Raw genomic sequence first — 117,767 nt, forward strand, 5'->3', positions numbered from 1 at the left:
GAGGGAGAGGAAGGATTCAGTTAAAAGGAATGGTAATCCTAGTTTCCCCAGGTGTGAGCTGTGAGGGGTGTGGCCCCCCTAAAGCCACACTCTGTCCCCTTCATCCTCTCAGGAGGAGCCTGCAGTGGGGAGGAGACCCTGGTTCCCTTTTACCTGTCACCAGCAGGAGCAGGGGTTCACTCAGCTCGGAAAGCACGCCCCCAGTGCTGTATGCACACTGGTATAGCCCGGTGTGCTGCGAGCTCATGGATGGAATGAGGAACTCGGTCTTGTTGTTGGAGGTCCCTGGATGCTTCTCATCCAGGGATCAGAGCCCCTCTCTTTATACAGAATGTAGTCATGTGCCTACAGAGACCCCTGACACCAGATGATCACAGGGCTCCCCTCTTTGATGATGGGGCCTGGGTCAGCCCAGATGGAGGGTTTGGGGGGAAGTCCTGGAAAGGAATAAGACTTGCAGTGTCAGGAGGGTCCTTGTCCCCTCAGTTTCTTCAGCTGTCACTCCAAGGCCCCTCCCACAATTGTCACCACCAGGTCAGATCCACTGTGTGTCCCCCAGCTGCCCAGGGGTATCATTGTGCTCAACTAGGAGCTCTCAGGGAGGACTTACCTGCCTGGACCTGGTCCCATGGGCCCCGACACAGCCCTGGAAGAGAGTTCCTGTGAGATTATCCTTCAAACCACACACAGAAGTTCAAGGCCTCATCTGAGCCCCTGAATCCTGAGGTCATATCTGAGGCTTCGCCACCTCTTCTTCCCCAAGAAGTTGTGTCCCTCCTGAGACTCCTCATCCCTGGGGTCTGTTGGGACTAGGAGGGCCTTGGGATTGACAGGATGCCATCCCTCATCTTTCTCCCAAAGCTCACCAAGACAGAGAAGAACAGTAAGGGTCAGGGTTGTGATGCTTCCTGCCATGGTCACCAGTGTGCAGACAATGTATAAATTCACTGGAAACACAGAGTAACAAATGGGGTGTTACGTGGTCTCACCTCTGTGTGACAGGTCATGGGTTCCTCATCAGTGGCCTGGCAGGAAGGGAAGTAGCCCCTCCTGAAAGTTGGGCCAGAGGAAAGAGCAAGCTCTGGACCTTTCAGCCTGATCTCAGTCTCAGCAGACCCCACAAGCTCTGCACCCACCTCATGTGACACCCAAATCCAGAGGGTTACACCTGTCCTGGAACATGAGGATAGAGGACACCAGGCAGGACTCAGGAGCAGCCCAATTTCTGTTCCAGTTCTGATTCTGCCTTTTCTTGACCTTTGTGTCCTTGGGTAAGTCACTTCCCTTTCCTGAGACCCTGTAAATGCCATTTTTTCTTCCTCTTTCCCACAGGCCAGACCATCAGGAAGCATGTGGTGAGCAGTCACCCTGTGCAGTCACAGTGCCAGGTCCTGGAGAGTCACTGTTGAAGCTGCCAGACTCTGTCCCTGGACTCACAGGACTCAGAGGAATGAAGACAGACAGGCAGATATGTAGACGGCAGACAGATCAAGTACAGACTTGTGAGACTGTCAATGTCAGGAGAAAGAACAAGGCAGTGAGTTCAATAACAGGTGAACATCATGCAACCTGTTTCCTGTCTGTGAGGGCGTCCTTCTCAGGGATTTGCTGACCCAAAACATTAGCAGGGGTCAGTGCAGAGGCCATGGGCTGGAGAGTGTCCTTGACCAGAAAGAGCTTGGGCTGTTCTCAGTAGTGGTCTCAGTCAGGCGAGGGCTGTGTCCTGGTCACAGAGGATCTGGAGCACCATGTAGATAGTTTTCATTTTATCTTGGAGTCCGTGGGACAAACAGATTTATGTTTTAAAAAGGCTGCTCCTATGTGAAAATGTCATGCCAGCAGGTTCTATTGATAATGAACTCCATCAGTCATAAAATTCCAACATTTACCTGGCCCATGGATGGTGTGTCCATCAGTATTTTATGTCATTCACACAAACCTGTAATGCAAGCAGCACTTAGAGTTGACTCGGATGAGACAGGATGGCTCTCTGTCCTGCCTTGATGTTGGTAAGCAGGTGGCTGGGTTCAGAGTGTCTGAGGAAGCAGCAGAGGAAAACACAGGATTTTGAAACAGCTCAGTTTCTGATTGTGGTTTTGGGTGAAGGGGAGTGTGGTTAACTGGTGATTTTGGTTTAGGAGGGTGAGTTGTGTACCTGGGGCTGGTGAATTTAGCTCCAGCCTAACCACTGACAGCTTTGAATGTCAGATGGTGTAACATGGATCTGTTCTGAGGGTAGGAACTGGTGGAGGAGGGGAGCAGGCAGGCTCAGACCAGGTCCTTTGTAGGAAGAGTCCTCAGGAGGTGGAGAGAAGAGTGAAATGGAGTAGGTGTGGGGCTTGGATTGGAGATGCAGGAGGGAAGCTGATGTGCTGACAAGACAATTGAATCTTGTGATGGATTGTGGACATTGTTCAGAGGAGCTCAGTGGGGCATCATGGAATGGAGTGGATGACGGACGGAAAGTGGCAGAGTGGGAAAGGAAGGCTATTCCACCCTCTTCCTGGTGCCTGGAGGGGCCTCTGGTGCTGTCACCAGTAGGGTGACCTGAGAGGAGAGGGTGACATGAGGAGGAACTGCAGAGACTGGTCACTGTTTCTCAGAAAAAAGTATGGCCCTGCTGGGACCCTGGATTTTCTTTCCCCAAACAGTTCCCTTCACTGAGTTTCTGTTTGTATCAGTCAGCACTAGCCTCACCCTCATTGCCTCCCTTCAAACCTCTGGGTCAGTTCTGCCTCCTCAGGGCCCCTCCTCCCCTGAGAAGAGCTCTTTCCCTCACACTGGGACCTCCCTCTTCAGCATCAGGTAAGAGCCCCTGTGGAGGGCAGCCAGGGTTTTAAATGAAAACAGACAGACTCAGGGATCTGTGAGGTGGTTTATGTTCCTGAACTGGGAGCAAAATGAGAATGATAACAGTGAAGAAACACCATACTGAGAGAAACAGATAGTTGATCATGTCATAAATTTCTTGAAAGTCATACATTTACCTGCCCAAGGAACTCAGGCATGTTATCTTTGAAAACCAAGCCCACACACATTGTGAACCTCTACAAACTAGTCAAGGAAAGTTGAATCCACCCAGACAGAAATGGCACATCACATGTAGAGGAACCATGATGGATGACTCCACATTTCCCATCAGAAACCATCAAGGTCAGAAGACTCTAATGTCCTGAGAGGTGAAAAAATTTCACCTTGAATTATTCTGGAAATATTCTTTAGGAAAGGAAGTGAAATAAAGGAAACCTGAGCATCTGACCTGCTTAAAACAGACAAGTTCTTCAGGAAGACAGGAGATAATTAAAAAAGGACACTTGGAAATTCAAGAGTTAAAGAACAGTCATATCTAAGTAAATATCTAAGTAAATGTAATGCCTATTTTTATCCTCTGAACTTTTAAAAAACAGGCATGTGTGTTGAAAGCAGAAATGGACACATCATCTGGTGGGGTGTGTGATGTGTGTGGATGGACTACAGATTCCAACAGCAGTGCAAGGCAGTGGGCGTAAAGGGAACTGCACAGTTGTGAGACTTCTGCATTGACCTTGCAGAGGTTAAATATTATCTCTTCTGTGTAGAATCTGTGGAATTAGGTTGTATATTATAGTACTTACAACCATCACTGAAAAAGCAATGTAGAAAGACTCATAGTTAGAATTCCCATAGATAAAATAGAATGGATGCTAAAAAACCATTCCAAAACACAAAGAGGGCAGTAGTAGGAAACCTGAAGAGAAAGCAGGAGGTGTGACACGCAGGTGCAAACAATAAAATGGGAAAGCTAAAACACCTTTGTTTATGATTACATTAAATGTAAATGGTAAAAGCACAAGGAAATGGCAGATTTTAGGACTGCATTAAAATACTGGATTCCTTTACTCTAGTATATATTAGTTAATGCATGGCTTAATGTTTAAAAATATATTTTATTGATTATGCTATTACAGTTGTCCCATTTTTCTCCCTTTATTCCCCTCTGCCTTCTTCACCTACATTCTCCCCTTCAGTTCATGTCCATGGTTTGTACATATAAGTTCTTTGACTTCTATATTTTCTATACTATTCTTAACTCCCCCTGTCTTTTTTCTACCTACCATCTATGCTACTTATTCTCTGTACTTTTTCCCCCTCTTTCCCCTTTCCAGTCCCCTGATGATAACCCTCCATGTAATCTCCATTTCTGTCATTCTGTGATTTTCTTGGATAAGACCCTTTAACATTTCATATAGTAAGGGCTGCGGGATGAGGAACTCCTTTAACTTGAGCTTATCTGGGAAGCACTTTATCTGTCCTTCCATTCTAAAGGATAGCTTTGCTGGATAGAGTCATTTTGGATGTGGTTCCTTGCCTTTCATGACTTTGGATACTTCTTTCCAGCTCCTTCTTGCCTGCAGGGTCTCTTTTGAGGAGTCAGCTGATAGTGTAATGGCAACTCCTTTGTAGGTAACTGTCTCCTTTTCTCTTGCTGCTTTGAAGATTGTGTCCTTATCTTTAATCTTGGCTAAGGTAATTATGATGTCCCTTGGTGTTTCCTCCTTGGGTCCAACTTCTTTGGGACTCTCTGAGTTCCTGGGCTTCCTGGAAGTCTATTTCCTTTGCCAAATGCAAGTTGTAGTTTTTCCCATCACTGTTGGTTCCCTGCACATTTTCCTTTATTTCACTTTTTATAGCCTTCATTTATTCCTCTAATTTGTGACCATATCCAACCAATTATGTGAGCATCCTGATGACTAGTGTTTTGAACTGTGCATCTCATAAGTTGGCTATGTCTCCATCACTTAGTGTATTTCTTCTGGAACTTTTATATGTTCTTTTATTTGGGTCATTTTTTTTTGTCTTGTAGTGCCTGTTATGTAGTAAGGGGCAGAGTGTTAGGTGTTCACCAGGGCAGGGTCACCCATGTCTTTACATTGTGATGCTGTATGTGGGGAAGAGGTCTGAGAGGGAACAGTGCTGGTTGCTCTGTTCTCTGCCAGCTTTCAGTCACTTCCCCAGTACACACAATCAAATTGGGCCCTTTTGTTGCTGATTCTTGGGTGGGTGGGCTTGTGTACATTCTAGAATGTTGTGGGTCTGTCCAATCAACTCTCCTGTGAGGCTGGCAGTTTCTCCCACTGCTCTCTCACCCCCCACAGGTGTTTTCAGTCTGAAGCTTTGAGACTTTATTTCCTCATACTGGAACCCTGGGTTGTGTGGTCTATCTTGATTCCCAGGCGTGCCTCCCCATTTATCTGCATGCAAATGTGGTACTGCCCAGCCGGAAGCCACTGCTTCGTGGTGTCCTCCAGCCACCGCCTTGTGGTGAGTCCTCTCTGCCTGGCTGCTCATCTCCTAGTGGTCTGGATGAATGTATCTCTTTCATACCTTTACTATTGGACTTCCATACATTTTGATTTTCTGTGAGTTCTGATTGGTTTTGTTTTTTAATTTGTTGTTGTCCTTCTTTTGGTTGTGTGAGGAGGCACAGTGTGTCTACACCTATGCCTCCAATTTGGCTGGAAGTCTTGGGTTTATTTCGGGAGTTTTGATTGTCTTCCATTGGTCTGTATGTCTTTGTTTTTTTTTTTTTTGTTTGTTTTTTTGCAGTTACCATGCTGTTTTATTTGTTATAGCTGTGTAGCATAATTTGATATCAGGCAGTGTGATGCCTTCCGCTCTCTGTTCTTTTTCAAGATTGCTTTGGCTATTGGGGGTCTCTAGTGGTTTTGTATGAATTTTATTATTGCCTGTTGTATTTCTGTGAAAAGTGCATTTGAAATTTTGATAGGGCTTGCATTGTATTTGTAGATTGGGTAGTATACACATTTTATTATTTATTATTTTTTATTTATTTATTTTTGTTTTGTTTTTCATTTCTTTTTTTTATATATATATATTTTTATTTCAATCATTGTTCAAGTACAGTTTTCTCCCCCCTACTCCCGTTCCAGCCCCTCCACCCAACCCTCCCCCCTTCCCCCCATTACCCCCCACCCCTAGTTTTTGTCCATGTGTCCTCCAAATTTGTTCCTGTAATCCCTACCCATTCCCCCCTGAAATTCCCTCTTCTCTCCCCTCTGGCCACTGTCAGACTATCCCCTATTTCAGTGTCTTTGGTTATATAGTATACACATTTTAGTGAATTCTTCTTAACTGTAAATGCAGATATATTTCCACTTATTTGTGTCTTTTCAGTTTCTTTTACCAAAATTCCAGAGTTTTCAATGTCCAGAACCTTGACCACCTTACTGATCATCTGTTGTGTTTGATGTTGTTGTAAATGGGATTAAATCTTTATTTCCTTTCCTTATTTTTTTTTATATTTTTTCATATAGGAATGCCACTGATTCCTAAATGGTCATTTTGTATGCTGCCACTTTTCTGAGTTTGTTTTTAAGTTTTTACCATTTTAATGAAGTTTTTAGAGGTTTTTATATAAAAGATTGTATTGCCCACACACAGTTTTATTTCTTTCTCTCCAGTTTGGATCCCTTTGTTTGTTTTCCTTGTCTGAGGGCTCTGCCTAGGATGGTTAGTGTGAGATGCACAGGAGTGGGGAGAGTGGGCTTCCTTGTTCTGTCATTGATCTCAGAGACAAATTCTCAGCTTTTCAGTGTGCAGTCTGATGTTGACTGTGGGCTTCCTCATGTGACCTTTAATTTGCTGAGGTGTGTTCCTTCCACCCCCAATTTGTTGACAGTGTTTGTTATGAAATGTTTGTTTTGAATGAATGGTGTCCCTTGTCCAATGTCTTCTCTGAATCTGTTCAAACAAGCATATGTTTTATATCATTTACTATATTGTTGTGGTGACATCTCTTATTGATTTTCATATGTTAGAGTGTTTTTGACAATTTTTAGGACCCTGTGGTAAATCCCACTTGATCATGGTGTTCAAAAGGTTAAATGTGCTCTTGAATTCCTCATGATAATATTCATTGAGATATTTGAATCTATGTTCAACAAGAATATTGGCCTCTTGTATTTTTCTTGCTGTATTCTTTGGTTGATGCCCTCTGTACCATTGTTCCTTTCATTCACTTAATTTTTCCACTGTGAAATTTATGGGTTTTATTTGATGATTTCTGTCTCTTTGTTGAAAATGCTATTTGGTCCATGTCATGTTTTCCTGACTTTATTGAATTGTCTTTCTGTTTTTGTCTTGTAGTTAATGGAGTGTCTGTTGAATTACCTGTTGGGTAAACTGCTGTTCTCCATGTCTTTGGGTTCAGTTATTGGGATGTTATTATGATCTTTGGTGATGGTATAGACTTTGTTTCTTCCTGATCTTTGGAGTGCTGTGTTCTGTTTTTGTATTTGATGTTGCAGTCACCCCCTGCAGGCTTGACCAGCTGCCCTCAGGTGAGAGATGGTTTCTGTTGATTCTGCTGGTGTTCTGGGGCTTCTGGGACCTTGTGTGAATGGAGCAGCTTCGTGCTTCTGGCTCCCTCTTGTGGCAGGATTCTCAGGTTGTAAGTCTGGTCCTCATCTTTTTGCATATCTGGCCAGTTGGTAAACTCTGTCTTTGTCTTTTTGTTTTTCTTTAATGTTATTTTAAAAAATAGGCTATGACTTTTACAGACACGGGCCCCAGTCCTCCATGCCGTCTCCAAGTTCCAGCTGGCCCCAGTGCAATCTCAGGCCTCTTGCTTGGTTTCTTAAGAGGATCAGAGTCCTGTTAGGGTCCTCAGGGGTCTCCAGAACTGAGTCTTGATAACAGGCATGTTGTTCCTGCTCTGGGCTGGGGAGGATGGGGAGGGCTGCACTTGGCCCAGTAGGCTGGCAGTGATTGGGCCAAGTACTGGGGTCTTCGAGGGTCTCTGGTCAGGCTGTGGCGCGATGTGTGGCCCCCCCCGGCTCCTGAGCAGTTAAGGCCGAAGCAGGATGGAGGCACACGATCTTGGACAGATGGTTGCTGCTGGTGAGGTGCTTGGAGCAGAGAGAACAGGGGGAAGGGCTTCTGTCCCGTGTGCATTTGGTGGTGACCAGCTCCTGCCCACGTGCGAACTCTCTGTCCCAGCCAGGTGTGTTGCAGGCGCGGGTGATGTGCAATGTGTGGACTTGAAGGAGCTGTGGTTTAGCCCGGGAGGGGAGTGCGGTGGCTCTTGGCGGTAGGGGCGCAGGCCTAGGACCCGGCCCAGGTGCTAGAGGACAGGGAGCAGAGGGATGGGGAGAGGACGGGTGGCGCAGTGCCTGCCCAGGACTCTGGGACCTCTCACACAGGTCAGTCAGCATCCTGGCGGCCAGCATGAGTGGTGCGGCAGTGGCTTCAGGCTGGGAGAGACACCCTGTGCACACCTGGGCCCACGATGGTGTCCCTGCTCTGCTCCTGGCGGGCTGAAGGGCAAGTTATGCCCAGGGACAGGTCCTGAGCACAGGGGGGCGAAGTAATCCACACAGGTCACCTCGCCCATCGGCCCAAAAAGGTGCACGACTGGGACTCATTGAAGGTGATGGAACCAGAGAAAGACCAGGGGATGTGGCAGATGGTGGTGGATGGCTCTCCTGCCCTCAAGAAGAAAGAGGGGGAAGGGACTAGGAAAGAAAGTGTATGAGTGACCCAGGGACACGGACAACAAGGAGGAAATTTTGTGTTGAAGCTGGGGCGTGCGGAGAGGGGGGTGAGATGAGCGGAGGAGGGCAAAGGGGAGAAATTGGGAGAACTGTAATACAGTAATAATTTTAAAAGATCTTAAAAATACGGAGGATCGAGGTGGGGATGGCTTGGGTGGGTGGGAGTGGTGGGGGGTAAATGCAGACTACTGTACTTGAACAACAATAAAACAATTAAAATAAATAAATTATATATAGTCCAAGTGGATGCTTCAAAAGCCCTTTGAGTCTGTATTTTACCCCTTTTCTCTATACTGGAATCAAAGGGGGGAAAAGATTTAAAAAATAAACACATGAGTAACAGCAAAAAAACCAAAGCAAAAAAAAAAAATGGAAGGAAGACAGAAAGGAGCATTTATACCCAGGAATTAGACCAATGCCACAAATCAGGGCTTATGAATAAAATCGGTGTTTTCTGGGAGCTGGTTTACAAACATACAGCCTGAGTCTCACTTCCCACACCTGTGGAGTTCATGGAGGAAACACACCAGGTCCATCATCTGACACACATTGCAGTCCTTGATGGGATGAGGCAGCGGTTTTTTTTTTTTTAATTTATTTTTATTTTTTTATTTTTATTTTTTTTAATATATTTTATTGATTATGCTATTACAGTTGTCCCATTTCCCCCCTTCTCTCCCCTCCACCCTGTACCCCCCTCCCACCCACATTTCCCCCTTTATTTCATGTCCATGTGTCATACTTATGAGTTCTTTAGTTTCTACATTTCCCGTACTATTCTTGCCCTCCCCCTATCTATTTTCAACCTACATTCTATGCTACTTATTCTCTATACCTTTTCCCCCTCTCTCCTCCTCCCACCCTCCTGCTGCTAACCCTCCCTGTGCCCTCCATTTCTGTGGTTCTGTTCCTGTTCTAATTGTTTACTTAGTTTCTTTTGGTTTTGCTTTAGGCGTGGTTGTTAATATTTGTGAGTTTGCTGTTCTTTTACTATACATGTCTTTTCTTTATCTCCTTTTCTTAGATAAGTCCCTTTAGCATTTCATAAAATAAGGGCTTGGTGATGATGAACTCCTTTAACTTGACCTTATCTGAAAAGCACTTGATCTGCCCTTCCATTCTAAATGAGAGCTTTGCTGGATAGAGCAATCTGGGATGTAGGTCCTTGTCTTTCATGACTTGGAATACTTCTTTCCAGCCCCTTCTTGCCTGTAAGGTCTCTTTGGAGAAATCAGCTGACAGTCTGATGGGAACTCCTTTGTAGGTTACTGTCCCCTTATCTCTTGCTGCTTCTAGGATTCTCTCCTTCGTTTTTACCTTGGCTAATGTAATTATGATGTGCCTTGGTGTATTTCTTCTTGGGTCCAACTTCTTTGGGGCTCTCTGAGCTTCTTGGATTTCTTGGAAGACTGTTCCCTTTGCCAGAATGGGAAAGTTCTCCTTTATTATTTGTTCAAATACATGCTCAATCTGTTGCTTTTCCCCTTCCGATTCTGGTACCCCTATAATTCGGATGTTGGAACGTTTAAAGGTGTCTTGGATGCTCTTAATCTTTTCCTCAATTTTTTGAATTCTTATTTCATCATGCTTTCCTGCTTGGTTGATTCTATCTTCCTTCTGGTCCACTGTATTGTTTTGAGACTCAGATTCCTTCCTTTCACTATTGGCTCTCCTCCGCGTGTCTTCCTGCATCTGTTTTATGGTACTCTGCATTCTTTCATCTAAATTTCATCCAAAATCAACCAGTTCCGTGAGCTTTCTGATCACCAGTGTTTTGAACTGTGCATCTGATAGATTGGCTAATTCTTGGTCGCTCAAAAGGATGAGTCCTGGGGGACTGATCTGCTCTGTTGAAAACATAGATTTTTTTTTTTTTTTTTTTTTCCCCGTCTCTCCTTTTTTTTTTCCGGTCTGGTGGCTCTTGTTACGGTGGGGGGCGGAGCCTTAGGTGCTCACCAGGGCTGGGCACCCCAGTCGCTAGATTGTGACGTTATAAGTGGGGGCGGGGCGGGAGCGGGAGCGGGGTGAGAGAAAACAATGGCGGTAGTTCCGTTCCCCTGGGCTCAGACCCTTGTCTGGGCTTCTGGGCCGAGAGTTCTGCCCTGGTCCACAATCGCTGCCCCTCTGGGTCTGCCAGCCGCAGCTTGCGTACTCAGGGATCACTGTTGCCTTCTTGCGCACCGGATGGCTTTTGCGCTGATTTGGCGCCAAACCTTCCCCCGACCTCCGCACGCCGCCGACCCAAGCAAGCCCCGCGCCTGCCCGGCTCGTCTTCTCCTACCAGTCCGGATGAACGCGTCTACTTCAACTTCTTGGCTGCCCGACTTCCATTCAGATAAATCCTCTGCCGGATCTGGCTGTTATTCTGATAGTAAATTATTGTTGTAAATTATTGGTTTTCTAATCTTGGTTGTACGAGGAGGTACGGTGCGTCCACCTATTCCTCCATCTTGCCGGAAGTCTCGAGGCAGCGTTTTTTATGATGGTTTTGTGTTTATTTCTCCCAAACTTGTCTTTTACAATGATATTTATTGCAGTGATATGAGTTCATACAATTCCACAGGTGTCAGCCCTGGCTGGCATGGCTCAGTGGGGTGAGCACCAGCCTGCAAACCAAAGGGTCCCCTGCTCCATTCTTGGTCAGGGCTCATGGCTGGGTCTCAGGCCAGGGCCCAGGCAGATGGCAACAAACCTGTGTTTCTCTGGCACATCGACATTTCCATCCCCCTCTCCATCCCTTCCCCTATTTAAGAAATAATAAACAAAATCTTAAAAATATTACAGAGGTTTCAAGGGCACAGTTCTATGTTTCATCATCTGTATATGGCATTGTGTTCACCTTCTGAAATCAAGTCTCTCCTCACCCTCCTCTGTCTCACTCTGACCCCTTTCCCCTGGAGACCACCAGTTCTTTGTCTGTGTTCATCTGTCCAAACTATTCCTGGTGTTTATCCCTTTAACCAGGTGTTTAGAACAGATTTGTTGTCTGACCTAAGACATGCACAGTCCATGAATGTGGACAATAAAAATGAGAAAAATGTCCTACATGAAAGTGGACCAGTGATGGGGGGTGAGCCCAGGAGTGAATCTGAACCTGTGACGTAGGCAGAGCACCAGGTCACAGGGTTCAGAACAGAGGGGCCAGTCAAAGAAAGTCAGCAGTGCAGTGAGGTGAGACGCCCACAGTCTAACTGTGGAGAAGCCTCTGCAGCAGCAACCCTGCCTCTCCCTGCAGAAGAACCACACCCACACCCTCCACATTCTCAGCAGACTCTTTCCCAGGAGCACCCACAGTTTCCTCCAGAGCTTCTTGCGATCATCATACTCTCTCCAGGCTCTACCTCGCTGACTGGTGGGTTTGTTGTCTCCTGTGTTCAGCTGCTGGCTGCATTGTGGGGTCTTCTCCGACTGTGCCAAGCTTCACACAGCAGCACCCCAAGGACCACGAGGATCAAGCCAGACACACCCAAGCAGATGAGGTTCCCCACTGTGTAGTCCTGGGGTTGATCAGCTAGGAATTGTGGGTAAAGATGTCACAGAAGTCAGGACAGACTCAAGGCACCCCAGTCCCCCTGCATGTCCACCAGGGCACCTGCATATTATGGACCTGTTTTGATGCTCTGAGCACAGCCCCATAAGTGAGAATTTCCCCTACTCTCTACTCTTGGAGTCTGATTTATTTTCCAATCATCCCAGAGGATCAGCTGCTCCAGAGGAAAAGAAAACTGACAGGATATGAGAGAAGAGATGTAGGATTGTTTAGCCATCTCTTTTCTCATCTTTAATGTGTCTCTGAAACTAATGGTACCCAACCGAATTCCCTGAGGTGAGCATCTGTGGGGTCAGGACTTGCATTGCTTTGGAAAGCCAAGATACACATGGGGGACTTGAATTTGTCCTGAATGTCAGGACATGAAGGATGACAACTGGATGTATGTTTTCATTGCTCCACCTCGACTACCTCTTTGTGTCTCTGACTTGGGAACATAATTTCCACATCATGTTCCTTTCTTCTTTCTACCAATCTTTGTTTTTTAAAAAAGATTTTATTTATTTATTTTTAGAGAGGGAAGGGAGGGAGAAAGAGAGAGGGAGAGAAACATTGATGTGTGGTTGCTGGGGGCCGTGGCCTGCACCCCAGGCATGTGCCCTGACTGGGAATCGAACTTGTGACACTTTGGTTCACAGCCCGTGGTCAATCCACTGAGCTACGCCAGCCAGGGCTATTTTTTAAGAAACAAATGATAGAATGTGTATAGTATAGATATTTTTGGTATTGAGATTTACCCAAGTTAACATAACCTCTAAGTGTTCATTTGGCTTGTAATCTAATTGGAAGATTAGTAAGAAAGTAGCAAAAAGATAAATGAAAAAATAAATCTCTAGATGCCCACCTGCATGAATGTACAGAGCTCTCTAGATCACAGATAGACTTTGTTGATGTGACAAATGAAATCACAGGCAGTACAGGGAACTCTGGGAGGGGGAAGAGGACACTGACAAGAGTTCTAATGGGAAGTGTTTTGGAGGCTGACTTGACTCAGCTGACCATTGGTGCTCAAGGAACTGGAGGAGAAATCCTGCTGTCCTCCCACACCCACATAATGAGAGTGGTCCCCCATGGAGCCAAGACAAGCTCTGAGTGGGCTCATGTTCTTTCTCCCACAGGAATTCACTAGCATCAAAGTTCTAAACTGATTGAACTTTTTCAAATCCTGGACTGGATTCTTCTCTGATAGATGGGAGAAGCGAGTCCCAGATACAGGTGGGATTTTGTCACTGGGACTCACCTCAAGGGGGCTGAGCCAACTCCACTTTGGCTTAGACTGTCAGTGGATCCACACTCACCCTGACCCATAATGAGAGGCCCCATTGACTGTGTCTTACTTGTGGATCTGATTCCACAGGGACCAGGACAACCAAGGGCCTAGAATCAGCATGAAGACAGAGGCAGGAGTGGCTCCTCCTCTTTTCTCCTCACCTGAGCTGGGCATCTTCCCCTTCATGTAGTTCCTCCCCACTGATTACATGGGACCCAGAGACCACCATGTCTCATGTTTGAGACAAGAAGCCCCTTCCTGGAGCTTCCAGACAAGATGGGGGCATAGGCAGTCGCACTGTGCCTCCTCGTGCAACCAAAACTAAGGACAACAAAAATTTACAAACAAACAAAAAAATCAGAACAGAGAGAAATGAACCGAATGGTAGTCTGACTACCATACATTCAGACCATTAAGTAGGGGCGGAGTTGGAGGACTTCAGAGAGGGGTCAGGGGTACCAGCAGGAAAAATTGATGGCTGGCAGATGCGGGCACGCGGGCACGCAGGGCGCAGACGGCAGTTGGCAGACCCCAGAAGTGCAGAGGCAGCTGACTGACAGCAGACAGCAGCTGGAGGCCGACCCTGGGCGCGGGGCGGGGTGGGGGGGGGAGCGGGCAACGAGCAGGCCCAGTGAGGTGCGCAAGGCAGCTGGCTGTCCGCAGCCACACATTTGCTTGCAGACAAACTAAGCAAAAACTGGCAGTGACACAGACCGCGCAACCCAGGGACCCAGGACCAAGAGACAAAGCCTAAAGGCACTGACTGAAAACATTTGTGGGAGTTGAGACTGGGAGATTCTCTCAGCCTTACAGGAGGCTCCTTGGGGAAACCCACAGAGTCCGAGAAAGTACACAAGCCCACTCGCCCGGGAGCCAGCACCAGAAGGGCCCAATTTGCTTGTGGGAAGCAGCAGAGGGTACTGAAGTCCTAGAGAGAGAGGAGCAGGTGCCATTGTTCCCTCTGGGACCCTGCCCGAATTCAGCATCACAACCCAGTGACTGAGGTGCCCTGCCTTGGTAATCAGCTAAGGCTATGCCCCTCATACCTAACAGGTGAGACCAGACCAAAGGAAAAATAATAAAATTAAATTAAAAAGATGGCTCAAACAGAGTGAAAAGCTCCAGAACCAGTTTTTTTAAGCGACCAAGAGATAGCCAACCTATCAGATGCACAGTTCAAAGCACTGGTGATCAGGATGCTCACTGAATTGGTTGACTTTGGTTATAAACTAGATGAACAAATGCAGGCTACAATAAAAGAAATGAAGGAAAATGCACAGGGAACCAATAGTGATGGGAAAAAAAACTGGGTTTCAAATCAGTGGAAGGGACCAGAAGGAAGAAAGGAACAACCAAATGGAAAAGAATGAAGAAACAAGAATTCAGAAAAATGAGGAGAGGCTTAGGGCCTCCAGGACATCTTTAAATGTTCCAACATCCAAATTATAGGGGTACCAGAAGGGGAAGAGGAAAAACAACATGGAAAAGTTATTTGAACAAATAATAAAGGAGAACTTCCCCATTCTGGCAAGGGAAATAGACTTCCAGGAAGTCCAGGAAGCTCAGAGAGTCCCAAAGAGGTTGGATCCAAAGAGGAACACACCAAGACACATCATAATTACATTACCCAAGGTAAAAGTGAAGGAGAGAATTCTAGAAGTAGCAAGAGATAAAGGGACAACCTACAAAGGAGTTCCCATCAGAATGTCAGCTGATTTCTCAAAAGAGACCTTGCAGGCAAGAAGGGGGTGGAAAGAAGTATTCCAAGTCATGAAAGGCAAGGACCTCCATCCAAGATTGCTGTATCCAGCAAAGCTTTCATTTAGAATGGAAGGGTAGATAAAATGCTTCTCAGATAAGGTCAAGTTCAAGGAGTTCATCATCACCAAGCCCTTATTATATGAAATATTAAAGGGACTTATCTAAGAAAAAGAAGATAAAAAATATGAACAGTAAAAAGACATTAAAGTCACAGTTAGTAACAACCATACCTAAAACAAAAGCAAATTAAGCAAACAACTAGAATTGGAACAGAACCACAGAAATGGGGATCACATGGAGGGTTAGCAACAGGGAAGTGGAGGAGGAGAGAGGGGGAAAAGATATGGAGAATAAGTGGCATAGACATTAGGTAGAAATAGACAGGGGGAGGGCAAGAATAGTATGGGAAATGTAGAAGCTAAAAAACTTATGACACATGGACATGAACTAAAGTGGGGAAATGTGGGTGGGAGGGGGTGGGCAGGGTGGAGTGAAGAGGGAAAATGGGACAACTGTAATAACATAATCAATAAAATATATTTTTTAAAAAAGAGAGAAGCCCCTTCCTTGCATCTCCACCTTTATCCCCAGGACTTTAGGAAACAAGGCCCTCAGGAACTATTTGATGTGTTGAAGTGTTGAAGTGAGAAAGTAGCAGAAGCCTGGTGGAGTCTGTGTCTCCTCTAGGCTAAGGGGACTCTGCTACCCAGCAGACATGAAGTTTGTCCCTGTGGAGGAGGGTCTGCAGGCCCCAGATGCTGCATGACACAGGAACCACGGGGAGGCTGTGGGTGTGCCTTTGCCTTCATGCCTCCTATAGTCCAATAGGTGTCCCTCAAATGTTGGCCCTTCACACACTTCAGTCTCCTCCCTGCACACACCAGCACTGGATGGACCCTCAGGTGGGGTGAGGCATGGAGAGGATGAGGGAGTCCCCATCTTCTCCATCTCTTTATGGGGTGGGATTCTCCCTTTGATGCCCTCACTGTTTCACCCTCCTTCCCATCCCAGCCCAGAGCGGTCCTGGGAGAGAGCCTGCTCCCTCAGTGGACATGGGGTGGGAGTCCCTCACCTGAGACCAGAAGTTTCAGGGGTCACTGAGCTGTGAGAGCTGGAAGCGGGGGCAGCTGCATGAGCTGTAGCACCTGTAGGTCCCATAGTGGCCCCAGGTCACAGGGCTGATGGTGAAGTTGGCCTGAGAGGGGACAGCCATGTCCTGCACACAAAGCTTCTAAGAAGGATCCAGGGACCCCTCCCTGTGCAGGTGGAAGTTGTCAGCCCTGACCTCATATCCATACTGCAGGTGATGTTCACACCCCAGGTCGCTAAGAGCCCTGGCTGGGCAGAGTTGGAGGGTTTGCTGTACATTTCTTGGGAGAGGAGGGCTGTGATGTGCAGAGGGTCACTCTTCTGTCCATACCCTTGACCCTTAGCTGAGGGACGCTGTCCTTACTCAGGGACACGATTAGTGACCCCTCTCAGCCCCTGTTAGTCCCCCTGAGAGGGCATCTTTTTTCTCCATGCCCCTCACCCCCCCTTTCTCACTTCCTTCTGTAAACCTCTGTTGTCTCTGACTCTGGTCTAGGACCCTCACCTGGACCACACCACCGCCATGGTGATACTGGGCCAGAGGCTTGAGCAGGCAGTCAGGACAGGGGCAGGGCTCCTCACCTGCAATCAGGATGTCCAGGGGACACTGGGGGCAGTCCACACATAGGAGTGGTTGTGTCCACTGTAGCATGTGTACTGGCCCCCATGGGTGAGGTTCACAGGGCCCAGGGGGAAGGTGGGGTTGTACTGCACATGGAAGTGTTGGGGGGTGGGGTATGGGCCCCTGGTCCTTGGTCAGATTGAATCTGTCAAAGCCTGGCTCCAAGTGACACTGGAGGGTAAGACTGTCTCCAGGCAGCACCAGGAGGCCTGGATGGGCCAAGAGGGAGGGCTCCCTGTACACACCTGGGGAGAAGGTCATTGTCACTCAGGGGACAGACACACCTACCACCCACTGAGGCTCCAGGGAGATCTCTCACATGTCCTTCATTAAGTCTTCTGCCTGTGGTTCTGTCCCAGTGAACCATGTCACTTATCCCAAAAACCCCCAGGGATTAAGATACAGAAAGTTTAGGTTAGTTATTTGGGGCACAGGAAAGAATTGAGCCCAAGTGTGGGCCACCTCACCTGTGACCTCGAGGTGCAGAGAGGCACTGGGCTGTGACCACACATTGGGGTTGGAGCTGGAGGAACCATAACATCTGTAGGTCCCCCCATGGGAGGAGCTCACGGGGCCTACAGGGAAGACAGCCTGCCAGCTCCCATCATAGTATCTATGCTCCGATTTCCTTTGTAGGGGCGGCTCAGCCCCTCCCTCCTTCAGCAGGTGGAAAGGGCCCCATGTGGACTGTGAGCTGCACAAGAGGGACGCGTTCCTTCCTAAGGCCACCACTGGGCCTGGATGGGCTGAGAGGGAGGGTGCGCTGTACTCTCCTGAGGGAGAAGGAGGATGTGAGTTAAAGGGGGCCACCACCCCACCTTCCCCAGGAGTGGGTTGTGAGGAGAGTGGTCCCCCTAATCCAAACTGTGTCCCCTTCAACCTCTAAGGAGGAACCCACAGTGGGGTAAAGACCCATGTTCCCCCTTACCTGTCACCACCAGGAGTAGGGGCTCACTCCTCTCAGACAGTGTGTCCCCAGTGCTGTATGCACACTGGTACCGCCCTGTGTGCTGTGATCTCATGGACTGAATGAGGAACCTGGTCTTGTTGCTGGAGGTCTGTGGGATCCTCGTATCTAAGGGCTGAGAGCCCCTCTCTTTATACAGGATGTAGCCATCTGCCTGCAGAGACGCCTGACACCAGATGGTCACAGGTTTCCCCTTGCTGACCACGGGGCCTGGGTCAGCCCAGACATGGGGTTTGGGGAGAACTTCTGGAAAGGAATGAGACCTGCAAGGTTAGTGGGTGTTCTTGTCCCCTCAGTTTCTTCATCTGTCACCCCAAGGTCCCTCCCACACTGGTGTTCACCAGCCCAGACCCACTGTATTTCCTCCAGCTGCCCAGGGGCATCATTGTGCTGAAGCAGGAGCTCTGGGGGAGGACTCACCTTCCTGAATCTGGTTCCACAGGCCCTGGCACAGCCCTGGAAGAAAGTCCCTGTGAGATTATCTTTCACTTCACCCACAGAAGCTCCAGACCTGGTCTTGGGCCCTGAGCCACTTTTCCTTCCCCTTGGAGTCTTGTCCCCAATGAGCCTCCCTAGTCCTAGACCTGGGAGGGGAGGGGACCCTTTCCTCTCTTTTCCCCAAAACTCACCAAGACAGAGAAGAGCAATGAAGGTCAGGGTCATGATGTGTCTCCCAGGGTCCCCAGTGGGGCAGATGAGGTAGGAAGTCCACAGGGCCCAGGTGGATAGACAGACATGGGGTGTGACAAGATCCCAGCTCTGTGAGAAAACTCAGTTTCCTCTGCAGCCACAATCTGTGTTGCCTGAAGGGTGGTCGAGGAGACAGCAGGATCTGGGACCTTTCAGACCAGATCTGAGTCTCAGCAGACTCCGCACACACTGCCTCCACCTCGTGCGACACCCAGATACAGAGGGTGACACCTCTGGATCATGAGGTTAGGGGGTGCCAGGCAGCTCTCAGAAGCAGCCCAGTTTCTGCTCCAGTTCTGACTCTGCCTCTTCCGAAACCAGTGTGACGTGTGGAAATTCCCTTCCTTTTTCTGAGACAATGTAAATGCAATTTTTCCCACATCCTTTGTCAATCCCAGTATCTGGCCCATGTTTCCTGAACAGGTGCCCAGTCCAGGCATGAGGTTCATTAGGGAAGGTGTCCGATTTCCCATGGGCACACCTGTGTTGTTCAGCGACATCAGTCAGTGCCATTATTTAGGCAATGGATGATGTGGGGGTTGTTTTGGTAAGTTTCAGAGAAGGAGAAGAATGAGCACAGAGACTGCATACAGGTGGATGTCATGGAGTGTGGGGACCTGCAGGTGAGGGAGGGCCCAGGACACACTAGGGGTCAGCACAGGGGGGATCAGAGGACCCTCGACCAGGAAGAAAGTGATTACTCTGAGAGCTGTGAGTCACCAGGCTGTGCTGTGCCCTCTGTTCCTTGCAAGGACTCCTGGGTTTGATCTTTCAGGTAATGGAACACTTTTCAGCAAAGGAATGTGTGAACAGGTTGCTGCTTTAAGAGGATAGTGTTCTGTGGGAATAAACTGTAAGAGTAAGGAATGGATGATAAACTATGAGAAAACTCCAGCACTAATGTAACACCGAGGTAATGAGCTGCTCAGTACTCTCTGTGGTTTATGAGAATTTCTCATGAAATCCAAATAGAAATCCCATAACACAAGTATGATTGAAACTCAGTGAGAAGAGGTAGAAACATTTCTTTGTAATTATCTTGGTGTAGGAGGTGTGCAGAGAGTGTGCTCTGTTCCAATGGACTCAGGGGACACCCATGACAAGCCCAGTGTGGCCATGACCCAGGTGTGTGAGTCTGAGCAGGCGAGGTGGGCACTGGGAAGGGCCTGCTTTGTAGGGACCAGTTGGCTCTGCTTGGGATGGAGAGATTAGCTCAGCCTGATCCCCAACAACATGGAACATTAGGTGGAGTTGCTTGGATGTGCTGGAGTGAGGTGGAGACCTGTGGAAACACTTTGTGCAGGGAGGGCCCATGACAGGTAAGTTCAGGTTCATGGGAGTAAAACCCTCAGCTGGGAGTGAGGGTCCACAGTGAGGCCAGAGAGGAGGCTAATGGGGTCACACCCCCACAATGTCCTGGGTCTTCATGTGAGTGTGACTGTGGAGGGGAACTGTGTTGCAGAAACAGGGATTGGGGTCCGAGCTGTGAGTGTGTTCATCGTTTCAGGGGAAGAGAAGGAAGAGCTGAGGGTTCATCCACTTCCTGCCTGTGTACCAGGGGAGCACATGGAGCTGTCCCAGGACTGTCCACCCCAGTGAGGGGCAGGATGCATGGGGAGTGGGTTATGAAACAATCCCCTGACTCACAGAGGGATCCACCTGCCCTCCTGGTCCAGTTGTGTGGTTCGGTCTCTCCCTCACACTTCCTCTCTCTGACTTCCTCATCTCTGTGAGGAGGAGACCTCTCCATCCCTCCCATCCAGGCCCCTGAGCATGTCTCCTCCTCACTGCCCTGCTCTGTGAGGAGTGACCCTTCCCTTTACCTGACACTGGTCACTCTGTCTCTATGTGTTGGGCAGAAGCACCAGTTGCAGACAATTCACAGGTTTTAATCTAAGACAAGGGAAAACATTAGTGACCATCTATTCTGAGCCAGTCACTTCCCCTCTCCCTTTTCCCTCATTGCAGACAAGGGTGGAAGCTCAGCTGTCATGGGTGTTGTGAGGATCAGCAGAGCCTGAGACATGGAGAGGCTCCATCTGTGTCATTTCTGGGTCTGATTAAGACATGAGCTTGACTGGAAAGCATTATGCTAAGTGAAACAAGCCAGACAGTGAAAGACAAATACCACATGATATCACCTTTAACAGGAATCTAAACAACAAAACAAAACAAAAAACTAGCAAAATATAACCAAAGACACTGAAATAGGGGATAGTCTGACAGTGGCCAGAGGGGAGAGAAGAGGGAATTTCAGGGGGGAATGGGTAGGGATTACAGGAACAAATTTGGAGGACACATGGACAAAAACTAGGGGTGGGGGGTAATGGGGGGAAGGGGGGAGGGTTGGGTGGAGGGGCTGGAACGGGAGTAGGGGGGAGAAAACTGTACTTGAACAATGATTGAAATAAAAAAAATATATAAAAAATAAAATAAAAGGTCTCGGAAGTATAAAAAAAAAAAGACATGAGCTTGAGAGACTCGAGGGAACAAGGGCTACTTGGCAGCCACATATATATCCCCCAAGCCACTCAGGGGGGATCAGAAGCTATAAGGCATCCTGGGCTGAATGGCAGGTGAGTCCAGACTGAGAGGAGACAGGAAGGACGCTGGTCATCCTGCATCCTGGACTCACCATACTCAGGAGTGAGGGCGGGACTCCCACCAGGGGCTGAGCCTGAGCCCTGGGAGCCTCTGACGTGGTGGGAGCCCCGTCTCTCTTGAAACTGCCTGGGGATGTGGGGCCACTTGTAAGGCAAAAAGGATCAGCAGGGGACCATGGCTATTGACTTGCATTTCTTTTTAATGAGAAATTTTCCCGTAACATAGATGGAGCCTTTTCAAATATGGAATTTACTAGAATCCAATATACACAAAGTCTGAACCACAATTTTATCTGGTTTTAGTAAGAAATTTGTCTAACAGCACACCCACATATCACGAAGCTGTCAGTCTCCCATCTCTCCTCCTCATCAGCCCCCGACAAGCCCACCTGACTCCTGTCTCTGTGGGTTTCCTCATCCTGGACACTTCATACAAACGCAGTCACAGGAAATGTGATCTTTTCTGTCTGGCTTCTGTCACCCACCAGGTGCAGAATGTTTTCACCCACCAGGTAGCAGGGATGAAAATGGTCTCCATCCAGAAATAAGTAAGAGCTATGTGTTCTGCTTTTAGTGGGAGGTGCAGAACTCAGGAACTTATTTTTCTACAGCTGAGAGACCCCAGGAACTCAATAGCTGGGGGCCCGGGGTGCACAGGGGAGGGGCTGGTGTCAGGGCCTTCTGAGTGTCCTGTCCTTATAAACCCCCTGGGTCCCCTCACGTATTACTGCTTCAGACTCTGCAGGGACAGGGGCCTGAGCTAAGGAGCCCCAGAACTAGCTGCTGGAGGGGGAGCAAGCACACCCTGACTTTCTCTGTCTCTGGAGATCTCTTTAAAGATACAGTGCAGCTGTCTGGGTCATTGAACCTGGCTCCCCAGGCTGCCATCACTTGCCCTGGTTCATAGCCCATTAACATGACCTCAGTGACCATATTCTCAGAAGACTGACCTGTCACAAACGCACTTGTTATATCTTCAAACAGTTTGATGGGGAAGAGTGTCTGGAAGTCCTGTCTGTTGATGGGAGTTCCCACTGGTTCTCCTGCTTGGTTGCACTAGCAGGTGCAGGATCAGAAGATGCTGTGGTGGAGGCCAGAGGTACAGGTTAGGGAGCAGGTGTGGGAGTGGGATCCAAAACAAGGGTAGGGGTGGGACCTGCCCCACAGCTGGGGCTATGAAGGAGCAAACTGCTCTGGACCATGGCTGCAGGGCCCCGGGGGGGGACAGGCTCCTCTGGCTAGCAGAGGAAAACTGTGGGGTGGGGGTGTCACTTCTCCCTTGCAGAGCAGCTCTTCCTCCACCCACAGAACCTGGGCAAAGGGCCAGGCTGGCAAAATGCGCAGGCGTTCGGTGTGGCGAGGCTGTGGACAGGCTCAGCTCCACACTGAGGGTGTTTGTCTTAGGCTCAATTACAGTCAAACGTTTTCAAGTTCTTTAAGCATTATTTCCTTTATTTGAAAGTTGCTTTGAAAAATGATAGAAAATCTCTTTTATTTCTGAAGGGTGTTTCACTGTTAGTTAGTGCTGTATTTCAACAAAAGTTTTGCATCTGTCAATAATCTCTTTTATTTTTTGCTATTACTTTTAATATTTGAATTCTACTGATTGATTTTTTAAAAATATGAAACCAACTCACATTCCTGAAATCAGATACTTGCTTGGTCGGGATGGATGACACAGTTTATGCTTTGATGCATCTTGGTGATACTCTGTTTAGGACTCTGCACCTGAGTTCATGTGACAGAGCTTCCCGTGAGGTCCCCTCTTGGTAGCTCCCTCGTTTGGTTTTGTCATCAATTTATTTCTGGCCTGATAAATTTTGTTGGGGTGTGTGCCTTCCTCCTTTACTCTTATGAGAGGCCTGTGTAAGGCTGTTGTGCGTATGTTCTTATATGTGTGTTTTTCATACATGCATGAGTGTTGTGAAGCATTTGCCAGGGAAATTTCTTGGACTCCAGGTTCACCCTGCAGGAAAATTCTTAATTACAAGGTCAATATAGTTAATACATATGACAGTGCAGAGTTTCACATCTCACCCACATATGAGTGAAGTCATGGTCCTTGTGCTGTGGGGTCTGACTTACCCCACGTAGCATGGCATGCTCACGATGCCTCTGTGTTGCTGCACTGACAGGATTTCATCTCTGTGGCCGAGTGACACTCCATCGCACAGGTTGCCACACCTTCATCTCAGCATGTGTGGGACACTTAAGTGGTTTCTATGTCTTTGCCTTTATTTTCTCTAAGATGTTTATTCATGGTTGTTAATGTTCCATTTTGTAGGGCTGATATGTAATATTTACATGATCATTCGTTGAAAGCATTCTTTCACTTCTGTTTTGGTTTTAAATTCACATATTGATTCTTGAGAAGTCTGTTGCTTTGATTCCAAAGAAATCAAAGGGATTTGTAGGGATAGTACTTATCTGTGATTGCAGAATCAGGGGACTCCCAGAGGGTCCCAGAAGCTGCTGGGGGTCCATGTCAGGTCCCCAGGCTGACTGGGGCCACTAGTGAGTGTCCTTTCAGCAGCTCCTGTAGCTTCTGGGGTCCTTGCAGGCCCCCTCCCTGGAGTGTGGGATCAGGGTCCTCCCTGGGCTAGTGGAAGGTCAGAGCAGCATACACAGTGAGCTCATCTGGGGGCTCCTCTGATGCAGAGGACGGGGGAGTACTTGTCCCCCACTTGGGTGTCAAGAGGTTCAGCTGGGCGTAGGTTAAGTCCTAGGAGTCTTCAGATGCAGCAGCCTGGAGCAGGGGGACAGTGAGAGGGATGAGAGGGGTGGTTGGGGTTGGGGAAGCCTGGGGTCTGGGGAGGACAGGACCCACCTGACTGTCCATCTGTCTGTCCTCTTCTGCTTGTCTGACCTTCCTGTCCAGCAATTCTTCTGACAGGGGGGAAGGAGAAGGGACCATTCCCTGAATCTGCCTTGATGTCGAGAGGGTCACCTGGGCATAGGTCACTCCCTGGGAGTCATCATGGGGCTTGTTCTGCTGCAGAGAGACAGTGAGACAGAACCTGTATGACCTTGACCCCACAGATGAAATTATCCAGTCACGTGTCCACATGGTGTCAGAGTGACGAGTTAAACTTCAGATCAGATGAAGTCACTCTCCTGATGGAGTCTGCAGGGACTTCCTGAGCCTTGGGACTCCCGGTGCTTCTACGGATCTGACTCTTAACCTAACGCTCTGTCTCTTGCTCATTCAGCTCCAGCCACTGGGCCCATCTGGCTGAAGAAGCAGGTCCTGCCTCAACCTTTGCATCTGCTGTTTTCTCTGTTCTCCCCTCTCACCACACACTCCACCCCATGTTCTTGCCTTATTCTCCTTCACAGCACCTGGCTCTCCAGGATGCCATCTGTGTGTTTGCAGGTGTCTCCCTCACCCACAGGTGAGCTCAAGGAGGTTAGGCACAGGCTGCTCAAGGCTGCACTGTGGCACCAATATGGAGCCGGTAATCAGTGACCTCCCATCACAGCTGCTGGGCAAATGAGTGATAGGACCCTGGGACCTGCAGGTGGTTCACTCCTTCATGCCTCCTCCTGAGACCTGGGGCTGCACAAGGTCAGATAGAGGGCAAGTGGCCAGCAGAGAGGATCACCCAGGAGGGGTCATGAGGACACAGGGAAAGCTGGGGAGTGAGTCACAGCAGAATGACCTGGTGCCCTTAAGGAGAGGTCAGTGTGGATGCTGCTGAGATACAGATGAGGTGGACAGGGAATGACCATTGGAGTAACTGGGCGAAACGAAGGTTCTTTGTGTCTTGGATAGGAGCAGGGGTCTCACCTGTGGGTCCAGCACCACCCTCTGCCTGGGCTGTGGATCTTTCACAGCAGCATCTGCTGGGGCAGAACAGGGAGTGTCTCCTGAGATCTCAGGGCTGCAGACCTGCCAACTCCCAGATGGGTCAATAACCTAGGGGTAGGTGAGGGGCCAGATCACCCAGTGTAGATTTCAGTCTCTCTCACCCCTGACGCCCACAGTCTCCCAGGCTTTCCCCTCCCCCATTGCTTCCTGAAATCCTTGTGCCTCCTCCCCAGGGCAGCTGTCCCTTCCTCTCACAGTGGGGCTCTTCCTGGGAGTCCAAAGCTGGGTTAGACCTGGGGGAGGAGACAGGAGATTTAGGGGCAGAGCAGGTCCTGTGCAGGTCGGGGTCTGGGGCCTTTGGGGCAGAAATTACCTGGTGTGCAGGCCTCTGTCCTTGGGCTCTGGGTCTGTGGCCCCTGCAGGAGGTCAGATATCAGCCTTTCTCTGGGCTGGTCAAGAGGGAGAGTCACAGCCCAAGGAATGTAGGGTTCCCTCCCCATGTGATTGCAGGGTAAAGGTGGAAACTTTAACACACTTGTGCATACATTTCATATTTCAGGAGATTGAAAACTATGAAAAATTACCTTATTTTATACACATGTACTGACATTAAGTGCAATCTTTCCAGAATTTCTGATGTGAGATTCTGGAGAAATCTGTTTCTCAGATGACCTTCCCATCTATTTGTTTTTCCTGCAGCAGGTGCTCTGAGCCCTTCTCTCCTGTGGCTCAGGTCACCCCATTCCCTACTCACCCGAGGTCCCATCTTTGCTCTGATGCTGATGTCGGAGGAAGAAGAGGAGAAAGAGGGAGAGGAGGAGGAGGAGGGTCACTGACACCCCAATCAGTACGTTCAGAGACCGTTGGAGACCTTGTGCTGGAGTGACATCATGAATGAGCCAATGGTGCCATTTAATGAGCACCTACAGTGTGCAAAAGGCAAATGCTGGGGCTGTCATTCATCTGCTCTAACCTCGCAGCCCTTGTGCACCCAGGATGGCTGACTGCCTACCCAGTTCACTGTGGCTCAGAGAGGTTAGCCACATTCCCCAGGTCACCCAGCCTAGCTAGGGTAGGGCTGGGAGTAGACCCCAGGATGTGGGTTCCCATTGCTGTCCTCATGCTGCCCCCAGGTGGACACCAGCACTAGGCTCTGGGCTCCTCATCTGCAGGGGTCTGTCCTGTCTCATTTGGAGCTGAGGGTCCTTCTTATTACCTGCCCCCAGCACAGCAGGGACACAGGTGGGCAGGCATGGGGTGAACCCTGATGCGTGCTTGGGATGGTGGGGCTGGGCTGGGGCTCTGCCTTCCTGAGCTCTGTGAGGCCCCCTATGTCACCTAGTGTCACTGCAGGCCTGTGAGCAGGAGGGGACCCAGGATGGACAGACATGATCCTGACACTCAGAGAAGACAAGGGAATACCTGTCCCCACATCAGGAGCAACAGAACCAGAACCTGAAGCAGGTCTTACTCCAGCCCTTGTTCCCTGCCCTGAGGTGAGCCTGGGAGCTGAGGGAGTCGGGATGTCTCAAGCCTTTGTCCTGCATGTCTCTTTCTGTACAGTGTCACTGTCACTGCTACAGAGAGGACAGTCTCCATAACATCATGTCCTGGGGTGCTTCCCTGTCAGACCCCCCTCCCTGGAGTTCAGAGCCACAACTGAAAGAACAAAAAAAAAGCTCTGGGCCACGATTCTCCCCTTTTACACTTGGAGACACTGATGCACAAAGAGGGGAAGGGCGTGTCCAATTCAGAGCCTCCAGAGGAGCCTGAGCTTGCACAGGATTCAGCCCCTGCCCCCCTGGACATACCCACTACCTCCCCACAGAGACCCTCACTTACCACTCTGTGGTCCTGACTCCATGGTAGGCGGGGGAGACCCTCAGAGACTTCTGGAAATTCAGGTTGGGGGTGAGGGGTGGGGGCTGCCTTTTCCCCTCTTCAGCCTGGCTGCTCCTGTCCTGGGTGGGACCACAGCATGTTCCTCTGCCAAGACCCTTCCCACCCATCATCTGCCTGCCACACAGCCCTGGAGGGCCCGTCATCCCCCCTGCATCACTGCCAGGCTTGCAGACCCCCAGGGAGACAAGGTTCCAGAACAGGTTGTCTTGTTCTCTCTGGGAGCAAGGCATCTGCTAGTCCCCATGCTTGTCCTGGTGTCTCTGGGTGAGGCCATGGGTGCTGCAGCGGGTGGGAGATCAGGATGGGTGCCCCTGGCTTTTCCTCTTTGCTCAGCCCAAGGCCTCTTTAGCCTCCCTTGTCCCAAGAAACAGTCTGGGCCCCAGGGATGCAGAGGATGATGAGGCAGGGGTGGGGTGACGCTGGCTCTTCCATCCCCCTGGCAGGTAAGAGTCTCCTCATCCTGGCACTTGTTCAGTCACTCCCTCACTCCATATCTGACCTAAAGGTCCTGTGGGGACCGGGTCTGACCTGACCATGAGGATGCAGTGGAGGAGCTGGGGATCCTCACCTGAGGCCAGGAGCTCCAGGGGGTCACTGGGCTGTGATGGCTGGAAGGGGGAGGAGCTGTGTGAGCTGTAGCACCTGTAGGTCCCATTGTGGCCCCAGGTCACAGGGCTGATGGTGAAGTTGGCCTGAGATGGGGCAGCCGTGTCCTGCAGATGAAGCTGCTGGGGAGGATCCAGGGACCCCTCCCTATGTAGGTGGAAGGTGTCATCCCTGACCTCAGATCCACACTGCAGGGTCATGTTCGCTCCTCAGGGGACTGAGGGCCCTGGCTGTGCCAAGAGGGAGGGTTTCTCATATATTCCTGGGGAGAGGAGGGCTGTGATGTGCAGAGTCACTGCTACCCCCATGCACTTGACTGTGAGCTGATAGGCCATGTCCTTCTGCAGGAACCCTCACTCCCTCTGTCAGCTCCTCTCAGTCCCTCCAAGTTGGTGCCTTTCATCTTTATGCCCCTCACTCCCTTGCCCTAGACCTCAGCCCCTCTCAGCCTCTGCTCCAGGACCCTCACCTGGATCTCATCAGCACAGTGGTGACCCCGGGCCAGAACCCAAAGGAAGACAGTCAGGATAGGGGGCAGGGCAAGGCTCCTCACCTGCAATCAGGATGTCCGGGATGGCACTGGTGGCTGACCACACATAGAAGAGGTTGTGTCTACTGTAGCACCTGTACTGGCCCCTGTGGGAGAGGTTCACAGGACCCAGGGGGAAGTTGGGGCTGTACTGCCCTTGGAGACTCTGGGGCGGTGAGGTCCCCTCATCCTTGGTGAGAGTGAATGTGTCAAAACCAGGCTTTAAGTGACACTGGAGAGTCAGGCTGTCTCCAGGCAGCACCAGGGGGCCTGGCTGGGCTGACAGGGAGAGCTCCCTATACACACCTGGGGAGAAGGTCATTGTCACCCACTGGGCACACACATACTGTCATGGGGGCTCCAGGGAGAGCTGTCATTTGTGTCTCCCTAAGTCTCCTCCCTGTGGTTCTGTCCCCAACAAGCCCATGTCACAAACCCCAGTGACCTCAAGCCTTTTAATCACAAGGTTTAGATCGGTTATTTGGGCACAAGAAAGAACTGAAGCCAAGTGTGGGCAACCTCACCTGTGACGTCCAGGTGCAGAGCAGCACTGGGTTGTGACCACACATTGGGGTTGGAGCTGGAGGAACCATAGCATCTGTAGGTCCCCCCATGGGAGGAGCTCACAGGGCCCACAGGGAAGACAGCCTGCCAGCTCCCATCATAGGATCTCTGCTCCGATTTCCTTTGTTGGGGTGGCTCAGCCCCTCCCTCCTTCAGCAGGTGGAAAAGGCCCGACGTGTCCTTTGAGATCCAGAAGAGGGACACTCTCCTTCCTGAGGCCACCACTGGGCCTGGGTGGGCTGAAAGGGAGGGTGCACTATACTCTCCTGAGGGAGAAGGAAAGATCTGTGTTAAATGTGGGAGAATCACCCCACTTTTCCTAAGTGTGGGCTGTGAGGGGCGAGGTCTCCCTGCAGCCACACTTTGATCTTCCTTGCCTGTGAGTAGGGGACTCAGTTCCACCCTCTCACCTGTCATCACCAGCAACAGGGGGTCACTCTACTCGGACCAGTGTCTGGAGCTGAAATATGCACAGCGGTATCTCCCTACACTGTTGGGGCTCATGGATTTAATGGGGAACTCGGTCTTATTTCTGGAGGTCTGTGGGATACTTGTGTCCAAGTGCTCAGAGCCCCTCTCTTTGTATAGAATGTAGTCATTTGCCTACAGAGACTCCTGACACCAGATGGTCACAGGGCTCCCCTTGCTGACTACTCGGCCTGGGTCAGCCGAGATGTAGGGTTTGGGGAGAACTCCTGGAAGGGAATAAGGCCTGCAGTGTCAGTGGGTGTCCCTGTCCCCCCAGCTCTCTCTCCAAAGCCCATCCCACACTGGTCACCACCAGCCCAGACCCACTGTGTGTCCCCCAGCTGCCCAGGGGCATCACTGGGCTGAAGCAGGAGCTCTGGGGGAGGACTCACCTGCCTGGATATGGTCCCTCAGGCTCCAACACAGCCCTTGGAGGGATTCCCTGTGAGTTATCCTCAACCCACACACAGAAGCTCCAGGCCTGTTCTGGGCCTCTGAGCACTGGGGTCACACATGGGGCCGAGTCACTTCTTCTTCCACCAAGAGGTCTGTCTCCACTGAGACCCCTCAAGCCCAGGGCCCTTCAGGGAATTGGACCTGGGAGGGAAGGGCACCCCATCCCTCTCTTTTTGCCAAAACTCACCAAGACCAAGAAGAGTCATGAAGGTCAGGGTCATAATGCTGTCTCCCAGCGTTCCCAGTGGTGCAGATGACGTACAATGTCCACAGCTCAGCAGGACAGACAGACCCACGGGGTGTAGGTTTGTGTGACAAGTCTCAGTTTCCTACTCAGTGGCAATCTGCCCTCCCTGGAAGGTAGTGGATGAGACAGCAGGTTCTGGGACTTTTCAGTAGACCTCTGAGTCTCAGCAGACCCTACATGCACTGCCTCCATGTCATGTGACACTCAAGTCCAGAGGGTAACCCTTCAACATGTGGGCAGAGGATGCTGGGTAGGATGCAGGAGCAGCCCAATTTCTGTTGCAGTTCTGATTCTGCCCTTTCTAGAACTCACGTAACCATGGGCATTCATTTCCTTTCCTGAGACAACATAAATGCAAAGTTTCTTTCAGCCTTTCTCGATTCCGGCATCTGGCTGATGTTGACTGAGCAGGTGCCTGTCCAGCAAAGGACAAGCTCAGGGGGGTGAGAGGACATCACCATGGACCAGAAAGAGGGTGATTATTCTAAGAGCTGTGAGTCACCACCAAGGTATGTGGTGCCCTGGTCACATGGGGCCTCTGCTCTGTACAGGGACTATTGGGTTTGATCTTTAAAGTTACAGAAAAGAATTCAGTAAAAAATGTGTGAGCAGATTGGTGTGTTCAGAAGATACCACTGTGTGGGAATAGACTGCAGTGAGATTTGTGGATAATAAATAGTGATAAAACTCCAATACCATAGAATACCCATTGATGAGTTAGTCAGCATTGTAAGTGGTTTGTGAGGATTTGTTATGAAATCTTAAGCAATCCCTAACACAAAAGTGTGTGTAGAGTTGAGTGAGAAGTGCTGGAAGTCTTCTTGTGTTTCTTGGTCTAGGAGGTGTGCAGTGGAGTCTGCAAGAGCACACCGGCTCAGAGAGTGCCTATGACAAGCCCAGTGTGGCCATGGCCCAGGTGTGTGAGTCTGGGGAGGGGAGGTGGGCACTGGGAATGGTCTGGTTTGTAGGAAAGACTTGGCTCTGCTGGGGATGGAGAGTTTAGCTCAGCCTGATCTCCAACAACATGGGCCATTAGGTGGGGCTCCTTGGGTGTGCTGGAGTGAGGTGGAGACCTGTGGAAAGACTTTGTGTAGGGAGGACCTGTGATAGGTAAGTTCAGGTCCATGGGACTGAACCCCTCAACTGGGAGTGAGGGTCCACAGGAAGCCAGAGCAGAGGATGATGGGTTTGCATCCACTCGATGTCTTGGGTCTTCACCTGACTGTGACTGTGGAGGGGAACTGGGTCACAGAAACAGGCTCTCAGGGTCATAGCTGTGGGTGTGTTCATTGGGTGGGGGGAAGAGAGAGAAGAGCTGAGGGCATATCAGCTCTCTGCCTGGGTGGCCTGGGCAGCCAATGGGGCTGTCTCCAGACTGACCACCCACTGAAGGGCAAGAGGCATGGGGAGAGGATTACAACATGGTCACCTGTCCCACAGAGAGAGCCACCTGCTCTCCTGGCCATGTGTGTGGTTTGGTTTCTGCCTCACACCTCCCATCTCAGACTTCCTCATCTCTTTGAGCAGGAGACCTTCTCTCCATCCGTCTCATCCAGGCCCCTGAGCATGTCTGCCTCCTCACTGCCCTGCTCTGTGAGGGGTAACCCTGCATCTGACACTGGTCACTTTGTGTCCATAAGCTGAGCAAAAGCACCAGTTGCAGAGTACTCAAAGGTTTTAATCTAAGACAAGGGGAAATATTTTTGACCTTTGTTTCTTAGCCAATCACTTCCTTTCTCCCTTTCCCCTCATTGCAGACAAGGGTGAGGGCTCACCCCTCCTGGTTGTGAGGATCAGCAAAGCCTGAGACATGAACAGGTTCCCTCTGTGTGATTTCTGGGTCCTGATTAAGACACAGGTTTGAGAGAGTGTGGGAGGAAGGGCTACTTGGAAGCCACATACAAATCCCCTAAGCCCTCAGGGGGCATCAGAAGCTATAAGGCATCCTTGGTTGATTGGCAGGTGAGCCCAGACTGAGAGGAGACAGGAAGGACGCTGCTCATCCTGGATCCTGGACTCACTACACTCAGGAGTGAGGGTGGGAATCCCACCAGGGGCTGAGCCTGAGCCCTGGGAGCCTCTGACCTGGTGGGAGTCCTGTCTCTCATGAAACTGCCTGGGGATGTGGGGACACTTGTAAGGCAAAAAGGATCCACAGGGGGCCATGGCTATTGACTTGCATTTGTTATTAATGAGGTAAAATCACATAACATAGATTGGAGCCTCTTAAAATGTAGAATTCATTGGAATGTAGTAAATACACAGTGTCTCAATCACAACTTTTATGTTGTTTTAATAAGGAATTTGTGTAACCACATCCCCAAATTACTAGAAGCTGTCAGTCTCCCATCTCTCCTGGTCAGCCCCTGACAAGCCCACCTGACTCCTGTCTCTGTGGGTTTCCTCCTCCTGGACACTTCATACAAATGCAGTCACAGAAAACGTGATCTTTTCTCTCTGGCTTGTCACCATCTGCAGAATGTTGATACCCACCAGGTAGCAAGTGTCAATATATTTGTTTTATGGCATAAAAAAAGAACTCCAGCCTTGGCTGATGTAGCACAGTGGATTGAGCACAGGCCTGTGAATCAAGGGGTTGCCTGTTCAATTCCCAGTCTAGGGCACATGCCTGGGTTGCAGGCCGGGTCCCCAGTGGGTGGTATGTGATTTGCAAACACACATTGATATTTCTCTCCCTCTCTTGCTCCTTCATTTCCCCTCTCTCTAAAAATAAATAAATATAATATTAAAAAAAAGAACTCCAGGGTTATGACGACACAAGATTTTGTTTATACAAGTGAGATCCAGCATGAAGGGGTGTGTAGATGTGAACCCAAACCAACCATGTGGGGCAGCCCCTCAGGTCACAGTAGTGAGAATAGAGGGACAGTCAAGGGGAGTCAGTGAGAATGAGGAGGGACAGCCCCACAGTGGGAGGGAGGAGATGTCTCCTCAGGAACATGGCTCATGCTTACTGTCCTCAAATCTCATCTGCCTTGTCTGTCTCCCGGACAAATCCACAGACAGTTTCCCCAGCTGTGGTCAGACTGTCCTTCACCACCTCCTGGGTCATCAGATGGGCTCCACGGTTCTCCCCTCTCTGAATGGTGCCCTGTCCCCTCTGTGTCCAAGTCCTGGCTGCAGAGTGGGCCCTCCTCTCAATGTTCAGAGGCTGAAACAGCAGGACCTGAGGTGTTCCGACTTGTTCTGTGATGGGCTGATGCTGTTGGCTGCCCCTGAGGATCATGACATGAGGGAGTGAGTGAGGACCTGGGGAGACACGAGCCTCCCTCCTGGGGTCTGTGCTCCCCGATGCCCCACTTCTCAGACTGTAACTTTCACACGGTCATGTCATGATCCTGGACTCAACTCTGCCAGGTCCCTGTCTCCTCCTTGGATCATCTCGGCCTCTTGTTATCTCTCAACCTGCACAGATTCACTTTCTTTTTAAAAATATATTTTATTGATTATGCTATTACACTTGTTTCATTTTTTCGTCCCTTTGTTCCCCTCCACCTTGTAGGCCCCTCCCATCAGCATTCCCCACCTTCGTTCATGTCCAGGTGTCATAGATATAAGTTTTTTGGCTTCTCCATTTCCCATCCTATTCTTAACCTCCCCCTGTCTACTTTGTACCCAACATTTATGCTTCTTATTCTCTGCACCTTTTCCCCCAATTCCTCCCTCCTTCTCCCTGCCTACAAGCCTCCACGTGATCTCTGTTTCTGTGAATCTGTTCCTATTCTAGGTTGTTTTTTTAGTCTGTTTTTGGTTTTGTTCTTTTAGGTTCAGTTGTTCATAGTTGCGAGTTTGTTGTCATTTTACTGTTCATATTTTTGATCATCTTCTTTTTCTTCGATGAAGTCCCTTTAACATTTCATAGAACAAGGGCTTGGTGATGATGAACTCCTTTAACTTGACCTTATCTGGGAAGCACTTTATCTGCCCTCCCATTCTAAATGATACCTTTGCTGGATAGAGTAATCTTGGATGTAGGTCCTTCCCTTTCATGGCCACAAATACTCCTTTGCAGCCCCTTCTTGCCAGCAGGATTTCTTTTCAAAAATCAGCTAATAGTCTTATGGAAACTCTTTTGTAGGTAACTGCCTCCTTTTCTCTTGCTGCTTTTAAGATTCTCTACTTATCTTTAATTTTTGGGTGATGTAATTATGATGTGCCCTGGAGTGTGCTTTCTTGGGTCCAACTTCTTTGGGACTCTCTGAGCTTCTTGGACTTTCTGGAAGCCATTTTTTTTTGCCATATTAGGGAAGTTCTCCTTCAATATTTTTTCAACTAAGTTTTCAATTTATTGCTCTTCCTCTTCTCCTTCTGGCACTCTGATTATTTGGATGTTGAATTGTTTCAAGTTTTCTTAGAAGTCCCTAAGCCTGTCCTCATTTTTTGAAATCTTATTTCACCATTCTGTCCTGGTTGAATGTTTATTTCTCACTTCTGCTCCAAATCATTGATTTGAATCCTGGTTTCCTTCCCATCACTCTTGGCTCCCTGTACATTTTCTTTTATTTCACTTTGCATAGCCTTCAGTTCTTCCTCTAGTTTGTGACCACACTCACCTGTTTCTGTGAGCATCTTGATTACCAGTGTTTTGAACTCTGAATCTGAATAGGTTGTTTATCTCTTCATCACTTAGTTGTATTTTTCTGGAGCTTTGATCTGTTCTTTCATTTGGGCCATATTTTTTTTGTCTCATTGTGCTGTTATGTAGTAAGGGACAGAGCCTTAGGTATTTGCCTGGACACGGCAATCCATATTGTTACGTTGTGGTGCTGTATGTGGGAGAGGGGTCCAAGAGGGAACAATGCTGCTTGCTCAGCTCTCAGTGGGCTTTCAGTCACTTCCTCTGCTACCCACAAGCAAATTGGGCCGTTCTGGTGTTGATTCCCAGGTGGGTGGTTTGGTGTATTTCTAGCACCCTATGGGTCTCTCCAATAAACTCTCCTGTGAGGCTGAGAGTTTCTCCTGCTCCCTCTGCCCCCACAGGTTTTTTCAGTTAGAGGTTTTGAGTCTTTATTTCCCTACACCGGAACCCTGGATTGTGCTGTCTGTCTTGTTCCCCAGTTGTTCCTCCTGGTTTATCTGCATGCAATTGTGGGACTGCTCACTCTGCCAGCAGCCACCTCACTTGGTCTTCCAGCCACTGCCTTGCTGCATGTCCTCTCCACTCCATCTTCCCATCTCCGCCCCTTCTAGTGGTCTGTATGGATGTTTCTTCTTCAACTCCTTGGTTGTCAGACTTCCACAAGGTTTGATTTTCTGGCAGTTCTTGTTATTTTTTGTTTTTAAATTATGTTGTCCTTCTTTTGGTTGTTCAAGGAGGCAAAGTGTATCCACCTACATCTCCATCTTGGCCAGAAGTCTGCACAGATTCACTTTGGACCAGAGTTTACTGTGCCCCAGAACTCAGGATTCATAATAAATGGGCACGGTATGGAAATGATTAAGTGAGGTGTTCTGGGTTCTGTCGGAGAGGCAGATCCCAAAAGCTCATTCCCCTACAGCTGAGAGATGCACTAAATAAAAAACTGATGAACCAGGTTCCACAAATTAGGGGTTGATGTGAGGGGCTCCTGAATATCCTCTTCTATGGAGCCCCTTAAATTCCCCCATGTATTACTGTTTCAAACTGAAGGGACAGAGACCTCAGCTGAGTGAGCTCAGAATGGACAGGGTTTGTGTCCTCTCCCCTGAGACCAGGAGCTCCAGGGTTCCCTACAGCTTGGGGAGGTATGGTGTGAGTTGTAGCACCTGTAGGTCCCTCCATGAGCTAAGGTTAAGGGACTCATTAAGAGTTGGGGGAGGTGGGAATGGGCTCACCCCTTCATGGAAAGAAGGGAAGTGGCCCTCAGGCTCTGTGACTGACACAGCAGGGCCATGTTCCCTCCTCAGACCACTGTGGGGCCTGGCTGGACTGAGAGGGATGGTCTGTGAGGGATCCATGACAGAGAAAGGAGGTTCAGGCTGGGCTGGGCTCTGCCTTCCTGAGCTCTGTGAGACCTCTTATGTCACCACAGGCCTGTGAGGAGGAGGGAACCAGGGATGAACATACATGAACCTGATACTCAGAGAGGAAAAAGGAACCCCCCCTCCCCGCCCCACCCAGCCTAACAGCAGAAGCAGCAGAGGCAGGACCTGGACCAGGCCTGACTCCAGCCCTTGCTCCCTCCTCTGAGCTGAGCACCTGAGCTGAGGGACAGAGCCTGAAACCCCAGACATTGTCTGCTTATCCCTCCCTGTGCACTGTCACTGTCACTGCTACAGAGAAGACAGTCTCCAAAACATCACGTTCTAGGGGACTTCCCTGTGAGGTACCCCCTTCAAGGATATCAGAGCCACAACTGAAAGAATTAAAAAAAAAGAAGAAGCAGCTCTGAGCAACAATTCTTTCCTTTTATACTTGGAGACACTGAGGCACATAAGAGACGGGTGTGTCCAAGTCAGAGCCTTCAGAGGTGCCTGAGCTTGCACAGGACTCAGCCCCTATCCCCATGGACACACCCACCACCTCCCCACAGTGACTCTCACTTATTGCTCTGTTGGCCTGACTCTGTGACTGGGGCTTCTCGATCCTCAGAGACTTCTGGAAATCCAGGATGGGGGTGAGTGGTGGGTGCTGCCTTCTCCCCACTGTATTTGACTGTGCTTCCGGCAGTCTGGACCCAGCATGTCCTTCTACCATACCCACCCCTCTGTCACCTGACAGCCCCAGAGCGCTGGGGGCCCTGTGGTTCCAGCATCTCTGCTTGACTCCCAGTCCCTGGGAAACAAGCCCATCCCTGAGTGTCTGGGGGACATGAGACCCCCAGATGGATGCTCAGAACTTTCTGGGGCTGTTCTGTGCTCCCTCTGAGCAGAGTTCTCAGGGACTCAGCAGCTGTGGGGATGGTCCTGTGGGTAGAGGGCAGGGGCCTCCAGAGGGTCCTGGGAATGAAGGCAGAAGTGGGTGGGGGTCTGGGACTAACCCTGGAGTCAGCAGATAACCCAGGATCTTCTGCTACATCTCCTCTTTGGCCCCCTACACATGTCAGGTTGCCCACCTGTCATCTTTGGAACCCACATGAAGGGGAGGGGTGGGCAGGACTGGAAGGGTCTCTGCTGGCAGATCTCTGTTGGGCAACCACCACTCAGAGCCCCTCACTCTCATCCAACTCCAGACATCTCCTGGGGACAGGACCCTGAGCTGACTGTGCGCTCAGAGAGGATGGGGTCATGGCCCCTCACCTGAAATGGGAAGCTCCAGGGTGTCTCTGGGCCCTGACCACACCTGGGGAGGGGTGTTCCTGTAACAGCCATAGCACCTGAATGTCCGCCCATGGCTGGGGGTCACAGGGCACACAGTGAACTGGGCCAGGATCTGTCCACTGGGGTGAGGCTGTGAGTTAGGGTCCAGGAGACCCTGTCTTCTCCTTCCTTAGTCAGAATGAACCTGTCAAATTCCTCCCATGTGCCACACTGGAGGGTCACAGTTCCTCCTGAGGTTACCACAGGGCTGTGGAGGGCTGAGAGCCTGGGTGTGCTGTAGGCTCCTAGGAGAGAAGGAGGCAGTGTGTTAAATGGGGCTTACACATTCTTCACATTCCCCAGGTCTGGGCTGTGAAAGGGAGACACTGTGAGAGTGTCCCCCTTCCTGAGGGCAGACCCTGAGGCTGGGACTCCTGGTTGTCCCCTTACCTGTCATCACCAGGTCTAGGATGTCACTGTGGTCCAAGCAGTCAGAGGGGCAACAAAATATTTCTCTGCATTGATGTTTTCCATGAAGAACTTGGCCTGGTTCCTGGGAACCAGAGGTTTTTGTCTGTCCAAGGGTGTATCCATTCACTCCGGGTCCCTGAACACCAGATCATCACAGGATTCCCTAAGGGGATCACAGAGCCTGGCTCAGGCCAGGTAGTGGGTTTGGGGAGGGTCCCTGGAAGGAATCAGAGGCTGCATTCCCCACTCCCTCATTCCCCCAGCTCAGCCCACATCCCTCCTCTTTTATCACCTAATCCCTGGACCTCTGTGCCACCTCCTGAGCCCCAGAGGTGAAGTAGGAGGAGGGACAGGGAAATTGGGGAGGATTCACCATTCTGCTCACAGGTTTTCTGGCCCAGAGTCAGCCCTGGAAGAGAGTCCCTGTCAGATTTTCATCCAGATGTCTCAGCTGATTCCCTTCTATTAGGGCCTCATCTGCTCCAGCTGCCTGAGCCCTGAGGTTCCCCATAAGCCAGCCTGTGAAGCTGCCACATCCTTTCCTGCTGTCCCATCCCCATGTCCACAACTGACCATGAAAGAGAAGAGCAGGGAGGATGCACATCTGCTCTGAGTGCTCCCGCTCTGCAGGTAAATGAGACCCTAGGTGTTTCTCTGTCCTCTAGGCTCCAATCCTGAGCCTGGAGGACTGAGATGCACAGGATGTGGTGAGTCAGGGGCTGCTGCCACCCTTCCAGGTTCCCACAACTGTGGACCCACAGCAAAGGGTCAGCTGCACCTTGGACCTGGCTCTGGGTTTTTCCATGATGAGGGCTCAGGAGGACATGAGGCACTCAGGAAGCTCTCAGTCCAGATCTGGGGTCTCTTCTCACTGCCAGGACCCTCTGCCTGGTCTGTGCTCCTGTCAGAGAGGGCGGGACCCAGGCTATGGTCCTCCATCTACCCTCCACAGACTGATGCTAAATAGAACTTGCTACTCATTGTCTCAGCCTCCCACAAAGAGGATATACTTCTTTACTGATCACCTTGTAAAGCCAAGTGTGTCAGAGCTAGAAATACATCCATGATCCAAGAGACTGATTTTCTGCATTTTGAGAACTCTTATTAGCAGAAAATAAGCATCGTAAGTCTAAAGTGGAAATGCCTTTACTTACAAAGGAGAAATGAGAAAAAATATGAGAACTCCTGGGACCATGAGTGGTCTGTGGCTGAGGGAACAGCTGTTTTTTTTCATCTTCATTGAGGGATATGTTTATTGATTTTGTAGAGAGACGATGGGAGAGACAGTTAGAGAGGCATTGATGAGAGAGAGAAACATTGATCAGTTGCCTCCCCTACATGTCTGGACTGGGACTGAACTCACAATCTTTTGGTGTACGGGATGAGACTCCAAGCAATTAAGCCACTGGGCCAGGGCTGAGGGAAGAGCTGTTGAATGAGGTGGAACCCTAGAAGGTGGGAGTGAGAATACTCTGGAGAGGAAAGAATATTATAAAGAAATTCAGAAACAGAGACTGTCTGATAGCAGTAAGGGAAGGTGAGGTGGTGGATGGTCATGGGAATGCTCTATGCCACACAAGGATGTTGGATTAAGTGTGTAAGGGCAGAGGAATATACAGGAATGAACTGTTACAGTCACACTGGGTTATGAATCTCATAGGTGCTGTGTGTTACAGAGGAGCTAGAGCAGTGTAATCTGTGTGTGTAATGTATAATGTGAACAGTACTTGAACTCCAATCCTGTGTATCCAACAATATTAGATGAAAGGCTTCCATGGATTCACCACACAATCCATGCATATTTTTAGCTGTCAAAACACATGCACAGAAGAGAAATAAGAGAAGAAATCTCAGTGTTGCTTCTAATCCTGTACTTTTAGCTAGAAACTTGGGAAGGAATATGCTAATTCTACAGAACTCTAAGCAAGCAGAGATGGAGGAGAACAAATGGTCCATAGGAGGTTGGGTGAGTGTGTCTCTCAGTGCAAGTATATATGTGTGGGAGTGTATGTGTGTGTGTGTGTGTGTGTGTGTGTGTGTGTGTATGACTGTGTGTTCACAGAGTAACTTTACCTGTGTGTTTGAGGGAAGCAGCAGTGGGAGCTGAGGATGGAGGGTCACAGGTGGATGATCATGAACAGCTGTGAGTTCAGAAGAGTCTAAATTTGCCCTACAACAGTGAGGACCATGGATGGATTTGAGCAGAAATGGACAGATTCTGAAAAGGAGGTGGAGAGACTGATAAGGATGGTAAACTGCAGAAGAGAGTGAGGACTTAGAGCTCAGAATCCAGGCAGGTGGTGGATGTGGCCACTGCCGTGGGGATATGAAGCATGACCTTTACTCTTTGCCTCGTTGACTGCAGACCCCAAGGAGCCCTCATGACAGAGAGCCAGGAGAAGGGGCATGGACAAGCCTTGGGTCTTGCAAACACTCTGCTCCCATAGGAGAGCTCAGTGTTCCCTCCAGGCCCTGGAACACAGGGGCTGAATCTCACACTGTCTCCACCTAACTCTGTCTCTGTGAGACGTGGTCTCTTTCTCTCTTCCTCTTCTTGGGGTGAATCCTTTGGGTTATTTCTGCCTCCTCAGAGTAGCTTTGATGCTGGCTGTCACTTTTTTATTGAAATTGTTGAGACTGAGGATTTGGAAAACAATGGACATTTGTGAGAGTTCTGTTAGAGGAAGAACAACACCCTCAACACTTTAAATGTCAGTTGCTTCAATACCACATCCTGAATGGCTGAAGGACCCTTGGGCAGCCTGCTTCCTCTGCTGTTCTCACTTTTCTCACTCATAGCTCACTGATACCAGCACCACCACCACAAGTGTGATCAGAATTCACGCTGCCTGAGATATGGGGCAAAGGAAACTAGGAATTCAGATTTAGATACATTGGAGGTTTGAGAAACTGAAAAGCAGAGATACCTCATCCAATAGAGCCAAGGGAAGGATCAGAACAGACCACAGTGTGGGGTCACGTAATCAGGACAGAGACCCTTGCAGTGCAGTTGGCAGCTCCTGGTCTTTCTGTCACTGGTGCTGGACCAGCTGGGGGAGTCTGTGGAACAAGGTGAACTTCATTCCACAAATGAAATTCACTCCATACACAAAATTGATGCCAGATTCACGATGGACTGAAGAGTAAACCAATTCACTTTTTCTTTAACAAAATATGTAAGAGATGTCTTTGTTTTTTCTTTGTGAGAAGCTTGTTTAAAAATATTTTAATTATTTTTATCCTATTACAGTCATCCCAATTTTCTCCCTTGGCCCTCCTCTGCCCATGCCAGGCCCCCACTCCCACAGTCAATTCCCACACTGTTGTCCATGTCCACGGGCCATTCATACATGTTCTTTGACTAGTCCCTTCCTCTTTTCCCCACTATTATTCCTCTCCTCCCCGCTCTGTTCACTGTCAGTCTGTTCCATGATTCCATGCCTGTGGTTATACTTTGTTCATGAGTTTATTTTGCTCATTAGATTCCTCTTATAGGTGAGATCATATGACCTTTGTCTTTCACCAACTGGCTTATTTCACCCAATTAGCATACTATTCTCCAGTTCCATCCATGCTGTTGTGAAAGGTAGGCGCTCCTTCTTTCTTTCTGCTGTGTAGTATTCCATTGTGTAAATGTACCACAATTTTCTGATTCACTCATTTGCTGATGTGCACATGGGTTGTTTTCAGCATTTGGCTCTTGTAAATAGTGCTGCTATGAACATAGGGGTGAATAATTTCTTTTGAGTTGGTGAATAGGGATTCTTAGGTCTATTCCCATAGGAAGAGAGGATGGGATGAGCAGAGGAAGGCAAAGGAAAAATTGGGACAACTGTAATAAAACAACAATAAAACATTGAAACACACAGACACACAGACACACGCGCACACACACAGAAACAGAAAAGAAACACAGTTAGGTGGGCTGTAGATGCGGGGGAGGAGCTGTCCACTACCCAGTGCTGAAACCTCCACCACCTCTTGGGATTCACATTTAAAATAGGACAGAATCAGGGGAGACGTAGGTGGTCCATGGTTTTGAGGAAAGCCTCTTAGATACACGTGCACACTGCTTTTCAAGGCTGGACTCGGTCTTGGTCAGCACACCCTCTGGACAGTAGATGAGCTGTCCTCGCTTGGGGATTCTGTGATGACTTTTGTGGATTTACTTTGCAGTATCAGGTTTGTGCTGTTCTTACATTAGGAAAAAGCGCCAAGTCTCAGTGGACAATGCTATAGCAGAGCTTTTGATGATTTGTTTTTCAGTTGTTAAGGCGAAGCTCAAGATCAAAATGACAGGATGTGGTGGGCAGCGTCCCCACACCACCGTATGTACTGTGCAAGGTGCCAGTCACACAGGAAGAGGACCAGCTCTGCTTACCCTAAAAATAGCAGGTGCTGAGGGACTGACCTGAGCCACATCACTCAGCACCTCTCGTGTCTAAGCTGTGATATTTGTCTTTCCTCAACTCTATAGTCACAGATAGATTTTAACATAGTTTGCTGCCATTTGAAAGTGATAACAACATCTTAGCTCACAGTATTCAATATTTCTGGGCCAAGCTGATGTAGGAAATGGTTAGGGATATCAACTTATTCATAGAAGAAATATGAAGTCTCTCTCTTCTAATATCTATTAGGTTTTATAAAACATATGCATATTTTATTCTCTTGCCAAAGATAAAGCAAACAGCTTGATTCTGCATTTCTAGAAGAGAAGAAAACCTATGAAGTCTGTTTTTTGTTGTTTTATTGAAATCATGTTTTTACCTATGAGTCAAAGCCCATTTTCTTCTATGAGAGAGAGAGGAGGACAGAAAAGGAAAGAGAGAGAATTTTTTAGTTTGGTAAGTTTGCCACAATAAAATACAGCTAAGTGGGTCGCTTAGGTCAGAAGAAATTAGTTTTATTAGATTCCAGATATCACATGAATTGATTGACAGATGAATATTATATATACTATAAATATAAAATATTAGTAAATATAAATATATTTCACATATAAATAAACTTATATAATTATATATAAATATGTAGTAATATAACAGATATAATTAAATTATATATAATTATATAATGAAAATATAAATATAATATAAACATATTATACATATGATATAAATATAACATCATATAACTGTACAACATAAAATATGAATATATAAATATATAATGTGTACAATGCCATGACATGTAAACAATTATAATATAATATAAATGTATAACATATAACATAATGTTTATTATATTACACACTATTATATAATAAACATAATTAATATATGATTATATTGTGCACTATATATCATATGTTATATACCATACACTATACTATACATGATATTATATAATACATAGTATTTATATATTATAAACATCATATATATATATTTTAAATTTTATTTTAATCATTGTTCAATTACAGTTTTCTTCTTTTTACTCCCAATCCAGCACCCCTCCCACGCCTCCCCACTTCCCTCCCATTACCACCCTCCCCTTAGTTTATGACCATGTGTCCTTTAAGTTTGTTCCTGTGAACCCTTCCCACTGTCCCCTGAAATTCCCTCTACTCTCTCCTGTGGGCACTGTCAGCCTGCCCTCTATTTCAGTGTCTTTGGTTATATTCTGCTTGTTTCTTTGTTTTGATATTTAGGTTCCTGTTAAAGGTGAGATCATATGGTATTTGTCTTTCACTGCCTGGCTTGTTTCGCTTAGCATAATGTTTTCCAGCTCCATCCACGCTGTTGCAAAGGGTAGGAGATCCTTCTTTCTTTCTGCTGCATAGAATTCCATTGTGTAAATGTACCATAGTTTTTTGATCCATTCATTCACTGATGGGCATCTTGGTTGCTTCCAGCATCTAGCTATTGTAAATTGTGCTGCTATGAACATTGGGATGCATAGGTTCTTTTGAATTGGTGTTTTAGTATTCTTAGGATAGAGTCTCAGCAGTGGAATTGCTGGGTCAAAAGGCAGATCCATTTTTAGTTTTCTGAGGAAGTTCCAAACTGCTTTCCATAGTGGTTGTACCAGTCTGCAGTCCCACCAACAGTGCACTAGAGATCCCTTTTCTCCACAACCTCCCCAACACTTGTTGTTTGTTGCTTTGTTTATGATGGCCATTCTGTCTGGTGTGAAGTGGTATCTCATTGTGGTTTTAATTTGCATCTCTCTGATAGCTAGCGATATTGAACAGCATTTCATGTGTCTTTGTATTTTCTGTATGTCCTCCTTGGAGAAGTGTCTGTTCAAGTCCTTTGCCCACTTTTTAATTGGATTCCTTGTCTTCTTAGAGTGCAGTCTTGTAAGTTCTTTATATATTTTGGAGATTAAACCCTTGTCTGAGGTGTCATTGGCAAATATGTTTTCCCATACAGTTGGTTCTCTTTCAATTTTGATACTGTTTTCTTTAGCTGTGCAGAAGCTTTTAATTTTGATGAGGTCCCATTTGTTTATTCTTTCCTTTATGTCCCTTGCTCTAGGGGACATGTCAGTAAAAACGTTTCTGCGTGAAATATCTGAGATTTTCCTACCTACATTCTCCTCTAGGATTTTAATAGTGTAACATTTTATATTTAAGTCTTTTATCCACCTTGAATTTATTTTTGTATATGGTGTAAGTTGGTGCTCAAGTTTCATTTTTTTTGCACGTGGCTGTCCAGTTCTCCCAACACCATTTGTTGAAGAGACTATTTTTATTCCAGTTAATGTTGCTGCCTCCTTTGTCAAATATTAATTGACCATAGAGACTTGTGGTTATTTCTGGGCTCTCTGTTGTGTTCCATTGGTCTATGTGCCTGTTTTTATGCCAGTACCAGGCTGTTTTGATTACAGTGGCCTTGTAGTATAGTTTAGTGTTGGGTATTGTGATTCCTCCTACTTTACTCTTCTTTCTCAAAATTGCAGCAGCTATTCGGGGTCGTTTATAATTCCATATAAATTTTTGAAGTGTTTGTTGTATGTCTGTGAAATATGCCATTGATACTTTAATGGGAATGACATTGAATGTGTAAATTGCTTTGGGTAGTATGGACATTTTGATGATATTAATTCTTCCAATCCATGAATATGGTATACGTTTCCATTTGTTTGTGTCTTCCTTGATTTCTTTCCTGAGTGTCATATAGTTTTCTGAATACAGGTCTTTTACCTCTTTGGTTAGGTTTATTCCTAGATATTTTATTTTTCTTTTTGCTATTCCAAATGGAATTTTTCCTTGATCTCTGCTTCTGCTGTTTCTTTGTTGGTGTACAGAAATGCCTTTGATTTCTGGATATTGACTTTGTATCCCGCTGTTTTGCCAAATTCATTTATTAGGTCAAGCAGTTTTTTGGTAGAGTCTATAGGATTTTCTATGTATACTATCATGTCATCTGAAAACAGTGACAGTTTTGTTTCCTCCTTTCCGATTTGGATGCCTTTTATTTCTTTTTCTTGTCTGGTTGCTGTGGCTAAAACTTCCAGTACTATATTGAATAGAAGTGGTGAAAGTGGACAGCCTTGTCTTGTTCCTGATCTTAGTGGAAAAGATTTTAATTTTTGGCCATTGAGTATGATGTTGGCTGAAGGTGTCTCATATATGACCTTTATTATGTTGAGGAATGCTCACTCTATTTCCCCCTTTGCTGAGTGTTTTTATCATGAATGGGTGCTGTATCTTATCAAATGCTTTTTCTGCATCAATTGATATAATCATGTGGTTTTTGTCTTTGCTTTTGTTTATGTGATGTATTACATTTACTGACTTGCGAATATTGAACCATCCTTGCATCCCTGGAGTGGATCCTACTTGATCATGGAGTATGATCTTTTTAATGTTTTGTTGGATGCGGGTTGCCAGTATTTTGTTGAGGATTTTAGCGTCAATGTTCATCAGTGATATTGGCCTGAAGTTTTCTTTCTTTCTTTTTTTTTAAAGATTTTATTTACTTATTTTCAGAGAGGGAAGGGAGGGAGATAGAGAGAGAGAGAAACATCTATGTGCAGTTGCTGGGGGGCATGGCCTGCAACCCAGGCATGTACCCTGACTGGGAATCGAACCTGCGACACTTTGGTTCTCAGCCCGTGCTCAATCCACTGAGCTATGCCAGCCAGGGCGCAAAGTTTTCTTTCTTTGTTGTGTCTTTATCTGGTTTTGGAATTAGGATGATGTTGGCCTCATAAAAAGAGTTTGGGAGACTCCCATCTTTTTGGATTTTTTGGAATAGTCTGTGAAGGATAGGGGTTAGCTCTTCCTTAAATGCTTTGTAGAATTCTCCTGTGAAACCATCTGGTTCCGGGCTTTTGTGTGTTGGGAGTTTTTTTTATTACTGCTTCAATGTCTTTTGTCGTTATTGGTCTGTTCAGGCTTTCTGCTTCTTTTTCATTGAGTTTTGGAAGATTATATTTTTCTAGAAATTTGTCCATTTCACCTAGGTTTTCGAATTTCTTGGCATACAGTTCTTTGTAGAAATTTCTTACAATCCTTTGTATTTCTGTCGTATCTGTTGTAATCTTTCCTCTTTCATTTCTGATTGTGTTTATCTGGGTCTTCCCTCTTTTTTTCTTGATGAGCCTGCTTAAAGGCTTGTCGATTTTGTTTATCTTTTCAAAGAACCAGCTCTTGGATTCATTGATCCTTAGAATTGTGCTTTTAGTCTCTATGTCATTTAATTCTGCTCTGATCTTGGTTATTTCCTTCCTTCTGCTTGCTCTGGGCTGTCTTTGTTGTTGTTCCTCGAGTTCTTGTAGATGTAGGGCTAGGTTGTTTGTTTGGAATGTTTCTAACCTTTTTAGGTGGGCCTGTATCGCTATGAACTTCCCTCTCAGGACTGCCTTGGCTGTGTCCCATAAGTTTTGGGTTGTTGTGAGTTTGTTTTCATTTGTTTCCAGAAACCTTTTGATTTCTTCCCTAATATCATTCTTGACCCATTCATGGTTTAATAGCATGCTATTTAATCTCCATGATTTTGAGTGTTTTTGTTTTTTTTTCCTTGGGGTTTGTTTCTAGCTTCAGTCCCTTGTGGTCTGAGAAAATGCTTGGTACGATTTCAATTTTTTTTTAAATTCTTGAGGCTTGTTTTGTGTCCTTTCATGTGGTCTATCTTTGAGAATGTTCTGTGTACATTTGAAAAGAATGTATATTTAGCTTCTTTTGAATGGAGGGCTGTGTATATATCAGTAAAGTCCATTTCATCAAGGGTATTGTTCAATGCCACAATATCTTTGTTGATATTTTGTTTAGAAGATCTGTCCATTTTTGATAGTTGGGTGTTAAAATCTCCCACTATAATTGTGTTGCTGTCCATATCTTTCTTGAAGTCCTCTAAGATTTTCTTTATGTATTTGGGTGCTCCTATGTTGTGCGCATATATATTTACAATAGTTATATGTTCTTTGTGGATTCTTCCCTTGAGTATTATGAAGTGACCTTCTGGGTCTCTCTTTGTGGACCTTTTTTGGAAGTCTATTTTGTCTGATATGAGTATTGCTACCCCGGCTTTTTTTTTCCTGTCCATTTGCTTGGAAGATTTGTTTCCAGCCCTGCACTTTCAGCCTGTGTAGGTATTTTATCCTGAGGTGGGTCTCTTGTAGACAGCAGATATGTGGGTCATTTTTTCTTATTCATTCAGCTATTCTATGTCTTTTGATTGGAGCATTTAATCCATTTACATTTAAGGTTATTACTGATAGGCACTTATTTGTTTTCTTTTATGTACGTGTGTCCCTCTCTCTCTCTCCCTCTCTCTCTCTCTTTTCCTTCCCTTCCTTAAAGCAGTCCCTTTAGGATCTCTTGCAGAGCTGGTTTGGTCGAGGTGTATTCTTTTAGACTGCTTTTGTCTGGGAAGCTTCTTATTTGGCCTTCTATCTTGATTGAGACCCTTGCTGGATATAGTAGCCTTGGTCGCAGACCTCTGGTTCTCATTACCTGGAGTATTTCTTGCCATTCTCTTCTCGCTTGAAGTGTTTCCATTGAGAAGTCAGCTGTTAGCCTTATTGGGGCTCCCTTGTATGTTACTTCCTTTTTCTCCCTTGCTGCCTTTAAGATTCTCTCTTTGTCTTGAAATTTTGCCATTTTAACTATGATGTGTCTTGAGGTGGGCCTCTTTGGGTTCCTTTTGATTGGGACTCTCTGTGTTTCCTGTATTTGTGTGACTTTTTCTCTCATCAAATTAGGGAAGTTCTCCTTCATTACTTGTTCAACTAGGTTTTTGATCCCTTGCTCTTCTTCTTCTCCTTCTGGTATCCCTATTATATGGATATTATTACGTTTCATATTGTCTTGCATTTCTCTTAATCCCTCTTCATTTTTTCTGGGCCTCTTTCCCTTTTCTTGCTCTTTCTGGATGTTGTTTTCTACTTTGTCCTCCAGCTCGGTAATCCGATCTTCTGCTTCATCAATCCTGCTTTTCATTCCTTCTATTGTGTTCTTCAGTTCAGAAATTGTATTCTTCATTTCCTCTTGACCTTTGTTGAGAGTTTCTATTTTTTTTCATGTTTATATAGTTTGCAGTGAGGTTGATGTAGTTTGCCTCTAATTTCTGATAGCTCATTGTGAGTTCATTGAGCTTCCTGATAGTCATTATTTTGAACTCACTATCAGATAGTTGAGTTGCCTCTATTTCATTTAGCATTTTTTCCTGAGGCTTCCTCATTTCCCTTCAGTTGGGGGTTGTTTCTTTGTTTTCTCATTGTTCGTGGGTTTCTTCTTTTTTCTTCTTGTTTCTTAAATTGATCTGTTCTGATTCCCTGAAATTATGGTGTGAACTTCTGTGGTAGAATATTTGTGAGATTCAGTGGTGCAATCTCCTTCGTGTATCCTGGTGTTCACAGCTTCCCCCTACTCTTTTTTTGTGATTATTTGGAGGAGTAAAGCAGAATGGTTTAAGACAGCAATACAATCTACTATGATATTTACATTAGCAGCCAGTAGAGAAGAGATGGGTTATCCTTTGGCTCCTTATAGTGTTAACCATGATCCTCCACCCCACTATCCACATTTTAGAAAGGATGGAAAGAGGGTAAGACTCTTATTGGGGATGAGAGGATTGTTAGTTGGATCTAGAAAGCTGTGAGGCTGTGGGAGGTCAGATTCTAAGGTAGGGTTGGATTAAAGATTAGTATATAGGAGTAGTGTGTAAAAGAATAGAGACAACCCCTACAATAGTATAGTTCAGAAAATTGCAAGGTGGGCTGAGATCATGGAGGGGTATTGAGTAGTATTTACAAGTGTGTGAACTAGGTCTTATTAACAGTAATAGTAAAGTGAAAGTATCATGACAGAATTGATGAGATCTAGATAACAAGAATAGAGAGTATAGAACCTTGAGAGGTGTATTAATGGAACACAGATGAAGAATAGTAAATTATCAACACATTGTGACTGAGATATCAGGGGGAACCTATCAAATGACAGTATAACCAGTCAAGCAAAGAAGATTATACAGAAAGAAAAAGAATACCCAAATACTATTACAATAAAAAATGTCGGAAAATTGAGAAAAAGATAATACAAATTTACAGTAACTTGCAAGATTGAAAAAAAGAAAGGAAAGAAAAGCAGAAGAAGAAGTGCAGGAGAGATAAATTTGGAGTGGAAAGAATCATATTAGGATGAATGGAAGAGAAACAAGGGATTGCGAGGTATAAAAATAATAAGAATTGAAAAATAAAATGTCACATAAAACACAAGATAAAATCAATCAACCAACAACAGCCACAAAAACCAAACCAAACCAAACCAAACCAAACAAAATAAGAAAAACCTCTTGTTGGTTTCTAACTGGCCAGACCAGTTTTTCTGATCTTGCTGGCTTCAGCTGGCTGAGGGACCTTTGAAATGCTTCTCTCTCTTCCCAGTCAGATCTCAGGAAGACTGTCAGGTACCCTGGGCGCTCCCAAGCATACTCGCTCTCTAGAGCTCACTGCCGCGTTCTTCCGGACTCTGGGGTCCTGCAGAGTTCCAGCTCTATGATCTCAGAAGGCACACATGACGTTTTGGGATTCACTGCACCCTCTCTGGGAATCGTAAAAGTGTGTGTCCCTCCATCACACTTTTGAGATTCGGGCTCTAGGATCACCCTAAGTGCCACGCTGCTACTCTTCCAAGTTCACAGCAAACGTGAGACAGGCTCCGCGATGGAGCGAGTGACCCTTCTGGGTTCACAGTGAGTGCGGGTCAGGCTTCCTGATGGGGCGCGAGTGGAGTTCTTCCCAGCTCTTTGTTTCCCACCGATCCGCACCCCAACCGGGTCAGGGGTGTTGGCGCCTTTCCTGACCAGGGGCGGTGTGTTGGCTGGGGCCCCTCACTTCTCCCAGGTCTCTGGGTGGGTGTTCACAGTCCCTGGGCAATTTTTTCCCAGACCAACTGGCCAATCTCTTCCTTCAAGCAACACGTTCTCCCCTGGAGTTGCTCAATCCCCGTATTCGGGGGAGGGAGCAGCGACTCCCCTCTCCTGGGCGCCCTGAGGCAGACCCTGGAGCACTGGGCCTGGGGACTGCACACCCCCAGACCCCCCCGCTGATCCCCGGGTCCCTTTTGTCCTGAAGCAGCCTCCCTACCGTCTGGTTTTCCAGTGATCGCAATAATCCCCGATGTCCTGCTTTCAAAAGTGATTCAGTAACCCAGTCCACTTACTCTGCCTCTCCACTGATCCACGAGTTTCCCTCCTCTTCACAGAAACCGAGAAAAACGCTGCCTAGAGCAAAGCCGCCATCTTCCTTCCCTTAAACATCATATATTATATTACATATACATTTCTACATTATTTAAATATTTATATTTCATATTAATACATTCATAATATATAAAATATATTTATACATTTATGTATGTTATATTGATATGTTTATATATTATATACAAGCACGCATGTATATATTCATATATTCACATATATTATATATGTTAACATTATATATAAAACATATTTATATGTTTACATACTCACATATTTATATATCATATTTATATATTGTGTATAAAATATATTTAATTTATATATTATATATAAAATATATATTTGTATATTTATTGAATATTTTTATTATATAGTATATATAAATACATAATGTTTATATATAATATATATTATATTATATGTATAAGCACACACAGATACATAGACACACAGATAGTAGATAAATGAGGACATATGTAGATACATTCTAAACTTTCCAACACTTGCTATGGTCAGCCCCATTACTTCTCCAGCTTTTTAGGTAACTTGTTTTTACATAAAGCCTGTGGATAATTTTTTCCAGCTTTACTGACATATAATTGAGAAAAATGTTAGGTGACAATATGTTGATTTGATACATTTAAATGTTATAATATGATAACTTCGTAGCTTTAATGGGAGTCGGGGGTACATGGAGTGGGAGGAGGAGGGCAAAGTGGGGAAAATCAGAACAACCATAATAGAATAACAATAAAATATAAAAAAGAGGTATGAGCAAAAATACCTATGAGTCACATAATTATCACTTTTTTGTGATGAGAACATTTAAGATACATTCTCTTAGCAACTTCCGAGTCCATCACACAGTCTGGTTAACTGTACTCACCAGGCTGTACGTGAGGTCCCAGGATGTGCTAATCTCATAACTGAAAGTGGATGCTTTTTGACCAACTTCTCTCCTTTCCCCTCACTCCCTGTGGTCACCACCATTCCACCCTCTGTTTCTACATGTTTGGATTCTTAAAAAAAAAAAAGATTTATTTATTTATTTTTAGAGAGGGAAGAGAGGGAGAAAGAGAGCGAGAGAGAGAGAGAGAGAGAGAGAGAGAGAGAGAGAGACATGAATGTGTAGTTGCTGGGGGCCGTGACTTGCAACCCTGGTATGTGCCCTGACTGGGAATCGAACCTGCGATGTTTTGGTTCACAGCCCAAGCTCAATCCACTGAGCTATGCCAGCCAGGGCTCTACATGTTTGGACTCTTTGGATTCCACATATTCATGAGATGATTCAGTCTTTCTCTTTATCTTCCCAATGGATCTCACTTAGCATAGTGCCCTAAGGTTCCATCAGTGCTCTCATGAAAGCCTGGATTTCCTTCGCTCTTGTGGCTGATTCACATTGCATTCCATTGACACTCAGACATCCCCAAAAACCACCCATGAGAGCATTCTGAAAGTGTTTTACACCAAGGCAACACTCCTCCAAGCTGTCCCTTCACATGCCAGTGGATTGATCCCGAGTAATGAGATTTCTGCAAAAATGAGACTGGTGACACCTGGGGAAGAGAGAAAGAATTGTGGGGTCCAGAGAGCCTGGCAGGTTTATTTTCTGTACGTGTGTCTCATTTTCCTCACTTATTCAGTGATGGAATATATGTCAAGCCCCGTGAACTGAACTGTTGAAGGCTCAATAATATTCATCTGGTAATGTTGCTATTAGAAATTTTAAAAAATTGTATTAGGAGAAGTTGGAGGAGGGCATGAGGTTTTAGACGCGTGGACCCAAAGCACCATGGGGGGTGGACCCTCATATCACAGGGCTGAGAGTGAAGGGAGCCATGGCAGGGAGAGAAAATACACATTGAGTGGAGGAAGCATCCTCAGCCCCAGGGCTGAAGTAGGGATGGGGCATGGAGCTTGGGGACAGATCCCCTGCCATCTCCTTTGACTCACACTCAGCCCTGAAAGAGAGTCTGGACCTTCCTGAAGCTGAAATTCTCTACAAACAAGGCAGTGTAGCCTCCCCAGTCTCTCTTGCTGCCCTATCCCCATGTCCCCACAACTGACCAAAGCAGAGAAGAGCAGGGAGGATGGACATCATGCTGTCCACTCTGAGTGCTCCCACTCTGTAGGTGGGCAAGACACTGGGCCTGAAAGAGATGTACAGGATGTGGTGAGTCAGGGGCTGCTGCCACCCTTCTTGGTTCCCACCCATGTGGACCCACAGCAAGGGGACAGCCCCACCCTGGGCCTGGCTCTGGGTTTTTCCATGATGAGGGCTCAGGGTTCTCTTCACCCTTCAGGAGATGCTCGGCTCAGATCTGGGATCTCTTCTCACTGCCAGGATCCTCTGCCTTGTCTCTGCTCCTGCTCAGAGAGGGTGGGACCCAGGCTCTGGTCCTCAGTTCAACTCTGATTGCCTTGCTGTAAGTAGGACAATCACTTACTTTTCTCAGCCCTCCACAAGTGAAATAGAGTTTTAGACTTTGACTAGTCAAGGAACAAATAATTAGTGATCACCTACTCCCTGCCAGGTATTTGTGCCAGGCCCAGAAATACATCTGTGATCCAGGAGACTCACTTCCTGTTTTTTAAAACTCTGATTAGAAGACTATGGGAAGTCTAAAGCTACTATTTTAGTTAAATTATTTGCAAAGGAGAAATAAGTGAAAATATAAGCATAATTGGAGACCATGACTAGAACAACTGTGGTTGGGGGAATGGGTGTTTGAAGTGGTGGAAACTAAACAGGTGAATTAGAGAATATTCTAGACAGGAAGAAACATTCCAGAGAACCCTCGAGTCATGGAGACTGTCCAGAATGGAGCTGGAGAGGTTGAGGTGGTGGCTGGTCATGTGAGTGCTGTCCATCGTGCATGGATGTTGGATCACATCAGTAGGACAAGGGGAGTATGTGAGGAATGGACTGTGATGGACAGCTTGTGTTATCAAAGTCCTGTGTGCCCTGTGTCACAAAAGGACTGGAGACATGCATTATTTGTTAAGAGAAAGAAAATATCAGTATTTGCTGAACTCCAACAGTGTGTCTTCAACTATGTTCCATAAATATCTTTCCTGAATATATCACCTGATTCTCACATACCCCTTGCAGTCATGAACACATTCAGAGAAGAGAAATAAAAAGATGCTAGCCCCGTGGTATTTCTCGTTCTGTGACTACCTCTGGGGGCTTGGAGTGATTACTGGGTCTACATGACTCTGGAACAGCCTATATGAAAAAAAGAGAGAAGTGTGGAGTGGCAGATTGTGTGTGAGTCTGTGTGAGTAGATAGTGTAAACATGTGTATGCATGTGAATGTGCGTGTTTGGGTCTGAGCGCGTGTGTATGTGAATTTATATGTGTATAGATTTGTGTGTGTGTAAGTGCATGTGCCTGTGACTGTGTGTTCTCACAAGTAATTGCATGTGTGTTGTTGAGGGAAACAGAAGGGTGAACTGAGGATGGAGGGTCACATCTGGATGATCATGAATAGTTTTCAGTTCAGCAAGAATTGTCTGGATTTGCTCTGAAGACTATGAGGACCATGAAAGAATTTTTAGTAGAAAATGGACAGATTTTGAAAATGAAGTTAGACTCATATGTGAATGGTGAACAGGAGAAGGGAGTGAGGACTTAGAGCTCAGAACCCAGGCAGGTGGTGGATATGACCACTGCCTTGGGGACGAGAAGGGTGACCTTCCCTCTCTGCCTCATTGACTGCAGACCTCAAGGAGCCCTCATGACAGAGAGCCAGGGAGAGGGGCAGGGATGAGCCTGGAGTCTGTGCAAACACTCTGCTCCCACAGGAGAACTCAGCGCTCCCTCCTGGCCCTGGAACAGAGGGGCTGCATCTCACACTGTTTCCACCTGACTCTGTGTCTCTGTGAGACATGGGCTCTTTCTCTCTCCCTCTCCTTGAGGTGAACCATTTGGTTCATTTCTGCTTCTTCAGAGCACCTTTGATGCTGGGGTTCACTCTCCTCTTCAACCTCTGGACAGTCTTCAGTATTCAGACAAGATGATATTCATGAGTGTTTTTATTAGAAGGCAGTCAGCGCACGCACACACACACACAGACACACACACACACGCTTTAAATACCAATTGTTGCAATATCACATCCTGAATGGCTGAAGGACCCTTGAGCCTGCTTCCTCTGTTGCTCTCACTTCCCCTATTTATACTCCAGTGATACCAGCTCCCCCCAAAAGTGAGGTCAGAATTCACCCTATTTGAGGTATGGGGGGAAGGAAACCGACCATTTGGATTTACATGGAGATGTTGGAGGTTTGAGAACCTGAAAAGCAGATAAACCTCGTCCAGTGAAGGAAGGATCAGACTCAGACCACAGTACAGGGTCACGTGATCACGACAGAGTCCCTCACGGTGCAGGGAGCAGACTGTAGACGTCTGACCACATGGTGCAGAGCCAGCTGGGGGAGTCTGGGGAACACGACTGACTTCATACCTGCCTCACTCCATTAACCTTTCTTCTTTACCTCCAACCCTGACATGTTGAGCTGAACTTACAGCTAAAACGTATATATTGCTCATTAACTATTCTGTTTTTAAAAAGATCTTTTTTTTTTTATTAATTTATATTTAGGGACAGGGGAAGATAGCAAGAAAGGGAGGGAGAGAAACATCAATGTGTGGTTGTCTCTTGTCCCCCACCCTCACCACTGGGGACCTGGCCCACAACCCAGGCACATACCCTGACTGGGAATCAAACCAGAGACCCTTTAGTTCAAAGGGACTGAGTACCGACTCAGTCCACTGAGCCTCACCAGCCAGAGCCTAATCTTAAAAAGTTATTGAAGCTAATGCCTTCCAATCTGTTTGCAGCCTGCCAGACACCTGCCCAGGGGCCAGATATCCAGGAGGTAAGAGGAGGGAAGACATGGTTTTGTGAGGGACATCCCACCCATCCAGGACCAACCTGTTCTCTAAAGGAATAAAGCTACAGGGGGTTTCCTACAGTGGAGCCAGGCAGAGGTGGAACCAGGGCACCCTAGTCATATTTTCACCACAGTGTCACTGTGTTTTCAAGGCATTGTATGGGGTCCATTCATGGTCCCCCATGCAGTGCAGCCCAGGATGCCAGGATCTGGGTTAGAGAAGGGGGTGACAGTATCTGACAGCAAAGGCCATTTTCTAGGCTTGGTATCTTAAAGCATCAGCTCAGGGCCTCCCTACCCACATGGTCCCCTGGATAGAGAGCCATGCTCTCCCATGAACGTCTGCCTGGTTGTGCTTGAACTCACACCCTGATTCCCCACACACCCATGCTCACAAACACAGACAGAAACCCAGATGCACTCACCTCCACCCCCAAGCCTGCACCCATGTTCAGGAAACAGCAAGCTTGCCTTTTCTGTGGTATGGACATTAGAATAACAACAGCGGGGTTTGCGGACAGTTGTCTCTGTCGGCTTTCCTGTGTGAGTGAGCAGAGAGCAAACCACAGTGACCTTATAAGGGACACTGTCATTTTTGAAAGTGTCACTCATCATTGACAAGGTACTGGAGTGCACACTGTCAGGGACAGTAAGTTTCCATAATGGCCTGTGATGATGAAATTACTCAAGCCCCAGAATTGTGTGCACTTTTCCTCAAGTTTCATACAACACACTGTTGAGCAGGGCCTGTCACCCAAGCTGGGATGAGTTTCTGGGTCACAGGGTGCTGGGTCCTAAGCTCAGGGCTCTGGTCAGTCCCCAAACACAAGCCCTGCTGTTCCTGGACAGGATGCACTGGGTGGGTTTGTTCAAATGTTCTTTTACAACAAAGGAAGGGAAAAGAAACGATGTTAAGATTATCCACATCTTCCAAAAACAGTTACAGATCCCAAATACCTTTTCTAGAAAACAGGCAAATAAACCAACAAAAATGTGAAATGGGGTCAAAGTAAAGTGGCGTCATGATTTAGAAGAGATGGGTGGAGGGGTCAGCAAGACTCTGTCTCTGGGCAGCTGGTAATAAACTTGCCCTTGTCGGTGTGGTCTGCTCCCCATGGACTGTGTGAAAGGGTTTTCTTTCTTCAGACTTTTGGGGCATCTGGTTACCCTGCTCTGGGGGGAGTCACTCAGGACTTCCCTTTCACTCCCAGTCAGTCCTGTAGCCGACAGGTGAGCCTGCTCTTCACTGGACTGTGGAGCCAGATTTCAAATGACACAGAAACACTGTTCTGCCAAATATGTCTTCCAAGGTGAGCTCCATATTTGGGGCTTCCTCTTCCTATGAACTATCCTCTGTCAACATGGTTGTTTCGTATTCAGCATGGCAGACTGTGAGCCCTTACTTGTGTCCAGGGAAAGGAGAGCATTCACATTGCGTGTGGATCCCCTCACCTCAGGGCTCAGGTGCTGCATGGAGGTTAATTTTGTACCTTTACTGAAGCCTGTGGGGGAGCCACGGTGATCACTATAGGGATTCAGCAAAGCTCAGAGCACAAGACATCCCTGGTGGGGTGGGGACTTCCGGCCAAGATGGAGGCATACGTAGATACACTTTGCCTCCTTCCACAGCCAAAAGAAGGACAACAATGAGTTTAAAAACAACAACAACAACAACAACAACAAATAAACAGAACTTCCAGAAAACCAAACTGTATGGAAGTCCAACAACCAAGAAGTTCAAAAAGAAACATTCATCCAGACCTCTAGGAGGGGCAGAGATGGGAAGCTGGGGCAGAGAGGACTCACAGCAAGGTGGTAGCTAGAGAACTCGATCAGCCAGCAGCTGGTGGACCAGGTGAGGTAACCAGCGGCTTGTGAAGTGGGCAGTCCCACATGTGCATGCAGATAAACCAGGAGAAACAACTGGGGAGCGAGACAGACTACACAACCCAGTGCTCCAGTGCAGCAAGAGAGAGCCTCAAAACCTCAGAAGAAACTCTCAGCCTCACAGGATAGTCTGTGGGAGAGACTCCTAGGGTCCTAGAATGTACACAAAACCATCTGCCTGAGAATCAGCACCAGAAGGGCTCAACTGGCTTGTGGGTAGCAGAGAAAGTGACTGAAAGCCCACTGAGAGCTGAGCAAACAGCATTGTTCCCTCTCAGACACCTCCGCGACAAACAGCACCACAATATGGCCATGTAGGTTGTCCTGCCCTGGCAAATACCTAAGTTTCTGCCCCTTACTATGTAACACTTGTGCTAAGACAAAAAAATATGGTCCAAATGAAAAAACAGATCGAAGTTCCAGAAAAAGCTTGGGGGTCCAAGAACATGGACAGAGAGGTTCCCTCAATGGCTACCCTTGGAAAAGATTTTTGTCCCAGGTTTGTTTAAAACTTCTGCTCAGGGGACAAGCCATGGACCTGACAGGAGCTTGGCTACTTCGCAGACCTCCTCGTTCAATTGGGTGGTGTTGGGGACAGGGGTGGGGGGTGTGGACTCTGAGAGGAAAATGCTTGGTGTGTCCTTTGGTTGGAACATGCTGGAGGCACCTTGGTCTGGATGACCTTTGTTCTTGTCAGGGTCCCACAGACCCCTGAGTGGACCCACCACAAGGGTGCACAGGGAGACCTGTGCCAGGATCACAGAGTCCCAAGAATTGTCCTGCTGCTGCTTTGTGAAGCTCGTGGTCCAGCATGATGGAGCATGGAGAGCCAGCCTGTTGGGCATCTGAGTGTGGCGGCACAGAGCCTCTGGGGACCAGAGTAACTAAGACCATGAGGAAGAGACTCTGCAGTGAAAGTAATGTCTGTACCAAAATGCTCTAGAAATCTAAGAATATGTCCAGTGGAGAAACAGCACATTCCAACTTCAAGAGCTGAGCAGGATTTTTTATTGTATGTAGCACTCTGAGTTGTTTCTGTAAATGCTGATTCAATTAGAAAGTAAAGGAATAAAGGGTAAGACAGGGAGATCTACAGAAGCCAACATTCACAGGTGCACTGCGTGCTAAGAACAGATGTTTGGATTTTCTCCAGAAGATAGTAGTTGCAAAAAAAAAAATGCACAAACAGCGGGTGGTAGTCTCAGAATTTGTGGGGCACTATACATGGCAGAAATTTTTATGAATTTGAGACATGATAAGACATCCCAGGACATTTAGCTTGTTGCTCACATGTCACTAGAGATGGTCATCTCATAACAGAAGTTAAATATGACCATTTCCTGCAGGTCTCTTGCATCAGAGTGAGCCCCACAAGGATGTGGACTCTTCCTTTCTGGGCATCATGAGTCTACAACAGCTCTCACATGCTGAAAAGATGACAACTCCTGTAGTTGCTCTATGGTATATGGCCTTCCTAAGTGACGTGAATGTGCAGTTGCTGAGAACTTGGGTTCAGGCTAGAGTCGCTGTGGAACTAAGGTTAGAATTTTATTTAACCTTATTAACCCTTATATATGCATCCCCATGTTCACTGCAGCATTATTTATAAGAGCTAAGATATGGAAGCAACCTAGGTGCTCATCAATAGATGAATAGATAAAGAAGTGGTACATATATACAGTGGAATATTACTCAGGCTAAAAAGAATAAATTCTGGCCCTTTGGGACAACATGAATGTTCATAGACTCATTGTGCCAAGTGAAATAATTCAGACAGAGAAAGAAAAATGACATATTATTTAACCAGAATTTTTTTCTTTTCCCACAGCTTTTTGAGGAATAATAACAGGAATTGTGTATATTTAAAGTGCACATCTTGGTGTTTTGGTATATATGTACACTCTGAAAAGAGCACCACACTTGAAATAGTTAACATATACATCACCTCACACAGTTTCCATTTTTTCTGTGTGTGTGTGGAGAACACACAAAATTTCCAGTGTATAACTCATTATTTTGAACTATGACCAACACTCTGTACATTAGGTCTCCAGAGTGTATTTACCATATAACATAAAGTTTACTTGTATTGACCAATATTTTCTTCTTCTCCCAACTCTCAGCCTCTGGTAATCACCACTCTCCCCTATTTTACTTGAGTTCAGATCTCTAAAATATTTATTGTACATATAAGGGAAATCATGCAGGATTTACCTCACTGTGTCTGGCTCATGTCACTCAGCAAATGCCCTTCTGGTGCATCCGTGTTTTTTCAAATGGCAGCACTTCCTGCTTTTTATGGCTGAAGAGTATTCCATTGTGTATCTATATACCACAGCTACCTTATCCATCATCCACTGGTGGAAAAGTGAGGTGGTTTCCATGTCTCTGCCGTGGTGAATAACCCTGCAGTGAACCTGGAAGTGCAGATATCTCTTTGAGATCCTGGCTTCATGTCCTCTGAATAGAAACTCACAGTGAAAGTGCTGGATCCTATAAAAGTTCTAAGCTGTGCACACTGATAGATTGATAGTTACAGAGTAGTCTTGGGGATGTCAAGTCCAGCCTAGGGAACAGACTTGCCAAAGAACATACATGCATAACCCATGGACATGGACAACAGTGTGGGGACTGCCTGAGGGACTTGGGGGGTGCTGGGTGGAGGGGGGCAAAGGGAAAAACTTGGGACAACTGTAATAGCACAAACAATAACATATAATTCAATAAAGAAAGTTCTATTTTCAATTTTTGAGGAACTGAGCACCAGCTGCAGGGTCTGTGGTTGGGCTGGCTGTTGAGACCCACACATCACTTACCCTGAACCCTCCCCATTTTCTTGTTCTCAGCTGCCCCCAGAGGATCCAGCCTGCAGACCCCTCAGCCAGGCAGAGGGTGGCCCTTGGGCAGTGATGGAAAGGCTGTGGGGAGGAGGCTTCCATCCTCCCAGCACCAACAGGAGAAATTGCAGGTGGAAGGAGTTTCTCTGTGCAGAGACCTGCAGGTGGGAGGGCCGATGGGGGTACACTGAAGGTGTTCTTCTCATCCTTTTCAATATGATTGTTCTTGAGTTTTTTACTCCATGGGATGCTGGTGCTGGGACTTCACACCTTCACCTCAGAGTGTGAATGTAGTTTTGTGTCCTGGATGGTGGTTAAATTGTGGCTTCTGTGGTGAGCAGAGCCGAGACTTCTTATCTCGCCCCCATCTTGCTGACATTGGTCACTGTCATTTTCATGGCCATTCTCCTAATGACTGACCATGGGGGAGCATGTTTTCCTGAGCTCATTTTTCCATTTACAGAGCTTGTCTTCTTTGCAGAATATCTTTTTAGTGGAAATGCCTACTCAAGTACTTTGACCACTTTTATGAGTTGGATTTCTTTTCTTTTGTGTGTGTGTGTGTTTGAGTTATAAGTATGCTTTAGGTATGCTGGACCAGATCATTATCAGATATAATTTGTAAATATTTTCTTCAGTTTTGTATGTCATTTTTTTCATTCACTTGATAGTGTTCTTTGATTCACATACATTATTATTTTGATAAAATCTAACATTTTTTTTGTTTATTGTGCTTTTGGTGTCATTTCTAAGACAATGTAAGTAAGCCCACACTCATGATGGTTTACCCATTTATCCTAAGTTTTGTAATACTAGCTGTTATGCTGATCCATTTTGGATCATTTTGGTGTGGGGTGTGTAGTACATATCCATCTTCATTCTTTTGCATTTTTTTGTACATTCATTTATCCAACACCATTTGTCAACCACTATGGGTCTTATTGACACTGAGTCTGTTTTTCAAAGTCAGGCATCCAGGAAGTTTCCATATGGAATGGAATGAAGTCAAGCCTGACCTCAATGTCTGGCATCTCCTGCCCACTGCTGCCTTCCCCTGAGTCCTCCTTAGTGGGTTCCAGGAAGAGATGAGGAATCCTGAGACCTGTTCATCTGCAGTCAAAACCTGTGTGATCCCAAATGAGTGTCTGATGGAGCTAAACCCCATTCTGTGAAATAACCCACACCTCCACATTGGTGACCTACAAACATCCAGATGGGTGGAGCAACGTGGGATCAGAAGCTGCTGTGGACATTTAACATGGTCAGTTGCATGTCAGGTGGTGATGCACAGGGTGTCTTCTGAGATCCAGTGTCTGCTTAAAGCAGGGACTCCTCATTTGGCTGGACTTAGTGCAGTTGGTAGGGCAGGTGCTGATCATGTTTGGAGGCAACCATATTGCCAACATGACATGTTTTCTCTAACACATCAACAGCCATTTTTAGGAAGTGCACTGCCTAGGTTAGCCCATGGACTTTACCACCCTACTTCATGACAGCTCACTAAATTGTGTGAAGATATAGAGAAGTCACCAAATAGAAAGACAGTGTTTCCTATAATGACAACTGGACTTAGGAGTCACCTATTGAAAGTCACAAAGAACATTTGAAAAACCTTCAACATTGCACTGTGTTTAACTTCTAAACAGATCATAAGGGATCCATTCCTACTTTTGTTCATAGGGCTTCCCTTAGGTGTCTCTGCCTGAGTGACAAATGGTATCTCTTTCTGAAGGTTGCATAATGGAACGGCCCTGCCTCCCTTCTTTTGAGAGTCCTCTTTCATTAACTCACCAGCATGTTTGAAGGTTAACATGCATTATTTTGGTGATTTAATTTGTGCTTTTGCACTGCCATGCAGTAGGGCATGGTGAACAAATACCACCCATTTTTCTTTTTTATTCATGGGGTTTTGTGACATGTGCTTGCTTTATGAGGGTCACACTGGTCCATGTTCTTGTGAGTGTAACTGGTGCCTGCATATACAGCTTCTCCACCATGTGTATGTTATGGTCATAACTCTGTGTCCCCTCCTCTTACATAGATAGTTCCAATGTACTCTCCAAACAGTTGAAGTAATTTTTATCTCCACCACAAGTATACTTGAATTCTGAGCCCATTTGTTTTCAGATTGTTTTTTTTTTTAATTCTTCTGTGAATATCTGGGATTCTGTTGTCACAATTTCACTGACACTGTGCCCTCACACTGCAGTAGGAATGATCATCATCTCTATAATATGATGAAATGCAGGTCAACAGAGAGCGTGTGGGGAAGTGTGGGGCACATAGCTTTTACTTGGTGGTGATGATGACTCTGCCATCTCCCAACTCTGCACTCAGTGAAGTCACATTGGAATTTTGAGTTGGTCATGAAGGGATAATTTACACCACAGTAATTGGCAAACATGACCAGTCAGAACTCTCTAAACGTGTGTTTTCAGAGCAGCACACCTCCAGGCTGTCCCTTCAAGGGATGACATTTCTGGGGAAATGACACACAGGGCATCTCACGGAGATGGGAAGGACTTTGGGAACAGAGAGGGTGGCGGCATTGGTTTGAATCTATCTGACATAGTTCATTTAATCAGCTATTGAGTCCATGTTAACCCTGTGAACTGATGAGATATAGATTCAATAATGCTCATCTGGTAATGTGATTAGAAATAAAGAACATTTTATTACAGAACAGTGGAAGAGAGCATGAGGTTTTTGATGTGCGTACTCAATACAGCCATGTGGGAGGACACTCATGTGAGAAAACAAGGGGGGTCATTACAGACAGTCGGCAAAGATAAAGAGATAAAACAGACATTTAATGGGGGAGGAGCCCTGTACAGAGCTGCACTCTCAGTGCAGTGTACAGAGCTGCACTGAGACACTCCCTGCACCCAAAACTTGTTCTCCTCCCTGGACACATTAGCAGACAGTTTCCCCACCTGTGGTCCAGACTGTCCTTCACCAACTTGTGGGTCATCAGATGGGCTCCACAGCTCCCCAACTCTGAACAGTACCCTGTCCCCTCTGTGCTCATGTTCTGGCTGCAGTGTGGGTCCTTTTCTTGCTGTTCTGAGCCTGAAGTAGCAGCTCCCTTAGGACCACCAGGACCAATACAGCCACGCCCATTCAGATGAGAGTCTTCATTGTGCAGTCTTGGGAGTAGAAGGTTAGGAAATGTGGACAAAAAAGTCACAGAGGTGAGAGGAGACCAAAGACACCCTAGGGCCTTGATTGTCCACACAGGACACCTGCCTCCATCTGGCAGGACCTGACCCTCTGTACCCAGCACCATAACTGAGAGTTTCACCCACTCCCGACTCCTGGGGTCTGACTTGTTTTGCGATAGGCTGATACTGTTGGCTGCCCCTGAAAATCATGAAATGAGGGTGTGAGTGAGGACTTGGGGAAACATGAGCCTCCCTCCTGGGGTCTGTGCTCCCCGATGCCCCACTTCTCAGACTGTCACTTTCACACAGTCATGTCATGAGCCTGGACTGTAGTCTGCCAGGTGCCTGTCTCCTCCTTGGATCATTTCAGCCTGCTGGGATCTCTGGATTCAGAGCTTGTTCTGAGTAACTTTGATAGGAGCTGTACCTGAGAGTTCAGGATGAGGGATGAAAGCGGTCTCCATCCAGAAATAAGTAAGAGTTGTGTGTTCTGCATTTAGTGGGAGGCATAGAACTCATGAGCTTATTCCCCTACAGCTGAGAGATCTCACTAGTCCAACAGCTGGGGACCCAGGGTGCATGGGGGAGGTGCTGGTGTCAGGGGCTCCTGAGTGTCCTGTCCGTGAAAACCCCCTAGGTCCTCTCATTTATTGCTGCCTCAGACTCTGCAGGGACAGGGCCCTGGGCTGAGGAACCCCAGAACTAGCTGCTGGAGGGGGAGCAAGCACACCCTGACTTTCTCTGTCTCTGGGGTTCTCTTTAAAGATACAGTGCAGCTGTCTGGGTCATTGAACCTGGCTCCCCAGGCTGCCATCCCTTGCCCTGGTTCATAGCCCATGGACAGACTCTGAGTGACCATATTCTCAGAGGACTGACCTGTCACAAGTGCACTTGTTGCATCCTCAAAAAGGTTTGACAGGGAAGAGTGTCTGGATGTCCTGTCTGTTGATGGGAGTTCCCACTGGCTTTTCTGCCAGGTTCTCCTGCTTGGTGGCACCAGTAGGTGCAGGTTCAGAAGAAGCTGTGGTGGACGCTGGAGAGACAGGTGCAGGGGTGGGAGTGGGAGCCAAAGCAGGGGAGGGGGTGGGACCTGACCACAGCTGGGGCTTGTGCAGGAGCCAACTGCTTCAGGTGCTGGCCACTGGGCGGGGCCCTGGGGTAGCCCCATTCTTAGCACCCTGGTGAGGAAGGTGGTGGGCATGGGGGTGTCACATCTGCAATGCAGAGAGGCCTCTTCTCCCACCCGAAACACCTGGGGGATAGGGTCGGGCTGGACAAATGGGCAGGCATGGGTTGCAGGGAGGTTGTGCGCATGCGCAGTTCCATAGTGACTGTTTTTGTACCAGGCTCAATTGCAGGCCAAAGGTTTTCAAGAATTTACTGTTAAGCATTATTTCCTTTGTAAAGCTTTTTAAAGATGCTTTGAAAAATGACAGAAAAAATCCCTTTTACTTCTGAAGAGTTTTTCATATTTTGATGCTGTATTATAACAAAAGTTTTACATCTGTTGATAGGATTTTTTTTATTTCATTTAAAAAAATTTTTTTATTTATTTATTGTTAGATAGGGGAAAGGAAGGAGAAAGAGAGGGAGAGAAACACCAATGCATAGCTGCCTCTCACATGCCCCCACATTGGGACCCAGCCCACAACCCAGGCATATGCCCCAAACGGGACTCAAACCTGGGACTCCCTGGTTCACAGGTCGGTGCCCAATCCACTGAGCCACACCAGCCAGGGCTTTCTCATTTCCTTCTAATGTTGGAGTTGTACTGATTGATGTTTTGGATATGAAACCAACCGTGCATCTCTGAAACCAGATACCTGCCTGGTCGGGATGGATGACACAGTTTATGCTTTTGTGCATCTTGGGGATACTTTGTTTAGGACTCTGCACCTGAGTTCACGTGAGAGAGCTTCCTATGAGGTCCCCTCTTTGTAGCTCCGTCGTTTGGTTTCATCATCAATTTATTTCTGGTCTGATAAAGTTGGCTGGGGCATGTGCCTTTCTTCTCTGTTGTCAGGAGATGGTTGTATAAGACTGTGATACTTGTGTTGTGTGTATGTTTGTGTCTCTGTGTGTCCATGTGTGTATGTGTTTCAAACATGCATATGTGCTCAGAAGCATTTACCAGTGAAGGTTTTCAGACTTTGAGTTCAGTTTGCAGGAAAAATTTTAATTACAAGGTCAATATAGTTAATACATACGACAGTGCAGAGTTTCACATCTCACCCCCATACGAGTGAAGTCGTACAGTCCTTGTACTGTGGGGTCTGACTTACCCCATGTAGCATGGCATGCTCACGGTTCCTCCATGTCACCACACTGACAGGATTTCATCTCTGTGGCTGAGTGACACTCCATTGCACAGGTTGCACACCTTCATCTCAGCATGTGTGGGAGGACACTGAGGTGGTTTCTACGTCTTCGCCTTTTTCTTTTCTAGGATGTTCTTTCATGGTTGTTAATGTTCCATTTTGTAGGTTTAATGTGTAGTATTTACACTATCATTCATTGAAAGCATTCTCTCACTTCCCTTTTGGTTCTAAATTCACACATTGATGCTTGAGAATTTTGTTTCTTTGATTCCAAAGTGTATGGATGTTAGTTATTTCTAACTGCAAAATCAGGGCACTCCCAGAGGGTCCCAGAAGCTGCTGGGGTCCATATCGGGTCTCCAAGCAGACTGGGTCCACTAGCTGGGAATCCTTGGGGGCAGATCTGTACCTTCTGGGGTCCCTGTAGGCCCCCTCCCTGGAATGTGGGATCTGGATCCTTCCTGGGCTAGTGGACGGCTAGAGCAGCGTACACACTGGGCTTATCTGAGGACTTCCCAGATGGGAAGGAAGGGGGTGTCCTTGTCTCCCGTCTGTGGGTCAAGTGCATCAGCTGGGCGTAGGTCGAATCCTGGGGGGCAGCAGATGCAACAGCCTGGAGCAGGGAGACAGTGAGAGAGAAGAAAGGTGGTTGGGGTTGGGGAATCCTGGGGCCTGGGGAGGACGGAACACACTTGACTGTCAGTCATTTTCTGCTTCTCTGCCCTTCATGGCCAGCAATCCCCATGACAAAGAGGAAGGAGAGGTGGCCATTCCTTGCCTGAGCCTCGATGTTGAGAGGGTCACCTGTGCACATGTCACTCCCTGAGGGTCGTGACTGGGTGTGTTCTGCTGCAGAGAGACAGTGAGACAGAACCAGCATGTCCTTGACCCCATAGTTGAAACCCTCCAGTCACGTGTCCACATGGTGTCAGAGTGACGACTTAAACTTCAGATCAGATGAGGTCACTCTCCTGATGGAGTCTGCAGGGACTCCATCAGCCTTGGGACTCCTGGTGCTTCTGCAGATCTGCTCTTAACCTAACACTCTATCTGTTGCTCATTCAGCTCCAGCCACAGGGCCCATTGCCTGAAGCAGCAGGTCCTGCCTCAGGGCCTTTGCACCTGCTGTCTCCTCTGTTCTCCCCTCACCATACACTCCTCCCCCTTCTCTTGATTCGTTCTCCTTCAGAGCACTTGGCTCTCCAGGACATTATCTGCCTGTTTGCAGGTGTCTCCCTCAGCCACAGGGGAGCTCGAGGAGTGTGGGGACAGGCTGCTCAGGGCTGCACTGGGGCACTGACATGGAGCTGGTAACCAGTGAGCTCCTGTCACAGCTGCTGCATGAATGAGTGACAGGACCCTGGGACCTGCAGGTGGTTCACTCATTCACACCTCCTCCTGAGACCTGGGGCTGCACAAGGTCAGACAGAGGGCGAGGAACCAGCAGAGAGGACCACCCAGGAGGAGGCATGAGGTCACATGAAAGTGGGAGGAGTGAGTCACAGCAGGATGACCTGGTGCCCAGAAGGAGAGGTCAGTGTGGGTGCTGCTGAGATACAGGGGAGGTGAGGACAGGGAAGTGACCATTGGAGTCAATGGGGCAACAGGAAGGTCTTTGGTGGCCTGGAGAGGAGTAGGGCTCTTACCTGAGGGTCCAGCTCCACACTCTCCCCAGGCTGTGGGTCCTTTATGACAGCATCTGCTGGAACAGGATGGGGTGTATCTCCTGGCAGGGTCCCTGAGTTTTCAGGGCTACATACCCACCTGCTCCCAGATGGGTCACTAACCTAGGGTGAGGTGACAGGCCTGGTCAGGCTGTGTGGATTTCAGTCCCTCTCACCCCTGACCCCCACAGCCTCCTAGGCTATCTCCTGCCCTGTTGCCTCCTGAAATCCCTGTGCCCCCTCCCCAGGGCAGCTGTCCCTTCCTCTCACAGAAGGGCTCTTCCTGGGTCTCTGCAGCTGGGCTGGAGGACAGACCAAGGCCTCTGTCTGGGCTGGTCAAGAGGGACAGTCTCAGCTTTGGGAGGGTAGAACCCCCTCCAGTGTGATTCCAGAGGAAAGAAGGAAACTTTAATACTTGCTTGTGCATATATTTCATGTTACAGAAGATTGAAAACAATAAAACATTAACTTACACTCATTTGTACATCCATGCTGACATTGAGTGTTTTCTTTCTGGGTTTTCTGATGTGAGATTCTAGAGAACTCTATTTCTCAGCTGACCTTCCCCATGTACTTGTTTCCTGTGGTAGGTTCTCTGAGCCCTTCTCTCCTGTGACCCAGGTCAACCCCTTCCTTACTCACCCAATGTCCTGCCTTTGCTCTGACACCGATGTCGGAGGAAGAGGAAGAGGAAGAGGGAGAACAGCAAGATGAGGGCCACTGAGACCCCAATCAGGATGTTCAGGGGCTGTTTGACACCTTGGGCAGGAGTGATGACATGAATGAGCCAAAATTGCCATTTAACAAACACCTACTGTGTGTGAGGCACAGGCTGGGGTCTGTCGTTCATCAAATCTGACCTCACAGCCCTCATGCACCAGGCATGGCTGACACACCACCCAGTCCACTGCAGCTCAGACAGGTTAGCCACATGCCCCAGGTCCCCAAGCCTGGCTGGGACAGGGTTGGGACTGGACCCCAGAATGTGGGTTCCCATTGCTGTCCTCCTCCTGTCCCCAGGAGGACACCAGCTCTGAGCTCTGGGCTCCTCATCTGCAGGGGCCAGTCCTGTCTTGCCTGGACCTGAGGATACTTCCTTATTACTTGTCCCCCAGCACAGCAGGGATGCAGCAGGGACACGAGAGGAGTTTTTGGTGTGTGGTGAACCTGATGCCCCCTTGGAAGGTCTGCATTCCTGAGCTCTGTGAGGCCCCTTATGTCACCTAATGTCACTGCAGCCCTAGAAGCAGGAGGGGACCAGGGGTGAACAGACATGAACCCGACACTCAGGGAAGAGAAGGGACCACAGGTCCCACAGCGGGAGCAGCAGAGCCACGACCTGAACCAGGTCTGACTCCAGCCCTTGTTCCCTCCACTGAGTGTGCACCGGAGCTAAGGAATAGATCTGGATGTCCCAAACCCATGTTATTCCTGTCCCTTCATGTCCAGTGTCACTGTCACTGCTGCAGAGGGGACAGTTTCCATAACATCATGTCCTGGGTACCTCCCTTCATGGCCCCCCCTGCTCTGAGGAGGTCAGAACCAGAACTGAAAGGAAATCTTAGCTCTGGATCATGATTCTCTCGTTTTACACTTGGAGACACTGAGGCACAGAGAGGGGAAGGGTGTGTCCAAGTCAGAGCCTCTAGAGGTGCCTGAACTTGCACAGAACTCAGCCCCCATCCCCATGGACTCACCCACCACCTCCCCACAGAGACCCTCACTTTCCGGTTTGCGGGCCTGACTCTCTTTGGAAAGGGGGGCAATGGGCCAAACCTGGGAGCCCCTGCCACCCTGTTATTCCCGCTTGGATTTGTCTTCAACTTCTTGCCCACCTGGGACTCAGCCTGTCTGTCTGTAACATCTGAGGGCATTGAATTCCCTGAGAGACTCAGAACGGCCCTTAGGTAGGCTGTGCTCTCTCTGAACAAAGGGCCCCACTAACTCACTGGTTGTGGAAAAGAGCCCAGTGGGTGGTGAACTGGGGCCTCAGAAGTTCTTGGAAGGAGGACACAAGTGGCTTAGAGTCTGGTGTGGACATGGGGTCCCACATCTCTCAGACTCTTTCCATGCAGCTGTGCTGTGGCCCACTGAAGTGCCTTCAGCTGAGCACCTGGCATCTTCTGTACTCAGGTGAGGGAGATGGATGGACAGGTTTAGGAGGGTCTGTGAGGGGCAGATCTCATCTGGGTGACCATCCCTGGAGCCCAGTCCCTCCCCTTGCAGCCCACAACTCTTGGAAGAGAATTCCAAGGAAGAGAACCTGAGCTAATGGCTCAGAAAGACAGTCAGGGGTCTTACCTGAGACCAGGAGCTTCAGGGGCTCACTGGGCTGTGACAACAGGTAGGGGTTGCTGTGGTTTGCACTGTAGCACCTATAGTTCCCCCCATGGGCTGAGGTCAAAGGACCCATGGAGAAGTCTGCCTGGTGCTGCTGAGCTTGGGACTGTGATCTCAGAGTCAGAGGGGATCAGCTGCCCCCTCCTTGGACAGAAAGAAAATGTCGCTTGGGCTCCATGACTGACACAGCAGGGTCACCTTCTCTCCTGAGGCCACTGAGGGGCCTGGCTGCACCGAGAGGGAGGGTCTGTCAGGGAGCCATCCTAGAGAGAGGGGAGTGGGTGGGGGACTGCTGCTGAGGAAGTTGTGACCTGAGAGTCAGCAGGCCCCTTTCTAGGACACTCCTTGCTGTCTGTCTCTGTTTTCTCTTCGTCTCCCCCTCCCATCCCATCACCTATTTCTCCCTCCCTCCCTCTCTCTCTCTCTCTCTTTCTCTCCTTGGAGACCCCACATCCCTTGTCCTGGCCCTCACCACCTGAGATCCTAGCAGGGCCTGAGCCAGACTCTGGGTCCTTGATTAAACCCATACTGATTGCTCACCTGCCACCAGGATGTCCAGGGGGTCGCTGGGGGCTGACCACTCAGAAGAGAGGTTGTATCCACCGTAGCACCTGTACTGGCCCCCATGGGTACTGCTCACAATGCCCAGGTGGAATTCGGCCTGAGAGAGGCCAGCCTGGGGCTGCAGGACACAGCTCTGATGGAGGTCCTGTCCCCCGTCCTTGGACAGAATGAATCTGTCATAGCCGATGTCAGAGTGACACTGGAGGGTCAGGCTCTGTCCAGAGCCCACAATGGGGCCCTGCTGGATCAGGAGGGAGGGCTTCCCTGAGCCACCTGCAGGGACCAGACAGGAGTGACAGGGCTGCTCCTCCCATGAACCCTCCTCCTGGCCTGGTCTCCAGGTTCCACTGTCTCTCTCTCTCTCTCTGTGTCTCTGACCCAGGAGCCCCTGTGCTCCCCTCAGCCCACCTCTCACACGGGGTTCCCCTCCCTGCAATGAATTCAGTAACCTGTCTACAGACTAAATCCATGCAAGAGGCAAAAGAGAGAATATTTTTACCTGGGACTAGGAGCTCCAGGTGGTCACTGGGCTGTGACCACACCTGGGGTCTCTTCCTGTAATATCCATAGCATCTGAAATTCCACCTGTCACTGGGGGTCACTGGACCCACAGAGAACAGGGCCTGGACCTGCCCACCTGGTTCTCTCTGTGAGTCTAGGGTCCAGGAGAGCCTGTTTTCTCCTTCCTTAGTAAGAATAAACCTGTCAACTTTCTGCCGTGAGCCACACTGGAGGGTCACAGTCCCTCCTGAGGTCACGACAGGGCTGGACAAGGCTGAGAGGCTGGGTTTGTGTATGGATCCTAGAAGAGGAGAAGGCAGTGTATTAAATGGGGCTCACACTTCCCAGGGCTGGGCTGTGAGGAGGAGACCCCCTGAGACCATCCCCTTTCCTGAGGACAGAGCCTGAGGCTGGGACCCCTGAGTGTCCTCTCACCTGTCACTACCAGCTCCAGGGGGTCACTACGCTCTGACCAGCCTGTGTGGGTGAGATAGGAGCAGCGATATTTCCCTGCATCATACTCTGTCATGTGTGTGATGGAGAAATTGACCTTGTCCCCTGGATGCAGTGACTTCTGTCTGCTCCAGGGCTGTGGGCTTCCCTCTTTATCCATACGGAACTCCTGGGCCTGCGGGGTCCCCTGACACCAGAGAGTCACAGAGCTCCGCAACAAGGTTATATGGCCTGGCTCAGCCCACAGGGTGGGTTTGGGGAGGGTCCCTGGAAGGAATCAGAAGTTGGGTCACAAGACATTTTCACCCCGGTGCCCAAATCTCAGCCCCAGAACCTTCCCAGATGTCCCTCATCCATTAACTGAGAACTTATGTTCTCCATCCCCAGCTGCGTGATGGGAAAGCCCCTTGTCCTTTATGTGGAGAGAATCCTGGGACCCCTGAGAACAGACTCACCCGCCTGCACTGGCATCCTCAGGCCCACACTCAGCCCTGCAAGAGAGCCCCTGTGAGAGATTGCCCTGAATCCTCAGAAGAACCCTCCTCCCCAGGAGCCTCCTGAGTCCTGGGGTCCTGTCAGAGCAGGGCTGCCCCTCCCCCCTCACATCTCACCGAGGCAGAGCAGGGCTGTGAGGCTGGGGGGCATGGTGTCTCCTCTCTGAACCCAGCAGTGTAGAAGGAAGAGTCCACGATGTGTTCAGTGTAGACAGACTCACAGGGTGTGGCCAGTGGGAGGTTGTCCGTCCCCGTCACGGGGTTGTTACGTCAGTACCCCTGAGGAAGGGGAACAGTGTCTCCCCAGGAGTCTGGCCCTCATTCTCTTGAGGCAGGAAGATTTAAACCTGGAGCCACCTGAGATGCCCCTTGCAGGTGAGGTGACCCAGGGCATGTCCTTCCAGGTGAGAGTCTCCCCCATAGGCTGCCTTTCCCACCTAGCCTGGCCATCAGCCCCTCCCTGTGGGTCCTCCCCATGGACAGTGATCACCTAGGCCCTGGAGTTGCTTCAGGAAGACAGGGTTCCCTGTGCCTGCAGAGCTCAGATCAGCAGGGACGTGGTCTCCTCCTCACTGTGCAGTTCAGGCGAGTGCCACTGTGACAATGAGCACAAAGGACAGGCACAGGGAAGTGAGAGAAGGACATACACCCCTTCCCCTGCCCCCAGAGTGTGACTTTCTTTCTATCCCAGCCACCCTCACTGACTTCTCATGATTTCCTAGCAACAGCATCCACCCCACCTTCCTGGGGACAAGCCTCTGAGTGACCCCTGCCCCCTCAGTGCCCCTTGTTTCCTTGTTCAAGCCTCTTCCTCATGCTGTGGTCCTGCCTTCAAGATTCAGGGGATATTGATTTGGGTTACAGTCCTGATTTTTACTTAAAACAAATATTTGTTTAAATACTCATCATCCAACGTTCATGTATCCTTGAGTGGTAATGTCCTGTCTGTGCCTCAGTTTCCTCATCCAGATGATATTGTCACAAAGCCTAGTCCCCACAGTGGGTGTGAATCAGTGATGCTGGTTCATGGGATGGAGACTTCCATTTCCAGACCAGATGGAGACATGAGTGGGTTGGGATATGAGAGGATCAAGGTGTCTAGTGTCAAGGGCAGGGTTGTTTCATCCACTTCAGACCATGTCTTCACTGAATACCAAGCACAGGTAGTCATGATAGCTCTAAAATATGTACACACAGAGAGGTGTGGGAAAAGGGAGATGAAAGTTCCCCAAATGGAAGAGACCCACATGGAGGACAGACACTGACTGAGTGGCCCCCAGCACCAAGTCCACTTTGCAGTATGTGATTCAGAGAAACTGGAATAGAAAACTAAGATGCATGGAGACTAGAAAGGGGGCGTCCGATGGATCCTGGGAGTTTCAGGAGGAGCAGGGAAACTGATGCCTGTGTTCACCCTAGAGACCAAGGTTTGGGCATTTCACAGAGGGGCAGATAGGCCCCTTAAAGGCCAGGGAGCATGAGTGTGGTGTAGGATGAAATGTGCGTCTTTTTATTCATGGCAAGAGGGGGAGATTGATGGGAGATGATTTTCAAACAAACACAACACTAAAGATGGGGGAAATACATTCATGGATTTGAATGTAAATGTAGAATTCTGTAGTGACCCAAATTTTTATCAAACGCCAGGTGAAAGGGTCAGAGGGCAATGACCCATTAGTATGACAAGAAGGAGTCAGGTCTGACCTTCTTGACCTCTTGTCTCTGGTGTCAAATCCACCACCTCAGGCTCTGACTTCCAGGGGCTTGGCATATAGAATGAAACTAACAAAGAAGTCCTACACCTTGTATTGGAATTATATCCTTTATTTGAAGAAAGGAAATGTTTTCAACTATCTTAATGAAAATAAGACATTCTCAGACATGACAGGTGTCCAGTACTTTATTATTTACATGCTCATGGAAAGCAAACAAAAATAGGAACTTAAACCAAAAGAGTAATGGACAAAAGTGGAGTCAGTGAGGTGCAAACATGAGAAAAATAATGACAAAAAAATAAACTTTGCAAAAGTACACGTGTAAATACATTCACATATATATTTACATTTAAGACAGGTTAAAATATTTGGAGTATGTGTGAGTGAGGAAGAAAGGGTATAGACACACACAGAGCTTTGGAAATTAGATACCAAGAGTTAAATTAATGTGTAATAACCTTGTACAGAGAAGAGGAGGAAGCAAAAGTGGTTCAAAATCATAAATTTTAATACTAACAGTGGGGGTAACTACCCTAATTAGAAATGCACATACAACGTCCAGATTGGTTGATGTAATAATATATAACAGAGTCAATTCAAAATTGGTCTGGAAAATTTTAAAAAGAACTATTTAAAATGAAACGTACTTACTATTTAAATAAAAAGGTGGAAAACACTAGAATGATTTATTTATCATTAGACATTGAGACTTCTACACAAGATGGTGGCATAGGTAAATGTGGAACTCACACTCTCTGACAACCACTGCCAAATGAAACAGTCACCTGAAAGGTAGCTGAACGGAAGTCCCAAAGCTAAAGGTTTAAAATGAGCCACACTGAGACAGGTAGAGGGCTGAAGACGTGCCTTGAGCTGGTGCCACACCCATGTAGACAGTTCAAATTTGGGGGTTATATTTTGACTGCAGAGATCCCCCCTATGGAGTAAGTGATCCCAGCCCCACACCAAGTTCCCCAGTCCAGGGGTCCAGTGATGGGAAGTGATGTCCCCATCACTTCTGGTTGTAGAAACCAGCAGGGATTACAGCCGAGTGAGGCAGAGTCAGCAGGAGTCACAGGTGTCCTATTAATGGGCCTGTGCATGGACTTACTGGAACTCAGTCCCTTGGAGCTCCAGCACTGGGGCAGCACTGTGAAAGGCACCAGGGACATATGGGGAGGAAGTGAATTGTCTGACTTTGGGGCCTGGGCTGGAGGGGCAGCTTCTCCCAGACACACATGCTGAGTGTTCCCCACAGGCACAGGAAGGTACCAAATCTGAGTCTCTATAAACATGGTTCACACTGTTCACCCCACCCTGATGATTCCCTGAGGCTCTTCCCATCCAACTTGTCAGCACAGTCCAGCCACTTCCAGGGGATTGTCATGCAAACAGCCTGTCTTGGCTCACACCAAAGTCTCTCAGAGTCTGCAAAACCCAAACCAGCAGTGTCTGGGCTCAGTGTGCCCTGAACCTCAGCTAAGTGTCCCTAGGCCAGCAGCAGTGGCAGCCAGCCTCAGGGGACAGTGTGGCCTCTCCCTGCCACCTACAAACCCAGCACAAGTGGCAGTCATTAGCAGATTTCTTGGCAGCTCATGCTAGGTGTCTCCAGGATGGGCAGAGATGGTAGCTGACCTTGGCCTGCACATCCCGGGAGGCCTGGGAGACAACATACCCAGTGGACAGCTTCAGACCACACCAGAGTGCCACCTGATCACCCCCACCAGTGACACACTCAAAGGGTGGAGTCAGCAGACACCAGAGCCCTGCTGAAGTGAGTTCTGCCCCATGGGGTCTGCCTCCTCCCAGCTGTTCCTCTGCTGTGGTTTCTGGCCCTCTTCTTGCTGTTCACCAACCTGCAGTGAATTCCTTCCATTGATGTGCCAGCAGCATCTTTGAAAGCCTGCCATAATTGGGAGAAAATATACAAAGTGATGAAAAGCAAGAACCTACAACCAAGATAACTCTATGCAGAAGAGCTGACATTTAGAATCCAAGGACAGATAGAGAGCTTCCCAGCCCAGAGGAACCCAAAGGAGTTTATCATTTCCAAACCAGTATTACAAAAAATGCTAAAGGGTCTTCTCCAGGTAGAAAAGACAGCTAAAAATTTGAAATAAAATGGAAATAAGTATGTGTTTCTGAACCATTAGTTTCAAGGCTAACAGAGAACATGTTTCATTTAAAAACTATAGGGGAGCAGAATGAACAAGGAACAAGACATGCTCCCTGCTAAAGGCTCACTTCAGGTGGAAACACACACACAGACTGGGAATAAAAAGACAGAAAAATAAATGTTCTGAAAATAAAAACAAAAAGATATCAGGGTAGCAATGCTTACAGCAGACACAATCTTCTTTCAAACTAAGGCTATAAAAAGAAGCAAAGAAGGACTGGTACTGAGAGGACTTAAGAAGTAGAAATGTGTAAGACAACATCAGACAGCCATAGAAAAACCACCCAAAATCTTTAACATTCAACTTATAAAACTTGCTATTCACATGTATGGTGAACTTCAAAAAGTTTTTCAGCTTCATATTTCACTAGAGAGTGAACATTAACCCACAGCATCATATCAACACATGCATAGAATGACTTACAGTACTTTTCTCATCATGTAAATTTTAGAATCAGCTTGTCAGTATTAAAAGCATAATCTTGTGGTGCTTCATCTTAACTGGATGTTTTTCAAGATGTCCCTGAGAAGATATGTACTCTTGAAACTAGGATTTGAGCATCTGACATTTTTGTCCTGGAAAATGCAGAACTGGGGCCATTCATGTATCTCAGGTTCATCCACCCTGATAGTCCATTCTACCCAGCCATTTCACCTCCTTCCTAACAGGACACTGTTTGTGAAACAGGGGTATTTCACATTTTTAGGCTACAACTATTCCTTTTGATGTGCTTGACAGAAGTCAACAAAGAATCTGCCCCCAGGCACTCATGGGTACTTTTCTGTGACTGAAATGAGTATGAGGGGGAATCTCATTTCCTAGACAAGGTGAGTCTATCTTCCTATTGTCTTCAGATGAATTACTACCCTACGTGGAAGAGTCTCTATCCCTGGGCCTTAACTGAACTCCAAGTTCCTGTTAACGTCTTTTGAAGCAAGATGTATGTTGTGCTGTGGAATGTGTTCTGGCTTCTCAATCCACCCAAAGAGCAAATACCTACATGTGGTTAAAATGAAGTTGTTGTGCATATCAACTATGGAAGAAAGTGTGTACTTATACAGTATCCTGCACAAAACATGGAAACCATGTAGTCCTACTTCTTCCCCTTGTACATTAAGTTCAGGGACCCCTGGATAAGACACATGGGCTGGCTGACCCTTAAAGGGTGGAGCTGTCTGGCTCCCAGTGCTGAATTCACTCCCAGTCTCTCAGGGTTGACAAAAGAAAGGAGAGGTGGTTATTATAGGTGGTGGCGGTCCAAGGTCTTAAGGAAAGCATTTTAGATACATGTGAACATTTCTGGTCAAGGTTGGACGATGTCTAAAACCAGAGAGCTGTCCTGACATTCAAATTCCATGATTAGAAATTTGAATTTACTTTGCACCCTCAGGTTGGGGCTACTCATCCATCAGGGAATGTGGTGCAGTCCCACTGCAAGGTCTCCAGCAGAGCTCTTGAGAATTTGTCTTTCAGTTGTTAATGTGAAGCTGAAGAGGCGAAGTCAGAGGATGTGGTGGGCAGGGTCCCCACACCACAGTGTGCACCGTGCAAGGGGCCTGCCACACAGGAAGAGGACCAGCTCTGCTCACCCTAAAAATAGCAGGTGTGGGGTGTTTCACTTGAGCCACATTAGTCAATGTGCCTCAGTTCTCAAGGGTCACATTTGGTTTTCCTAAACGCTACAAACACATATTGATTTAATATCACTTCCTGCCACTTGAAATGCATACCAATTACACCATTTATGACACTCAATATTCCTGGGCCAAGCTAATATATAAAATGGTTACTAATGTGAAACTATTTTTAGAAGAAATAGGAAATCCATCCCCCACCTAGTATTTATGACACCTAGGTCCAGTTGCATATTTTTTTTACTCTCCTGTCTAGCAGAAATCAATGTGTTGGACAATTTGATTGTGCATTTCTAGAACAGGACAAAACAGGGAGAATCTGCTTTTATTGTTTTAGCTGAAATCATTTCTTGCATATGAGTCAAAACTCAGTTCCTCATTCCTTGTGTCACTATAGACATAGAGACAAATTATATATGTGTAGTGAGAGAAGAGACAGAGAGAGAGAGAGAGAGGGAGAGAGAGAGAGGGAGAGAGAATGAATTAGTTTGGTAAGGTTGCCTCAGCAAAAGACAACAAACTGGGTGGCTTAAGACAGCAGAAATTTCTTGTATTGTCTCACATTCCGGATGCCAGAGAGGTTGATTGAAGGTGGAGATAAATAGACACACTGACTGATACACAGGTGCATAGACACACAGATGCAGATTACTGGTTACATAAATAGATGGGTAGATACACAGCATCTCCAACATTTGCCGTCAACAGACACCATTAACTTCCCTTCTCTCTCTGTAAGTTTTTCTAACATCAGGCTAGAAGAAAAATCTTTATCCAGATTTATTGAGAGTCAGTAGAAAAATATAAGAGTAATTTAAGATGATTATGTGTAAATATCTGAAAAAGAAAGAGAGGATTCAAATTTTGAGCCAAAAATTGTTTTACAGTAGAATATAATGAGTTAGAAATCTTTTTCCTCTTTCTTTAATATACTTTATTGGTTATGCTATTATAGTTGTCCCATTCTCCTTTGTTTATCCCCCTCTGCCCTGTACACCCCTGCCACTATCATTCCCCCAACTTAGTTCATGTCTGTGAGTTGTACTTGTAAGTTTTTTGACTTCTCCATTTCCCCTACTATTCCAAACATCCCTCTGTCTATTTTACCTACCTTTTATGCTTCTTATTCCCTGTATCATTTCCCCCATTCTACCCCTCCCCACTGATAACCTTGCATGTGATCTCTATTTCTCTGAATCTGTTCCTGTTCTAGTGGTTTGCTTAGTTCATTTTTCTTTTTTTTTAATGCTAAGATACTGATAGTTGTGAGTTTGTTATCATTTTACTGTTCATAGTTTTGATCTTCTTTTTCTTAGGTAAGTCCCTTTAACATTTCATATAACAAGGGCTTGGTGATGGTGGACTCCTTTAACTTGACCTTATCTGGGAAGCACTTTATCTGCCCTTCCATTCTAAATGATAGCTTTGCTGGAAAGAGTAATCTGGGATGTAGGTCCTTGTCTTTCATGACTGTGATTACTTCTTTCCAGCCCCTTCTTTCCTGAAAGATTTCTTTTGAGAAATCAGCTGATAGTCTTATGGGAAGTCTTTTGTAGGTAACTATCTCCTTTTCTCTTGCTGCTTTTAAGATTCTCTCCTTAATTTCAATCTTGGCTAATGTAATTGTGGTGTGCCTTGGTGTGTTCCTCCTTGGATCCAACTTCTTTGGGACTCTCTGAGCTTCCTGGACTTCCTGGAAATCTGTTTCCTATGCCAGATTGGGGAAGTTCTTCATTGTTTTTTCAAATAAGTTTTCAATTTCTTGGTCTTCCTCTTCTCCTTCTGGCTCCCTTATGATTCAGATGTTGGAACATTTAAAGCTGTGCTAGAAGTTCCTCAGCCTCTTCTCATTGTTATGAATTCTTGTTTCTTCACTCTTTTCTGGTTGAAAGTTTATTTCTTCCTTCTGCTCTAAACCATTGATTTGAGTCCTGTTTCCTTCCCATCACCATTGGTTTCCTGTAGATTTTTCTTTACTTCACATAATGGAATCTTCAGTGCTGCCTGGGTCTTTTTTATGCTGTTGAAGTACCCAATGAGTTCCTGGAGCATTCTGATAACCAACCAGTGTTTTGAACTGTGCATCTGATAGGTTGGCTATCTTTTCATTGCTTAGTTGTATTTTTCCTGGAGCTTTGAACTGTTCTTTCATTTGGTCCATTTTTGTTTCTGTCTCAGTGCACCTGTTCTGTTGTAAAGGGTGGAGCCTTAGGTATTCACCAGGGCAGGGCATCCCATGTGGCTGTGTTTGATTCTGTGTTGGGGAGGGGTCTGAGAAGTAACAGTGCTGCTTGCTCTGCTCTCTGCTCGTTTTCAGTCACTTCCCCAGCTCCCCCCAATCAAATTTGGCCCTTCTGGTGTTGATTCCTGGGTGGATGGGTTTGTGTACTTTCTAGGAACTCATGGGTCTGTCCAATCAACTCTCCTTTGAGGCTGGGAGTTTCTCCCACTGGAGCCTCAACCCCTACAGGTTTTCCAGTCAGAGGCTTTGAGGCTTTATTTTCCTGTGCTTGGACACTGGGTTGTGTGGTCTGTCTCGCTCTCCAGTTGTTTCTCCCAGTTTATCTGACTGTCAGTGTGGGACTGCCCAGTCTGCCAGCCACTGCCTTCCCCACTCTGCCAGTTGCCACCTTACTGTGAATTCTCTCCACCTGGCTGCCCATCTCTGCCCCTCCCACAGGTCTGGATGAATGTTTCTTCTTTACCTCCTTGGTTGTTGGACTTCCATTCAGTAGAATTTTCTGTTAAGTTCTCATTTGTGTTTTGTTTTTAAATTTGTTGTTGTCCTTCTTTTGGTTGTGCAAGGAAGCACATTGTGTCTGCTTACACCTCAGTCTTTGTTGGAAATCTTTGATTTAGAAATCTGAGAGGGGAAATACCCAACTGAATAGACACGTTAACATAATTCTTCCTCCATGTGTGGTTTGGCTCAGTAGATAGAGTGCTGGCCTCTGAACCAAAGAGTCACTGGTAAAATTCCTAGTCAGGACACATGCCTGAATTGTGGGCCAGGTCCCGTGTAGGTGGTGCATAAGAAGCAACCACACAGCCCTGGCTGGTGTAGCTCAGTGAATTGAGCACGGGCTGCGAGCCAAAGTGTCGCAGGTTCGATTCCCAGTCAGGGTACATGCCTGGGTTGCAGGCCATGACCCCCAGCAACCGCACATTGATGTTTCTCTCTCTCTTTCTCTCTCCCTTCCCTCTCTAGAAATAAATAAAATCTTGAAAAGAAAAAGAAGAAACCACACATTGGTCTCTCTGTCTTTTTTAACTCCCTTACCCCCTCTCTAAAAATAACTAAATGAGAAATATTTTTTTAAATAAAAACAATTTTTCCCATGATGGAAGTCTTTTTTAACTCCCTTACCCTCTCTAAAAATAACTAAATGAAAAATTTTCTTAAATCAAAACAATTTTTCTCCTGATGGATGAGACACAACTGAAGTTCCAATTATGACAGGGGAATACAATATTGGGGAAATTTCCAAAACGCAGCTTAGAGAGACCTGCAGTGGGGAATGAAGGTACTTGGGGACTAGAGTGAGGAGGGCAAATGTCATATCTACGGTGTCAGAAGGAAAGAAGTGAGTGTGACATTTAGTAACAGCTCCAGAGAACAATAATCAAACATTTTACAGAGATGAGGAAGACCAGCTAAGTGACAGGAGGTACGTATGTAAAAATAAAATCAATATCTTGTCCTTGTGGTAATTGAAAGAAATGATGGATGACTTAAAATGAAAAGCTCATATTTTAAACTGGATTGTATACATTAAAAAGATAAGTTTAAAAAAAAAAGATAAGTTTTATTTTATGTGCATTGAACTCAGAATCACATCAAGAGGCGCTGAGAATAAACCACTCAGCTGGGAGTGAACCCCTCAGCTGGGAATGTGTGAGCGGGTTGCTGCTTTGAGAAGATAGCCCTCTCTGGGAAAAGATTGTAGGGGTGAGGAAGGGATGATGAACTGTGATAAAACTCCAGCCCTAATCTAGCACAGAGGTGATGAGCTGATCAGTACTCTGTGTGGTTTATGAGAATTTCTTGTGAAACCCAACATAACTCCCATAACACAAATACATTTGAAGTTGAGTGAAAAGAAGCAGGACATTTCTTTGTCATTGTCTCAGTCTAGGAGGTGTGCAGAGAGTGTGCTCTGTTCCGATGGGCTAAGAGGGTGCCCATGACAAGCCCAGTGTGGCCATGACCCAGGTGTGTGAGTCTGGGGAGGGGAGGTGGGCACTGGGAAGGGTCTGCTTTGTAGGGAGGACTTGGTTCTGCTTAGGACAGAGTTTAGCTCAGCCTGATCTTCCACAACATGGAAGTTCAGGTGGGGGTCCTTGAATGTGCTGGAATGAGGTGGAGACCTGTGGAAAGGCTTTGTGCAGGTGATGGTCTCTGACAGGTAAGTTCAGGTGCATCGGAGTAAACCCCTCAGCTGGGAGTGAGGGTCCACAGGAGGACAAAAATGAGGCTGATGGGGTCACATGCCCATGATGTCTTGGGTCTTCACCTGAGTATGACAGTGGAGGGGAACTGGATCACAGAAAGAGAGCTGTGGGTGTGTTCACTGTGTGGGGGAAAGAGAGGGGTGAGCTGAGGGTTTGTCTACACTCTGTCTGGGTGGCCTGGGGAGCCTATGGGAGTGTGCGAGGACTGACCACCCCACTGAAGGGCAAGAGGCAAGGGGAGAGGATTACAGCACTGTCACTTGACCCACAGAGAGAGCCACCCACTGTCCTGGCTGAGTGTGTGAATTTGTCTCTCCCTCACACTTCCTCTCTCTGACTTCCTCATCTCTGTGAGCAGGAGACCTTCTCTCCATCCCTCCCATCCAGGCCTCTGAGCATGTCTGCCTCCTCACTGCCCTGCTCTGTGAGGGGTAACCCTGCATCTGACACTGGTCACTCCATCCCCATGAGCTGGGCAAAAGCACCAGTTGCAGACAATTCACAAGTTTTAATCTAAGACAAGAGGAAATATTACGGACCCTCTATTGTGAGCCAGTCCCTTCCCCTCTCCCTTTACCCTCGTTGGAGACAAGGGTGGAAGCTCAGCTCTCACAGGTGTTGTGAAGATCAGTGGAGCCTGAGACATGAAAAGGCTCCATCTGTGTCATTTCTGGGCTTGATTAAGAGGTGGGCATGAGAGTGTTTGGGAGGAAGGGCTACTTGACAGCCGCACATGTATCCCCCAAGCCTTCGGGGGCCATCAGAAGCTACAGAGCATCCTTGGTTGATGGCAGGTGAGCCCAGACTGAAAGGAGACAGGAAGGACACTGCTCATCCTGGATCCTGGACTCACCACACTCAGGAGTGAGGGTGGGAATCCCACCAGGGGCTGAGCACTGGGCACTGAGGTCATCTCAGACCTGGTGGGAGTCTCATCTTTCATGAGATTTCCTGGGGATATGAGGCCACTTGTGAGGCAAAAAGGATCCACAGGGAACCATGGTGACTTAATTAGATTTCTTTTTAATAAGTTCTTGTAACACAGAATTGAGCATTTTAAACTATACATTTCACTGGAATGTAGTAAATACACAACAGATGGACCACAGATTTTATCTAGTTTTAGTAACAAATTTGTGTAACCCCACACCCAAATTACATGAAGCCTTCAGTCTCCCATCTCTCCTTCTCGTCAGCCCCTGGCAAGCCCACCTGACTCCTGTCTCTGTGGGCTTCCTCCTCCTGGATGCTTCATACAAACACAGTCACAGAAAATGTGATCTTTTCTCTCTGGCTTCTGTCACTTAGCTGCAGAATGTTGACATTCACCCACCAGGTAGCAGGTGTCAGTACTTTGTTTTTATGGCTGAAAAAACCCTCCCTGGTTTTGAAGACACCACATTTGTTTATATGAGTGGGATCCAGCATGAAGGGGTGTGTAGATATGAAGCCAAACCAGCCTTGTGGGGCAGCCCATCAGGTCCCAGGGGTGAGAACAGAGGGACAGTCAAAGGGAGTCAGTGAGGATGAGGAGGGACAGCCCCACAGTGGGAAGGAGGAGGCGTCTCCACAGGAACCCGGCTCACGTTTCCTGTCCCCAAACCTCGTCTGACACCTCTGCTCCCCTGGACACATCAGCAGACAGTTTCCCCACCTGTGGTTCAGCTGTCCTTCCCCACCCCCTGGGTCATCAGATGGGCATGGTTCCCTTTTTCTGAACGGTGCCCTGTCACCTCTGTGTTCATGTCCTGGCTGCAGTGTGGGTTCTCCTCTAGCTGTCTTGAGCCTGAAGCAGCAGCACCCCGAGCACCACCAGGGCCAATCCAACCACACCCATGCGGATCAGGTTCTCCACTGTGTAGTCTAGGGTTTGAGAGGCTGCAAAATGTGGAGACAGAGGTCAGCATGGTCAGGCAGTCCCTAAACCCGCAGGATTCTAATATCTTCCCCAGGATTCCTCCTCCCATTGACATCAGCATCACTGGGACGTCTGAATCCAGCTCTGGCTCCCAGCCACCATGACAAGAGTGAGCTGTGCCTAAGAGCTCAGGTTAGGGAAAAAATGGTCTAATTTCAGGAATAATGTGGAGCTGCTGTGAGTTCTGTGTTCAATCTGAGACTGAAGACCCAGAATCTTACTGCCCTGGAACTGAGAGATCCCACGTTTTCCACCCGTGAGGGCCCAGGTGCATGGAGGAGGGGTGGTGTTGTGGGCTCCTGAGTGGCAGGCGCACAAATGGGTGAAAGTCTGGGGCAGCATCCCCTTCACCCCACTCTGGGGTCTGCTGTTTAATCATCACCTGGACATTTTCATCTGTTTATTGTTTCATTAGTTCATTTTATATAATAACAAAACTACCACGGGAGATAAAATTACCAGATTAGATATATGGGCATGTGGATGAACATTTGTAGATACAGTGTAGGCACATAAATTTAATATCTATTTTAGAGTAAATACAGGGTGAGAGAAGAGTAGGTTTACAGTTGTGAATTCATGAAATACAGAGTTATTTATTGTGTTATTTATTAATTGTTGCATTATTTTTTATACAAACAACTTTAATCCTACTTTTCCCTCACCCTCTCTATGTACATTTTATAGAGTGTATTATAAAATGTCATATAAAATGAATCTGTATATATATAGTTATACATATAACCACTCATATAAATACTAACTTATATATCATCATCTGTATCTACATATATTTGTGTGGTACCATTAATTATTGTTGTGTGTATGAGGACAGAGAGACATGAAAGAAACAGGTGATAGCCCTGGCTGGCGTAGCTCAGTGGATTGAGCGTGGGCTGTGAACCAAAGTGTCGTAGGTTCTATTCCCAGTCAGGGTACATGCCTGGGTTGGAGGCTTGACCCCCAGCAACCACATATTGATGTTTCTCTCTCTCTCTCCCCCGCCTTCCCTCCCTTCCCTCTCTAAAAATAAATAAATAAAATCTTAAAAAAAAGAAACAGGTGATAAGGAGGCAGGTCCCCAAAAGGGTCTAGTCTGGTCTTCCATGGGTAATGAAGTGTCCTCTGTGGGATGTAGGGAGAGGCCAGAGGAGAAGGGGGACTGGGACTCGGGGCCTTGGAACATGGGGTCAGAGGTCAGGTCAGGACCCAGAAGGGGCAGGCACCATCTTCTTCTCCTTTTGGACAAACTCTAGGAAGTGTGGCAAGATTTCATGGATGGATAGCTAATCATGTGCTTTGTACCCCAAAACACAACCTCCATGCACTACTTAGCAATGCTGCTAACCAAGGAAGCCCGCAGTTGTGGTTTTCAAACTTAAGGAACAGAGAAATTGCCCCCAGTTGTACTATTTTGTGAGCACCAAAAGTAGGAAATTATGGGAATCTGCTTCCCCTCTTGATATAGAAAACAAGATGTAACAAAATTATTGACTTGTCCTAATTCCAAAGATGTACACAAAAATTGTAAATATCAGCTCACACAATGCAGAAAATGCACATGGACAATAAATGTTACTCATTTGCACTAATATCCAAGTGGTTAGAAACAAGAAACTTCTATAATTGTGACTCAAGTGGTTATAAATCAGACAGAAAAGATAATTTTTGGAGATCAGTATATGTCAGTTAAAAAAGCATCCCTAATAACACTCTAATGAAACAGAAAAACACATTGAAACATAAAGGTCAATAGCGTATTTGATATAAAATGCAGACATCTTAATGAGTTTGCCTTGAAATAATTTGGGCTATGAATAAAACTCTTTTCCATAGGTAAAGCTGTGGAATATTTTACTTGGTCTTTTTATCATGTGGAATTTGGAAAGAGAAAAATAGGTATACAGTGTGCCATAAGTGAAATGACCTTAGATTTGTGTTATTATAATTTTCTCATTGTACTAGTGAGATAAATTGAGAAACAATCCAACAGGAGAGGATTTTAGGAAGCTATACTGGTCATGAAATAAATATGCCCAAACCAATACCTTCCCTACATGTACTTACTCCTATTTAGACTGTATAAAGGAATCTAATAGCTTACACACAAATTACATTATTAGATGTGCAGTTCTGAAAGTTGCTCAGTTTTACAAATACCTATCAAAGTGCTTCTGAAGTTCACTAAAACCTGATTTGAAATGTGTGTAATGCAAAGACTTAATAGTAACAAGAAGTAATTCTCCACAACAAATGTCTGAATTTCGTCTTCTCTATGAAAATAGGAATAGCATTATAGACAGTTGAAGGTTGACTCCATATAATGTGAATTACACTGTTATTCTGTATACTGATACACTGCTAGAAAGGTCTCAGAAAAGAACAGGAAAAGACATGGCCCCCCAGAACCACGGAGCAGACAGGGGAGCCCTCAGTGTGGGTGGGAGCCCCCAGCTCCTCCTCAGCAGGGCACAGCCCCTCCTCACTCTCAGGTACTGGAGGCTCCAGGTGAGCCCAGGAGCCTGTAGAGCTGGACACTCAGGGGAGGGGTGGGGAAGCTGCTTTCTCTGGGTGAGGGCCCAGTGGGGGCTGGGACCCCAGGGGCTCAGACTCTGAGATGAAGATGCAGGAGGTTAGTGGGGGAGGGGATCTGTCCTCTCTGCTCAGTCTAACCACCTTTCTCCTCACTTCTCACACATCTCACTCCACCCTCCTGCTCTTTCTCTGTGCTGAGATTGAGAACAGGGGGCTCAGGGGTGGGAGGCCCTGTCTCCTTCCACCTTTAAGGGGCTGGATTCCCTCTAGGAACTTCCTGCACTCCTCATTTATTTCTCTCCCCGAATGTCCAAGGGACAGGGCCCTGAGCTGAGTGAGCACAGAAATGACAGGGTCACAGGCCCCTCACCTGAGACCAGGAGCTCCAAGGGGTCACTGGGCTGTGACAACAGGTAGGGGCTGCTGTGGTTTGCACTGTAGCACCTGTAGGTCCCCCCATGGGCTGAGGTCAAAGGACCCAAGGAGAACTCTGCCTGGTGCTGCTGAGCTCTGGACTGTGATCTGAGACGCAGGGTGGGACCAGCTGTCCCCTCCTTGGACAGAAGGAAAGTGTCCCTTGGGCTCCGTGACTGACACAGCAGGGTCACCTTTTCTCCTGAGCCCACTGATGGGCCTGGCTGCACTGAGAGGGAGGGTTTGTCAGCGAGCCATCCTAAAGAGAGAGAGGGGAGTGGGTGAGTGGCTATCGTCTACCTAGTTTTGACCTGAGAGTCACCAGGTCCCTTTCTAGGATCCTCATTGCTGTCTCTCTGTTTTCTCTGCATTTTCCCCTCCCATTTCATCACCTATTTCTTTCTCACCGCCCCCCCCCCACTCCTTGGAGACCCCACGCCCCTTCTCCTGACCATCACCATCTGAGACCCCCCAGAAGGGCCTGAGCACACTCCAGGTCCATGACAGAACCCAATGGTTACTCACCTACCACCAGGATGTCCAGAGGGTCACTGGGGCGTGACCACTCAGAGGAGAGGCTGTGTCCACCATAACACCTGTACATGCCCCCATGGGTACTATTCACAGTGCCCAAGGGGAAATTAGCCTGAGGGAGCCCAGCCTGGGGCTGCAGGACAGAGCTCTGATGGAGGTCCTGTCCCCCTTCCTTGGACAGAACGAATCTGTCATAGCCGATGTCAGAGCGACACTGGAGGGTCAGGTTCTGTCCAGAGGCCACAATGGGGCCCTGCTGGGTCAGGAGGGAGGGCTTCCCTGAACCACCTGCAGGGACCAGACAGGAGTGACAGGGCTGGTCCTCCCATGAACCCTCCTCCTGGCCTGGTCCCCAGGCCCCACCATCTCTCTCTCTCTGTGTCTCTGACCCAGAAGCCCCTGTGCTCCACTCACCCCACCTCTCACATGGAAGTCTCCCCTGCCAGCAAAGACCCTAGTAACTTGTCTGCTACCTCAAAATATGGAAGGACCAGCTTGGGACTTCCTCACCTGACACCAGGAGCTTGAGGTCGTTACTGGGGAGTGAGCACACATGGGATCTGTTCCTGTAACAGCCATAGCATCTGAATGTCCACCTGTGGCTGGGGGTCACAGGGCCCACAGAGAACAGGGCCTGGACCTGCCCACTGGGGTGTTGCTTTGAGTCTAGGGTCCCGGAGAGCCTGTTTTCTCCTTCCTTAGTCAGAATGAACCTGTGAAATCCTTGTCCAGAGCCACACTGGAGGGTCACGTTCCCTCCTGAGGTCACAACAGGGCTGGGCAGGGCTGAGAGGCTGGGTTTGCTGTAGGATCCTAGGAGAGAAGGAGGCAGCATGTTCAATGGGGCTCACACCTCCCTCACGTCCCTCAGGGCTGGGCTGTGAGGGGGAGACACCATAGAGCATCCCCCTCCCTGAGGATGGATCATTAGGCTGGGACCCCTAGTTTTCCCTCACCTTTTAGCACCAGCTCCAGGGGGTCACTGTGCTCTGACCAGCCAGTGGGGCTGAGATAGGAACAGTGATATTTCCCTGCATCATACTCTGTCATGTGTGTGATGGAGAAGTTGACCTTGTTCCCTGCATGTAGTGGCTTCTGTCTGCTCCAGGGCTGTGGGTCTCCCTCTTTATCCAGACGAAACTCCTGGGCCTGCAGGGCCCCCTGACACCAGATAGTCACAGAGCTCCGCAACAGGGCCAGAGGGCCTGGCTCAGCCCAGAGGGTGGGTTTGGGGAGGGTCCCTGGAAGGAATTAGAGCCTGAGTCAGCTCCAGTGCCCAGATCTCAGCCCCAACCTTCTCAGACATCCCCCATCCATTAGCCCGGAACTTCTGTTCTCTATCCCCAGCTGCCTAATGGGGAAACACTTTGTCATTTATGTGGAGAGGCTCCTGGGAGCCCTGGGGACAGACTCACCTGCCTGCACTGGGGTCCTCGGGTGCACAATCAGCCCTGCAAGAGAATCCCTGTGAGAGATTTGCCCTGAATCCTGAGAATAACCCTCCTCCCCGGGAGCCTCCTGAGCCCTGGGGTCCTGACAGAGCAGGGCATCTCCTCCCCCCTCACATCTCACCAAGGCACAGCAGGGCTGTGAGGCTGGGGGGCATGGCATCTCCTCTCTGAACCTAGTTGTGCAGAAGGAAGAGACCACGGTGTGTTCAGTGTAGACAGACTCACAGGGTGTGGCAAGTGGGAGGTTGTCCGTCCCTATCACGAGGTTGTTACGTCACCAGACCTGAGGAAGGGGTATAGTGTGGCCCCAGGAGTCCAGCTCTCATTCTCTTGATGCAGGAAGAATTAAACCTGGAGCCTCCTGAGACGTCCTTGCAGGTGAGGTGACCCAGGGCATGTCCTTCCAGGTCAGAGCCTCCCCCATGGGATCTCGTTCCTTCCCCACCCAACCATCAGCCCCTCCATGTGATTCCTCCCCATGGACAGTGGTCACCAGGCCCTGGAGACATTGCAGGAAGATGGGGATCCCTGTGCCTGCAGAGCTCAGCTCAGCAGAGATAGGGTCCCCTTCTCACTGTGCAGTTCAGGCGAGTGTCACTGTGACAATGAGCACAAAGGACAGATTCGGGGAAGTGAGGGAAGGACACATGCCCCCCTCCCTGGCCCAGAGTGTGGTTTTCTTTCTGTCCCAGCTACCTTCACCTATTTCTTATTTTTTCTTAGCAACAGTGTCCACCCACCTTCCTGGGGACAAGCCTCTGAGTGACCCCTTCCCCCTCAGTGTCCCTTGTTTCCTGGTTCAAGCGTCCTCCTCTTGCTGTGGTCCTGTCTTCAAGCTTCAGGGGACATTGATTTGGGTTACAGTCCTGATTTTTACTTAAGGATGATATTTGTTTAAATACTCATCATCCAAAGTTCATGTATCCTTGAGTGGTAATGTTCAGTCTCTGCCTCAGTTTCCTCATCTGGATCCTATTGTCACAAAGCCCAGTCCTCACAGTGGCTGTGGGTGAGTGGTGCTGGTTCATGGGAGGGAGACTTCCATTTCCAGACCAGATGGAGATGTGAGTGGGCTGGGACATGAGAGGATCAAGGTGTCCAGGTCAAGGGCTGGATTGTTTTATCCATTTGAGACCTTGTCTGCTCTGAATACCAAGCACAGCTACTAACAACAGCTCTAAAGTATGTAGGCAGAGACACATGTGGGAAAAGAGAAATGAAAGTTCCCCAAATGGAGAGGGACCCACACGGAGGACAGACACTGACTGAGTGGCCCCCAGCACCGAGGCCCCTTTGCAGGATATGTCAGAGAGACTGGAATTAGAAATCTAAGATACATGGAGACTAGAAGGAGGGTGTCCAATGAATCCTGGGAGTTTCAGGAGGAGCAGGGAGAGTGATGCCTGTGTCCACCCTAGAGACCAAGGTTTGGGCATTTCACAGAGGGGCAGAGAGACCCTGCAGGGTCAGGGAGCATGCGTGTGGTGTAGGATGAAACATGTATCTTTTTCTTTATGGCAACAGGGGGAGATTGATGGGAGCTGACTTTCAAATAAACACAATACTAAAGATGGGGAAATACATTTGTGGATTTGATTGTAAATGTAGAATTCTCTGCTGATTCAAATTTTTATTAAAAGGCCAGGTGAAAGGGTCAGAGGGGAATGACCCATTAGTATGACAAGAGGGAGTCAGGTCTGACCTGCTTGAACTCTTGTCTCTGGTGTCAAATCTACCACATCAGGCTCTGGCTTCCAAGGGCTTGGCATGTAGAATCAAAACCAAGAGAGAAGTCTCACACCTTGTATTGGAATTATATCATTTATTTGAAAAAAGGAAATGTCTTCAACTATCCTACTGAAAATAAGACATTCTCAGACACACCAGGTCTGCAGTATTTTATTGTTTACATGCTCAGTGAAAGAAAATGAAAATAAGCAGTTAAACCAAAAGAATAATAGACAAGAGTGGAGTCACTGAGATGCAAACATAAGAAAAATAATTACAAAGGAAATAAACTTTGAAAGAGTACATGTGTATATACATTCACATATATATTTACATTTAAGACAGGTTAAAATATTTGGAGTGTGTGTGAGTGAGAAAGAAAGGATATAGACACACACAGAGCTTTGGGAATTAGATACCAAGAATTAAGTTAATGTGTAATAACCTTTTCTTATACAGAGGAGAGGAGGGAGCAAAATTGGTTCGCAATCATAAATTCCAATACTAACAGTGGTGGAAACTACTGTAATTAGAAATGCACATATAACATCCAAACTGGTTGATTTAATAATGTATAACACAGTCAATTCAAAATTGGTCTGGACAATTTTAAAAAGAACTACTTAAAATCAAACTTACTTATTATTTAAATAAAAAATTGGCAAACATTCAAAATGATTTATTTATCATCAGACATTGAGACTTCTGCACAAGATGGTGGCAGAGGTAAACACGGAACTCACACACTCCCATAACAACCACCAAATGACAACTAAACTACACAACAGTTATCCTCAGAGTCACCTGAAGGGTAGCTGAATGGAAGTCCCACAACCAAGGGTTTAAAAAGAAGCCACACTGAGACAGGGAGGAGGGCTGTAGGCATGCAATGAGCTGGTGCTACATCCATGAAGACAGTTCAAATTCGGGGGTTATATCTTTACTGTGGAGGTTCCCCCTATGGAGTAAGAGGTCCCAGCTGCACACCAGTTTCCCCAGCCCAGAGGTCCAGTGATGGGAAGTGATGTCCCCATCACTTCTGCTTGTAGAAACCATCAGGGATTACAGCCGAGTGAGGCAGAGGCAACTGGAGTCTCAGGTGTCCTATTAACGGGCCTGTGCGTGGACTTATTTTGACTCAGTCCCTCAGAGCTCCAGCACTGGGGCAGCACTGTGAAAGGCACCAGGGACATATGGTGAGGAAGTGAATTGTCTGACTTTGGGGCCCAGGCTGGAGGGTCAGCTTCTCCCAGACAGACATGCTGAGTGCTCCCAACAGGCATGGGCAGGTGCCAAATCTGAGTCTCCATCAACCTGGCTCACACTGTTCACCCCACCCTGATGATTCCCTGAGGCTCTTCCCATCCAATTTGTCAGCACAGTCCAGCCACTTCCAGGGGATTGTCATGCAAACAGCCTGTCTTGGCTCACACCAAAGTCTCTCAGAGTCTGCAAAACCCAAACCAGCAGTGTCTGGCCTCAGTGTGCCCTGAACCTCAGCTAAGTGTCCCCAGGCCAGCAGCAGTGGCAGCCAGCCTCAGGGGACAGTGTGGCCTCTCTCTGCCACCTACAAACCCAGCACAAGTGGCAGCCATTAGCAGATTTCTTGGCAGCTCATGCTAGGTGTCTCCAGGATGGGCAGAGATGGTAGCTGACCTTGGCCTGCACATCCCAGGAGGCCTGGGAGCCAACATACCCAGTGGACAGCTTCAGACCACACCAGAGCACCACCTGATCACCCCCACCAGTGACACACTCAAGGGGTGGAGTCAGCAGATACCAGATCCCTGCTGAAGTGAGTTCTTCCCCATGGGGTCCACCCCTTCCCAGCTGTTCCTCTGCTGTGGTTTCTGGCCCTCTTATTGCTGTTCACCTACCTGCAGTGAATTCCTTCCATTGATGTGCCAGCAGCATCTTTGCAAGCCTGTCATTATTGGCACAAAATATACCAAGTGATGAAAAGCAAGAACCTACAACGAAGATAACTCTGTGCAGAAAAGCTGACATTTAGAATCCAAGAACAGATAGAGAGCTTCCCAGCCCAGAGGAAGCAAAAGGACTTTATCATAACCAAACCAGTATTACAAGAAATGCTAAAGGATGTTCTTCAGATAGAAAAAGAAAAAAACTAAAATTTTGAAATAAAATGGCAATAAGTATATGTCTATGAACCATTAGTTTCAATGCTAGCAGAGAACATGTTCCATTCAAAAACTTTAGGGGAGCAGAATCAACAAGGAAACAAGACACGCTGTCTGATAAAGACTCACTTCAGGTGGAAACATACACACAGACTGAGAGCAAAAGGATAGAAAAATGAATGTTTGGAAAATAAAAAGAAAAAGAAATTGGGGTACCAATACTTACAACAGACACAACCTTCTGTCCAACAAAGGCTATAACAAGTAAAGAAGGTCTGGCACTGAGAAGATTTCAGAAATAGAACTGTGTAAGACAACACCAGACAGCCATAGAAAAATAAGCAACAACATTTAACATGCAAATTACAAAACTTGCTTTTCACATGTAAGGTGACCTTTAAAAAGTTTTTCAGCTTCATCTTTCACCAGAGTGTGAACATTAACCCACAACATCATATCAATACATGCATAGAATGACTCTTACAGTAATTCTCTCTTTCATATAAATGTTAGAGTCAGCTGGTCAGTATTAAAAGTATAATCTTGTGGTGCTTCATCGTAACTGGACATTTTTCAAAATGTCCCTGAGAAGATATTTACTCTTGAAACTAGGATTTGAGGGTCTGACTTTTTTTTTGTCCTGGAAAATGCAGAATTGGGGTCACTCATGTATCTCAGGCTCATCCACCCAGACACTACATTCTACTCAGCGGCGTTTCACCTCCTTCTTAACAGGACGCTGTTTGTGAAACAGGAGTATTTCACATTTTTAGGCTACAAGTAATCATTTTGATGTGTTTGATGGAAATCAACAAAGAATCAGCCCCCAGACACTCATGGGTACTTTTCTGTGACTGAAATGAGTATGAGGGGGAATCTCATTTCCTAGACAAGGTGAGTCTATCTTCCTATTGTCTTCAGATGAATTACTACCCTACGTGGAAGAGTCTCCATCCCTGGGCCTTAACTGAACTCCAAGTTCCTGTTACGTCTTTTGAAGCAAGATGTATGCCGTGCTGTGGAATGTGTTCTGGCTTCTCAATCCACCCAAAGAGCAAATGTCTACATGTGGTTAAAATGAAGTTGTCGTGCATATTAACCATGGAAGAAAGTGTGTACCTATACAGTATCCTGCACAAAACGTGGAAACCATGTAGTCCTACTTATATTCCCCTTGTACATTAAATTCAAGGACCCCTGGTTAAAATATAGAGGCTAGCTGACCCCTAAATATGTGGAGCTGTCCGCTCCCAGTGCTGAATTCAATCCCAGACTCTCAGGATTAACAGAAGAAAGGAGACGTCATTATTATAGGTGGTGGGGGTCCATGGTCTTAAGGAAAATGTTCTAGATACACATTCATATTTCTGGTCAAGGTTGGACCAGGTCTGAGACCAGAGAGCTGTCCTGACATTCAAATTCCATGATTAGAAATTTGAATTTACTTTGCACCCTCAGGTTGGGGCTACTCATCCACCAGGGAATGTGGGACAGTCCCACTGCAAGTTCTCTAGCAGAGCTCTTGAGAATTTGTCTTTCAGTTGTTAAAGTGAAGCTGAAGAGTTGAAGTCACAGGATGTGGTGGGCAGGGTCCCCACACCACAGTGTGCACTGTGCAAGGGGCCTGCCACACAGGAAGAGGACCAGCTCTGCTCACCCTAGAAATAGCAGGTGTGGGGTGTTTCACTTGAGCCACATTAGTCAACATACCTCAGTTCTCAAGGGTCACATTTGGTTTTCCTAAACTCTACAAACACATATTGATTTAACATCGCTTCCTGCCACTTGAAATGCATACCAATTATACCATTTATGACATTCAATATTCCTGGACCAAGCTAATATATAAAATAGTTACTAATGTGAAACAATTTTCAGAAGAAATGGGAAATCCATCTTCCACCTAGTATTTATTAAGCCTAGTACCAGATGCATATTTTTTTTACTCTCCTGTGTAGCAGAAATCAATGTTTTGGACAGTTTGACTCTGTATTTCTGGAAAACGACAAAATATGGAAAATCTGCTTTTATTGTTTTAGCTGAAATCATTTCTTGCATATGAGTCAACACTCAGTTCCTTATTCCATGAGTCACTATGGAGACAGAGACAAATTATATATATGCAGAGAGAGAGGAGACAGAGGAGAGAGAGAGAGAGAGGGAGGGAGGGAGGGAGAGAGAGAGAGGGAGAGAGAGACAGGGAGAGAGAGAGAGAGAGAGAATTAGTTGGCAAGGTTGCCTCAGCAAAGACAGCAAACCAGGTGGTTTACTATAGCAGAAATTTCTTGTATTGTCTCACATTCTGGAGACCAGAGAGATTTATTGACAGATGAAGATAAATAGACACACTGACTGACACACAGGTGCATAGACACACAGATGCAGATGACTGGATACAGAGGTAGAGTGGTAGATACACAACATCTCCAACATTTGCCATCAACAGACACCATTACCTTGTCTTCTGTCTCGGTAAGTTTTTTTTAACATCAGGCTAGAAGAAAGATATTTATGCAGCTTTACTGAAATAAGATTGATATATAATGTTGTATAGGTAAAAAATGTAATATGTTTGCATTTGATACATTCATATATTATAATATACCATCTTTGTTTTAGCAGAGTGGCCCCTAGTTCTTGGGACCATGTAAAAGGGATTTTCCCCTTTGTGGACAGAGGGGAACCCCAGATCCTCACAGGAAGGGGGGTCAGGGAGCAGGTGAAGACTGGATGTGTGGTCCTTGCCCTGTGTTTCTGTGTGGGCTCTGGGATGTCTTTGCCCACTCATTCAAGTTCAGGGTCAGCAGTGAGCAGTCTCTGCTGTGTGTCCTGAGACAGACTGAGTCCACTATGTCAGCCATGGGTGTCTATCCCGTGTGTGCGTGTGAGGCTCCTATTGGACTAGCCCTGGTGTGCAGAATGTTGAGCAGGTGCTGAACCCCAGCGAGTGGACTGCATAGGGCAGAAGCAGTGGCCACAGCCCCTGGTCACCCTTAATTGAGGACAGCCCTGAAGAATCTGTGGGAGACCAGGTGTGTGATGGGAGAGATTCCTACAAGAGTGGACAGTGGAGAAATCCTAATGATGACAGACACTGCTATGGACACCTTCTATTGATACTGGGGACTGTCTCACACAATGAAAGAGAATCAGTGGGAAATATCAGAGCAATGGGAGATGATCATGTGTAAATATCTGGAAAGGAAAGGGAGGATTCAAATTTTGAGCCCCAAACTGTTTTACAGAAGAATATAATGAGTTAGAAATCTGAGAGAGGAAATACCCAATTGAATGGACACATTAAAACAATTCTTTCTCCCCGACTGCTGTTGTTAAGTGGATTGAGAGCTGGCCTGTGAACCAAAGGGTCACTGCTTTGATTCCCAGTCAGGACACAAATGCCTGGTTTTTGGTCCAGGTCCCCAGTAGGGGGCATGTGAGAAGCAAACACACACTGATGTTTCTTGCCCTCTTTCTCCTTTTCTTCTCCCTCTCTAAAAATAAATATATAAAATATATGTCTTTAAAAACAATTTTTCTCATGAAGAATGAGACACAGCTGAAGTTCCAATTATGATGGTGGAGTACAATATTGAGAAAATTTCCAAAATTCAGCATGGTGAGGCCAGAAGTGGGGATTTACATTACAAGGGACTAGAATGAGGAAGGGCAATGTCATATCCATGGTGTGAGAAAGAAAGAAGTGAGCATGACATTTAGTAACAGCTCCAGAGATAAATGATTGGACATTTTAGAGATGAGAGAGACAGTGTCTCATTCACTCACCAAAAGCTCCAAGTCTCCCCTCTGTAACAAGTAGATAACACTGCCTCTGATACATGGGTGTTATCAGGGTGCCCCCTTGACCTTCAGTAAGAAAACATTTATGTTTTGTATATTTCCAGGGAAGTTTAGCCTTTTAAGGACCCACAATGAGGGGAAAATATACATTGATTCTCCTTGTTCTCAGTGGTATGAGAGGGCACAGTCCCAAAAGTTGCAAATGGTACATAATTGCAAAGTAATCATGTTTGTATTCTGTGACGCATGCATCATCTCATGTGAGCTTCACAACTACTTTGTGGAGTAATACTTACCTCAGTGTTTAAACAGAGGCAGAAACTCTGCCTAAAAAAGGAAATGTGACTTGTCCACATTCCCCATGCCAACCTGTGATCCTTCTAGCTGGAAGTGATGGTTCAAACTCCCAGTCCCCTGCTATTCCCATTCATGTCTATCACCTGGAGTCTCACACATTGAGAGACGGCAGGGCTGTGGAAGTTAAAGATTTAAGAGAAGGTGCATTTAACCAGCAGGGAGCCTCAGGGAAGTCAGGTGTGAGGACTCCTGACTGAAAGCCCCCTTGAAGACCCCCTGCTGGGCCATTGGGTGCACAATCTCTCCTGGACTCACCTGGTTTTTCCTAAGGGCAAGACTCACATTTGGGTGAACTATTGTCCCTGTTCCACAGACGGTTCTAGGATGTGTCTCATTGTGAAAATGACAGGGTCTGTGGGGTCTCTCATGTGACCTCTGATGGCCACAGGGGGAGGCTACATGTAGGAAGACAAGTGCCTTTCAAGACCTAGGGCCCTCCCCACACAAGGATCCATTCTTGAGCTTCAGGTCCTTGTCTCCAGCCACCTCCTCTACACTGTCCACCTGCATTCAACTTCCCCCCTTGGATGTGATGTTCAGTGTAGGCTTTGTACCTGTCCCTTTGTCAGACTGAGGAAGACCCCTTCAAGTTTTGGAGATCCCAGATTTTTGTCGGCTATTGCCAAATGCTTTTAGTCTGGCTTTTTTCATTAATGTGTGGGTTTATTTCCAGAATTTTGGTTATATTCCATTGGTTCGCATGTATTTTTTTTGCAATTACCATGCTGTTTTAATCATTACAGCTCTGTAGTATAATTTAATAACAGACAGTGTGATGCAAACAGACAGTGTGATTCAGCTTTGTCCTTTTTTCTTTTTGTAGATTGCCTTAGCTACTGTCAGTTTTTGTGGTTTTTTTAATGCATTTTATCATTTCATTTTCTATTTCTATTTCTATGTAGGGATTGCATTGAGTTTGGAGACTGGGCAGTATAGATATTTTAATGAATGGTTCCCAACTGTGAATAGGGGTATATTTCCATTTACTTGTGTGTTCAGTTTATTTTATCAAAGTCTTAGAGTTTTCAATGTCCAGATCTTTCATCTCCTCAGTCATAGTCTATTCTTGTTGATGCTATTGCAAATGCAACCACTATCTTTCTTTCTTTTTCTGAGCTTTCATTATTTGTGTGTAGAAATGCAACTGATTCCTGTACCATCATTTTGTATGCTGCAAATTTATTGAATTTTTAAATTAGTTCTAACCACTTTCTTTCTGGTGGAGGCTTTAGGATTTTTTATTTATAAGATTGTATCATCTGCAGATAGTTTTATTTCTTTCTTTCCAATTTGGATCCATTTGTTTCTTGTCCTTGTCTGACGGCTCTGCCTAGGATGGTTAGTGTGAGTTGCACAGGGGTGGGGAGAGTGGGCATCCTTGTCCTGTCGCTGATCTCAGCAGACGAACTCTCAGCTTTTCAGTGTTCAGTCTGATGTTGACTGTGGGCTTCCTCATGTGACCTTTATTTTGCTGAGGTGTGGTCATTCCATCCTCAATTTGTTGACAGTGTTTATTATGAAATGTTGACTTTGAAAGAATGGTGTATATTCTCCAATGCCGTCTGTGCATCGCTTCAAACAAGCCTATGTTTTATATCACTTATTTACTATTCTGGTGAAAAGTTGTATTGATTTTCACATGTTGAAATGTTTTTGCCAATTTCAGGATCCTGTGTTAAATCCCATTTGATCATGGTACACAAAACTTTTCATGTGCTCTTGAACTCATCATACTAATATTTCATTGAGAAATTTTGCATCTATATTCAGTCAGAATATTGGCCTCTTGTTTGTTTTCTTGGTCTTTCTGTCCTTTGGTTGATGCCCTCTGTGCCATTGTTCATGTCATTCACTTAATTTTTCAACCTCAGAAGTTATGGGATTTATTTTATGATTTCTGCCTTGTTGAATTTGCTATTTGGTCCATGTAAAGGTTTCCTGATTTTATTGAATCGTGTTTTGGTTTTTGTCTTTAGTTCATTGAGTTTCTTTTGAATTATCTGTTGGGTAAATTGCAGTTTCCACGGCTTTGGTTCAGTATTGAGGTGCTTTTTTAAGAAAAAGATTTTATTTATTTAATTGAGGGAGGGGAAGGGAGGAGAAAGAGAAAGAGAAACATCAATGTGTGGTTGCCTCTCATGCACCCCCCACTGGGGGCGTGGCCCACAACCCAGGCATGTGTCCTGACTGGGAACTGAAGCAGCAACTCTTTGATTTGCAGTCAGGTTCTCAGTACACTGAACCACACTAGTCAGGTCTGAGGTGCTATTATGATCTTTGGTGATGGCAGAGATTGATTCTTCCTGATCTTTGGAGTGCTGTGTTCTCTTTTCGCGTTTGACATTGCAGTCACCTCCTGCAAGCTTGACCAGCTGCCCTCAGGGGAGAGATATTTTCTGTTGGTCCTGTGTGTGTTCTGGGGCTTCTGGGACCTTGTGTGGATGCACTGGCTTCATGCTTCTGGCTCCCTCTTGTGGCAAGATTCCCAGGTTGTGGGTCTTGTCCCCATCTTTGTGTATCTGGCCAGTTGTTGGTTAACTGCCTTTTAGTTTATTTATTTAAAAAATTTTTTTTAAAGAACCCTGACGTTTACAGACACGGGCCCCAGCCACCCATGCCAGATGGCCATCTTCAAGGTCCAGCTCACCTCAGTCCAGTCTCAGGACTCCTCCTTGCTTTCATGAGGGGATCAGAGGCAACTTAGGGTCCTCAGGGGATCACTGGAAGGGTGCCTGGACGATAAGCACAGGGCTTATCGTCCAGGCAACAGTATGTGGTGCTCCACACCGCCCAGCTCCAGGCGGGCTACACGGGGCCCTCCAGGCTGGCAGGGGCTGGGCTGAGCGCTGGGACAGGCACGGGCCTCTGGCCAGGCAGTTGGGCAGCGAGTGGCTGGGCGAGGTGTTGGGAGTCCTGGGTGCAGGAACAGTGACTGTGGAAACCGTGGTGGCGGCGCTGGATCTTGGAGAGGTGGTCGCTGCAGGTGAAACATTTGGAGCAGAGGGGACAGGGGAAGCATTTCTTCCCGGTGTGTTTGGTGGTGGCGGGCAGCTGTTCAGAGCTCACGGACTTTTTGTAGCAGCCTGGCCTGTGCAGGCAGAGGGCGCTCACCCAGGTGCGGTTGCAGGGCGATGTGAGGGGTGAAGACTTGTAGGAGCTTTGCCTCACCCCGGGGAGGGAGTGTGGAGGTGGCCCTTGGCGGTGCGGGGCAGGTACAGTGCTGGGACCCAGTGAGGGAGGGACCGGGATGACCAGACACCCTGCACACCCTCAGGCCGTTGGTGGGGCCAGCGCTGTAGGCTCATTCGGCTGCACAGGAGGAGAGGGCCCTGAGCACGTTGGGTCGAAGTAATCCGCGCAGGTCACCGCCTCTCACTGCTCCATAAAGATGCACTGCTGGGACTTGGTGAATCTGATGGAGGGGGAGAAAGACAAGGCCACAGGAGAAAGGGTGGTGGCGGCTCTCACTGCCCTCAGGAGCAAGTACACCGAGGAATAAGGCAAATGCTTCTGAAAAAAACAAAACAAAACGGTGCTGTCTAGGAGCTGTTTGACAAACACACCACCTGACCGTCATTTCAAACACCAGTTGCTCTTTCAGTCTCATGGAGTTTCTGGAGAAAACACACCAAGCCCCTCATCTCATGCACAGAGAAGTTCTTGATGGGACCATGCAGTGTTTTTCATGATTGTTTTTTTGTTTATTCTCCCAAAATAGTCTTTTACAATGAAATTTATTGGGGTGATATTAGTACATACACAGGTATCAGCGCTGGCTGGTGTGGCTCAATGGGGTGAGCACCAGCCTGCAAACCAAAGGGTCCCCTGCTCCATTCTTGGTCAGGGTGCATGGCCGTGTCTCAGGCCAGGGCCCAGGCGGATGGCAACAAATGTGTGTTTCTGTGACATGTGGATGTTTCTCTCCCTCTTTCCCTTCCTCTCTCTAAAAAATAATAAATAAAAACTTAAAAATATTACAGAGATTTCAAGCACACATTTCTATGTTTCATCATCTGTATATGGCATTGTGTTCACCTTCCCAAGTCAAATCGCTCACCAGCATATATTTCACTGTCTTCACCCTCTTCTGTCTCACTCTGATCCCTTCCCCCTGGTGACCACCATTCCTTTCTCTGTGTCCATCCATCCAAACAAGTCCTGGTATTTATCGTTTTAACCAGGTGTTTAAGACAGATTTGTTATCTGACCCAGTAACATGCACAATCAGAGAATGTGGAAAATGAAAACGAGAAAAGTGTTTTATAGGGAAGTGGACCAGAGACGGAGGGTCAGCCCAGGAGTGAATCTGAACCTGTGATGTGGGCTGAGCCCCAGGTCACGGGGTTGAGAACAGAGGGGCCAGTCAAGGAAGGTCAGCAGTGCAGTGAGGTTAGACACCCACAGTCTAACTGTGGAGAAGCCTCTGCAGCACCAGCCCCTCCTCTCCCTGCACAAGAACCACACCCACACCTTCCACCTTCTCAGCAGACTCTTTCCCAGGGGTGCCCACAGTTTCCTCCAGAGCTTCTTGGGATCATCAGACTCTTCTCCAGGCTGTACCTCACTGACTGGTGGGTTTGTTGTCCCCTGTGTTCAGCTGCTGGCTGCATCGTGGGGTCTTCTCTCACCGTGCCAAGCTTCACATAGCAGCACCCTGAGGACCACGAGGATCAAGCCAGACATACCCAAGTGGATGAGGTTCCCCACTGTGTAGTCTTGGGGTTGATCAGCTAGGAATTGTGGGTAAAGAGGTCACAGAAGTTAGGACAGACTCAGATCATCCCAGTCCCCTTGCATGTCCACTAGGGCACCTGCATCTCATGGACCCATTTTGATGCTCTGAGCACAGCCCCATAAGTGAGAATTTCCCTACTCTCTACTCTTAGAATCTGAGTTGTTTTCCCATCATCCCAGGGGATCAGCTACTCCAGAGGAAAAGAAAACCAATAGGATATGAGAGAGGAGATGTAGGATTTTTTTAGGTCATCTCTTTACTTATCTTTAATGTGTCTCTGAAACTAATGGTACCCATCTTGATTCCCTGAGGTGACATCTCTGGGATCTGTTCTTGCATAGTTTCGGAAAGCTCAGATGCACAAATGGGGCTTCAGTTTGTCCTGAATGTCAGGACATGAAGGAGTGGTGGGTGAATGTACATTTTCATTGCTCCACTTCAGCTAGGTCCTTGTGTTCCTGACTCGGGAACATAATTTCCCTGTCTCATTCTTGTCTTCTTTCTATTGATCTTTCTTTTTTAAACAATACATTATTAACTATGTACAACACAGTAATTTTGGGTATTGAGAATTAGCAAAGTTAACATAACCTCTAAGTGTTTATTCAGTTTGTAATCTAATTGGAAGACTGGTAAAAAAAAACTCGTGAAAAGAGAAATAAGAAAATATCTTCAGATGCACACCTGCATGAAAATACAGATCTCTAAGATCACAGACAGGCTCTAATGATGTGACAAATGAAATCACAGGCAGTACAGGGAACTCTGGGAGGGGGAAGGGGACACAGACAGGAGTACTGATGGAAGGTGTTTTGGAGGATGACCTGACCCAGCTGACCACCTGGTGCTCATGGAAACGGAGCAGAAACACTGCTGTCCTCCCACACCCATGTGCTGACAGTGGTCCCCCATGGAGACAGGACAAGCTCAGAGTGGACTCATGTTCTTTCTCCCACAGGGATTCTCTGGCATCAAAATTGTAAACTAACTGAGGGTTTTCAAATCCTGGATTGGATTCTGCTCTGAGGGATGGGAGAACTGAGTCCCAGATACAGGTAGGAGTTTGTCACCGGGATTCACTTCAAGGGGGCTGAGCCAACTCCACTTGGGTTTAGACTGTCAGAGGATCCCCTTCACTGTGACCCATAAAGGAGAGGCCTCCCCGAGTCTGTGTCCTACGTGGGATTTATTCCTCACAGACCAGGACATCTCAGGGGCCTTGAATCAGCAACACAGACAGAGGCAGGTGTGGCTCCTGTCCTTTTCTCCCCATCTGAGCTGGGCAAATTCCCCTTCATATATTTCCTCCCCACTGATAACATGGGATGTAGTGACCTCACTGTCTATTGAGACATGTGGCCCCTTCCATATGTCTCCACCTTTATCCCCAGGACATTAGGAAACAAGCACTTCTGGAACTATTTGATGTGTTGAAGTATAAAGTGAGAAAGTAGCAGACCCTAGGGGAGTCTGTATTTCCTCTAGGCAAAGGGGACTCTGCTACCCAGCAGACATGTAGTTTGTTTGTGTGGAGGAGGGTCTGCAGACCCCAGCTGTTGCATGACACAGGAACCAGGGGAGGCTGTGGGTGTCCCTGCCTCCTCATGTCTCCTGTAGTCCAATAGATGTCCCCCAAATGTTGTCCCTTCACACACTTTGGTCTCCTCCCTGCACACAAGAAAACTGGATGGACCCTCAGGTGAGGTGAGGCATGGAGAGGGTGGGGGAGTCTCCTCCTTCTGCATCTCTCTACTTGGTGGGATTCCCCCTATTGATGACCTCACTGTTTCACCCTCCTTCCCATCCCAGCCCAGAGCTGTCCTGAAACAGTCTGCTCCCTCAATGGACATGTGGTTGCAGTCCCTCTCCTGAGACCAGGAGCTTCAGGGGATCACTGGGCTGTGACAGCTGGAATAGGGAGGAGCTGTTTGAGCTGAAGCACCTGTAGGTCTCATTGTGGTGCGAGGTCATAGGGCTGATGGTGAAGTTGGCCTGAGAAGGGGCAGCCATGCCCCGCAGATGAAGCTGCTGGGGAGGATCCAGGGACCCCTCCCTGTGCAGGTGGAAGGTGTTAGCCTTGATCTCAGAGCGACACTGCAGGGTCAGGTTTGCACCCCAGGGCACTGCGGCCCCGGATGTGCTGTGAGTGTGGGTTTCCAGGACATTCCTGGGGAGACAATGGCTGTGATGTGTAGGAGGTCACCCCTCCCCCGATGCCCTTGACCCTGAGCTGAGGGCCTGTGTTCTCCTCCTTCCCCAGTTACACTCTATGTCCCCTCTCAGCTCCTCTCAGTCCCTCTGAGTGGGCATCTTTTATCTTCGTGCCCCTCATTCCATTTTTCTCCCTTCCTGACCCCCCCCCAAGAGGTCAGCCCCTTTAAGCCTTTGGTCCAGGACCCACACCTGGACCCCATTACCACCAAGGTGACCCAGGGCCAGAGTCCTGAGCAGATAGTCAGAAAAGGGGGCAGGGAGGGCTCCTTACCTGCAATCAGGATGTCCAGGGGGTCACTGGGGGCTGACCATGCATAGGAGAGGTTGTGTCCACTGTAGCACCTATAGCGGCTCCCATGAGCGAGATTCACAGGACCAGGGGGAAGTCAGGGCTGTGCTGCCCAGGGAGGTGCTGGGGGGTGTGGGCCCCTCATCCTTGGTCAGAGTGAATCTGTCAAAGTGGGGATCCATGTGACACTGGAGGGTCAGGTTGTCTCCAGGCAGCAGCAGGGGGCCTTGCTGAGCCAAGAGGGAGGGCTCCCTGTACACACCTGGGGAGAAGGGTCATTGCCACCCAGGGGACACACACACCCACTACCCACTGGGGTTGCAGGAAGAGCTGTCATTTGTGCCTCCCTAAGTCTCCTCCCTGTGGTTCTGTCTCATAAACCCAAATCACTGACCCCCACATCCCCCAGGGCTTTACTAGGCACAAGGTTTAGATCAGTATTTGGGGACAGGAAAGAATTGAAGCCAAGTGTGGGACACATCACCTGTGACCTCGATGTGCAGAGGGTCACTGGGCTGTGACCACACATTGGGATTGTAGATGGAGGAACCATAGCATCTGTAGGTCCCCCCATGGGAGGAGCTCACGGGGCCCACAGGGAAGACAGTCTGTGACCTGCTATGATAGGAACGCCATTCTGATTTCCTGTGTTGGGGCAGCTCAGCCCCTCCCTTCTTCAGCAGGTAGAAAGGGCCTGATGTGAACTGTGAGCTGCACAAGAGGGACACATTCCCTCCTGAGTTCACCACTGGGCCTGGGTAGGCTGAGAGGAAGGGTGCACTGAACATTCCTCAGGGAGAAGGAGGATGTGAGTTAAAGGGGACCATCACCCCACATTCCCCAGGTGTGGGCTGTGAGGGGTGAGGCCTCCTAAAACCTCACTCTGTCCCTTTCATCCTCTCAGGAGGAGCCCACAGTAGGGAGGAGACCCGGGTTCCCCCTTACCTGTCACCACCAGGAGCAGAGACTCACTCCTCTCAGACAGCATGCCCTCAGTGCTGTATGCACACTGGTACAGCTCTGCATACTGTGAGCTCATGAACTGAATGGGGAACCTGGTCTTGTTGCTAGGGGACTATGGGAGGCTTGTTTCCCAGGGCTGAGAGCTCCTCTCTTTATACAGAATGTAGCCATCTGCCTGTAGAGACCCCTGACACCAAATGGTCACAGGGCATCCTTTGCTGACCCTGGAGCCTGGGTCAGCCCACATGGAGGGTTTAGGGGGAACTCCTGGAAAGGAATCAGACCTGCAGTGTCAAGGGGTATGTTGTGCCTTCACTTTCCCCAGCTGTCACTCCAAGATCCCTTCCATGCTGGTCACCATAAGCCCAGACCCACTGCATGTCCCCCAGCTGCCAATGGGCATCATTGTGCAGAAGCAGGATTTCTGGGGGAGGACTCACCTGCCTGGACTTTGTCCAATGGGCCTCAATGCAGCCCTGGAAGAGAGTGCAAGTGAGAACAGTCCCCCACCCACACACAATAGCTCCAGGCCTGGTGTGGACTCCTGAACACAGGGGTCAGACCTGGAACTGAGCCACCTCTCCTTGCCACAGGAATTCTGTCCCCACTAAGCCTGCTTAGTGCTGGGGTCTTTGGGATCAGGTACTGGGAGATGAGGAGGTCGCACCTCTTCTTTCCCCCAAGCTCACAGAGACAGAGAAGGACAGTGAAGGTCGGGGTCATTGTGCTTCCTGCCATGGTCACCAGTGTGCAGACAATGTATAAAATCACTGTAACACAGAGTAATGATTGGTATGTTATATGGTTGCAGCTCTGTGTGGCAGGTTATGGGTACCTCATCAGTGGCCTGGCAGGAAAGGAAGTAGCTCCTCCCTGAAAGATGGGCCAGAGGAGACAGCAAGCTCTGGACATTTTGGCCAGATCTGAGTCTCAGCAGACCCCACAGGCTCTGCACCCACCTCATGTGACACCCAAATTTAGAGGGTGACCCCTGTGCCGGAACATGAAGATAGAGGACACCAGGCAGGACTCAGGAGCAGCCCAATTTTTGTTCTAGTTCTGACTCTGCCTTTTCTTGAACTTTGTGTCCTTGGGTAAGCCACTTCCCTCTCCTGAGACCCTGTAAGTGTTGTTTTTCTTCCTTTTTCCCACTGGCCAGGCCATCAGGCAGCATGTGGTGAGCAGTCACCCTGTGCAGTCTCGGTGCCAGGCCCTGGAGAGTCACTGCTGAAGCTGCTGGACTCTGTCCCTGCACTCACAGGGCTCAGAGGAATGAGGACAGACAAGCAGATATGTAGACAGACAGTGGACAGATCAGTTACAGACTTGTGAGACTGTCCATGTCCAGAAAAGAACAAGGCAGTGAGGTTCAATAACAGGTGGACATCATGCAACCTGGGTGCTGGCTGTGAGGGGGTCCTCCTCAGGGTTGAGCTGCCTGAAGGCATGAGCAGGGATCAGTGCAGAAGCCATGGGCTGGGGGTGTGTCCTTGACCAGAAAGAGCTTGGGCTTTTCTCAGAGGTAGCTACAGTGAGGCAAAAGCTGCATCCTGGGCACACAGGATCTGAAACACCATGCAGGTCATTGAATTTTATCTTGGAGTTGGGGGGGACAAACAGATTTAAGTTTTAAAAACATTACCCCTACATGAAAAGGTCATCCCCACAGGTTCTATTGATAATGAACGCCATCAGGAATAAAACTCCAACAGTCACCTGGCCCATGGATTGCATATCCATCAATATTTTAAGTCATTCACACAAACCTGTAATGCAAACTGCGCTTATAGTTGACTGGGATGAGACAGGATGGCTCTCTGTCCTGTGTAGATCTTGGTAAGAAAGTGGCTTAGTTCAGAGTGGCTAAGGAAGCAGCAGAGGAAAGCACAGGATTTTTAAATAGCTCAGTTTCTGTGTGTGGTTTGGGGTGGAGGGGAGTGTAGTTAACTGGTGGTTTCAATTTTGGAGGGTGACTGGTGTGTCTTGGGGCTGCTGAGTTTAGTTCCAGCCTGACCCACTGAAAGCTTTCAGTGTCAGATGGTGCAAAGTGGATCTGTTCTGAGGCTGGGAACTGGTGGAGGAGGGGAGCAGGCAAGCTTAGACCAGGTCTTTATAGGAAGAGTCCTCAGGAGGTGGAGAGAGGAGCAAACTTGAACAAGGTGTGGGGCCTGGATTGGAGATGCAGGAAGAAAGCTGATGTGATGATAAGACAATTGAGGCTTGTGATGGATGGGAGACATTGCTCAGAGGGGCTAGTGGGGCATCATGGAGTAGAGTGGATGACAGACAGGAAAGTCTCAAGTGGGAAAGGAAGGCTGTTCTACCCTCTTCTTGGTGACTGGAGGGGCCACTGGGACTCTCACCAGTAGGATGACCCCAGGGGAGAGGGTGGCATGAGGAGGTTCTGAGGAGACTGGTCACTGTTCCTCACAAGAAAGTCTGGCCCTTCTGAGACCCTGGATTTTCTTTCCCCAAACAGTTCCCTTCACTGACTTCCTGTTTGGATCAGTCAGCACCAGCCTCACCCTCATCGCCCCCCTTCAAACCTTTGGGTCAGTCCTGCCTCCTCAGGGCCCCTCCTCTCCTGAGTAGAGCTCTTTCCCTCACACTGGGAACTCCCTCTCCAGCATCAGGTAAGAGCCCCTGTGGAGGCCATCCAGGTTTTCAAATAAAAAGAGACAGACTCAGGGATCTGTGAAGTGGTTTATGTTCCTGAACTAGGAGCAAAATGAGAATGATATCAATGAAGAAACATGGTATTGGAAGAAACAGAGAGCTATGTCATAAATTTCTTGAAAGCCATACATTTACCTGCTCAAGGAACTCAGCTATGAATCATTGAAAACAAAACCTACACACATCATGAACCTCATCAAACTAGTCAAGGAAAATCGAATCCACCCAGACAGAAATGGCATATCACACATGGAGGAACCAGGATGTATTGACTGCAGATTTCCCATCAGAAACCATCACGGCCAGAAGACTTTAAAGTCCTGGAGGAGAGAAAATTTTGCCTTGAATTCTTCTGGAAATATTTTTCAGGAAACAAAGTGAAATAAAGAAAACTTGAAAGCCCTGGCTGGCATAGCTCAGTGGATTGAGCGCGGGCTGGGAACCAAAGTGTCCCAGGTTCGATTCCCAGCCAGGGTACATTCCTGGGTTGCAGGCCATAACCCTCAGCAACCGCACATTGATGTTTCTCTCTCTCTCTATCTTCCTCCCTTCCCTCTCTAAAAATAAATAAATAAAATCTTTAAAAAAAAAAAAAAAAAAAAAAGAAAACTTGAGCATCTGGCCTGCTTAAAATAGACAAGTTCTTCAGGAAGACAGGGGATCATTCAAAAAGGACACTTGGAAGTTCAAGAGTTGAAGAAGAAAAGTCATATTTAAGTAAATATGTAAGTAAATGTAATAGCCTATTTTTCTCCTCTCAACTTTAAAAAAAAAACAAGCATGGCTGTTGAAAGCAGAAATGGGCACATCATCTGGTGGGGTGTGTGATGTGTGTGGATGGACTTCAGATTCCAATGGCAGCGCAAGGCAGTGGGCATAAAGGGAACTGCACAGTTGTGAGGCTTCTGACTTGACCTTGCAGAGGTTAAGTATTACCTCCTCCGTGTAGAATCTGTGATTAGGTTGTATATTATAGTACTTACAACCATCACTGAAAAAGCAATGTAGAAAGACTCATAGTTAGAATTCCCATAAGTAAAATAGAATGGATGCTAAAAAACCACCCCAAAACACACAAAGAGCAGTAATATGAAACCTGAAGAGAAAGCAGCAGATGTGAGATACAGAAATAAACAATGAAATGGGAAACCTAAAACCTCCTTGTTTATAATTACATTAAATGTAAATGGTGAAAGCACAAGGAAATAGCAGATTTTAGGACTGGATTAAAATACTGGGTTTCCCCCAGGGTCCTAAGATGGCGGCTTAGTTGAAAGAATCCTGAACCCCTTCCTCTGTGTAGGGGAGACAAACTTGTGGATCAGCGGAGGAACAGAGCAACGGGCGTAGGATATTGAACCATTTATGAAAACAGGACATCAAAAATTATAGCAGGCATTGAAAAAACAGACAGTAAGGAGATTGCTTCAGGACAACAGGGACCCAGGGATCAGCGCGGGGACCAGGGGGGTTGCAGCCCCCAGGCCTGGTGCTCCTGGGTCTGACTCAGGGCACCTGGGAAAGTGAAGTTGCTGCCCTCTCCCCAGACAAGGGGGGGTTGAGCAACACCAAGGGAGACTTTGTTGCTTGAAGGCACAGAGAGGAGAGTTGGACTGGGAGACAGTCTCACAGGGGCTGCTGGCACCCAAGCATAGCCCTGGGAGGGGTGAGTGCCCCCTGCCGGGGAGATCAGAGGTGGCCTGGACATGTGCCCATGCCCCCAGCCCGGTGGGAGTGTTGATCTGTGGAAAACACGGACCTCGAAGCCCTGAATAAGGAAAGGGCACGGGGTTCACTGGTTTCTGAAACCTGCAGTAGTGAACTCGGGGAAGCATGTGCCCCTTCAGGATTCCAAACTCTCCCGCTGTGAACCCAGAAGGGATGCCACACTTTGGGGGTTCCTGGAAATGGGAACAGGGAAATTGGTGGAAGTGCGCGCCCCTTTGTAATCCCCGGAGCTTGCGCTGTGAATCCAGAAAAGATGCGGGTGCTTCCCGAGAACAAAGAGCCCGCTGCGGTGAAATTTGGGGGAAGGGTGCATCTCCTTGCGATCCCTGCAGCTTGCATCGTGAACCTGGAAAAGATACAGGAGCTCTGTGGGGGGCTGGGAGCCCAGGAGACCGCAGCAGTGAGCTCCAATGAGCGTGGAAGAGCATGCTTGGGAGAGCCCAGGGTCCGGCAGGGGGAAATTGGATTGGCTCTGGGGAGAGCTCCCTGCTGGCCCTCAGGACAGAACCCTAGAGACTGACTGAGTTTTGACTGGGAAGAGTGATAAGCATTCAAAAGTCCCCTCAGCCTGCTGAAGCCAGCAAGACCAGAAAAACTGGTCTGGCCAGTTAGAAACCAACAAGAGGTGGTGTTTTTTTTTTTGTTTTTTTTTTTTTGATGTTGTTGTTGGTTGATTGTTTGATTTTATCTTGTTTTTTTAAGTGACTTTTTGTTTTTTAATTCTTATTTTTCTATCTCTCAATTCCTTATGTTTCTCTTCCTTTCATCCTAGTATTATTCCTTCCACTCCAAATTTACCTCTCCTGCATTCCACCTTCTGCTTTTTTCCCCTTTTTTTCTGAGTTTGCAAGTTACTGCGAATTTGTATTATCTTTTTCTCACTTTTCTGACATTTTTTATTTTAATAGTATTTTGGCATTCTTTTTCTTTCTGTATAGTCTTCTTTGCTTGGCTGGTTATACTGTCATTTGATAGGTTCCCCCTGGTATCTCAGTCACAGTGTGTTGATAATTTACTATCCTTCATCTGTGTTCCATTAATACACCTCTCAAGGTTCTATGCTCCCTATTCTTGTTATCTAGATCTCATAGATTCTGCCACATGATTGTGGCTTTAATATTACTGTAAATAAGACCTAGTTCATACAATTGTAAATACTACTCAACACCCCTACCTGATCTCAGCCCACTTCGCAATTTCCTGAACTATATTATTGTAGGGGTTGTCTGTATTCTTTTACACACTACTTCTATTTACTAATCTTTATTCCCACTCTACATCAGAATCTGACCTCCCACAGCCTCATAGCTTTCTAGATCCAACTAACAATCCTTTCATCCCCAATAAGAGTCTTACCTTATTTCCATCCTTTCTAAAACGTGGCTAGTGGGGTGGAAGATCTCGGTTAACAATATAAGTAGCCAAAGGATATCCCATCTCTTCTCTACTGGCTGCTAATGTAAATATCATAGAATACTGTCTTGCTGTCTTAAACCATTTTGCCTTACTCCTCCAACTGATCACAAAAAAGAGTAGGGGGAAGCTGTGAACACCAGGATACATGACGGAGACTGCACCACTGAATCTCACAGGTATTCTACCACAGAAGTTCACACCATAATCACAGGGAACAAGAACAGATCAATTTAAGAAACAGAGGCTAACAAGAAGAGTCTCATGAACAATGAGAAGACAAAGAAAGAATCCCCAAGTGAAGGGAAAGGAGGAAGCCTCAGAAAAAAATGCTAAATGAAATAGAGACAACCCAACTATCAGATATTGAGTTCAAAACAATGATTATCAGGAAGCTCAATGAACTCACAATGAGCTACCAGAAACTAGACGGAAGCTACAACAATCTCACTGCAAACTATATCAATATGAAAAAGGAAATAGAAACTATGAACAAGGGCCAAGAGGAAATGAAGGATACAATTTCTGAACTGAAGAATACAGTAGAAGGAATGAAAAGCAGGATTCATGAAGCAGAAGACCGGATTAGCAAATTGGAGGACAAAGTAGAAAAGAACACCCAAAAAGAGCAAGAAAAGGAAAAGGGGCTCAGAAAGAATGAAAAGCGATTAAGAGAAATGCAAGACAATATGAAACATAATAATAACCGTATAATAGGGACACCAGGAGAAGAAGGAGAGCAAGGGATAGAAAACCTATTTGAAAAAGTAATGATGGAAAACTTCCCTAATTTGATGAGAGAAAAAATCACACAAATCCAGGAAACACAGAAAGTCCCAAACAAGAGGAACCCAAAGAGGCCCACCTCAAGACACATCATAATTGAAATGGCAAAATTTCAAGACAAACAGAGAATATTAAAGGCAGCAAGGGAAAAAAAAGGAAGTGACATACAAGGGAGCCCCAATAAGGCTAACAGCTGACTTCTCAACGGAAACATTCCAAGCCAGAAGAGAATGGCAAGAAATATTCCAAGTAATGGGAACCAGAGGTCTACAACCAAGGCTGCTTTACCCAGCAAGGCTCTCAATCAAGATAGAAGGCCAAATAAGAAGCTTCCCAGAAAAAAGAAGTCTAAAAGAATACACCTCCACCAAACCAGCTTTGCAAGAGATTCTAAAAGGACTGCTTTAAGGAAAGGAAGGAAGGAAGAGAGAGAGAGAGAGAGAGAGAGAGGGAGGGAGAGAGAGAGAGAGAGAAACACATGTACATAAAAGGCAATGAATAAGTACCTATAAATAATAACCTTAAACATAAATGGATTAAATGCTCCAATCAAAAGACAAAGAATAGCTGAATGCATAAGAAAACATGACCCACACATATGCTTCATACAAGAGACACACCTCAAGATAAAAGACGTGCACAGGCTGAAAGTGCAGGGCTGGAAACAAATTTTCCAAGCAAATGTACAGAAAAAAAAAGCCAGGGTAGCAATACTCATATCAGAAAAAATAGACTTCCAAAAAAAGGGCCATAAAGAGAGGCCCAGAAGGTCATTTAATAATACTCAAGGGAAGAATCCACCAAACAGATATAAATATTGTACATATATATGCACCCAACATAGGAGCACCCAAATTCATGAAGAAAACCTTAGAGGACTTCAAAAAAGATATTGACAGCAACACAATTATAGTGGGGGATTTTAACACCCCACTGTCAAAAATGGACAGATCTTTCAAACAAAATATCAACAAAGATATTGTGGCATTGAATACTACCCTATATGAAATGGACTTAACTAATATATACAGAGCCCTCCATCCCAAAGAAGCCAAATATACATTCTTTTCAAATGTACACAGAACACTTTCAAAGATAGACCACATGACAGGACACAGAACAAGCCTCAACAATTTCAAGAAAATTGAAATCATACCAAGCATTTTCTCAGACCACAAGAGACTGAAGCTAGAAACCAACCCCAAGGAAAAAAACCAAAAACACTCAAAATCATGGAGATTAAATAGCATGCTATTAAACAATGAATGGGTCAAGAATGAAATTAGGGAAGAAATCAAAAGGTTTCTGAAAACAAATGAGAAAGAACTCACAAAAACCCAAAACTTATGGGACACAGTGAAGGCAGTCCTGAGAGGGAAGTTCATAGGGATACAGACCCATCTAAAAAAGTTAGAAACATTTCAAACAAACAACCTAACCCTATGTCTACAAGAACTGGAGGAACAACAACAAAGACAGCACAGAGCAAGCAGAAGGAAGGAAATAACCAAGATCAGACCAAAATTAAATGGCATAGAGACTAAAAGCACAATTCTAAGGATCAATGAATCCAAGAGCTGGTTCTTTGAAAAAATTAACAACATCAACAAGCCTTTAAGCAGACTCATCAAGAAAAACAGAGAGAAGACCCAAGTAAACACAATCAGAAATGAGAGAGGAGAGATTACAACAGATACCACAGAAGTACAAAGGATTGTAAGAAATTACTACAAAGAACTGTATGCCAAGAAATTTGAAAACCTAGGTGAAATGGACAAATTTCTAAAAAAGTATAATCTTCCAAAACTCAATAAAGAAGCAGCATAAAGTCTGAACAGACCAATAACAACAAAAGAAATTGAAGCAGTAATCAAAAAACTCCCAACACACAAAAGCCCTGGGCCAGATGGTTTCACAGGAGAATTCTACAAAGTATTTAAGGAAGAGCTAACCCCTATCCTTCACAGACTATTCCAAAAAATCCAAAAAGATGGGAGACTCCCAAACTCTTTTTATGAGGCGAACATCATCCTAATTCCAAAAGCAGATAAAGACACAACAAAGAAAGAAAATGTCAGGCCAATATCACTGATGAACATTGATGATAAAATCCTCAACAAAATACTGGCAAACTGCATCCAACAATACATTAAAAAGATCATACACCATGACCAAGTGGGATTCTTTCCAGGGATGCAAGAATGGTACAATATTCAGAAATTAGTAAATGTAATACATCACATAAACAAAAGCAGAGACAAAAACCACATGATCATATCCATAGATGCAGAAAAAGCATTTGATAAGCTACAGCACCCATTCATGATAAAAACACTCAGCCAAGTGGGAATAGAGGGAGCATTCCTCAACATAATAAAGGCCATATATGAGAGACCTACAGCCAACATCACACTCAATGGGCAAAAACTAAAATCTTTTTCACTAAGATCAGGAACAAGACAAGGCTGTCCACTTTCACCACTTTTATTCAATATAGTACTGGCAGTTTTAGCCACAGTGATCAGACAAGAAAAAGAAATAAAAGGCATCCAAATCAGAAGGGAGGAAACAAAACTGTCACTGTTTGCAGATGACATGATAGTGTACCTAGAAAATCCTATAGACCCACCAAAAAATTGTTTGACCTAATAAATGAATTTGCCCAAACAGCGGGATATAAAGTGAATATCCAAGAAATCAAAGGCATTTCTGTACACCAACAATGAAACAGCAAAAGCATAAATCAAGAAAAAAAAATCCCATTTGAAATAGCAAAAAGAAAAATAAAATACCCAGAAATAAACCTAACCAAAGAGGTAAAAGACCTATATTCAGAAAACTACATAAGACTCAGGAAAGAAATCAAGGAAGACATAAACAAATGGAAATATATACTGTGTTCATGGATTGGAAGAATTAACATCATCAAAATGTCCATACTACCCAAAGCAATTTACACAGTCAATGCAATACCTATTAAAGTGCCAATGGCTTATTTCACAGACATAGAACAAACACTTCAAAAATTTATATGGAACCATAAATGACCCTGAATAAATGCTGCAATTCTGAGAAAGAAGAGTAAAGTAGGAGGGATTCCAATACCTGACACTAAACTATACTACAGGAGCACTGTAATCAAAACAGCCTGGCGTAAAAACAGGTACATGGACCAGTGGAACAGAACAGAGAGCACGGAAATAAACCCAAGTCTCTATGGTCAACTAATATTTGATGAAGGAGGCAGCAACATAAAATGGAGTAAAAATAGTCTCTTCAAATGGTGTTGGGGGAACTGGACAGCTATGTGCAAAAAAATGAGGTTAGGCCACCAACTTACACCTTATACAAAAGTAAATTCAAGGTGGATAAAAGACTTAAATATAAACCGTGACACCACTAAAGTCCTAGAGGAGAATGTAGGTAGGAAAATCTCAGGTATTTCATGCAGAAACTTTTTTACTGACATGTCCCCTAGAGCAAGGGACATAAAGGAAAGAATAAACAAATGGGACCTCATCAAAATAAAAAGCTTCTGCACAGCTAAAAAAAACAGTATTAAAATAAAAAGAGAACCAACTGTATGGGAAAACATGTTTGCCAATGATACCTCAGACAAGGGTTTCATCTCCAAAATATATGAAGAACTTACATGACTCCACTCTAAGAAGACAAGCAACCCAATTAAAAACTGGTCAAAGGACTTGAACAGACACTTCTCCAAGGAGGACATACAGAAGATCCATAGACACATGAAACGATGTTCAATATCGCTAGCTATCAGAGAGATGCCAATTAAAGCCACAATGAGATACTACTTCACACCAGTCAGAATGGCCATCATAAACAAAGCACCAAACAACAAGTGCTGGAGAGGTTGTGGAGAAAAGGGAACCCTAGTGCACTGTTGGTGGGACTGCAGACTGGTGGGACTGCAGACTGGAAAGCAGTATGGAACTTCCTTAGTAAACTAAAAATGGATCTGTCTTTTGACCCAGCAATTCCACTGCTGGGACTATATCCTAAGAACACTAAAACACCAATACAAAAGAACCTATGCACCCTGATGTTCATAGCAAAACAATTTACAATAGTTAAGTGCTGGAAGCAACCTACATGCCCATCAGTAAATGAATGGATCCGAAAACTGTGGTACATTTATAATGGAAATCTATGCAGCAGAAAGAAAGAAGGATCTCCTACCCTTTGCAACAGCTTGGATGGAGCTGGAAAGCATTATGCTAAGCGAAATAAACCAGGTAGTGAAAGACAAATACCATATGATCTCACCTTTAACAGGAACCTAAACAACAAAACAAAGAAACAAGCAAAATATAACCAAAGGCACTTAGATAAAGGACAGGCTGACAGTGAACAGAGGGGAGAGAAGAGGGAATTTCAGAGGATAATGGGAAAGGTTTACAGTAACAAATTTAAAGGACACATGGACAAAAACTAGGGGGGTTGTAATGGGAGAGAAGTGGGGAGGGTTGGGTGGGTGGGCTGGATTGGGAGTAAAAGGGAGAAAACTACTTGAACAATGATTAAAATAAAATAAAAAGAATAAAAATACTGGGTTCCTTTACTCTAGCATATATTAGTTAATGCATCGGGTTATGTCTTTTTGGTTAAATATATTTTATTGACTATGCTATTACAGTTGCCCCATTTTCCCCCCTTATTCCCCTCTACCCTGCACACCTCGTACACCCACATTCTCCCTCTTCAGTTCATGTCAATGGTTCGTAGATGTAAGTTCTTTGGCTTCTACATTTCCCACACCATTCTTAACCTCCCCGTTTTCTACCTACCATCTATGCTACATGTTCTCTGTACCTTTTCCCCTCTCTCCCCCTCACAGTCACTCGCTGATAACCCTCCATATAATCTCCATTTCTGTCATTCTGTCATTTTCTTGGATAAGTCCCTTTAACATGTCACAGAGTAAGGGCTGGGGGATGATGAACTCCTTTAACTTGGCCTTATCTGCAAAGCACTTTATCTGTCCTTCCATTCTAAATGAAAGCTTTGCTAGATAGAGTCATCTTGGATGTAGTTCCTTGCCTTTCATGACTTTGGATACTTCTTTCCAGCCCCTTCTTACCTGCAAGGTCTCTTTTGAGAAATCAGCTGATAGTCTAATGGAAACTCCTTTGTAGGTAACAGTCTCGTTTTCTCTTGCTGCTTTGAAGATTGTGTCCTTATCTTTAATCTTGGCTAAGGTAATTATGATGTGCCTTGGTGTTTCCTCCTTGGGTCAACTTCTTTGGGACTCTCTGAGCATCCTGCCCTTCCTGGAGGTGTGTTTCCTTTGCCAGATTGAGGAAGTTCTCCTTCATTATTATTCAAATAAGTTTTCAATTTCTTGCACTTCCTCTTCTCCTTCTAGCACTCCTATGGTTTGGATGTTGGAATGCTTAAAGATGTCCTGGGGCTTCTTAAGTCTCTCCTCATTTTTTTTTTTTTTTTTTTGAATTCCTGTTTCAAAGACATTCAACCTGTTTTGGTTGAATATTTCCTTCTTCTTTCTGCTCCAAATCATTGAATTGAGTTCTAGTTTCCTTCCTGTCACTCTTGGTTCCCTGTAAATTTTCCTTTATTTCACTTTTTATAGCCTTCATTTATCCCTCTAATTTGCGACCATATTCAACCAATTCTGTGAACATCCTGATGACCAGTGTTTTGAACTGTGTATCTGATGGGTTGGCTATCTCTTCATCACTTTGTTGTATTTTTTTCTGGAGCTTTTATGTTTTCTTTCATTTGGGCCATTTTTATTTTGTCTTGTAGTGCCTATTATGCAGTAAGGAGTAGAGTCTTAGGTGTTCACCAGGGCAGGGGAACCCATGTCTTTGCATTGTGATGTTGTATGTGGGGAAGAGATCTGAGAGGGAACAGTGTCACTTGCTCTGCTCTCTGCCAGTTTTCAGTCACTTTCCCTGCTTCCCACAATCAAATTGGGCCCTTCTGTTGCTGAATCCTGAGTGGGTGTGTTTGTGTACTTTGTAGGACCTTGTGGGTCTCTCCAATCAAATCTCCTGTGAGGCTGTCAGTTTCTCCTACTGCTCCCTCATCCCCTGCAGGTATTTTCAGCAGAGGATTTGAAGCTTTATTTTCTCATACTAGATCCCTGGGTTGTGTGGTCTATCTCGAAGCCCAGGTGTGCCTCCCTGTTTATCTGCATGTGAATGTGCCACTGCCAAGCCAGAAGCCACTGCTTCAGGGGTCCACCAGCCACCGCCTTGTAGTGAGTCGTCTCCCCCTGACTGCTCATCTTCTACCAGTCTGGATGGATGTTTCTTCTTAACTCCTTGGTTTTTGGACTTTCATACAATTTGGTTTTCTGTCAGTTCTGGTTGATTTCTTTTATTTATTTTTGTCCTTCTTTTGCTTGTGTGAATAGGCACAGTGTGTCTACACCTACGCCACCAATTTGGCGGGAAGTCACGGGTTTATTTTGGTAGTTTTGATTGTTTTGCACTGGTCTGTATGTCTTTGGTTTATTTATTTTGTTTGTTTTTTTTTGTTTTCAATTATCATGCTGTTTTAATTGTTGCAGCTGTGTAGCATAATTTGATATGAGGCAGTGTGACACCTTCAGCTGTATTCTTTTTTTTCAAGGTTCCTTTGGCTATTGGTGGTCTTGAGTGGTTTTGTATGAATTTTACTATCGCCTTTTGTATTTCTGTGAAAAGTGCATTTGAAATTTCAAAAGGGCTTGCATTGAATTTGTACATTGCACAGTATTCACATTTTAGTGAATTCTTGCTAACTGTAAATGTTGATATACTTCCACTTATTTGTGTCTTTCAATTTCTTTTACCAAAGTTCCAGAGGTTTCAATGTCCAGACCTTTCACCTCCTTACTGATCATCTGTTGTGTTTGATGTTATTGTAAATGGGATTAAATCTTTATTTCCTTTCCTGATTTTTGT

At 46.8% G+C, this 117,767-nt stretch overlaps 2 protein-coding genes, 2 long non-coding RNA genes and 2 pseudogenes across 4 annotated transcripts in view; 2 read left to right on the forward strand and 4 right to left on the reverse strand.

Moving 5' to 3' along the window:
- Window positions 1–296: 296 nt before the first annotated feature.
- Window positions 297–63,919, reverse strand: LOC114510665 (annotated as a pseudogene).
- Window positions 5,572–17,565, forward strand: LOC118497617. The gene is made up of 3 exons (XR_004900156.1): window positions 5,572–5,585; window positions 6,366–6,368; window positions 17,481–17,565. It is a non-coding gene; the product is annotated as an uncharacterized LOC118497617 (long non-coding RNA).
- Window positions 63,920–65,621: 1,702 nt separating the features above from the next.
- LOC114510666 (leukocyte immunoglobulin-like receptor subfamily B member 5) lies at window positions 65,622–70,948 on the reverse strand (the record flags this gene model as incomplete). The annotated part of the gene is given in 10 exon segments (XM_036012896.1): window positions 65,622–65,774; window positions 65,776–65,781; window positions 66,802–66,854; window positions 67,462–67,630; window positions 68,521–68,567; window positions 69,121–69,291; window positions 69,294–69,422; window positions 69,700–69,996; window positions 70,223–70,498; window positions 70,660–70,948. Coding segments are annotated over 10 exon segments (1,590 nt in total), but the record flags the coding sequence as incomplete, so codon positions are not given.
- An 11,282-nt stretch (window positions 70,949–82,230) lies between these two features.
- Window positions 82,231–88,156, reverse strand: LOC114510896 (annotated as a pseudogene).
- Window positions 88,157–103,319: 15,163 nt separating this feature from the next.
- On the reverse strand, window positions 103,320–104,305 carry LOC114510667 (leukocyte immunoglobulin-like receptor subfamily A member 6). Its single transcript, XM_036012897.1, has 3 exons — window positions 104,212–104,305; window positions 103,751–104,056; window positions 103,320–103,528 (listed from the first exon to the last, which is right to left on the reverse strand). The coding sequence occupies exons 1-3, from the start codon at window positions 104,303–104,305 to the stop codon at window positions 103,320–103,322; spliced, it is 609 nt and encodes a 202-aa protein (XP_035868790.1).
- A 5,345-nt stretch (window positions 104,306–109,650) lies between these two features.
- Window positions 109,651–117,767, forward strand: part of LOC118497618 — a 10,862-nt gene continuing 2,745 nt past the window's right edge. The window contains exon 1 of the long non-coding RNA XR_004900158.1: window positions 109,651–109,661. This is a non-coding gene — a long non-coding RNA (uncharacterized LOC118497618). The remainder of the gene's footprint in view (window positions 109,662–117,767) is intronic.

Source organism: Phyllostomus discolor, chromosome 12 (assembly GCF_004126475.2).
Source record: "Phyllostomus discolor isolate MPI-MPIP mPhyDis1 chromosome 12, mPhyDis1.pri.v3, whole genome shotgun sequence".
Taxonomy (NCBI): Eukaryota; Metazoa; Chordata; class Mammalia; order Chiroptera; family Phyllostomidae; genus Phyllostomus; species Phyllostomus discolor.

Bases quoted from the DNA above. Each gene is read 5' to 3' on its own strand.
- LOC114510667 (XM_036012897.1), bottom strand. From the start codon at position 104,305: ATGAGCTCACAGTATGCAGAGCTGTACCAGTGTGCATACAGCACTGAG. The intron at 104,057-104,211 runs GTAAGGGGGAAC...CTTCTCCCTGAG, and splicing joins TCTGCTCCTGGTGGTGACAG to GAATGTTCAGTGCACCCTTC. The intron at 103,529-103,750 runs GTGATGTGTCCC...CCTTCTCCCCAG, and splicing joins TCTGCACATCGAGGTCACAG to GTGTGTACAGGGAGCCCTCC.